Below are 144,179 nucleotides of genomic sequence, written 5' to 3'. Positions count from 1 at the left end.
GGGCCACTGAAGGATCGCATCTGTGACTGAATTGTGTTCTATTGCACTGCCTGCTTGGCTCACCATAGGGCTCACTGCTTGTGGATCTAATGAAGTTTGATCTCTACCCATACCTCATTGCTTCAGGCGAGTCTCTAGGGTCGAAGTACACAGACGCAGAGACACACAAACACACAGTCACACATGCGCCTCTCCTTTTATCACTGCCGTGTTTGACAAAACAGAAAATGAAAGCTGTTCATCTCTCACTTATGTCTTTTTTGTACATTAAGAACATACATAATTGTGAGACCATTTGTCTGACACAAAGGGAAACAACACTAACTGAGTCCCTGTCACTTTTCCTTTATATGAAATGTATGTTTTCCTGCATTTGGTCTTTAATCTTTTTCCCTCCTCTCTTGCGTTTTTTTTCTTTCCCCACTTTTGATTCTAACAGCTCTAATAACAGCCTTATCTTTTTCCCTTGATGCAATTTGTCACTGTCTTCCCCCTGTGTGGGCAAACATGCACTATAACACACAGCACACTGCTCGGCACCGTTCGCCGAGACATGTTAATGAAGGTCAGCGGGCCACTCCACACTCGTGGCTGCTTCCACTGGGCTCTCCCCCACCTGATACCCTCTTCACTCCTCCTCAACCCTCCTCGAAGGCTCTGTAACGACCCACCCCCCTCACATTATCCTAGCAGGTTAATTTGAGCTGCAGCCACAGAGGAAGTCCTCAACTTGAAGCTAATGAGCCGAGACACTATGAAATGAATGAGAACTTTTTATTTTAGCTTTCACTTTCCATTTCTTGGAGTGGAAATGTTGAGAGCACAGACATTTTACGTTGCAACCCAGAGTTGGACTATGAAATAAACATTCTTAAATGGATTTTTTGATGATTGATTAAAGTTTAAAAATAGGGGGACATTAAAAATTGGGAGATGTGCTCATCTGTACAGCACGCACTGATAATCAAAGTACAAAATAGTAAAAATCTAAGTTTATCTCTAGATTTATTGAAATGTAGGGAATAAAAATATTGGTATGAAAATGCATTTAGCTCCCTTTCCTTAGCCTGTTATTAAATTGTGCACCATATTTATGACAGTGGCTGTGAAATTAGGCTTCCATATAGCTTTACTAATGTTTAGTATTCATTTCATTGGAACCCTGACAGTATACGTTTCCACACGCTTCACTATAATCAAATCATCTTAATTCATTTGTAGTGGTTTGGATGTGGCAGAATGGCTTTGTTCCCTTAATTGGTATAATGCAGATGCAAATGGAGATACGGGTAGTAATGAGGATTAATGGTGTGTCACTACTACTAACTTATTATTTGAGGATTATCGTTATGTCTGCTGCATTTTTCCTGAAAGCGCTCAAAGAGAAAATCCTGAGAAACTCCACACAACCTCAGCCATATGTCACTCAAGGCTTCGAGACAGAGATTTGTAAGCTATTAACACAGGCTCAACCTTCTCCTTACATCGCATCACCTCGGGGAGAGCAGGGTTGAATGGGGTGGGTTTGATTTAGCTGCGGTGACAGCTCTGGATTCATGTACTCTTTAAGGATTTTCTAAAAGACAACAGAAAGTCTCCGGAAGCTCAGAGCTAAGGCACGATAGGTGAGATTGTAGCACCATCTCCTCCTCGTCAGCGCAGATTAGCTCACTGGAGACTAAGGGAATGTGACATGTAATTTCTTGAGAGCAAACCTGATTATACAACAACCGGGCGCAGTTGATTATTTCTTTTCTTGTTTTCTGCGCTGCCAAAAATCTACCGGAACTGCTCATCAGACTGCAGCCTGATTTTTAATTTTCACCAGTGTCATTGTGGGGAAGGTTTTCGTCACTACCATGTGGAGATAGGCTGACACGCAGCATCATCATAATAGAGAAAAAGATGAGAAGTGGGAAAAAATATATTGGCTAAACAAATCAATAGTGCATTTTAGTCTCCAGAAGGCATCCTAAAAAAGAGTTATACTCAGAGGCAGTAACCATAGAGTCCCAAGCCAACTCTAAACTGCTTGCATAAACATGCATGCATGCACGAACACACACACATATAGACATTCATCCCTTGATGGTCCCACAGTAGCTGACGGTGGAAGCAACTGGCACAGTAAATCGGATGAAGTAGAGTGTGTGCGGATGTGAAATGGGGGTTATTCCAGTGATGTGGGAGATTTTATTACAGGAGCATTAAGAGGAAGAGGAGATGACTCTTGACTTGTACAGTTTCTACTGAACTCTTTTCAACCGAGGAAAAACAGCAGAAGTGTGTGTGAAAGAAAGGAAGCCAAAGTTACTCTGAAGCCTCACTGATTGCTAATCAGAAACAACTGATGATTTATCATTACTGTCACTTCTCAGAAATACCGTGTCTTACTTACTTCCTCTGTGCTATCTTCTTCTTTTGACTGCTGTGAAGTTCTTATCAATCCAATAATTATCTCTTATAAAACCATAAATAAACCAGCTCTGATTGGATAAGCAGCACTGTGTAAAGCAAGGATTAATATGGACAAATTTATCAAGACTTTGCTCTTTTTTGTGACTTTGATTTGTGCATTTACAATTATTAACCATTTTTGCACTGTTAACTGCATGCTTGCTACAGAGTGAGACTCTATACTGTATGTTCACTTTAATAGCTGAGCTTGCTGCCTCAGGCCACCGAAATATCACAAGCAATGCAGTGTTCACACAAGATAACAAGTCAGTGATCCTCATACATGATAGCTGTGGACTCATAAAATCTTTGTCCTCACCAGTGTGGGGATAACCTAGACTGTATAACAAGAATGGACATAGCCACTGTGACATCACCCATCTGTTTGTAGACTCCAGTTTTGAAGACTTAAGTTTGGCATTTCAGCTGCTGACATCTGGGATTTTTGTAACCAGAAGTGACAAGAGGGAAAAGTGTGGATTTGACTCATGGACTGTGGAGAAGCCATGCAGGCAGCTTGTCATCCAAAGCGACCAGGCCCTTAATTATGCTTAACTTTAAGCCTTAATATAATTTTATTGGGTGAGTCATATCAAAATTTACCCCCTGTACAGTTGTCATAGATGTTGAAATTAGCTATAGAAACCAAAACCATTGTTGTGCCTACGCATTGGGATTGCAACTGGGTTCTATTGAGGACAGCTAGGGACAAAGACCATGGCCAAGCACATCAACTTTGTGCATCAAATTAAACCTAAATGCAGCACCTTCGACTGTCTTTGGGTTGAAAAAAACTCCCTCAACTCCTTCATCTGCTGCTGTTGCACAGCCGGCACAGTCTTCATCATCATCCACTCAGAGCAGCAGTAATAAGCACGCACAAACTTTGTGGCGGGTCGCGTCAGTAAAAAAAATAGTAATCGTATGTTGAAATCTGAGTTAAAATCGTCAGGATAAGAGCTAGTTAGCTAAATCAACAAGGTCGTATAAGGTTTCATTGTGATGCGTTCAAGGTCGGCTCAGTAGAATGACTTTTAGACAAAGGTAAATAAAACATCATCATGATGTGTTCAAATTTAACATCAAGAAAAAGAAAATGTAGTTTTTGGTGAGAAACTTGAATATTACAGCTTTTTGAGGGAGAAATTTGTTTTCCCAGCAATAGCATCCCTAGTTGTGCCAGGCTGTAAACATGTTTATCTGCTGTAAAGTTGGGCATTTTAACATCTACGATGACTGACTTGCTTGCGGAGCTAGCCTCAAGTGGCCAGTCTAAGTAACTGCAGTTTTTGGCATCTTCGCATTGGCTTCATTTTTCAGTCTTAGAAACTGCTGCTTGTATCTTAATCTTTATCTTACATTATTTATTACATTTTTATTGGTGTTCTAATGCCAGCATAAGGCTGATAGTCCCAACCCAGACTGTTGGTTTGTTTGTTTACAACCAATGTCAATCTGTGAATGGCAACTATGGCATTTAAAGTTAAACTTTAAAAATAAACTTTGGAAATGGTCAGGGTTATGTAACGGTTACAGTAAGAAAAATAAAACTTCTGGTTAAAGTTAGGGATAGCTAATAGTGAGGTTTTTGCTATGAGTGTTGGTTACAGGTCTGGGATGCAATGCCGCTGCGGTCTCTTGCATGTAGTGGTTGATGGTGACTTGGCTTTACAACACCCTTAAAAAGCACATTTTCTACTATGGCATTACACTAATTAACTCCAGGGGATTTTGAGCTGTAATGTTCAATTATTGCAGTGTCTCTAATTTCCTTTGCCACAAAGATGATACTTTGACCTCGTACTGCATGTTTGCTGATTTTGCTCTATGCAATAGTCCCTTAAACATGGCAGTCGCACTTCTGCTGAGGTAAAAAATGATTCCTACCGCTTGCTGTTCAGAAGTTGACTTTTAATCACCTTTGAATCTACTTCTACTTTTTCTGTATTTCAGTATATATAACACAATACACAGATTTTTCAGTGGCATACCCTCTGGCTTCCTATCAACTGCATAACTAAAAAAATGGCATCATTTTGAGGGGATATAATTCATGGATGCAAAGGACATATGCAGAGGTGGCAAAACAGACTGAGAACTCCGGAGTGCCTGTCGCCAAAGTAATGATGTGCTGCAGAGCCATTTATGCTTGTTTCTGCTTGTGGTTAAAGTGTGTTTGTATTGTTCTGGCACTTGGAACTAAGACTGAGGATCTAAATTCAGAGCCAATTTTTATGCACCAGTTTATGGTAGAAATGCCTCTATGTAAAGAAAAAAAAAATCAGGCAGCAGATGACAATTCAAAATATAGAAATGTATTATAATATAATGCAGAGAGGCTTCCAGGCATTCTATATTGCTTTCAAATTGCCTGTTTATTCTCATGTAGATCAACTTTTGTCATTTAATCTTGCCACGGCTGAGTCAACACACAGTGTAGGCTCTTTCCTGCTCTTTTGTGCCGTTTGTTTGGTAAAGTTACCTCTCTAGATGTCCATGTGGCACCTATTCCCATCAAGGACAAAGTTGTTTATTGTAATTACTTTAAAACCCCCTGGACTTTAGTATCTTATATGTTTCAGCAAGATTTCTTCTTATGCTTAAAACTTTCTGCATGTTCAAAGCATATCCTTTACATCTGTCTTATCTGAGAAGTCGGGGATTAAGATGTAATGTTTTGATAATATTAAGAGAAGAAACTCGTAATTCAATAAGAATAAAGTCATAATATTTCCTTTGTACACTAGTCTGATATGTATTGCATTATTGCTCTGCTGATATGGTGGTATTCCCTTCAGACTGTCTGACAGACACAGAACCTCATTTGGGACTCTCTCTGGATGAGACACAGTTTAGAGAAGCTGTTTTACCGTGCTCTTCATCAAAGGTGGAAAAAAGCTTTTTGATCAGGAATAAATCTCACTTTGTGTGGCTTATTGTCCACAGAAATGTTAACTTCATTGCTTCTAATAAAGTGCAGTCAAATTGCTTTCCCAAGCTTTTAGGTGGCGAACACACAGTGACCCTGAGCTACTGGTCAGATGTAGTTGACAGGGAAAGATGTAGCGACATCCTCCCCCACGTCAGCAAAAAATAAAAAAATTTAAAAATGACAAAGCCAATCCTATTAGCGATATTGGGTTAGGGAGGCGGTACTTGTAGTTGAGAATGAGATCTGTTATCCGTTTGTGTACCATTAGACACTGACAGTGCTTATATTTAAATTTTTTTCAAATGACTGAAAGGGACAATTCAGTAGTCACCAAATTTTATGTACTTTCTAAAATTGCTTCTGGTTCCGTGGAAAAGTTCCTACACTGAGCTGATAGTGCTGTTTTGGTAGATATTTCTGAAAGGGACCCACATAAAAATTCACATTTACATTGTTGCACTTCCATCGACAGTGAAGGTCCAGTGCATAGGATTGAGGGAAATATGGAATATGACAAAGTATAATAAAGCTATTTTTCTCGAGTGTCTGATCACCTAAAGTAAAGAATTATTGTGTTTTTGTTACCTTAGATGCACATGGAGTTTGCCATTCTGCACGGTCATGTTTGTACAGCAGACCAGAACCCACAAACCAAATACTGACTCTAGATAGGGACATTTGTCCTTTTGTGTCCGCTGCTGTAATAGGCAGCCTCTGAGCAATGAGCAGTGTCAGAAAAACACTTTTTTTTTTTTTTACATGATAGTGCTTTATTCTGTAGTTTGAATCACAGTGTCATTTTGTTTAGAAGAAGACACTTCTGTGGATAATTTGACACCTGGAAGAACGTCCCAAACAATAAACACTTGGCACGAGTTTCAGCTGGTGACACCCTGCTTTCCTCATTGTTAGATGCCACTAAGTCCTAGCCATTGCTCCTGTCACGAAACATGTTAACAATACCAATATTTGCCTTTTTTTATCTTCATATTAAGCCCACTGAAGTTTTTTCTGACCTAATGTTCTGCCATTAATCCTGCCTGCATTTGAAATGACTGAACGTTCTAAACACTCCAACATTTTCGACACCTTCACATATCCTTTAACCACCAATGGTGTTTCTTTGTGAGACACAGGCTAAATTTGCCTGGGCTGCTGCCACTCCTGATTTGTAAGAGCCATCTCAGCCTCAGCAGTCCTGTATGTCAACACTCTAATTCTCCCCTGCTCAGCCTCAGGTCAGCTCTCTCTTCCATTAAACTCACATAATCCATGGCCACCGAGATCCCCACTCCATAGAAAAGTGCTCTACACTTATGTAATTACCCAGGATTTTTTTTGTTCTTCTGTCTGTCCCAAGGGGTCTCCCTCTGTAGCAAAAGGAACAATTAATTTTGGGTCACTGCTGTGGGGCATTTGGAAATTAAAACCGTCTCTCTTGGATTATTCCTACTAAAATAAAACAGCTTGATTACTCCCTCAAGAATTTCCCATTCTACTCATTTCCCTAACCTCTAGTAGCCTCATAATGGATGACCATCCCCTTGATAATGTTTGCGGGACTGGGATATTCCTTTCATCAAAACTTAAAGTACATAGGACTTTTGTTTTCTATATTAGATTTTGCTATACCGAAGAGACTGTACCAAAATTATTGGGTTTGAACCTAATGTTTCCCATTTCTAAAAAATTTTCTTTCTCTTGACTTAGAAAAAAAAAAGAAAAGCAAAACCGTCCCTAACATTACATTTAACAATACTAATTGGTAAAACCCCTTTAAGAATAAATAAAGGAAGAAAAGAAAAAAAAAATATTAAAAACACTTAATAGAACAATAATTTTCATGATGTGCACAACTAATTTCCTAATATTCCAGCCACGTTTGAGACAAGCTCCATTAATCGCTACGCGATCCATAAGTTCTTGTGTTACGTTAAAGTGAATTTAGCTTTACATGCTAAGCAAAATATAAATATCAATAAGCCTTAATTATATCGGATGCAGATTGGTTAAAAGAATACAAGCACCGGCTGCCAATAGCAGCTAAATTAGCCTCAAGTTACTTGCAGTCTTAAGCCTTAACAGACATTGTCTTAGGTTACATCACTTAAGCAGTTTGTCAGATTTCACACAGATCCCTCAAGAGGTACAAAAGCCTTTATACAACCTTTATATATATATATATATATATATACCACTATATACTCAAGACATGGAAACAGATTCTGAATGTCTGAAATTGAAAACAAGGCCAAAAGCAGGATTAAAGTTGTGTTGCAACGTTTTATTGCACTGCATAAATCACTGCCACATGCAGATCCATGTTCTCTCACAGTGACTTTTAGATCATCAATTGTATCTAGACCTCAGTGCAGCTATCTAAGAGATCCGGGAACACTGACAAAAAATAGACACTTTTGTCCAAATCACTACTTAAAGCCATTAGTCGAGGTATTCTCATTTAACGATCAGCCCAGGGACAAGACAACCTTAAATCTCTTTTGAGAGCAGTTTCGGATCCTTTGTTCCATCAATTATCCCAACCGCCCTCTTCATCTTTTCCTCCAGTACTTTGGAAGATATGGCACTAGGCAAGTAGGAAAGTGCGGGTGTATATCACAAGCATCCCCTCTCCTGATTTAATTAGACTGATCCTGATGGCAAAGACATGCTCCGAATTCTATTAACCTCACCAAAGAGGTGGGGGTGTGTGTGTGTGTGGGGGGGTACTCTGCATGGCCCTGATGAAATATTTACTGGTGAGATTTACATGCTCCTGAAGGCAGTGGGCATCGGGAGAAGACGTGGAGAAAAGAGAATCTCGGGGTCTTCCAGGAGGAGGCCCACTGGTGCTAATCATCTCATGTACACCATTGAATAATGAAAATGGATAATGAATAAATGAAAAAAGACTCTACTGTATGTTGACTGCAGGCACAGGGGTGGGACAAGAAGGGATTATAGTCGAAAACTGAAAGTGGGAAAAACACATTTAAATTGGAAAGATGCTTCATTTAATCATTATTTCGATTTCCACTACGTAACAGTATGAATATAAAACAGTCCTGTTTTATGTCACTGAAATGGTGATCTTTATGCAAACATCAGTAACATTATCTCCCTTTCGCTCTGAATTAAGGCTCATATTAGGGGCTGATGTACAGTACGTGAGCCTTGGACCGCCTTCTGTAGACACAAAGGACAATTCTCGCCAAAGGCGGTGACATGTAGCTGGGCTTGTTAACAATGTAGAAAATGTCATACTCGTGCTTTTTTCTGGTTCAGCGATAAAAAACAAGGGCAGAAAGGTGCAGTTTATTTGACTCTTGCTACACTTTCGGGATTACAGCGAGATGCTCTGAGCATTTAATTCCCTCACCTTAGCAGCAGTCAGCCTCTCTAAAGAGAGTATTTAAGTGCTGTTGCATGAGGTGAAATCTTGATGCGTTGACAGTTCTCCAGACAAAGATAATGGAATTTGAGCCCAAATTGAAAAATGAAAAATACCAAGATTAAGTGTTCTAATTTAGCTATCAGACATAAATTGAAAATCTTCCGATTTTGATTGTGCGGACGGATTTGTGGTTTAAACGAGGGTAAGATGCTGGACAAGGTCAGTCTCAAAGTTGAAGACCCATCAGAAAAATCTCATTATAGAGACATTCTTATTTAGGGAGGTTGTCTCTTACCCAGAGGAGGCGAGCTAAATGTTTCGACAGGTGGTGATTAGATTCCCTGTGGGGGTGAAGACTTAGTGTGTATGTGTAGATGTACAAGTGCATGTGTGTTCCTGGGATGTTGTGGGATAAACATGTATAGTGAGACCTTACTGAAGGTTATTCAACTTTTCTAATGAGGTGACCAACATGATTTCCACAGAAATTTACCGCCTTTTTTTTTTTTTTTTTTAAAGCATATTGCTTTGTGCAGATTTTCACTCGTATTTTATTCCCTGGTAAATACAACAGCTGCTTCCTGCTGAAAGAAGTGTTGCTTGCTCACTCGGTGATGCTTAGAAAATGCTTCAGGTATTTCAAAGTGACAAGAAAATTGGGATTAAGACATAAATGAGCTGCTGACCAAAGTCCTTTAGAAAAACGAGAAAGAAACAAGGTTTGTACGACAAGTAGTACATTTAAAATCAGTCACTTGTTACATGAATATCCATGTAGACAAGTTTCACAGTGGGGAAAAAAGGGGAATCAGAAACTTCTCAAACTGCTTCTGCAGCATAATCCACTTTTCTGCTGTCCATCTGTGTGCTCAATATGTTCCAAAGAGTCACCAAAATACTTCAGAGCCTCTAGGAACGCCACAGAATGACACAGAAGCGGCGTATTTAGCCATATTTTGGCAAAGCTGTGATTGTAACATACTGAGCATATGGGTGGACAGTGAAAAGGGGATTATGCTGCGGCAGTGGTTTGTGGACGTTTTATTGCTTTACTGTGACAAATTGTCATGTTTGGAATCCATTATAACTGACTGAGTTCAAACTAACAACGTAGGCAGCGCTCTCGAAGAGGAAGCAACAATCTGCTGTGTTTCAAGCCCACGGGGGGTAAGTCTTCCTCGAAAGCTTTTGGGTGGAATATCACCTTGATAAACGGAGAAGAAAAATAAAGAGCAAGATTACCAATGTTTCTCAGTCGGAATAATTTCTAAATCAGTGCACAGGTTACACAGCAGCTGTATTATTTCAGAGTGAAACAAGCTTTCCCTTTTACCTGTTTACACCTCACCGGCGTGTCACTCCATATAATGTTGCACACTCACAGATGTGGTGGGGGCTCTACCGTATACAAGGGAAAGGGTATAAATAAACAGGTAAACTGTTGGATGCACCTGCCACTTTTTGCCATTAGCAGGAAACAGCTGAGAGCATTAACACACACTTTGTTCTTCCAGCTGTTGCTGTTTCCCTGGAAATGCACATCCTTAAATTAGTATATTCCATCATATATACTGTGTGCTCTTTGATTCATGCACATACAGTACAAGCTAATTTAAGCATGTAAAACTGAAAAAGAAAGTGCCGCCATACAAATTGTTAAATCATATAGAAATCAGGGAAACTGGCACAAACCCGACCCAAGTCACGCCAGGGAGAATGCTAAAAAACTCAGACCCACCTTGGCCTGAACCCAGATGATCAGGCCTGGCCCAAGCAGGTTTAGGCAGAGGATTCAGTCTCTACTACTTATGACACCACTCCTTTCATCACAGGGATTTTTATTGAAAAAATTAAGAAAATTTAACTCTTAACTCTCTCTTAACTTAAAACCAGCATCCTCCAAAGTTGGCATCAATACATCTGTATGCCAACTAAGCATGAATGGTAATTTTTATGCTAACCAGTAGGGCACTTGTTAGAGGCTGTGACATCAACTGAGGGACTTATTTTAGGTGTCTTGGGTTCTGGAAGACCCACTCATTTTCTGCATAGTCACTGTTAGGGCACTTGCACTTGGAGTCCTTCCATAGCTTGGATGGCAATGACACTCTCCTTGGAGAATTATAAGCATTGAAATGTGAAAGACTGAAGCCTGTGTGCATAAAATAAACCAGTAGACTAGTATACTGTGGCTACCAGATTTCAGTTTATTATTATTATCTAAATGACACTTTATTTTTTTAATAGAAAATTTAAAACACAATCTGCAGCTTAACATAATTTACTTTTCTGGATTTTGGGTGACTGACTGACTTCTTCTACATAGCAAGTGCGGTGGCCAAGGCTCATTGGTAATGTAGTATTTAGAGCCACATGGCATACCAGATGTACCAAACAGTATGTTCAAAGTTGAAATTATTTATTCTCCTGAGACTTTTGCCTTAGATATAGGCTATTTTATTTATTTTAGATATTGTGGTTTGAAATGGTATCACAGTAATAAATCTCATTGCCAGTTTGGGCAGAGTGTGGTTATTGAACTTAATGGTACAAAGTGCTATCACAGTACCTGTGCCAATGACCACAGCTCATAACATCAGTTGCTAACCTCAGATTTTGCTGCTGCACTGCGTGGCATTCATCGCTCACCCTAATGATTCTTCTCCTCCCAGCAGTCACACTCCCACCTGTTCAACTGCTACTGTCTAATTGACACTGACTTGATGTTGTCACCCAGCAAGGGACCACTAATGAACGAACGGCTGTTAGACTACTAACTATGCTAAGCTAGCTCAGAGCTTGGAGTGGTGGAGGGCAGGCACCGTGAGCTGTTTCCCTCCCACCCCTCAGCCCTCCTGGGGTGGAAGCCAGGCCTTTCATCCCCACCCAGGCCTCCTGCCAACAAAACAGTAAATAATTAACCACCTTCTGGATGGATCAGCTCTAACAAAGTCTCTGCTTATTCAATGCATTGATGTCAACATATCACACAACATGTCCATATTTTTCTTTCTTCACAAAAAAAGAGAATATGTCTCCTCGGAGGAGACTGGGTGTCAAGTGTCATCTATATTTTAAAAACAAATAAGGAAAATAACATTATTATTTGCAGATTTTCCATGTACAGCTTTTACCACAAAAAATAGTGTAGTTCCATTACCTTTAATTTACGTGATATGAAGAAAACAAACCAGGTATCATACAGATAATTCAGAATTAGCCTTGGTTGGGTTCAGCCATTCCTAAAGCTATGTTTTGACACCATCTTGCAACATGAATGCTCTTCATTGTATATTACATATGAGTCCAGCACATACAAAAAAAGCTTGGAGTCACAATGTAAGATGGGGGGTGGAAACATACACAATTACTATGTCAGCACATAGCCATATGCTCACTGGCAGCATAATGAAGACAAGCCAGGGAGAGAGGAGGAAGAGTAAGTAAACACTGTGTGAGCAGCAGTTGTGGCTGGAGGCAAATGGAAACAAACTTCTCTCGGCAAAAAACTCTGTGACCTTGGGTAATGCTTGCATGTTGCTGACAATGGCTATAGTTTGCATCATCAAAAACAGAGAAATGTGAGAAAGAAACTCAAGATTTCAAAATCACAATGCAGATGCAGCCACAGGTGAATTCCTTATGAGATTTGATCTCAATTCCCATGAGCAATTTCCATCTAGAACCACGTTCATGTGAAAACTGTCATTTGCCAATTGAAATTTTTCTTACAATTGTCGGTATTTCTCGGCACAGAAATGCATCCAGATAATTTATTAGGAACATAGATTCATGTTATGTCCACTAATTCTAGTTATTACAACTTTGCATCATAGAAACCATCAGTTCACATAGCAGATAGCTTAAAAATGCTGCAATACCTTTTTAATCTACACTGCATTTGTTATTGAAAAGAAGCCAGTACAGTAAGAGACTTAAAACTGAAATGAAATCAAACTGTGAAATCAAATTGCGTATAGTAGTTGTTGGTGTTGAGCCCAGAAGGTGCCAGATTTACCCCTCAGTCACTCAAAATCCCAATCCAAATAGAAATGATTTTAAACTTGGTTTCTGGATTAGTTTAATGCACCCTGGCAAATTTAGTTGACCTCTTCTTATACATTTTTATGGACACATGCTTGTACATACAGTTGGAGTGATTTCCTGTTTGTGTTGTTTGTGTGTGTGTATTTTTACTTGAAAATCCATGTGTTTTTAGTGAGTGACAAGACATGGTAACTAGTCTCTCAAGAAAACTAAAACTGCGCCAATATGGTAACATATTGGATTTAAAGCTGACAAAGAAGTGTCTTAACTGGTCTTGAACATTGCGGTGCATTTAGCTGAGCTTTTGTCGAATGCCCTGTTTCTGTTTATTCCTGTCACTCGCTGTGAAAGCGCCGCAAAGTTAAAAGATAAATCATCAACACGATACCTCCTTATTTCGTTACAAAAACATACATAAGGTGATAGCTGGAGATAAATTGCCAGGAAGCTGAAAGTTTCTGGTAAAGGGCCACGGCTACTTGCTTTTTGCTACATTGCATGTTATTTCCAGTAAATATGACGACATTAAACGTGTTTTCTGTTCAGAAAGTACAAATACAGGAAGATAGCAAGTAGGCTACTCACCCATCTTTTAGATGTGCCGTCTCCAGTTTGATCTCGTGCACACAGCTGATCGGTACGTGGTTTGTTTGCGCAACATAATGATCGTGTGTATTTATCGGATTTCATTTTTTACACCAGCCCAAACCTACTTGTACCTTTGATTTTTACTGGATAACCACATATTTTTGGATGTTGATCATCTTTTAAACTGATTATTCAACCAGGAGCTATTTGTGTCCGTTCACTCCAAATATCAGTCACCTACGATTGTTTTTGCAGAAAATCAAGTCGCTTTTACTTCCAGAGCCAGGGGTGCACTAAATTACTCCTCCTCTTCAGAACTTTTTAGCTATTATTACTGCTTTTATCATGATTGTTGAGTTATTGCATGGACTATTCTAGTATCAACCATTCCCTGACTGCTTTATTTAGGGAGCCGAAAAAGAAACAATTTGTTCCCATTACAGCATAGTACTTCCTCATAATGCAAGAGGGGGTTGATAATATCACATCTGCCCGTGAACAGTGGTAAAGACCTCATAAACCAGAGCCAGTCTCCCAGATAAATCAGCACCTGAATGTCAATATGGCCTTTGGAACACTGTATTTATAGCTCGGCTACGTCACTGAACCAACTCTTGCTCTGTCTGTTTCTGCAATTCATGTGGGCATCAACAAGCAAGACCACAATCAAACGTGTCTGTAGATTTCTGCTGCAGCAGTCTAAAGCTGCATGTTTTTGTCTCTCTTAAAGCAAACTTCTAATTCAAAGAAAGTTGCACCTGTGACCTCTCACTGTCAGATGTTTTTTTTTTTTCTTTCTCTTTTCAATTTGTGACATTTTATTTTCTGGCTGTGGACTTTTAAATTTAATCATGTGTACCTCTTTGAATCGCAGAGTACTTTAATTTGTTGAGTGGAACAAGCACAAATATACTGCTCGCTCTTCATTTTTATTTTAATGAAAAATGTTGGCCTTGAGCAGCAATGATCCTTGTATCATCTCTCCACTCTTCAGCTTCGATTAACAATTTCTTGCTTCATTTTCCGGGTCATAGTATTTGTGTATTCAGGGAAGCTCTGACCTTTGCTGCAATGTGTAGGCCTTTAGGCCTTTTCACAAGTTACTGACACTTTGGTTCTTGATATGAACTAATGCTCGAGGGCCACTTTCATGCAGAATACTTTGTGGTAAATGAGACTTTTCGCAGCTGTCAGAGCTGTATTATTAGTGATATGGAGCTCATTACGACAAGCTTTACATATGGTTGCTCCAGCTGAGTTTACTTGATATCTTGTGTTGTCTACATCCTTGGCTCATCTCAGGAGAGGAATGTGACTTTGTGGAAGTGTGGATGTGCTACTGGAAGTGAACAGCTGGCTTTTCGCAGATCAGCCTACAGCTTTGATTCCTTACTGCAAATAGATTTAAAGGTCGATAAAGGTTGTGGCCTTGAGGAGCCTTTCTGTACTGAAAACAAATTACTCTCAAACTCTCTGCCACTTTTCTAGACTTCCCTGCATTTTATATTAAAAGAAAGCAAAGTCTCGTTTACCAGCAAAACCAGACCAACCTCAGATGATCTTAAATCTGGGATTGTTGTTTCAATTTTGTATGGGCATGTGGAAGGAACATGCTGTGCGGACAGTTTGAGGACATGTATCTGTGTGCTGGAGGAGCCCTGGCCGATCCAGTCAGACCCCGGGGCCAACAGAAGTGTCCCCAGATGGGCTGCCTGGGGCTTGGCCAGGCTGACCGCAAAACTGAGTGAAGAGATTCATCATGCTTATGTGATCAACATGATAAGTGTGACAAAGTGACACCCCCCCCCCCAAAAAAAAAAAAAAAAACAACAAAAAAATGGGAATGAAAGTCACAGAGAGACTGTTCAAGAAAAATAAGCTGCTGTATTATTAGTCACTGGTGGCTTGTCTGGGAGTAAATCTTAGCTTGATAATGTTCATATACTTAATGGTGGGTATTGTGTTCACTAGCAATTGGGAATGGAATTTTTGTTATTTAATATGCAAAATAAATAAAGGTTTTATTTTATTTAAGTGAAATGGAAACAGAAGATTCAACCATATGGACATAAATCTATGAAATTAAAGCCATTTGTTTTACACAGCTTAATGTTCAAAAACAGATTGAGACGGAGGGAAGTGTTAGTCATAGAGGAAAATGGTTATAAAGCAGATGAAGAGGATATTAAAAAAGCAGAGTCACAATGCCAAAAATCCATCCAGATTCAGATATGGTTCACTGTAAGTTATGAACTTAATAAGAGATAATTAGCTTAATCCATTTTAAAAGGCGAGAGTGTAGTGGGGAAGATAGACGGAAATTGAAAGGGAGTAAATGTAAGCGATGATGGGGGAACAAGATGAAAAGGAGGGAGAGAATATTGACTGAGCAACAGGACATCACAATAAAAGCATAATCAGATGGCTGAAATTGCCTGTCAGAGGCAACAGTGTGATAACATTAAGACGGGGGCATCTTTCATTTCACTCCCTTAGCACCCCAAGTTATGGGATAAATCATTTTTAATGCATGCCATCCGTATTCCCTCAAGTTAAACAGGCCTTTTGTGAGCAGACTTATTCCATGATGGAATTGTATTAATATTCATACAAGTGCACTTTTCTGGATAGAGCCATATGTTTGTATGTGTGGGGAGAAGCACAGAGCATCTGCTGACACTCTGGCTCGCCAGATAAGATGCTACACGGGAAATGAGCTTTTGTTAAATTATCTGTGAAGTTTTAAATGGAGAAAAACTTTTGGAAGAAAACAACATACATATGGCATACACATGTATGACATTGGATTGTTTTCACAGATGGGCAAATTACTTGAAGAATTAGCTCATTAACTCAAAAATTACTCAAATCATATTATTCACACATATACTGTATTAGTAAAAATGTAAAATAATCATTATGGTTCAGCAAACATCAGCACAGGAGATAAAGATGAGAGGATTCATACCATAGAAGTGAAAGTAGAGTTGAATGGACATTAAACTGTTAACTGTGGTCATTTGACTAATGCAAAAGAAAATGACGATTGCTGCTGGTAGTTGTGATGGTGACAACACATCAATGGGGCTGTAAAGTGAGACACACTCACTAATTTCAGAGCTCTGTTTTGGCTTCGTTTTTCATCCTATTACACACAAAAATACGACAGAATACAAATCCAAGTTTCTCTCTTTCCCCAAACTAAGACTAATGTTAGCTTAGTTGCTTGTTAATTCATTGTAAAGCACACTGTTCAAACTCAACAGTAACAAAGTAAAACGCACCAAAACCATCTTAGTTAGTCCTGTCAATCATCTAGGTAGTAGAATCTACCATGTCTGTAATTTTTCAAGTAAAAAACATAACAAATTACCTACCATATTTCCTCATACACAGAGTTCATGTGATGCTATTAGTCCTGTGTTAATCGGCATCTCTGATTTGGAGTCATATTTTTTCTGCAAGGGTCTTTTTGTTTTCTCTGCACCTTTTTTTCTGCCTTCTTCCTGGTCGAGAACTATGGAGGCTGCATTGGCAACTATAATTGAAATATTTGAAAGCATTTTGGGTGCAAATTCAGGAGGCTCATCTCTCTACACAGCATGAAAACCCATTAGTAGAGAGAGCCAGAAGAAGAGGGGAAATCTAGAGAGATGATGAGATGGATGACATAAATGATGGCAGTATGCGGTAAGCAACATTTTTCCATCTTTCAAAAGGCTCAACAGATTCAGCAAATTCAAGTGAAATTCAGACTTTGCACAGAATAGGGCAGAGCAGAATAGAATAGGGAAATATATGTATGTGTAGCCAACCATCACTCTATATGACAAACAGTCACTGTGTGCTATATAATGAAATCCATCTAGTGTCGTGGGGATGCAATCAATGTGTGAAATCTGACAGTGAACTGTAAATCAAAGCCACAATGGGGCCATTACATCAAACATAAAACACCCTTTATATTACTTTTGGAAAAAGTAATCACATTACTGTACACATGACTAAATAATGTATTGGTGCCCAACATCAACTGCATTTCACGTTTTCTGATTTGTTCATCTATTTACATATCTGGAAAATTGTATATTTTTCTCTCTATCTCTCTGTCTTTGCCTTTCACTGCCCTTCCTTCCTGGTATTCTTTGTTCTGCCATTTCTATCTCACGGTGTTTGCTATTTTTCTCCTGTAATCAGACACACAGATTCATCTCTGTCGCCCTCAGACACCACCTAAATCAATTTCCCAGCATTCTCCCATCTTGGAGGGCCCCTGTCAGGGTTTGGCACCTTGCAGCTTGGGACACACCTATACACATTCGCGCACACTCTCTCTTTCATTCACCCACACAGTCACTAAAGCACACAGACAGGCACATATAAAATACACACAGGTGTACACACACACACACACACACACACACACATACCGGTGATTCACCACATCACTGTTCTCTAATGTCTTACTTGCTTCATCTTTGCAACATCCATTTGTCACCGCTGACAGGTCCTGGCAGCCGCATCTATCCATCCTACCTTTATCCTCACTCCGTCAGCCCACTCTGTTTCTCTCAACCCCGACCTGCTACCCCCCGGCTTGGTTTCTTTCTGAACTTCAGCGGAAGAAGTGAGGACGGTACACAAATGGTAGCTATATTGATGCAGGGCCATGTCTTCGGTTGGCGCGCGGCTTTGATACCAGCCAGCGTGTTCAATTCCGACATGGGGCTTTGGGTTGCCAACCAAGCAACCAGTCAGTCAGCCGTGATCGTTGGTGTCGAGGAGAGCATGTGATGCATTAGCAAGGAGGATCAGCTCAGGCTGGCATCTTGTGGAGAATGACTTAGACATGGTGTCATGGCTTGTGTGTGTGTGCGTGTGTGCGTGTGGTTGATATGTGGCTATTGAAGACAATATATCTCTTAAGAGCCCCATTATTTATGTTATAGCAAACACGTATCGCAATGAAATTGGATACGTATGCTCTAGATCAGGATTGTTCTGTCCACCACTTTGCTCTAGCTTCAAATACTTACTATTGTGTTGATTACTGTGACATTTTATACAGATATTTATGATCCCCAGAGAATGAATCCTAATGACTTTGGTGATCACCTGGCTCCTCCTGCAGTGCTACAATGAGATTGTCATTTGTCATTTTGAGATGAATAAGTTGACACCTTTTGGATGGTTCACAATTAGATCTCCAAAATTTTGATTTGTTCAACAGTACATACAAAATAATGCAAACCTGATGGTATTCTCGTCAGCCTCAGCTGTACTATCTGTCTTGCACTAATATTAGCATCCTAACACTAAACTAAGATATTTTACTTGGGCTTTGAAGCTAATTTTCAAACTTACAAAAAGTAAGTACAGAAACACAGCTTCCAGGTCTGTCACATGATGCCATTAGACCCCAAAATACTTTTTCCCATAGACTTATATTTTACACAAAAAACCCCAAACATCTATATATCAGCACATACATTTTTCTGAGTCATAACCTTTGCAACTTGGCATAGCATTTTGAAAGTCGAGAAAACCGACACGATTTAATGACTTTGTTCCTATTCAAGTTAGCGGAAGGCTTAACCGGAAGTAAGCCACTCGGCTGATGAAACTTAGCTATTCTGCTTGCGAAAGTCTGTTGTTCATTTACTCTATGGGCCCAATGAAGCGAAAGATTCGGATAATTGTAGATGCAAGAAGTCAAGAAGTCAAACTTTTTGGACTTCATGTACCACTTAGTTTTTATGCAGCAAGTTTCAAAGGATTAAAGGCGGGCCCTGTCTCTAACACTGTATCCACTGCTCTTTACACATCCACGTTGGAAACATCATCGTGTTAGTATTGCCAACGTGAGCATGTACCATCGTGCTTAATTACCGTCTCACTGAGGTGCAAGCATGGTAGTAGACTCTTACCACTTACTGATGTGTACTTTAGGTATGATGTTTTTGTGTGGTCTGTCTGTTTATTTGAATCCTTGTAGCCACATTTTGTGACTGCAGCTTCTCATGCACACAAGACCACACGATTTAATCTTGTAGCACTGTGTGTTGAATAAATATGCATCTTAATGAGTGAAAAATATTTTTCTTGAAATTACTGTCAATATTGAGTTCAAATTAATAGAACCTATGTGTTGTTTGAAGTCATAAAAGTGTTTGTTAATTTATGCATTATATGGCTTCATGAATGACCTTATTAGCACAATTGGTTAGTTGCAATATATCAGGCTGATTATATCCATACATTAGTTGGTTCAATGCCAGTTATTAAATATGTGTACAGGAGGTGGAGAAGATACTCAAAGCACACAAAGAATCTGTAAGAGGGTCACTCAGAAGGAGAGACATAGAGAAAGGGAGGATAATAAAAGATGTGGAGTTATCTACAATCCTGACCTTAAGAGTAGTCCTGCCCTGCCAGCTCATCCATCTCTTCCTAGTTCCTTCATTGTTTGTCCCACACTACCACACACCGTCTGTGTGTGTGTGTGTGTGTGTGTGTGTGTGTGTGTGCGTGCGTGCGTGCGTGTGTGTGTGTGTGTGTGTCCGTCCGTCCACCGATCCGTCTAGCCGTCTCCTAATCAAATATTGATCTGCAGATCAAAGACAGAAGGAGATGGAGTTGCAGCTGCCTCTCCATAAGTCAACATCCTGGGTAAATTATTGTTTACAGGTATTTTTATTCTTATTTTCTATGACCATTAGCAAGACAAAAAATATCCCACAATGCCTTCAAGTCTTAATTCCATGTCCAGGTTTTCTAGGTTCACTGTCTTTTACCGGCTTCTGGGTCTCTTCTTTACTGATGTATCTCTGACTGTTTACCCTTATCCAAAGCCCTTTGCAAGGCTGACGAAAGCTGTTTTGTGTAGTACCACGCCATGGTCCCTCGAAGATAATGAATACGTGGAGGCAGTGCTGTGGTATATTTGCATCAGCTTTGAAATGTTTCGGGTGTGTGGCATCAGAAGTCACTTCACAGAGGCTGTGAGTCATCAGTGTGTGCTGAATGAAATCTGTCTCGGCTTTTTCAATTCTGCTCACGGTCATAATACTTGTCAACACTTGGGCATTTAACAAAGGAGCCTGGCCTCTGTCTGACAGCAGGAGCAACAACAGGATAGTATCTACTCTGTCAGAACATACCGCTGGCTCACTACACAAATTAAATATATCACCTTTTTGGGGGGTGAATGCTACTGCTTTTGAATCACATTGCCCGAGTTCTTCTTTTTGATTTGCATTGAATTATCTACCATAAAAAGAAACCAAACGTGGACTTGACCTGAGGGGGGAAAAGCCTCATGCAATGCAAAGCAATGGCCAGTAATTGTGTTGACAGTGATAAATAGTGATGTGTTGAGGCAAAAAGGATCATAAATCACATGTGACAGCAGTCATGGAGCATGGCTAGAAGACACGCAAGCATGACGGCATCTTACAACCTGAGACTTTGTTGTTGGCCGACACTTTGTTGTTTACTCTGTTTTTTGCAGAATTGATCCTGTGACCAACTGAAGCTTTATGGCACCATTCTGCTGGAGATTTTCTTCTTTATTCAGGTAGAAAAGTGATCCAGCCTTTCTTCAGCTTTATTCATTGGTTAATAAATCAAGTTAAAGGATCAATTTGTACTTTTTTAAGTCAATATAAATGGATAACAAGATTCAGTCAGAGCTCGAAGGCTAAAGCAAACTGAGCTACGCCAAACTGAGTTACGCCAAACTGAGTGAACATCATTCAAAGTAAGGGCCTTTATAAGAGGAAATTGATTCTTTGCATTGGTAGTCGAATGTAGGTTTGTTGCCAGTCTCGCGTTGATGTGGTTCCCTTTCAAATTGTGTTTCCAAAACTGTGTTTCTGATTGGCACCATCAACTAGTTTTAACCCCATTTGCTGGCATAATGCAGTGATGGGCCACCACAAAAGATTGTCCATCTCTGTCCAGGAAGTGCTAATATATTGTTCCAAATAATCCAGCAATGAGTTTTAAAGGGAGACTGAATACATGAGAGATATTTAAAAAGTAACTACATTAACATTTCCAATAGACTTCATGCTGCTCTGCTGTTAATTACGCTGTTTTCTGGCCTGTCCATGACTTCGAACATGACACACCAGAAAAAAACACACACAGAAAGGCATACTCATCTACTGCAGAACCGTGTCCACAGCTGTGGTCTGTTGGCAATGGGAAAGGAGTCTATCAGCTATTTTTCGCAGGTTCGTCCGTGTTAAAAAGACCCAAATACACATGCTAATTCGGTAAAGGGTATAACTCTGAGTTACGACTGCAATAATGATGTTGTGGTACTTAACTTGATGGAAGTAGAAGAAAGCTACAAAAAGTAATGACATTATAACTTTTAAATATAATATGACAACCCTGATGATGCCTTTCACACACAAGAAGTCATTGAACTGTTGTTGAAGACTGGTTGGAGTTAGCACTAAGGTTAGGTTTAGGTACTGGAAACACAAATCAATTGGCAAACAACACTTGACACAACATACTAACAACATACTAAAAGACACATTTTAGTGGTGACCTTACTCATACAGAAAAAAAAAAAGGGTCAAATTTGAGACAGCATGTCAGAATCAAATGCATTTCTGTCTCCACGATACAAATGTATCTTCATGTCAGTCATGCTCTGTGATCCAAAGTGATCCTAGTATTTCCACACTTGGCTTGCCTCTCTGGCATTTTAAGTAAGCATATATTTGTCCTCCTTGTTTACGTGTACAAGCCTCAGATGGTTGGCAGATATATTTCTCTCTGTGTGCGTAGGGTCTCTTGTGTGGGAGAAGGATACACTTTTATCCTTGTTCTTAATGTAGCAGCACGATTGTCAAGGAGCATTGCAGCGTACTTACTGTAGCGCTCTATCCCCCTACATGCTTTAAGATAAAAAGCCACAACCAAACTTCATCCTGGCTCACAATCCTCTCATCCCCCTGTGAAGCTGTGCTCTGGAACAGTGATCAAGATAAGTCTGGCAATTTTACACAGCAACACTCCAGTAGAGCTACGAGAAATACATTTGTGTACGGTGTCCAGTCAGTACTCTCTGAGGATTGAGAGCTATGAAAGTAAAGAGATCAATGAATAAAGAGTTCTATGAAAAACTCCTCATTCCTGATCAGGAGTGCTGGGCTAAGCAGTTTGTTGGACTTTTGTACATTTACTATCAAAAAAAAAAGACAGAATGGAGGGGCGTTGTGTTACACTGGATTTACTGATAAACACGTAAAGCATACAATCAATTTTTGTGGTGTGACTAGCAAGTTTCGAAGCGGTTTATAAATTTCTGGAGGTGACCTTGGTGTAAAACTGATACGTCAGTATTGAGACCAGTCTCTTTTAAAGGGCTGCAAAACTTTTTACTGCCTTAACCTGCAACTCTTCTTAAAACGGGATAGTGTGGAAAAGCTCCGTCTTTATTCTCAGCTTCTCTGTTCAGGGAATAGGCCTAGTGAGCCTCATTGTGTTGCAGGGCAATAGACGTCCATGGGTAATTTCACACGCTCATAAAAATGTTAATCTGCAATGATAATACTGCAAATGGAGTTCAATAATTTGATCTGGCATGGTAAAACATCTTTGTCTGCTCAGCCTTCCCTTTCTCAGTCTGTCTCTGCTCTGTTGCTGCTCCTGTCTGGCTTTTTTTTTCTCTACCTTTTTTCCACATGTGGCACCCAGTATAAATTCAGCTGCAGAGACCACTGCCGTGCATGAAATTGCATTAGTCAAAGCTTTGCCTTCCTGGCTGCAGCCATGCTTCAGAGCAGTCTAATGGAGGCTTTTAGGTAGGGTAACTTTCAGATGGTCAGTTCAGGTCACAGGGTCCGTGGGGTTGACTGCTGGATAAAACCCCTCTCTCAGAGGAGAGCCAGCGCAAGCCACTGCTCAGGTGTCAACCAGCTTCCATCACCATTAAATTTACTCAGGCTGGGTTTTATACAGGTTTGCCAAGGTCTAAGCAGGTGGAAGACTGGAGCCAGGTCGATGATCATATAGTCACTACAGCTCACGTTATCTGAAATATGCATGGGCATGCTGGCAACAGAAGTGGCATTTTGCCCCAGACATCAAGATGAGTTAGGAAGCTTTAAACATTGAATTAAAACTATTGCCAGTATGAAAATGTCTGGCTGTTGTGTGTTCGCTTTTCAGAATCAATATTCCAACATCGGACTCAGGTTCAGCAGAATTCTGTAAGGATCACAACCATTTCAGAGCAACTGTGTTTCGGTTTAACCAATGATCCTTTTAACTTGTGCCCAATGCTTTGTGGTTGCTTGCAGTAATGGCAGCTGTTGAAAACACAAACAGAACATGTAGGTTTCCTTGTGAAAGCCTTCAGTTTTACTTCAGCCAATTGAAACACACTCATCTGTGTTTATTATCTATGGAAAGTGATTTTCCTAAGTTACCAAGAGCAACCGCAGGAACCTGTCATTTAATTGAAAGTCACAGGTCAACACGGCCTCTCGTTAAACCGAAACACCAGCGTTGTCTATGGCTGCAAGCTTTTGAAATTGTTGACTACCACCAGACTGGATGTGATGAAATATTCTCATGTTATAGTAAAACAGAAGCATAGTTCATGTTTGCATAACAGCTAAATCATTGAGCTCTGAACTATGCAAGCTAGCAAACCAGAAACATAAAATGCAAATCCCTGTTAGGATGTAGTTTTCTAGTTTGTTATTTATAACCCACGCCTCATACAGTGGGCTTGTGTTCTTGTTTTTAGCTAGCGAGTGTTTCTAATTTCAAGACACAAAACTCTGAAACTATGACATGCTGTTTGAGTGACTTGTCGTAATTTCTTGCTGGTCTTCATGCCAGGTTTCTCCACTAAATTTGTACATACTTCTTGCCACTAACATACAAATCTGTGACCAACTGTCATAGTCAGTTTGTTATCGTTGCATTTGCGACCTTTGGTGGTTAATGCTTGTGTATAGTTTAATAAGCTAATTGCAGTCTGCCATACTTCTGTTGCCTAATTGCGTGCACACCCCTACATGATTGTTTACAAAATGCAAATGGTCTATAAATGCTACGAAAAAAGGTGATTTTCTAATATTACCTTAAGTTCTCCTTGAGACTGTCATCAAATTTTGACTGAGATTGATGAAAAACTAATTTGGTTCGATGTCCACAATTGTGTGGTCAAATCAAATCAATGTCAAAGTTTATTCATAAAGCACCTTTCATACAGTCATGCAGTCTAAGTGCTTTGTTTGCGATTTGTACAGTTCTAAGCCAAATTACCTCCTTGTAATCACATGGATTAAAAAAGAAGGTAATTGTTTATTGGCTACTTGGACAGTGAGTGTTTCCTGGCCACGCTTCAAAAATGTCTGTAATCAGCTTATAATCATCTTAGTCACATTAAATTCTCAAATCTGCTTGCACACATTCAGTTTGTCATTCCACAACTCTTATCCAGACTATAATACTGTATACATGCAACTGTTGAATGAATCACCAAATTTGATTAAAGCATTGTTCATTTGTCCAATAGTTAATTATTTAGCAGGTTTTGCCATGCTAATATGCAAAACTAAGATGGTGAACTTGGTAAACATGATACCTGCTAAACATCAGCATGTTAGCATTGTCATTGTGAGCATTTCCAAACATCCCTGTGCCTAATTACAGACCTCCAAAAAAAAGGTCTGAGGGAAAAAAGGTGGATTGTGGCTGGTCAAACTGAACCATTATTTTCATAGCAAGAATCTTGACGTTTTGATTTTTTCCATAAAATTTGTGTTAGGCAGGTGAAATATTAATGATAGCAACTCCTAACTTTGTTTTTATTATATGTGTAATTATATGTCCAGTATGCTGGTGTTTCAAGCATTTGTGATTGAAAATCTGACTCTGATCTCATTTCACAATGCACACAGTAGAGCCAGACTTTGAAAGTTTCTGTAAAATTTTCTCAAATGTAAGTTTGAAATGTGTGCTATATTAAAATAACTACAAATTACAAAAACATGAGGTAGTTCACTATGTCAAGATAGGAAGTGGAAGGCAGAATTGTCAGGTCGTCATTCCAAGATGAGGGAACCACTCGTATTAGCTGTATTAACCTAATAGCCGTTTCGCAAAATTTTCTTGAACTTGACCTGTTAGTCACCCTAAATGGGCTCAAACTGAACATTCAACATGTAATCTATTCTGTCTTTTTCCCATCCCAGTACCAACATAATGGTTACTGACCAAACCATGACAATGACAGAAGTTCTGACAAGCTCACGTGATAAACCTGAATATTGATTTTGACTAAACTTACCATTCAGGTCTACCTCTGACTTAATTATTTGCACATAATAACTAGAAAATCAGCTGTTGAAAGTATTTCCTTATTATTATTTCCAGGTTGGACTGTGATTTAGTTCACATATGTTAAACTTTGAGTTCAAGCTGCTGTGACCCTTTTGAGTGCTAGTGGCTATAGGCTACTGCTACTTTCTGCAATTTAAAATGCTGCTTGTGTCTCTAATGATCCAATTACTGGTAAATATAGTACATTAGCATTATTGCATATAAGTCTTTGCAAAAGACCTCAGTTCTCATCTCTAATCAATCTCAGTCCAAAACGTTGGTTTGCTTTTTTTGTTGTGTGAGAATGTAAACATTGCTTGACAAAAATGAAGAATACTGGTTAATGTGATTCTGTTGCTATTAGTTAAAACTCACTGGTTTGGAATAAGTTAAGGACAGTGTAAGGCACTGGAAACATCAAGTTTTGGTCAGTAGATATAGTATAATTATGCACGATGTGTTTCTGTGGTGAGTTAATTAATTTGTCCAATCAGGCACAGGCATCAAGTGATAAAGTGAACTGGCTCTGTATTGATTTACCTCCACAGGACAGCTTGAGAAAACTGAGTTACTTAAGAGAATCAGTCCTCCAGCGCTAGGTATTAGGGAGCACAGTGGTTTATGTTTAGCACAGGAACAGCACAAGGCAGCAACACATTATGCCTCCTAATGGTCATTGAATTGGATCACCAGCCACAGTCATTATCAGCTGTGTGTGTGGTTGTGTGTGTGTATGTGTGTGTCGGGGTCAGTGAGACTATAAAGGGCAGGAAGGAGGGAGAGTAGAGGGAGATGTCCACGCAGAGCACCCAATTAATATCACATTGTTTCCAGCCACTAAGCAGAACTACAGAGTACAACAGTATTTCTTTAAGTGAAACAGAAAGCATTAGACACAGCCCTTGTCTAAATTCTCATTTATAGCATATATCTTATTTGAACTTCATTGGTGATAAGCAGACATTTATTTTGATGATATCTGCACCACAGTCAGCTGTTCATGTAAATCAGAGCGAGATTGCTTCATGGTCCATACATGATAAATGAGCGTAAAAACATACTGTACGTTCAGAGCTCCCCTCAAGATAAAGATGAAAGGATGCATCATAAGTAATTCTGACTGGTCCATTAGATCATTGATTCATACTCAGCTTGAGGAATGGTTGCAAGTCAATTGCATTATCTCAATGATATGTTACCAGCCCTATATATTCAATAATAAAAAGCCTAAAGTGGTAAGAGCAATGGTAATCAAATAGTAGGTTAAAGGATAATTTCATGGTTTGCCATAGTGGAACATTTGTAAGTGGGTCGACTAACCACAGGACTTCTGCTTAGATTCTTAATTTGTGCCAGAAACAATAATTGGAGACACTGAAATTGTAGGTTAACTTAAGCCCACTGTTACATTTTTATTGTATAAGACTAAAGGCTCCACTATTGGGCATTAGGGATTAGCCCTTTTTGCACAGAGATCATGGTACAGGGCTGCTACAAAGTCCCTTCTTTATGCCTTTTTTTGTGTTTTTACACAGAACCAAACATCAGTGCCATCATGCTGCTCCAGTGTGTGATCTCAGACAGCACAGTTTTTTTTTAACTTGTATAATAAAGTGATAACAGAACAAATGAAAACAAGTGCAAAGGGATATAAACTTAATCAAGAGAGACATGCAAATACAATGAAACTAAAGACAGCAAAACAAGCAAACAGAATACAGCAGAGGCTTAAACTGGTGCATAAACAGGCAATGTGGGAAAAAAAGACAGATATAGCAAAAATGTGTTTACAGGTGTGTGTGTGTGTGTGTGTGTGTGTGTGTGTGTATGTGAGAGAGAGAGAGAGAGACAGTGTCAATTCAGACAGCATGCCTGCATTGCAGAAGCAAAAGAGGCATGATTGGGGGGTGTTTAACACAACAGCGTCAGCCTCTAGTGTGACATATAACATTAGCGTTTGCAGTGCTTTATAAACAATAGCAATGGCATTACATGGCAAGAACAATCATTTATCATCCCTTTTATATGGTGGCTGATGTTGTCCTGTGCTGGGAGGGTAAGGAGCTCCCAAACCTGGTTTTATCCCCTATTTGCAGATATTTTTGGCCACTGTTCTTCCTCTTTGAGGTCGCTGCTCACTGCTAACAACTGCTGTTTAAATCTCCTGTGGTTGGTGGTACACATAACATGCCGTCAAAATGTCGCTCCCATCCCGCTCTTTATCCCATCCTGCCGGCTGCCACTTTAACATTTACACCATTTCAATGCTGTTGTTACCTCCATTGCTGGCTCACAGGTGAAACAACTCTGTCCCTCCATTCTGCGCTCGTACCTTGTATACAGAATGGCAAATCGGCATAACAGTTTGATATTCCTGCCTTGAATAGGCAGTGTGAAAAGGCTACTGTGAAAATATTTTACCACCATAGATTTGCTGTTCTTAGATTATAGGACTCACTGGCAATAAATGGACATGGATGAAAGTGCCAGTTTGGTTAGTTAAAAGGTCAGATGGCCACCAAAATATTCAGAAGCCATCCTGTTGGAACCATTACTCTCAGTACCAAATTTCATCGTCCAGTATCTGTTGAGATAGTGTTGGATAAAAGGACATATCATGGCTGTTTTAAGGCCGCACCACTAAAACTTTTGAGAAGCTTGGCCACAAAGAGTTGGCAGACTTGTCATCTGTAGCTTTTCAAAGTTCTGTGCCGTCCTGTGGGTGAGCCCTCATGTCTGAGAACGACTGAATTGAAATCCTTTCGACTGGCCAAATATTATATGACAGACATAGATTGGCTATGAGTCACCTCGCTGTCTTTCGTCCTGAGTGGTTTCATTGTGGTCAGTTAATGAAAGCCACTCCAGAACCCAAGTGGTTTGAGAGTCAGCTTGACTTTGAGTCATGGTTGTGTGACACCAGAGTGTGACAAATAACTTTTGGCTTCAAAAAGAAATAATTCAGCCTTATTGTCTTAAGGCAAACCAGGAAAAGAATAGAGAGGAAAGCACTGGAAATGTTCCGACTGATATGATTGATGAGGCAAGGGACGAAGGACAGACAATTTGAGTTTTACCTCCTTCAACTAAACGCCAGCAGCTTGCAGAAGAGAAGCAGAGCAGCAGGGTTAAAGAGGTGAGAAGTCTCCCATCGTGACAGGAGTGCGGCCATTATCACGCAACAGCCATGGGTATTAAATTGAGTTATTTCTGCCACGTCCAGCTGCCAGCTGGAGATAAGCGCTGTTTGGCTGAACCTGCGAACTTACCAGCATCTCTTGGAACCTGTCCTCGCCACGTTAATTGATGTATGCACCTTCAGCACTGTTGCCTCATACTAACGCAACAAAAATACTGTAGCTTGGATAAGTGGATTGGCAGAATTTGATTTCATATTCAACTGAATTATTGTACTGTAGGGACAATGCAAATATTGAGGCATTAAGCACTCACCTAAAAAATACTGACACAGGAAAAACATCAAGCTTCCAAGCCACATGTCCTCCTTTGTTCTTAAAAGTCAAGATGAGTGTTTTTTTTTTTTTTGGTTTTTTTTTTGAGCAAACACATTATGTACATTTACTTAGTAATAGATATGTGAAGTCCCAGGTGTGGGGGCTGTGTACAGATTATGTACCTGAAGAAGGTGAAAAACTAAGGATATGAAATAGGAATGTGTTTGAAGGTGTAAAGTATCAGTTTAGGGATTCTCATTTGAGCTTCTCTCAAGAAAGTGAAATATACTCTTGATAATGTGAATAATTTAACCAAAAGGCAAATAAAACCCTGAAGCTATCAATGAATTGTAGCATTGTTAGATTAACAGAATCCAGAAGACAGATGTTGGATGAGGTTTATTGGATTCTCTAAATTTGCATTAAGCTGATGAAGGGAAGCATTATTTTCTCAAGCAAACATTTATTTTTTCTTATCTTTTTTTACAAACCAAAAGTTTAATGATTTATCCTGATGGTATTAAATACTTCTAATCCAACACACTTTCATCCCAAATTGTCACATGTTGCCGCATTGCAGTGGAATTCCACTACAAGTCTGCAGCTGCTGTTTACATCCCAGGATGCTGCTACTGTGATGTCAACTAATCCACATGGTTGGATGTTGCTGCGTGTTGTTATGTTTAGTCAACAACTGCACATGCTGAAACGGATGGTTAGGATTAGAGGAAGGAGGCAAAAAAAAATTGCATTCAGACGGGAAGCAAACTCTGGACTTCTGCATGAAAGTCTGTTTGTGGGATCCATCTACCACACCTCTCACCTGCCCTATAGGTGCCCTTGCGCTCCTTGTATGTCATTGCTGGCAGCGCTCCAGCCTGACAACAGTGGTTCGAAAAACTTTTTCTGTTATGCTTCCCTCTGGAAGTGAATTTAAAAAAACAAATCTTCCACCCCCACATCTACCATTTTATCTGCTACAGAATTTTAAAAACTAAAAAACAAAAAAGGAAATACTCATAATAAAAGTCTGTCCACCTCTAAATCTTACTAACCTCAGTCTAGCTAGCATCAGAGCACTCACTGTGTGTCTGATCCCAAATGTTTCTGGCTCCCACAACTTTTTTACAGCACACATTTTGATCTGGTCGGTTTTTCACAAATCAGCATTGCCACCACTACAAATGTTTTTGATGCCAAATGTTCACAGGCAAGTGTTTCTCAATTTTGCTTTGTTTATTCTTCCTGCTCTTGGTGTGTAAAGACCTTAAGACTGTTTGACGTTTAGCCATTCTGACAACATTATAACAGATTTGAATCTAAGCTGAATGCATGAAAGGTGTATAAAAGTAGCCTCTTTAAAGAGGATACACCCTTTGATATTAGTAACAACATGGCCTTTGTTCTGACACCACTCCCAAACTTAATGGTGCATTTGTTCACCACTATTGGTAAAGATGTAATAGTTCATTTTATATCAATCCAACTATCTTTGTTTTCTGGTATGTAACGGGTCTTACAGCTCGGCAGGCTTCACCCTTCACATGGTTCTACTACATACACTATATGTTGTTTCACAGTGTTCCCTTCCTTTAATTTCTGTCATAGTGTTATGTAACTGTCAGGCATGCCCCCAATTCCCAAGCCGAGTGACCCATAGCAGGCAATTTGGACTGACTCAGCCCTGACACTTTACAGACATGGATCCTTTGTAAACTCACCACACTAAGGTCATATTAGTACTACGGGTTGCTGCCGATGCAGATGACACAGCCTCGGGCTACTACTGGCGAGATAGAGCTTTAAAGTGGAATCATTAGTTAATAATCAAGCATGTAACAATGGCAGTATTAATCGCAAAAACGATAGCAGTGATGATGATAATGAGGATTATTTTACTGATGTCTATAACGTCAATCATCTCTTGTTAACACAGTGAAAGAATTTTTTTTTAATCAGTCACTTCAGATTCTGACCTTAAAGCTGATTAAATACCTTGAGGCTTCTATTTCTGCAAAGGCTGTGCTGCTTTTTAAAATGTGATGAAGTATTTACCCTCTCTGTCCTGATTGGTGTTCTATTTCCTTGAGTTATGTTGCACTTGATTTTTAAAGAGCCGCTTGTTTAAAGTCTAAGCTCATTGGGTTTTAACCTTCACTCCCTGTTGCCTGGCTTAGAAGACAGACATCAAAGAAACAGTTTTGTTTTTAATTTCCATTGCATTAACCACCCTGATGATTGGCTCGGTAAAACCAGCAATTACAGCCATTGCTTCAAATACCATTAACTATTTCATGCTAAGCTCAAACAGACAGACTCGGAAGTAGTGAGTACAGTTGATATGCAAAATGATTTGGCTTTCATACATTGTGTTTTTTATGCTTTTCAACCGTTTTTTTTCCAATATGGAGTGAAGGAGAATGTTGCTTTTGATGTTTAGGTCCAGGACAAGGCTAAGCCTTAGTATACGCTCCGGTACAGAAGAAGCCAAGTCAAGGTTGAGGATTTGCTTGAGAGTTGGTAGAGCTGCAAGGTCAGCTAGCGAGGCAAGTCCGCTCTAGAACAGGGGGATTAGGAGCTAAAGATTAAACCCTAATGATCCTCAGGTCGGTGTGGTAAGAGCTTCAGCACAAGGGCCATTAAACCTACTCCAAGCCTGTCATCAAAAACAGTACTGAGCTTAATAAGCTTTTCCAATGAATTCTAGCCTACAGGCTTGTTTCCTCCCCTTTTGCATTTGGATAATATGCTGATAAAATGCTCCAAGTGTTGTGAAGCACTCTCTTGACCTTGATAAGGCAACCAGGCATGATGAGGGGCAAGGGGAATTTATATATCGGCTTATCTAAACAGCTGACTCCCGACGGCTGAGACGGAGAGAAAGAAGTAAGCAAAGAGTGAAAGGAAGACAAAGGAAAAAGAGATATAAAAAGAAAAGGGGAGAGAAAGATAAAGAGAGTCACAAAAAAGGGAAAAACAAAAAGGAGAAAGCATGCATGATATGGATGAGATGCTCAGTAACTAAACCTGTATCTCTGAAACGGACGCTCTGCTCCAAAGAAAATATGTATTCCTGTACACTGGATGATTGTACATAACAAATATCTGCCTCTAAGGAAGGAACACATTTTAATTTGCCCAAGCGGAACAAATTTAGAGGGCAGTATCAGTCTTGTGAAAACAATCACACCACAGACCTTGATCATCGCAAGAATAAACAGGGTGTGCAACTGACCTTTATCTGGAAGAAAAAAGACCATAGAAACAACAGAGAACCTACTGGTAAATCTCCTCTCTCCTAGCAACACCTCTGGAAGCCATCAAATTGTCGACATCACCTACTTACCTACTAAATGTGCCATCGCACCGCGACAACACTCTCTGATATTGGGGGGATTAACCAGGAGGACAACCAGTTGCAGCTGAATCTTTGCCTTGTGAACAGAGATTATGGCCGAAACCCTTGACACTCTGCCTTTTGATGCAGGCCCCAATGATACACCTCAATCAAGGTAGTGTACATGACTGCCAAGAGGTTATGCTCCCACTAGAACTGGATCACTCCATTAGCCCATGTGGCACCACAGGATGAGCTGCCAACATCAGATCACAGAGGTGCATGACGTCCGAGAAGATAATTAGTTGCACCCAAACCCTCAGTGCTAAGTCTGCATAACTTGGCTCATTCTTTTAACCTGGCCACAATAGAGTGGGCATCCTGGTGGAAAAAGACAGGCATTACCTAACTGATGATACAGCGTCTTATGCACTGTATTCACTTTGAGTTCCAGGCACCAGGAACCAGCCAAACAGTAAATTGCTTTACTCTCAGAAAGGTAAGATAGAGGAAACTTGCTCTTCCTAGGAACCACTGACACATTATAAAAGTGGATTTTTGTATCTTTGTCTCGTCAGCCAGTGGTGAAATCCTTGTGAAAATCAGTGGATCAAATCCAGTTATGCCTTCTGTCTCCTATCTTCTTGGATGCCACAAAATGAGCAGAGTAGTAACTGTCGCTCCTGTCCTCCTATTACAGTTTAGTAATCAGCAACTTATCTTCAAGAGCAACTACTTCCTCTTGAAAGGACACTCTGAAGAGTCTCCAGAAAGCAAACTTTAGGAATCCCTGAAAACTGAGTACCAGGTTGGAGACAAGCAGTCCACTAAGGGGCTGATGCTAGAAAGCCCTCATATATCCTCCTCCATCATCAGTCCCCAGCTAAGATAAACACAAGGGGGGCTGGAATTAAATGAAGCGCTCCTGTACAGCAAACAATGACCCTCTCAGGTTTAGAGTGGCTGAACAAAGGGAAGGCTGCAAGAACGAGGGGTGATCTTCTGCTTCTATGATGCTGCCTATGAAGGCATGAACAAAAGGCCATCTACAGGGAAACTTAGCTCTATGGTGGAGAGAGTAAGCCCCTTTGGCTTGTAATTCTTAAGCCACAACATGCCTTGGCACACCAAGCTGACGGTCAGCCTTCAGTCAGTTTTGTGCTATCGGTGGGCTGTTGCCCTAGTGTTTAAGCTTGGGCCTGTACTTTTGGCCCACGTCAGTGCCTGTTGGTCTGTCTGATTGGCAGTTTAGCTCAGTGCACAAGAAGAGAAACAGCAAAGTGAAGAAAGGGCTGAAATCAAGAGGAAATGAGGTTGAAACACAGTTGCTTTATTAAGTAGGCTTATCTTTCTTTAGACCTTGAGCTCTTTTGTAGAAATATTTCTTAGCGGTTTGTGTATGGCATGATAAATATGTGTTGATCTTTCACCATTGGATTGTGTCATTAATGTGCTAACTGGGTAACTAGCATCATGATGATATTCCACTTTCCCTTTTTAATAGCAATCACAGACTACCCCAGTGTACTGGTAGGGAGTCATTTCCGCTTATGCAGGTACAAAACATTCATGCTTGGCCATCAGATGTAGTCTTTGCAGTGTTTCAGGCAGCGTGAGGTGATGCGACAGTCTCTTTTTTGCTAGTTCTTTGATGTTGGTGTGGTGTGTCTGGGCCTTTATGTACACAAAGACTGACCACTTGACTGAATTGACTGAAGTGATATACTCACATAAAACTAGGCCATCTACGCAGTAGAAAGATGCAAATACTTTTGAAACTGGTGCCACACGACCAGAGAAAACTGAGAAAAAGGATGCTGTTACTCAAGTGGTAGAAAACCTACAAATACCAGCATTGTGCCTTACCAGACGCTCCTGCTGGTGGGTGATGTTTACTGGTCCATGTGAAACAATGGCAGCTGGTGATCTTGTATTACAGTTAATCAGTAAGCTAAAACATGTTTATGAAAACATTTTAGGAGACAAACGGACAACTCAGAAACAGAAACTGCTTAGTTTTACTTTTTGATCTCCGATTTTTTGGCCTCCATTTTCACTGTGCAGGAAACAGCATGGCACACACTTCCTTTTCACAATCTCTCGCTATTGCAGCTAAACAGGACATTTAAAGAGATAAATAAGCAGTGCAGTAACATAATCTTGATTTATATTCAATCAGCATTGCCTAGTTTTACCGTTTTATTGGATTTTGGTCAGAGTTTGAGAGAAAGAGAAAGGGGCTGTATTCTCTTTGTCCGCGCTGTTGGCAGCATATGTGGCAGATGATACGAAAATACAGAAGCGTCCTGTAGTTTGAGCAACACCCAGAGAGCCAGTGAAACGCTACCTTCCAAATGACGTGTTTCGCCACGTGGGTAGTAGGGTTTTGTAGACTTAGGTTAGATTGAGGGAAGTATACCACAATTCATCTACACATACTTCCCACATTGTTTTAATTCAAAGCTGGTTGAAAATCAGCAAAATATCCCTTTAAGCCAGTAGAGTTGCAAATGCCAGATGCAAATATAATCACTGTTTACCCAGAAACGACCAAGGATCCTCTGCACCTCTGCTGAGACCACTTACTACTTGAAGGTCATACGTAGGAAAACATCCTTCATACTGAGACACTGCATTACCTTTACCAATGAATTTGGTAATGCGTCTCCAATACTGTATATTACTGCAATTTGCACCCTGACGTTTTACTCCCCACCAGGCATATTAATTTAGAAAAAAATTGCTTAGGGCTTTTGGGGAGAATATTGTAATTAAACCGACATTACTCACTATGAATTTGCCACTTCTGAAGATGAACAAGAGTAAGAGTGAATGGCTTATACAAATATGGGAAATATTTAACATTCTCACAGCGAGGAAGGAAACAAAACACTAAGGCATTGTAAAGTAAAGACAAACATAACAGAGAATAAATGCTTCCTTCTATTTTCTCCCTCTGTTTTTTTATCAATCATGCAACAATTACCAGTAAACTTTCTTCCATCACTTTAGGGGGCGGCTGCATAATAACAAATGCTTGTGGTGGAGGAATGAAAGGAACACATAAAAGAATGATCTTGCAGGGAGGCAATAGCAGAATCTATAACATCTGCGCTTACAAACCCACCATAATAACACCTCCAGACTATTATCACGTAACACACAATGAAGCACACCGTTTTATTGCAGCAGCGTTGTTATTTTGTAGCTTCGAGATACAACCAATGAGAGATTCCTTGATACATACACAACTGAAAGTATGTTTTTGTGCTGTTTAGAAGCAGCTAAATAGAGAAGTCATTTCTTGTGATTGTTTGTTTGTGTGTGCACGTGTGTGCGTTTGTGTTTGTTCATATCATACACACACAATATGTCTCTGTACATGCTTGTCAATGCATATTCATTCTTTTTTCTATTTGCTATTGTCTCGTGTGACAACGAGGTATGCATTCAGTATTTCCATGTATGTGAAATATGACGCCTATATCCCACGCTCGTCTCTCATATCTTTTCCATGTGGGCCCAGTGAGCTTATCCCTCTGCAGTTTGCTCATCCAAACCATACACGTATAGCAGTGGCACCAACCCCCAAGAGAAAAGGTGATGAAACATCCCCCCCTAAGCAGCTTAAAAGAGAACTGCAGTTTCCATAGGAACAGATCTAAAAGCAATTAGATATGACGCGGGGAATGAGGCTCGATGAGCCATCATTCAGGGATGGCCCTCGAAATTCCATCTGAGATGCGCCAAAGCCTCTCTACAGCTCCCTCTTGCTCATTTCCTCCTCTTCATTGCTTGTGTTTCCACCGTCTCTCCTTTTCCTCCTCTTCACCAGATGCTAGTTTAAAGCAGGCTTTCTGCAATGAATCTCATCTTTACATCATGAGGGCCCTATTCATCTTCTGATCAGCCAGCATGTCTGAAGTGGAGATCGATGACACAGTCTCGCTTTCTGAAAAGGAGAATGGGATGATGAGGATGGGCCGGAGAAGCAAAAACAGGGACGAGTTTAGGGGAGATTAGGAAGTAAGGGAGGGCATTGAGGAGAAAATTAGAGGAGGGGATGTAAGGACACAGACAAATTGAACGATGAGGAGGACGGAGAAAGAGGGCGGGCAGACGGAGAGAGGAAGAGGAGGAAGACGGAGATGTAGTGATCGGTGACCCTGCCTTGGGGCTGCAGTCCACGCTCCATTAAGGCTCATTTGCATAATGTTCCTCCTAGCCTCATTAAAGATGAGCAGAGGTGCTAGCAACATTCTGCCAGGTAATACATGTGATAGCATCTCCTCCTCCTTTCCCTCATTTCCCCTCCTCCCTGTATTCAGTCGCCGCCCTCCATCTTCGCTCCTCAGTCCTCCCACCCTCCTCCTGTCCAACCTTCCCTCACTCTGCGTGTCAAAATCGCATAAGAGAGATAAAGGGAACATCTGACAGTCTGCAACCCACTCCACCTCTCATCCATCATACATAAATGCTTCCCTCCCCTCCTCTCCATCGCTGAGCTGCCGCCCCCCTACTCATTTGTTGGTATATGTTCTGCCTCTCTTCCTCTCCCCTCCGGCGTATCTCTGCTTGCTCTGGGCTAAAGCATGACTGCATGTCAGCAGCGGTTTAGCAAAGTACACATCTTTCTAGGAAGGACTGAATTGATTTGATCTCTATTTTTTTTGCCTTGCTGTCCTCCTGCTTCCTATTAGAATTAACAGAGAGCGACAACAGCTCTGGCTGCAGTTTGAAAGGCCACTGGTAAACGGGTAGCATGTGGAAAGAATTTGTTTTTTTCCTGTAAAACTGAGTTTTAGCCTCCAAATGTTAGCACCAACCAGTACAAATCAATGGTCCCCTGGAGGAGAAATTCAAAATCACATCAAATGCCATCCATCAAATCCCCCTCCATTATTTGCTTTAGTCTCTTGACTTGGAGAATAATGCCTGCTGTGGCAATCAATAGATTTCCTCACAACTAATGTCACTCCCTGTTCTGCTCTCTCCCACACACCTCCTCACTTGTTGAGAGGCTAGATAGCACAGCACAGATTTTTTCTCATTTTCCGCTCACACACTCCATTTGTTTTTACATCTTTGTACTTCTCTCCAGCTCTGGTCCCTTTTCGCTCTCTCCTCTTCTGTCCCCTTCTCTCTCTTTTTTTCTGCCTCCCTCTCTGTCTCTGACAGCTGTTGTTGCTTTGCTGTGTTTGCAGCCTACGCCTTATCTGGGCATGAATTCATTTAGCTGCCATTAGATGCCTCTCCACAGACCCTGCCCAGAGCTCGTCTAAAGGAGGCAACCCATTTAAACGGCATAATTCATAACACAGAGAGCAGCGGTACAGATGGAGGAGTAATGTTCTTTAATGCTGTCAACTGTGAGTAGACAAATAGCTGGCCATTAACATCCATATCAATGCATGGGGAAAAAAGTAGATGCCCCACTGTTATCATTTACATAGGCTATGTTACAGTAAGCGCTGCATTTTTGACATCAAAGTATTCCCCCAGCAAAACGACTCATTCCATGGGATTTATGCTGAAATGTAGGGTCTTATTTTGCTTCCACTGCCTACGTATGCAAATTCTGCTCAACTTTTAAACCTTTTATCCAACTTCCCTGGATTCTCTGGCTCTCATGCTTGCCATCAGCATATTTCAGCAGTCACCTATCCAGCTTTGTGTACCATATGTCCTGAAATCTGTTTTTAGACTCAATCCCTCCATCTATTCCATCTCTTCTCCCATCTTCCTCTTTTCTTCCCTGCTTACAAAATATTACTGGACAGACTGCAAAACTGGCTGGGATTTTCTAGCATAAGGCTCAAATGGTTTGAATCCTATTTAGACTACTTTGTGTCAAGAGATAATTACACATCTGGGCATACAAAAATGATGGTGGAGTTCCCCAAGGCTCCTTTCTTAGGCCTCTTGTGTTTAACATTTACCTGCTCCCACTAGATTTGGTCTTGTTATACTTATATGGACAACACACAGACTTACATACACATCATCAAGTGACTATGGTTCTGTACAAGCCCTCGGCAGGTGTATTGAACAAATCAGTCATTGGATGTAACATCCAATCCAAAGATAAAAAGTTTATTGTTTTTGGAACTAAGGCATGACTATTGAAAGTCAGTGCTGAAGTCATTAACGTAAATAGTGTTGGAAAGGATACTTTTGAAATGTAATAGGTTACAGATTACTTGTTACCCTGCTAATTACTTAATCAAAGTAGTATAACTTATTAGTAATAAGTCATATAACTTTTGTGAGGTAATTAAATAGTTATATGCTGTTTTCTTTGCATAATCAAATTTCCTGTGTGAACATTATGTGGCCCCACCAGAATTTTCATAGCAAAATTGCTGTTGCTTATTACATTTGCTTGCTTTTTGATTACTTTCCTAACAAATGTTTTCAACAGGACAATAAAGCTGAAAAGACTTAAAAACACAATTGCATACATTTTGTGCTAAACTTTGTCTCAACGGCTTTGCCGACCTGCTTTGTCCAAAAATATGCCCAACGAAGGCATTTCTGCACAGTAGAGCAATAGAATGACTGTTGTATTCACCATAAATTTTTTACTGAAAATATTTCTTTCACATGTAACTCATTTATAATCACCAAAATGTTTAGTAACCGTAATTTAATTGCATTTTTTTTTTTCTCAGGAGTGACAGAATTACACCGACATTTATTTTGTAATTTAATTACTGTAACTAGTTACATATAACTAGTTACTCCCCAACACTGAATATTAAAGACCACAAAGCGAGCCAGACATCTTCATCTTATCTTGGACCTAGATCTAAATTTCAGTCGCCAAATTAAGAAAAATACAAAATCTAACTAATATCACCTGAAGAATACACCAAGTGTTAAAGGGTGTAGGATTTAGAAATTTTGTCTATGTGTTTATCTTAAGTAGACTCGACTACTGTGAGGCTGTCTTTAAAATTTTCAGCTGCAATTGATTCAGAATGCTGCAGCTAAGAGTCCTAACTAAAATCAGAAGGACGGATCACACCACTCCAGGACTCACATCTTTACACTGTTTTCCTATTTGTCAAAGAATTTACTCTAAAATGCTAATAATGGTTCATACAGCACAGTTTATAAAGCACTAAATGCTATTGCCCCAGAGTCAAAACTACGCACGCATAAGCATTCTGTATTTATGCACCACAAATCCAAGACATGCTCCATCTCTCAGTTCTTTTATATCAAGGCTTAAGGCTCCTCTGTTTGCCCCTACATTTTATTAAATTAAATTTGAGAATCTTTATTCATGTCTTGCACTGCACTTTAATATCTTGTCCTAATGCCATTTTTTGTCTTATTTAAAGCACTTTGAATAATCTTGTTTGTGAAAGGTGCTACACAAATAAACTTGCCTTTGTCCTTGCTCTTCTGTATCGGTGGTGCGACCATTAATAGTATGGTCACTTCCTCTTTAAGCCAAGTCATCAGATGGCTTTGTCACCCCTGTTCAGCTCTGATAATGTGTCTTCATATCATCTCTCTCATACAGGTCCACTCATACATATTAATTGGAAATCAAATTGAAGAAGCGCCTCCACCCCCCTGTCACTTTTGCAGGGGTATTAATGGAAAGCCATTAACCTGTTAATGACCAGCATACTGTGATGTTCAATTAAATGACATTATGCATGCATTTATTCAATTTGAGCTGCAGAGTTCAAACATTACAGCAAAGCACAAAGTGAGAGGCCTCAAACGTGCAAAAAATTCAGATAATGTTAATAGCATGCATATAGTCCATTTTTTTTAATCTGAGGGTGTCTGTGTGTGAGGAGTGTGTGATGTACTTATCTAGTGCTTCCCCGAGCCAAACTACACTTTTCCTTCCTGCAGGGAGGAAGAAAATGAAGCCGTTCTCCGCTGAGATTTGTCCCTAGTTGCTGTTGTCATCGCTTCAAACTGCTGGGTCATTACTGCACCACAAGCAGCTTGGCTTAATGTCTTTTGACTTAACACTAATGACTGACTCTGCATCTGTCCCTGCGGGGACGAGAGCGGACGAGAGCACTATGAAAAGTCACTCTAACTCTTATTTGCAACAATTAAGGCGGCAATTGTCATTTCATCAGTTTTGTTAAAGTATTTCCATGAGGATGTTTTGGGTTTTCATAAGGCCGTTAACAAAGAAATGATGTCCTACAAGAGGAAAAGGAGACATCCCCATCTCCTTCCCTTCCTTTCCTTCCTTTCTCTCCATCTCCCCTCCATCTTTATGTCTCCCTTCCTCTTTCACCCCTTTTTTCCCACTCTATGCACTGTGTTGGATAACCCATGCATATTTAACATAGCTGCATCTTCAAAGCTATGAACTTATTCATTAGCATTTAGAGTGCTAATGAAAGCATGCGGAGTGCTAGCACCCTCGCTGTTTCCCTACAGCTCCCCTTGACTCCTCTCATCCAACCTCACGCCACCCTGCTGCACGTTGCACTACAGTACATTACATCTACAACACCTCTACCGCTAACCTGTCCGAGCTCCCTCCGACTTCTTGTTTGTTTTCCTTTTAGTGCCTTCAGTTTAAAATTCAATAGCAGAAGGACACACTTCAAACTTAAAAAAGAGAAATGTGTGGGAGAGGTAGCAGAACCCCACAGGGTTTTCTTTCTCTTCATCTGCCACCACCACCACTTCCAACCCAAGGTTTCTCTATTCATATTTCACAGTTCTCTATCTTTTTTTTTTTTATCATTCCTCTTTCTCCCTCTCCCCTTGTTCCAGCCTGACTGGGGGGAGGAGGAGATGTGAGTAGTTCCCAGGGGTCATGAAGGTGTGTTATTCATTCCTTCACATGCCCTCATTCTCTCGCTGTCTCTTTCTCACCGTAATCTCTCTCTTTTAGCCTCTCGCTACACACTTGCAGAATAGACAGGAAGCGGCTGGATGCTTGGCTAATTGGACAGGAAACAATGTCCTGCTCCTTCATTCACTTCTACTCGGTGAATGAAGCAAAAAAGTGGACTCCTTTTCTCACAGTCGTGCCCTCAGTTTTGCTCTGTCCCCCCACAGTCTCTCTCACGCTGCCCCTTTCTGAAGAGAGAAGCTTTTGATGTCGAGGCTAACGCACTCAAAACGGGGGTGGATCTGTGTGCTGCCTACACGGCTACAGATCCATCGCTCTCCCACACAAATACACAGGAGCCCATGCAGGTAGCCTGATTGACAGAGAGCAAGAGAGAGAGAGAAGCAGAGAGAAGCAATAAGGGAGAAGCTGGAGGGAGTGATGAGGGGGGAGGAGGAGGAGGGAGAAAGACAGACGCTGGAGATAGTGGGTGTTTTGGAGAAAAGAGGGGTCTGGAATGAGAGAGTTAATCTGCAGAGGAACAGATTGGCTTCCCATCCCTCCTTCCCTGTCCTTCAAAGCAAAGCACAAATTCAGCACTCTAAGACACACATGCTCTCTCTCTCTCTCTCTCTCTCTCTCTCTCTCTCACACACACACACATACACACTAATGGGCATTCATGCACAATAGACAAAAAACCCACATGGTAAACACTTGAGCAGCTCATACAGCAATTTGCACATGCAGAATTTACACTAATAGGAAAAGAAGGTATTCGCCACACATAAACAGGTACAGATGTATACAGTAGGACGTGCTGCCCCACCTCATTGAAAGACACGCTGCTGCTCTCCAATTTTGGCACTAAGACACTTGGGGTGACCATGGGATGGGGTTGGCGACTTGAAAGATATGGGTCAATAAAACACAAGGGACATTTTAGCTGAATAGGAAATGGATTTCTCAGCAGCCTGAATGTGCTTTGACCTTCACAAACCTTCACAGACCCTTTTCTAGTTACTTTATGAGGAATGAGCTACATTTTCTCCCTTGTTTGTTCCAAACAAATCCCACTGCTGCAGCTGTAGCCCTTCAACATTTCACAGTACATTAGTCAATATTCTGGACTCATCCCCTCATGGAGGAGCTCAATTGGTTTCACTGTAGTTAAAAACCATGGGAATCTGTGTGAGTAGCCACAGGCTCATATTTTTCCCCATTTCACAACATTAACTAAATCACAAAAACATATATCTGGATTATTTATAATTTGTGTGCTATTTTAAGGATCCCATTTTAGCCTTACTCACTTTATGTGGAGAATAAGATGAAAAGATTAATATCATTCTGGTATCTGTCTGTTAAAATTACAATCCATAAAAGTCTGTGCATGATTTAAGGGGATATATTGGCAAAAATTAAAAATGTGTCTTTTATGTATAATCACCCTAAGATAAGAGTAAATGTGTTTTAGTTTCCTTAGAACGAGATGTACATAGGGAGCGGGTCCTCGTTCAAGGAGATCACCATGTTACACCACCATATTATTACAGTGGCTTAAAATGGACAAACACTGGCTCCAAATACGACCAATCGCGTTTTCGTGTCATGGCAAAGTCAAGCCTGGTTTAGACCTCTGCAGATGATTCCTCTCATGGTGAAAACCATTTAAATTTCTGGATTTATCAGAGAAAGGTGATCATTCATTAGCATCTTGTGGCCAACCTGCTTGCAGCGACATGCCAAACAGGGTCGGTGACACACTGATTTGTAAAGTGAAACTGCTTTATTTAGTGTTTTTAGTGCTTTTAATCACCCGTCCTGTTTATTTTTTTTAGAGAAGGAGACCTCTGTGGATAATTTAACTCCTGATAAAAACCTCCTGATCAGGAACACTGAAGGCATTGTAGCCGGAGAGAAGTTTTGGCTGGTTGCAATCTGCAGTGTTCCACTAGACGCCACCAAATCCCACTAATTCTTGTGTACTTCACCTTTAAGGTTTTCGTGAAGTCAGCCCCCATATTTGATGTTATTAATGGTAAGCATTGTTTTTCGAATATTTTTCAATTGTGACCTCTCAATGTAGCTTTTTTATTGTCAGTGGCAGAGTCCGCCACTCGTGCTGGATTTAAATGTGCCTAACAGTAGTGGTAAACGTAAAATTGATTGTTTCTGCAGTGTTAACATTTCCTGCTGCTTCTTCACATTATAATCGTTAAACTGGGGAAACGTGGTGGATATTTTCCAAAAAAGCTGCAGCAAATTATTTGTCACAGAGGTTAGCACTGACGCCATTGGTCAAAAATGCATCCACCAAAGAAGATAGTAGTCATTTTCAGCATTTTTACATCAGCAGATCTTTTTAGTTTTTTTGCAAGGGAGTAATGAAACAGGAAGGAGCTACCACTGTTTTTGAGTGACCTCTTTATCAAAGCAACTTGCATTGGTTTTGCTGCACATGGAGTGTTTTCTAGCAAACTTCACTGGCAGTTACCAAAAGTCTTAAAGGGACAGTCCCCGCAAAATCAAAAATATATAATTTTTCCTCTTACCTGTTGTGGTATTTATCAGTCTAGACTGTTTTAGTATGAATTGTTGAGTGTTGGCGATATCGGCTGTAGAGATGTCTGTCTTCTCTCCAATATAATGTTCTTATAATCATTATTTTCTTGTGTTTTTGTCTGTTTTATTGTATTTTCTTGCATTGTGATGGCTCTCATGCAGATCGACTATGACCTTCATCCATAGTCCTTAATCAAAAAGATCAAGGCAATGTTGTAATACAGTTACAGTACGCTACATGTATACTGTAGTTGTGACAGTAGACATCCCAGCGAGTTTGTATACGCAGTGTGTGCATGCGTGGCTGACCCAGTAACAGTGGGCACGTCCACCAGTATTACTCACACTTGTGTACTCTCCACAGCTAGAGCAGACCGCTATATATCAGGCTCACTACTGAATCATAACTCCATCCAAACCGCAGGACACCTGGGGGGGAATGCTGTTTTGAGTGTTGCTGTAAACAGTTCTGCCATGTGATCAAAGCAGAAAGATGTGCGCCGCGGAAGAGAAGCTTCGAGGTTTAACAGGCAACCAGCAAGTGTGATTTTTCCGTATGGTTTGACTAGGAGTCATGTTTCGGGCAACGATGAAGTGTTTACTCAGAGTTTTTTTGTTGAATGGCCAAGAGTGTTGTGTGTGAGACAGTTCCTGCTTGCTTGAAAAGTCTCAAGTTTGTCTGTTTTTTATTGACTGTGCTCTTTCTCCTGTCTCTTCTACCATGACTTCTCGCTGACCTTTCCACCTCTGCTTCTCTCTCCCACTTTCCTAGACTTTCTCTGCAAGTATCGAGTCAGTCAGACTGCATCAGGCGGCAATTGAGATCATTAGAGCTGCTGTTTTAACGAGCTCATGGCACCCCGTGCAGCTGCGGCAGTAAAGGTTTGTGCAGCTGACAACACACACACACACACACACACGAAGGTCCAAATTGATTGGACCAGCGCTGATTTCCCTGGGCAAATATGTAATGCGTGGTTGCTTTCATGGGGAGGAGCTGTCAACTTCATTGCCTGCAATGTATACTGCAGCACATGAGCCATGATATTGAACCCTGTGTGTGTGTGAGTGTGAGAGGAAAAGGGGAATAAAGAGGCAAAGAGTGGTTATTCAAACCAGTCTCAAAGGTTTCTGAGGGATTTCATGATTATAAAATTAATAACTTTGCATCCAAAATTTTCTTATTCTTTTTTTTTTTTTTTAATGATTTCCTAGGCCTGGGCATATGCTTCTCTCTCAGGCCACTGATACGGGCTGTGTGTAATAATTACAGTCCACTGTCTGCAATACTAATGTTAACCATTTTAACACTGTATTTTTATTCTCTCTTTTTTTTCTCCCTCTGGCCACATGTCCAAGACAACAGTTATGTCATGCGGTTTCCACTTCTTCATTTGCAAGGATTCTCAGTTCACTTGTAAAAACTGGTCAGTAAGATTGACAGCCCGGGGTCCACTTAATCATTTATTTCCCCTTGACCGTCCCTGTAAGCATGTCCGATCTCATTTGGGCTGACCCTGTTAGCAGTGCAGAACGTTAATTTGTTTTGATTGATCCTAAATGCTTGCAAGCAGAGGCAGAACATTCATACAGATACGGCAGGCTTGATATTCAAAATGATTAGATAGTGGGACAGTTGGGTAACATGTCAATTAACGCCCCACAAAGTTATCGTTGCTATAGCACATTCACCTCACAGGTATATCCCTAACATCATTAAGTAATGTGCAACAAACAAAAAAAAAACAAATGAAGTGATTTTCCAGGAACTGTTTATTGCACGTCCCTTTCAATAGCAGATGGTGGAGGGACTTAAAGGTTTTATGTAAATAGCAAGACGTGTTTATCCTCTTCTGTAAAGCAATTAAGAAGACACAAGCGGTCTCATTTGTTTATTGTAATTAAACCAAGTTGTCATAATTAATTCGACCATCATATACAGGAACTGCTGCTGCGCACAGAACAACACACATAGCTGTCATACATACAATCTGATAAAGTGTCAGTTCACCCGTGCACACAACCTCTGACAGTGGCAGTGGAGAATCTGGTCTCTCCTAAATGATTTGTGACATGCAGGTCACAAGTTGTGCAAGTTAAACAAAAGGTATTTATTACATAGGACATTTTGACATGCCAATAGAAAAAGCACAGTTGTAAATAAAATAATTAGTAAACAACTTCTTTCAGGATCCTGGTATTGTGCACACTGGCTCACTGTCACACTCTCACGGCTCACAGGGACACATGAATAAGACGGAGACCTCAGTGTTATTAGTAACACCTGTGCTTTTGTTACTATGAGTCAAATGTCTGCTGTGAAGGAGGCGTGTTTCTGTAAAAGCACAGATAAAAACAGTCTTAAAAGGTTGTCAGAACTTTTAGAGTGTTGAACGCACACACACACACACACACACACACACACACACACACACACACACACACCAACACAAAATAAATCAAAACCCATTTACTCCAAAACTAATTCTTAGGTCCTTGAGTATTTTCATTTTAATAACATTTCTATTCTTCAGGGTTTTACAGGAATATGTTCTCACTTGAGAGCTGTGGTTTCTTCGCACATAACAATAATTTACTTTGCCCGTTTAAATGTTTAACTAAAAAAGCACAAGGAATTTGTTGTATAGTTTATACATACTATGAGAAGCCACAGTTTCTGCTGTAAAAAAAGCCATGTTTTCTTCAGATTGACATACAAACAGTCCTAAAAGGTTATCAGAAATTTTACTCATAACCCCCTTTCTACCAAATTATCTCTGCTTCTTTAACCAGTTCCTTTCCAGCCTGTGTTTCCATCAGTTTTGTGTAAAACCATAATAATCAAGGATGTATCATCAACGGAGGGCGTTGAACAATGCACGGCAGAAGTAAAAAGTAGTAGAAACAGTTGTGGATTACATCAATCACCTGGGAAATTTTGTTTGTTATTACAGATATTTATTTTTACCCAGAAAAACAAGCATCGATGATTTTTCAATGTCTTTATTGTTGCCCTCTCCTTCCTCTTCTTCCAGTCTGTAGAATATGATACACCTCTCTCTAGTATCTAGCTAGATTATTATTTAATAGATTATTCATTTCTTACAGCCACCATTACAGATTACCTTCCACCTCTCTGTGCTAAGAGTTTTTTTTAGCAAAGTATACCACTGCCTTTTTTTTTAATTATTTGACCTTACATAAGCTTAAATTAGCTTGTATTTACATAGTACATGGTCTTATCATACTTAGCTTATTTTTTTATATCATTTCTAATGGTTTTGAGTTATTTACCCAAAACATATGAATGAATACTATAACCTTCTAACAAAAAGCAACTTTTCAGTCACTTGATATTTTATTTAAGCTTCGAAAACAAATCAGTTATTACAGATGACCAAGTTCATGTATGGGTTTCTATAGCTTGATTTATTTTGCAAATGTTGTTGGAATGTGTTCTTATTGCACGGTCAATGATAAACCTCAGGTCAGTGAGCCATGATCAAAGTAAATAGGCTGACTGTAAACTGATAGGTTATAGATACTTGATACACCATCTTCACACTGAATTACCATTTCCTCAGAGCTCACACTGAGTTCCTATTAATCAGGAAGTGAGTAGTGAAAATCATTTCTTAGGATTTTGAGAGATGAATTCCCAATCATATCACACAAAAAAATCTCCATTTGAAATTTGCCTGATTTATCATTTGCCTCCCCTTTCACACATAGTTACTCAGCCCTAGCTATGAATTTCCTCTTCCTCATCCTTCCCCCTGTGTGTGTACAGCTAGACAATGGATACAAAAGCCCCCTGAGTGTGGTCCTATTGTATAGCTCTACGTCCTCCATGAGTTCATAGGTATTCACAATATTTCCATTTCCCTAGAGGGGATTAATCAGGCCATTATAATTTGCACCCTGAAATTTGTCATGTCTGTGTGCGCCAATGCTCGATGTTCTGGAACCGCACAAGTATCGACTCCATCAATCAGTATTACCACGGTAACGTTGTGAGAGCTCGACTTCCCCCTCGGCCAGTGGAGGGGAAAGGCAATTATGCAGGTAGGCATATGAGGGAGAGGGAGGTAGAGTCAGAGCCAGAGAGAGAGCCAACACCTGAAAAGGGTAGACAGGAACAGAGTGCGTTTATTCCCCACAACACTTATGCCTTTCTGTTTTCACTGTGTGCCTGTTTGATAATTGGCATTATCTGATCATCTGTGCTTTGTGATCATAAACGGCCTCCTTGAGTGTATGGCGCTGAATAATACAAATATTACAAATAAATGTGACCATCTGCAATGCATGTTGAATATTTGGCAACTGAAAGGACTGTGCCAATGTTTTTCCATGTTGTAGCTCACTGGCTACAGTACTAGTGCTGTGCCTCTTTGAATGTTTTCCTCCTCCTACAGACATCGATTGATTTCCATTCATGTCACTGCAGTATAAATATCAAACAAGAAGGGAATGTAGGCTTTCCATTTTTCCCTTTTTTAAGCAAAAGAAAATATCAATTTGGTACTTGAAAATTGCAGTGAACATCATGTTTACTTTGATTTTTTTAAAGTTACATTATTGTTGTGTAGAAATGCAGCTGAGTGCAGATAAATTAGAAACAAAAATCTATTGCCATGTAACAATAACAAAAAATAACATACCTAATGTACTATTTGATCAGTACTTATCTGAACCATAATTTAAGGTGATTTCTTATCATAAGGAAATGAATGGAAACTCGTGGTTACCTTAAGTGATACATTTTTCATTAGGCACTTTAGTTGCAGCACACCAAATCTGCAGCTGAAAACAGACCCCAGTGCACTATTACTCCTATTTGAGTGACTTTAGCTAAAAACAGTGCCCAACTGTTTTTGGAGCTTATAGTTTTTTTGGACTTTTCATGGAATCTGTCAGTTTTTTCTGTTCAAAAACCATGCATCTGTCAGAGAATATATCAAATGTGACATGGTAACTACATTTCATTTATGCAAATCTATGTGATTGTTTATGTAATACTGTAATACATTTTGATATATCATCTGTTCAAAACCACAAGAGATAACGACCAGTGGTTCCCAACTGGTTCAGCCATGGGGCCCAGATTGCTCCTTTGTCATTAGTTTAAGGTTCACACAGAGATAAATGACCACATATTCAATTTTATTTCACACAATGTAAACAACACATGGGCTTAGAATACAATGAAATAAAATATATTGCAAGAATAAAGTGCAATTACTTAAAACTTAGTAATTCAATAGCACTGAAACCAAAGAAAAGCTTACTATTGCTTCAATGCCAGTGACAGAAAAATGCTGCAAAAGCACAGCATGTTAATTGGCAAAAATAATACCGAGAACAGAGCAATAAAATCACTGCTATACTGGGGGGAAAAAAAACAGATTGGCATGATAAATAAGGCTCTTTACAGTCTGTGGGTCTGTTCTTCAAATTAAAGTTTGTTTTTTACAAACTTTACATGTTTGGGGGTCACTTGCGGTCCATTCAGGATGGACCCATGAACCACTTTTGAACCACGACCCACCAGTTTGGAACCACTGATCTACGTGATATTCAGAGTGTAGATCCATCATGGAGATGCTACAGTACTAACAGTGCAAACAGTGCTGACAGAGCTAACAGTGTTTACTGGGGAGGTGGGCGTAGGTGTACACTTTTGTAAAAAGGCCGTGCCATTATCAATGGTAGCCGCTGTATGAAAGCAGTGCCGAGTTGCAGCAAATAACTAACTAATGGGACACACACTGGACTCACGTGCACTAACATGCACGTACTGCTTGGACCGTCTACTACAACACAGAACTGAGAAGCTAAGTGAAAGCGAGACTTCATTCTCTCTTAGGACACCATTACTCCACTATTTACTTTTGCATAGCAAATAGTTGTTTAAGGCTATGTAAATATTTTGAATATCATAGAGAGCTACTTTAAATGACTAAAACTTTCCTTTTAAAGTGTCAGTATTTTTAGAAGTCCCAATCTTCTCCTACCTCTAAAAGGCTTGCCTCCTCTCTGGGCAGCCCCACTAAATCAATTATAGGGGCCACTAATTAAGCCACATGTCAATATAACTCATCCCAATTAAGGTACAGAGCAGAAATCAGGCATGCACTGAGTTCAGGCCAGCCTGCTTCCTATCGATTCTGTGATAATGCCAGGCATTTGTCCAAGGCCGGTGTACTTCCACAGTGTCTGCCAGTCAGTCAACAAGTGCTGTAATCAAGTGTGCAGATAAAGCGAGTAACAGGCCAAAACTATCAGAATCCATTACTGATTTCTGTGTGTGACATGAAGATTGATCACTTCTGCACAACTGAGAGATCACATGGAGAGAGACGAGATGGGAGGACAATTTTCACACTGTCTCAGGCTGTATAGATTGTGTTTTGCTATGCTTCTTTTCTTTTGTTAGTGAAGGATGGGAAACAATAGCACGCTCAGTTGTTCTGGCCTGCCTTCTTTGATACATTTTAGTTTTCTCAAAGGCAAATGGACTGGAAAATATCATAGAATTGATGAAATTTCTAATAATATGGGAGGCTCTCAGTCCTCTTTTATTGTGTTTACCAAAAACTATATGCTACATTTTTTACTGCTGAAACATTTACAGTAAATTGTAAACTACTGTTACGACTGAGGGCCTCTCACAGCAGAGATGTGCTTGGGCCCTGACACACCAAGCCAATGGTTAACCATTCGTCAATGTCGAGAGTCTGTTGCCATTGTTTTTTAAGGTTTGTCTAACACCATCTGCACTAGTTGGCCCTTACCAGCCCTTGTCTGCTTTTTTTCCCAGGCGATTCAGCATGTTGAAATGGAGGAGGTGGCGGAGCTTGTTGGTGAGTGAAATCCCTCTGATTGGCAGTTCAACTCAGTTCACAAGTAAAGTAAAGTGAAAGGAAGCAAACAAACTTAAGTCAAAAGGGCATGAAGACGAAACAAACTGGTGGTATCAGGTAAGTTGTCGTTTTTTAAGCCATTAAGCTCTTTGGATATTGTTGGTTTTTGTTTATGTTATTTTTTGTAAACACAGTAAATATCATTTGTTCTTTCAACATTTTGGCTTTTTTTATGTGCTAACTGGCTAACTTGCGTCTTAAATCTGTCCTTTCAGTCTTCGAGATTCCCTTTTTGAATGACAAATACAGACTACCGGTGCCTGCTGGTAATGAGAGTTATTTCCTCTCATGCAGGTGCAGGGTGTAAATGTTAGTTATCTTTGCAGTGTGTTCTAGTGTGGCTGTTTGGCCAAGACAGGTGTCGTTTGGCAGCGTAACAGTCAGCCTTTGTCACCATTAGTTTGATGTCGGTTTAAACCAGTGGTCTTGGTATGTCTGGGCCTTTAGTTGTTATCTGCTGTAAGTATCGTCAAGGCTGTTATTGCTATACAGGTCAAAGAGGTCATTTTTTAAAATGTTAATCCCAGTATTAAAAATTGGTGCTCTTGGCTTTTTGATTTTTAACTATTTTCAGGCCAAGAAAAAAAAAGGAAGTAGGCATATATAATATATTCATTGACTGCCAGATAGATATAATGAAGATTCACAAAAGTTGTGTTAGTTTGTGTATGTGTGCATTTTCTTCTCATAGACAGCCATTTAGAGCTTTTATTGATTTTTTTGCCAATAGGGGGCATCAAAGCAAGCTGACAAATACACAACCACCACCATAGTGCTTGTGTAAGATTTGGGGCTAAAACATGAGGAAGTAGTTGACTAAATTCACATCCAGCAGACACAGGGCGACATTAGCATTCATTTAGAGTCATGTTTATGGCCATCTGGTAAATCTGAGTCCAATATTTATTTACTGCCAATGCTTAAAAATTCCGTTTTTTTTTTTTTTTTTTAATCTTACATTACAAAACTATTGAGGTTTTTTTTTCTTTTGTTTGTTTTTTTTTTTACCACATAGCTAGTCTGCTTGCTGTTTGGTGTTGGGCAGTAGCTCATAGTTGGTTTAACTTGTTTGTTGTAAATAGCTGTATTATGGGGTTGATAGAAGTAGTGAGACCTCACATGAAGGAAATGTGGTGACAGTTACACTAAAACAGTTAGCTATAAAAGGCTACAGAGTTTGTAGAGCTATAGAGTTTGGTGATGACGCTCTGTTTGTAGCAAGCTTCCTCGAGTAGCTTTATTTAAACAAACTGATGAATTCAGGTTGGGTAACAGTGTATCCCACCAAATATGGCTAAATTGTTAACATGAATTTTTGATCGCATCCAACAACATCATTCCTACCAGTTTTTTTTCCTGTCCCTGGAGAGTCATGGCTGGTTGACATTATTCTGCTTTTCCACATGTACTCCTCGGCCTGTTTGACATATTTTGTTCTTTGTCACCTCTGCAACAACATACTTTTTATAGTTTGCCTCCAGCAGTATGACGTACACAAGCACTTGACAGCACAAGTGGTGCGGTGGCTCAATTATAGGAGTAACACGCTGGGGAGTTTTTCTTTTTTTCCCCCCTCCTCACTCAAACTGGAGTGGAACCAGCAGATTTTGACGGATTAGCCTCATTATACTCTTCACATAGACTTCTATTAAAAACCCTCAGACAGACACTTACATTATGATCCATGATGAAGACATCCTTAGGAATAAAAAGACAGCGTATTTCCTTCTTTAGTGTCTGTCTGATGGCGTTGATATTTTTAACCTCGAACAACAAGCACTGTGATTGTTATTCCTCCACTTAGCACCATAGAATATTTAGCCATCCTTACTAATGCTATTCTAAGATCTATTTGCATTAATCAGGAGTTTAAAAAAGATTGCATGGCATTCATTACACATGGGGCACTGCAGGCAAACACGTACACACAAAGCACACCCAAACACTGAAATATGCACTATGAAACAGGCTGGTGAAATATGCATAAATCAGACGTGGTCTTGCACACAGAGAATAAAATGCCAAAAAATGTGAGAAGTATTGCACTGAAAGCCTGCCCAGCCATTTCTGTTTGAGCTAAGCACTCATCATTTTGAACAAAAGCGAAGAAAATTGACCATTCTGCCTGTATTTATAGGACATCCATCATTCATAGATTAGATAACCTTTTACTTACTGCATTTCTATTGCTCAAGTGTGTAACACACTGCAGTCAGTGTCATAGTGATTATCAGAATTTTTCCTGCTCAATTGGAAACACTGGAACTCCAATTCACCATAACCTTCTAATCTTCTAAATTTCATTTTCTGGGAGAAATGTGTTAATGGATGCCTTCGTGTTGTGGAAACAATAAGTGATTTTAACTAAAGACAGAGCCCTGCCTTGATAAGTGAGCTCATCTCTAATCCTAATTGTGTCAAAGACAGGATTTACCACTCCACTTTCTAAAGAAGCACCAGGGCATTGCACCAGAGTGTGGTTTGCAATCAATCTCATGTGAATATCGGCAGTGTTTATTAATTTTGCAGTGTGTACAAAAGCACGGAGGCTTGTACCTTTTCTTCAGGAAATAATTGGCTGTAGCTGTCTGTAAATACATGGTGTGAATCATAACCCTCCTTATCAGCTGTTTGCCAGTCCTGCACTGTGAGAGGGAGGGGGGGAGCATGCAAAGCAAAAGCCCTCTTTCACATTCAGAATTCCCAAAAAATTATATTTAACCTAGCCAGTTTAAACAATAAATCCTGGTAATGTTAAGCCCATTATCCAGAGTTTACATCCCCATTCTAAAACTTCTAGAACTCCAGAAATTTTCTTGCATTTCAAATCCCATGTGCTTGAGCTCCCATGATATCAGTGTGCAGCTATCCCTGGTGAAGACATTTCCATCCATTTATTGTTTTTATTTTCTAATCCTGTATAATTGACCAAGCAAAGGCAAGAATGACTCATCTAAGCCTTCTTTTAACCAAGCTAGAAATGTAGGACTTGGAAGGAAGAGCAGATTTTATAAATGGGAAAAAATATATATTTAGTCTTCTTACAACTGACAGCATCATGTGGTTTCATCTAAACTACTGCAGAGACACATTGTAATACTGTAACCTGTCAGTCAACATAGTTTTAAGTTTGTTTTGATGTAAATAATACAGCAAGACTTTCATAATGCTAGAAATGCTGAACCAAAACCATTTGTGTCAAATGTTTTCCAATGCGACCACATGCTGATGATTAAACTTGGTTCTCTTTGCAAAGGGAGATAAAATTGAGATTACATGTTCACTCTTGATTTTGGAAACAGCAGCTGAGAAAACAGACTCACAAGAGGATGTGTTTAGTAGCTGTTCTCAAGCTTTCAGTCACATGATCTTCATCAGCAGATGGAGTTCAGTTGTTATGGATTTGGCATGTTCAAATTTCCCTTTTTTTGTGAATGCTTGAGGGATTTCTTGTCCATGTTGGTTTGACAATTGAGTTTCAAAGTTGAAAAATTGGAAAAAAAAATCCTTTGATTTAACACAGTGTTATATTTCTGGCCTACGTGTCACATACGGTGCATGTTGGCTTGCCGAGCATTTTCTAATTCACAATGAAGATAAATTGTTTGACTCGAGGAATTTTTTTGTATTTTGGATGTAAATAACGTGCCAGAGTGCATTTTAATCACAAACAAAAAAAGAGACATGGAAGGTCTCGCCAGTGGTGTAGTGGAGGTTATACACAGATATATGAAGTATAATCACATGATTTTCTAGATCTTTACAGTAAACCCACCCATCAGCCAAAAAGCCATTGGAATATATAGGAGAATATACTAACTTCCTTCTCCCTCACCTGCATCATACCTCATCAACTACTACACCACTGGATCCCGCTGACCCCCAGACAGAGACCTTGTTTAAGCCCCAACTGTCCTCAAATCCTTGAAACGCCCCTGCATGCACCTGATCTGTGGGGCTGCTGAGACTGGTTTTTCTTCTGGGAAAAGATGAGTGATGATAGCAAATGTCAAACCATTTTAGACAAGCAATTCATTTAGTACATATACTGATAAATATATCAACGATCGTTTATTTACTGGCCTCCTGTTATTGTGCAAAAGTGGCCCCTGGGCAAAGCAGGCTGAGTATCCCAAACATATAAAGTAATGTAAGGATTTAAATCTAAACTGGATTGCAAAAACTTGTAACATTTGCTTTATATATTTGCAGAAGCTAAAAGCCCTACATTTCCCTACATGTGCTTCATATATCCTTAAAATCGCTGCTGGGTAATTGTGTAACTATTCAAAGAAATTCAGTATGCAGTATAGCCAAAAAGGTCGCACATTTTATCTTGAATTGTTTTGATAAATGCAAAATAACTAACTTCAAAATAAAAGCACATTATAAATTCATTGTAGGTAGTAATTTGGATACTTTTGCAGTGCGGGAAAGTGAATGGATATCCATGAAATCCCGTGCGTCTCCCGAGGGACCTGTGGGTGCGCGCTGAGGGTGTACACTGCAAAAAATATTCAGCCTACGAGTCATTTGCGTAAAGCATTCACAGTGAAAGTGTCATTTTTTGTTTTTTCGGAGGTGAAGACATGCATGCAAGGTGATAAATGTCCCTTGTTTCCTTTGCGAAATTTGATGTTTGCAATGTGTCGACATGTCATGTCCTTTATGAGCAATCTGCTCTGATCTACCTTGTTGCACTGACACTTATTTCCAGACATTTATTTAAAGAGGCGAAATTACCCAGCAAACAATATACAAGTGGAATCATCTTGTCGCACTGAGGGAGAAATCCGCCGTTTAAGGAGAAAATAAAAAATATTAAATTTGACATTGAGGCTCAACAGCATTAAAAACAGAAACGGACGCATTTTTTGCAGTGCGCCTAATGCTGAAGTCATTCTCCGTCTCATACAACAGCAGCCAAGGACAAGAGAGCATCAGCAGAGAGAGGGAAAAGAGGAGAGAGAAAGGTGCCTCCTCTCGCCATTGCGATAACTGTCTCGGTGTTGAATCGATGTCGGTGTCCAAGCTGCTCTAACAGGAGGCGATAGGAGTGGCGGAGACGCGCGGGGATTTAACTTCACACACGGACAAACCTATGCGTGGATTTCGGCTCTTTTTCCCTTCGCCAATGCAAAAGGAAATATGCAGCGAAGCTTCACCATTCTCTACACCAGTTTACTGGGGATGTGCTTGGGATCAAGCTCAAGTTTTCCAAGTAACATCAATATAGGTGAGAATGGCGCACACGCAACAGACCTATTGTCTCAGCATTGAAACCTTTATTCCAAGTTTGCTTCATGCCTCCTTTTGATTTATGTGTTTTCCCTCTGATTCGGGTCCAACATTAACTCCTGTTTCTTTGCTGCTCAACAGGAGGATTGTTCCCCACCGAATCGCACGAATATGAGGTTTTTCGATTCGCCCTCTCGCACCACCAGGACATCCCCAAACTGGTGCCGCAGGTGGATATGGTCAAGATGGGGAATAGCTTCTCCATGACATATGCCTGTAAGTATCACCTCACTGGAAGCAGATTATGCTTACTGGCGTTTTGCATTTTCTGTGTGTGCAGCCCGTTTTCCATCCCCTCAATCTGTTGATCGACTTCGTAAAGAGCGCTTTGAACTCCACGGGTTTAAAACATGCGCAGGATAATCGCATAAAAAAATATAGGCCTACTGATAAAACTCCCGTTTGTTAGTGGGTTATCATGGTAACTGTTGCGTGGGACGGCAAAGGACTTCTTTTCTCTGCTGCTTTCCTCTTCGTGATTGCAGCCTGATTTTGCGCTCTGGAGAAGCCACGGGGATTTAAAACCAACCTCTGTAGCAGCAGTAGAGACCCAACGGTCATATAACATCAGGTTTTACAGCTATATGAATTTGAAAACGGCTGCCGCTGATCCCAGTGCGCCTTTCTTTCTTTCTTTTAACCGAACAGGAAAACAAAGAGCCAGAGCGCAGATCGGGGCTCCCAGGCGATGAGAACAAAGAGGGAAAACGACTCTTTAAGTGCATATCTAATTAGCTACGAATCACAATCCGATTATCTTTTTCTGGCAGAACGCACACTGTTAAACCATCCTTCCCTAAAACCTCAACAAAGACATGCGCGCAGGCTTGCGCAATACATATTTCAACTTTTAGCACTTCAGGACCTGATTTTTCTAATCTGATCTTTATTAGAGTATATGTTCAAGAGAAAGAGCTGTTGCATTTTCAACTGAGATAATAGCATGCTGGCAATGGGATGCAAGATTTATGGTCAACAAGGAAGTTAAAAAAAATAATTACTTGGTCAGAGCAGTGAGGACGCCATTCTCCTGTGGGTGATAATGTGTGCCATTATGCCACCCAAACATAACTCCATGTCTTAGCGAGACAAAAGAAATGCCAGTCGAAATTGTTTCTTCTTTGTTAACCCTGCACTTATCCCTCCTTTGTATTCTGACAAGAGTTTGTCACCCTTGAGGCTTTTCAGCCGTGCTTTTCTCCTTCCATCCTCGACTCCTCTGAATTTGCCTGTGGCTCACTCACACTCACTACAGTGAAGTCGCACACTTCCAGGAGATACCCTTTGACAACTGTGCCTTCCTGACTCTCTGCCAGGTGTGTGTCTCAGTGACAGACATTTGATTACTTCTTTCAGACATTGATTTTAGCATTTCCACTTTGATACGTGGCTGACATTTAAAAACTGGTCTTTATTCCGTTTTCACTGGCCTGGATGCAGTTGCAGATATCAATCGGAGCTCATAGAATGATCAATGGAGAGGAAAAAAACATGATGCATTTTTTTCAAAAGACAAAATTTGAGCATCACTGTGGCTCAGAATGAAGGAAAGACTAAGGAACAAACTCTATATGCTTTAAATTTTCTGGTTCTGTATGTTGAATAGAGACATACGTCTGTTCAGAGATGAGGCATTGAATTGTTTTCTAGGATTTTTATGTATACCTGTTACCACACCAGCCAACACAATTCACTTGTGCACTCGGTTAGTGTATGGTTCAAGTACAAAGCAGTGCTATAAACCAAGAATATTTAGCCTAGAGTAAATACAACCTAATATTAATCAAATCTTCAGATCTACACAAGTAAACATCACCAGGAGAAATCTGACAGCCTCAAATTTTCAATCTAGAATATAAGACAGCTTTCATTGCTTACCCTTTTTAGCAGCAATGGAAAACGTGTAATATTAAGCAGCAAACCGTTCTAACTGTGGTTTGGAATTTGGTGCCAATCCTAGATCTTTCTGTGAGGACTAAAACCTCAGTTCATCCATCAGGGCTCTCTGAGACCAGATGAGCCACTGAGCAGTACACACTCCTTGACGCAATGCAAAAGACAACATTGACGTGTCAATGTTTGGGCTCAAATAGCATTGTGGCAGTGATATCGTTTAGGGGTCTGGTAACCCTGCTTGCCAGTCTGCCATGCATGTAAGAAGTCTTCAGGGAGCCTTGGATCGTCCCACTATCTTTTCTTGTCCCAAAGACGTTGGATCAAGATCTTAGCTTCAGTGGTAAAGGAGACAATATACCCTCAGAGGTGATATTAGCTATAAAGTCTTACAGATTCTCTACATGGTGATCATAGTGTCAGCAGTGGGGCAGTGCTCATGAAATAAAATTTCTGATGAACAATTCCAATGTGAGGAGGGTCTGGATTCATAGGAGTCTGGTTTCAAAGGTCAGTGCAGGATAGAGCCAGCATCTGCAAGAAGGTAGCTATTGACAGACGAGTTATTGCTTTCCCACTGCTGTAGGTTGAATCTTGTAATGGCCAGGATATTGCAAAGCTTCACCACCAGAGCTTTGGCCTCTTCCTCCTTTTGGGAACCAAATCTCCAGAGACCTTTGTCCACATAAAAGGACTTTTTCACCATCTCATGAATATCTTATCCCAACTGGCAGTGATCACAAATGTGCTTCTGCTGTTTATATGTCTCATCCTTTCCCTCTGCAGTGTACGTAGCTGTAGCTTTGGGAATGGAACCTACTCCCATAGAAATTGTCTCTGTCGCTGGTCAGCTGTCAAAAGACGATGATCACTTTGTCTTTGAATTTCTTTGATCGGATCCCACTACTGTCCAGCGTGGAGGGCTAGTGTGCTTGCTGATGAGTGCACTGGAAAGTGAAGGGTCCTCATCAACTAAATCACTAGCTTTACAATGTAGAGTGTGTAACATGGTGCATGACAAACGTCTGCATTGTCCCTCACTAAAGTTGTAGTGTGCTAAACACTGAGTTTACGGATATTGTGAATTTCCCCTGTGTGGGACTCTTATCTTTCAGTCTTATCTCATCTGTTGGGTCTTTGGTTCCTCTGCTGGTTTGTCTTGATTCTGGATCTTATTTAAACTACTACACTAAACAGGGAGGAACAGCATACTAAACAGTGTTAGGCTTCTAAAAGCACATAATAATAATAATAATAGTAATAATACAAAGGTTTGGTACTAACAAGTAGCTGCAGATTATAGCAACAAGCAGCTTTTTAAAACTCCATTCAATTGCAGAAAACTGAGCAGAAATCCACCTCAGCTACTCATTGAACACCTGTTCATTAAATATCTCACAAAGCTAGCTCAGTTACCCAAGGCCTTGTCCACATGTACCTAGGTATATTTCTTTCTTTATCTGTTTTGGCATTTTATCCACAAGCAAACTGCATTTTAGGTCAATTAAATTGAATGTTTTGAAAAAAAACTGTCCAGATTTAACATTTTCAGAAACTCTGTTTTCAGTGTTGACGTGCAGGCAGGGGTAATGTTTTTTGCTGTGTATATTTGGCTTGTGAAGCATCATAAATGAGGCAACATTTTGTGCAATGGCAGATGTAACTAAAATAGTTCAGGCTCTAATCTTGCTAACTTTTTACAAGTTTCCACATAAATATGCAATCACTCCTCCATAGGGCTGGACAAATGGCTTAAAATGCTATCAAGATAAAAATCTAATAATAATATCAGTTGATATCAATAATTATCCCGTTCAAGTCAAATCATCTTTTCTCAGATTTTTTTTTTTAGAACAAAGGAGGGAAAAAAACCCTGTTTTAAAAAATATGCGTCCTTGTGGACCAAGCCTTAGAGTCCTGGAAATGCTCCAACCTGATTGGCAGAGAGACAGAGGCCAGTGAATGTTCATATCAGAGAATCTAGAAGCCTTTCCCACACAGAAGTTTAATGTAATGTGGTTGTAGCAGTTGTTATGAGAGTTAGTTATGAGCTTTGAATTGGATTGGAAATAAAGCATTATGTGCAACAGCACTCATGCAGATTTATAGACACTGAGTGCTAGCTGCTGGCAAATGTCGAACACTATCACAAAAAGGAAATTTGCTCTTGTGTGTTGGGGAATAGGAGATATCCCTACACATTACACGCATTTCACATTATTTAGTATGATTCTACTACCTGTTCATAAAAACAGACTTTATGAAGTTCCTCCCGTCCAGAGCTTTATAGTGTGTTCAATTTTGCAGGAATGCATTTAAAGAGCTGCAGAACACATTTGAAACCCCCACCCCCACCGAGAGCTGTGTAATGAAATGTAAACACACCCAAAATGCCCTCATTAATGAGAAGGTCCGCTGCTCAGAAGGGAATGTGATGTGAATATGAGGGTCAGGCTGCGGCTGAACGTTTCAAGGGATGTCGCTTGTGGAAAAAACATGGTGCCTAAAGCAGCAGAGAGGGAGGGAAGGAGGGAGGAGGGGGTACAATGATGTCTTAGTCACAGTGTGCACCCAGTGGAGAGACAGCAGCACCAGCATACATACAGTTAAAGAACAACATGGCGATTTGGACTCAAATGGCTAACATGCAGCATGGCGTACCTTCTGTTAACTGCCTTTTCTTTGTCTTTTTTAATGAGAACATTGCTAGATTTTCTTTAAAAATCCATGTAAAAATTGTTTGAGTGTAAACGCAGCTCTTTTGCAAAAGAAATACGAACAATGATCAATTACCATGTCAGGAAACTATTTGAAACTGATAATTTGATTAAGGATCACTGCCAATATTCAGGTTTTCCCAGAGCTTAACTAGATCCAGACACTGTCAGCACTTCAGGATATCTACAGACTTTCTCTCCATCCAGGCAACCCTCTCAGTCTTCTGCCATCAAATATGACATCTTTTCTTCAGTGTGTCACGCATATCACCGCAGTCCATGGGTATGATGGTGGGCTGTGGAACAGGCGTGTCAGAAAGATTCACAGCAGAGGGAGATGGCAAAAATGAAAGTGACACCTCTTCCTGCTGTGTGTCACTCGTTCTCAAAGAGTTTTTGGATGTGGAAGCTATAGAGACCTGTTTGTAAGGAAGGGCCCTAGGGCCCGCTTATAATGAGTCAGATGAGAAAAGCGGCCTATTCCTGGGTCTCTATTTAGTATGCCTGTGTGGAGGAGTGTGCATGTGTGTATACGTGTTTGCATCTGGGTGCCTGTTCTGGCATCTGTGTAGGATGTCTTGAGTGAGTGACAGTTCACCTCTGTAAAGCGTGTGAGTGTGGGAATGTGCCCGGGGCTCTTGGGGGTCGGCAAGTGTGAAAAGCAGCGGGTGAATGGGCCCTTGTGCATGGAGATGAATGGAGCTCCGGATGAGGGTGATACCCATCAGCTGGCTCTTATGACTAGCCACTTCCTCTAGAAGCAAGCCCTCCCACCACACACACAAAAACACACATGCTCACACACACTCGCTGGCACCTGCCTAAAGAGCAGGGGGCAGGAGGCTCAGGGGTTGGGTGGACTAGGGCAAAGGTGACAGAGAAAATCAAGACAAGAGAGAAGGAAAAACATAATAGATAGAGACATCGAATGTTAATGGCGAAGTGATTCATTTGTGTGTGTGTCTGTGGAGTCATCGGGGAAGTAATGATGATGGCGACATTGTCGGCATAATGTGAGACAGGATACTGGAGCTAATTTGCATTTCTCTGACTTCTCTCTTCCGTTCACATACACAAGTCATGAAGTGGCAGAGTGCCTGTATTTTTAGCATTTATTATCATGGATAATAGCTCTTTTTCCATATGCACCTTTGTTTTCACATGTTCAGTGAAAGCACTTGCTGGACTGGCTCATTTTACATGTTTCCAGTGGTTAAAAATAACTGCCAGGGATGCTGTATGTACATGGAGAATATTAGTCACTGTTCCCCTCAGTTAGATACCACATTACCATAATCTGCTATTGACTTGGTTTGTAATAAGGACGTCAGTGAATCGCTAGCTTCATGTCAAATCCCCTGCAGGCTCACGCCTATATTATCTACCCTTCTCTTTGATATCCGACATGTGTGTGGTGAGATTCAGGCTAAGCTTTGGCTATTTTTGGTAGGAAATCTGTCTGAAGAATATAGAACCTAACGACAGAATTTTTAGAATTAGATGTATATTTGGCTCCACCAGTCACTAACTTGCATTTGATTTTGTGTCCAGTTCAGGCATCGTGGTAACAAATCTTTCATTAAGACTAATTAGTGTTCATGGAGAAGACGATTTGGGTTGTCACTGGGATGTAGGCAGCAGTATTTCCCAGGGTCTCTGAGGGTCGGTTAAAGAAGACTCGAGGTGAATCTATGAGGCAGCCATAATCAATAAACAGAGCAGCGCACAGAGGGCTGCTCAGCCAATCAATATGGAACAGATGAGAGGAGGCTGGGGGGTGCTTCCCTTTGGGCGGGCCTAGAGGACAGATATGAATTACTGTTGGCTGATGGGATGTATGTAGGTCTGTGTCACAGAGAGTGTGTACAGGTAGAGGTCAAGTACTGGGCTGATCGAATGTTGGTGATAAATCAAGACTATAGTATCAGTGATGTCAGTGGTATTTACATTGAATAATGAGTATAAACATTATAGTTAAAACTAGAGATGCACTGATTTTGACATTCTGAGCTGATACTGATGTTTAAAATAACAAGTTGACTGATTGCCAATACCGATATCAGTGTTTTTATATTGTTATTTTGTATTAAATGAGATTTATTTCCCCTTTTGTACCATGGAAACAAAGAAATCTACACTATGAAAAATTAACTGAACAGCTTCCATCCCTTCATTAGACTACCACTGAATGAGCACAAATTCAATCATACAAATTTCTGAAAGAACATTTAATATAACATTTCACATAAAAAACATCTTTAAAATATAAAAAAATAGCATCTGCTTCAAAAGCCTTTTTACTGTGTATGTCGTAATTCTCTCTCTAATATCAGTTTATATTATATTTATATTTATTATATTATATTTACTTTATTATATCACTGTGAGGACATCAACAAATTCCTCCTTCAAACAACAGTAATTGCTTCTTACAAGCTTCTTACTTAAACTTCATTTTACAAGTTTACAGTGAATGCATCATGAGGACGTTATAATTTATCTTCACCCAATCCGTATTTTTATTGACTGGAGTAAATAGTTATTTTGTTCTTCTTGGACCTGCTCATTAATTAAAGTTTGTGGCTGTTAATCTCAAGTTCTGCTTTCAAGGCTGTGCGAAATTAATATAATGTAACTGAAAAGCATAGGCCACTGCCATCGGTGAAAGTCATCTTATTTGCTGATAGGCCAATAACAGTCAATAAGGGAAACATTGGCTGATACCGATGTTTAGCCGATAAATCGGCTGTCGTAGCTATATTTGTTGTGGCACTAAATTTTAATCCAGTTTTTGATCAAATTGTTCTGTGTCAGGCTGTAAGTTTTGTTTTCAGATGCGAAAAAAACAGGATGTGAAGTCATGGATCTGATGTAGATAGTCAGGAAATATTGAGTGAAGCAGTGCTGCATTTTTTAGTCTGATATTGTAACCTTATATAGACACTTGTTTAATAATTCAATCCTTAAAAAGAAACATCAGGACAGAAAGCTAGGCTTTTGGGAAGGAAATACCCGTGCAGATTTTTGGACTTATTTTTATGCACTAATGTCAAGTTGAAGGTCAGAGTTTATTAAATAAGTTATTGAATTTATTATTAGGAGTGGTTTGAATGGAAGTGACAGAGGCTACATCCACACTAAAACGCATATCTACTGCTGCAGTTGCACCCTGAATCCATACTACTCTGCCGTTTTGGAACCCCTGAAACAGAGACCTTTGAAAATAACCCAGTTTTTGTTTGTCTGTAAGTTTAGTTTGTAGTTTAAGTAAATCTCTGGGGTTGCGTTTCAGTCTAGACGGGCTAAAACAGAGACTTTTGAAAACGATGACACAGACACCCAATTTTGCTTCCCAGTTAGGTCTTATCAGTCACAATGTGTGAAGCTAAAACATTACAACTAGGCATACAGACTTTTTATTTGGTTAACATTGCTTCTTTCCCATTGCCATGGCTTCCTCTGCTGATGGATAACGTTCCTCGTACTGCTCTAATATGTCACCGTATAGGCTTCGCAACAAGTCATATTCTTTAACGACTGCTTTATAATCATGTGTTAATTTCAGTAGTAGATCCACCTTTTTTTAAGTTCAAGCAAAGAAATTATTGGTCTTGCTTTTTGCCATATTTTCTGTAACTAAGCAACCAACCACAGAGGAGACAGTCTGCCTCCTGTTTTCAGCAGCACGTGCATGTCCTCTGTATGTGATTGGTCATGTGATATGTGTTGTCTGGCGTGTTAATATGGATAGAGATTCTTTTTGAAATGGTGCTTGTTTACAGAGACACTTTTTGCTTTTAAAATGAAAAGATATTCATGTGTATGTGGTCTGAGAGGCAGAGAGATTATTCACAGACTGGTGCGGGTGTGACTCAACATAAAACAAAAGATATCATGGTATTACAGTTTATTTTGTCTGGTTTTGTCTATTGTTCTTATCAGTATAATGGATATAATTGCACTCCACAAGTTAACCTTGAGTTTAATTGGGGAACATTGTGTCATCTCAAAAAGGAAATCAGACAGAGCAAAAACAAAACAGTCAGTTAGGCGGGTTTTAAGATACATCGCTAAGTTAACCAATCCAAACTGAAAGAGGAAGTGAAGGAAAAATTATCACTCACACACTGACCTCTTGATACAGCTTTGACTTACTATACTTCAAGTGTGTTTACTTTCAGTTTTACCTGAAAAAATAGTATTTCACATCAATGATATCCAAACTTTTTGGCTTGTGGCCCCTAAAAACAAATCAGTGTTTACTTGTGATCCATCGTCACTGATGGGGTTTGTTGTTGGGTCGTGACCAGGTCAACCAAAGAAGGAGATAATTTCCTGCTTTATTCTAATAGTTTTTATGGCCCTGAAAGACCTAATTATCCAGTAATTCAAAGAAAAGATTTGACAATTAAGGTTGGGGTTCATCTACTGCAACATTTACCTTGCTTAAGTTTTCCTCATCAGAGCAGTTTCTTGCTCTGCCGACTGAACAGAAATGTGCACACGCATGTGAGACTGCTTTGCGAAGTTCTGTGGTCACACTCTTGCGCACGCACAATAGCTAACAAGAGACAGAGCTCGAGCAGATGCATTTAATGTATTATTCAATGCAGCACATCCACTGCTATCACTTCATGGAGTTATAAGCATAAATATGTAATAATAACTACATGGGGAAAAAAGACAATTGAACTAACTCTGTTAAGCGCTGTTAAAAATATGCAGCACTCTAAGATCTGCCTGGAGAAACTGAAATAAAAAAAGTCTCCTGGAAACTTTATTTCTGTAGTTATTATATTCACCCTCTTTGCTCCATTCTTTCCCCACAGGGGCAAACAACACCCTAGAAAGGAGAGTCTGAGCTGGGATGGAAGTGTTAAGAAGAAGAGGGTGGGGGGGTGCAGGTTAAGCTGCAATTTCAGCCCCGGTGGCTGGTGTCAGGGAGGCTCTGGGGTGTTGTATTTTTTTTGTGTAGCTACTGTGTCAGTCATTGAGGTACAGCTGTGGTGACTGACTTCCACAGTGCATGCATGTTCAGAGGGATTACCGAATGTTCAATGGGTTATTGAAAAAGGCGGACGAATAGCAGATCACCGCTCCCTCCTGACTGTTCAGGACATGACAGTTATTTGTCGAGGAGAAAACAAAGAGAATGGAGGGAGAAGGGGGAAAAAAGAAAAGAAACTGACGGTTGTTCTCCTGGGCTAGAGTCTGGCAGGTGCTGGTTTGATGAATGAGAAGGCTTGGATTTTTTTTTTTTTTTTTTTGTTCTGGAGCGCCAGGGATAGAGAATGGCCCATAGCAATCAATGTAGATCAGCCAAAACTGCTCCCCAAGCAGCCGAGTGATAGAGTGTGGAGCAGAAGGGGGATAGAGATTTCTGTGTGTGCCTGCGTTGCTTTGCAGAAGAAAGGAAGAGGAAATGTGCACATGGGGCAGGGGTTGAGGGAAGAGAGAAATGGTTAGGAAGGAGAAAATAAGCAACCTGTCATTTAATCTCCTCACCTGCTGTGTGACCATTTTCTAAGAACAACTTGCCACATAAAAGTAACCCCAATGGCCATCCAGCGCCTTGAGGAGGAATTCGGTTGTGTTGACAAGACACCAGTCTTTATCACACATACACTTCACCACATAAACACACACTCCACTGAACACTGTGTCCGCTCTGTTTCTATTTGTTCTCCTCATTGTCTTTCTAAGCCTGCTCCTAATCCTTCTCTGTATTCATACAAGCTCACCAAGTATTTAAAACAAATCTGTCGTCTCTGGAGGTAATGGCAGCTGGGACATGGAGGTCTGAGCCGAGACGTGTGGGGCTGGCAATTAGAAAACAATGTGTTCGGGGGATGAGGACCAGGATTTGTGCTGCGGGGTGGAGGGACGAGCGCCGGATGATGGCAGCTGTCATGTTTTTTCGCAGCAAAGACAGAAGCAAGTCTCTCTTTTGTCATACGGTACATCTCAGGAGCTTCTGTGTACTTTAATGAGGAACAAAGCCTACGAGCATATTAAACACTGTGACATAGTGTAGCTGCTCTAGCAGTGACAGCACAGCCGCACAATACTCGCAGTACTAAATGACTGCCTTGCCATGACACCAGACCTGCAACAATTGATGAAAGTTGGAGGCAAAACTTGGTTAGGCATTATAGGCAGTAAGACAAAATGTATTCATATATTTGAATATTTGCCTACCATCACTGATTTTAACACACCGGTTTTACTGTGTGGGTGTTTTCAGCTTTTTAGGCTCATGCTACAAATCAGTGAACAGGAATAATGCATGGATTTATACTGTATATATTTGTCTGTTTGCTAAGTCCAGCCCCCCCCACTGCTTACTGTTGCTACGCCTGTCAAGCTTTCTGTTCTGGCACAGGATATTCACTGTAAAAATCATATACTTTATTTAACTTAAAAAAGTGAGTGTCAGGGCTGCCTTCAATGTTTAAGTTGACTGAATTTGAAAAGGTGAGTTGCATTATTACATAATTACCTCAACTTGTCTTCTTAAATTCAGTCAACTTCAAATTTTAACTTTTTTTTTAAGATGAAACAAATAGTTCATTTTTACAGCAGTTTATCATAGTGTCGATGGCAGATTTATTTAAAACTATAAGGCATCTTTGAAACAAAGAGTTTTTGACTTTTGGCAAAGGTAGAAAGCTTCTCAATTCTAGCTGGTGATTGTCTTTTTCTGTCTATGACACTGTCGCAAACACTGAAGGCTTAATTTGCAAAAAGAGATCTCCATTTTTGTTTCTTTCTCTAATTCATGTTTTTTTGTCTGTGCAGTCCAGAAAATACAAATCAAACCAGTGTTGGCTTTTTTTTTTTAATTTTTAGAATGGCTTCTATCGGGTTTTTTTTTTTTTTTTTTTTTGCAAATTAAGTCTTAATGTTTTCTTATAGCTAGCTGATTGGTTAAAAACTCAGTCTTACTTTTCTGACTCAGCTAATGAAAAGCTACTTGGCTTTGGAAAAAATAATGCTACATTAGTGTTTGGCAACTAGACATTAAGCTAGTTAGCTGTGCCTGTGCAATTTATGTGTCCCTGAGGGTCCACGTTGCTATTTTCTTTGGCAGAAAATTGGTGGCAGGGCGCTGAAGAGTGCCTTATCCCAGCGCTTCATAAAAAAAAAGGCACTGATCATTTGATGATGATACTTGATGAGCTTGTACAAGATTTCAGTATGACGATAAAAGCCCAACATTCACCGGCAACCAGGGTTGGACGTTAGCACCAGCCACCTGCCAAATGCAGGTAAAATATGCAAGTGGCTGCTAGATTTGGTTCACCCACCAGGCAAAAACAATGGCAATGTATTAAGGGGTTGGTAGCTTTTGAATTCCACTAGTCACAGCGGCTGGTAGACAAATAGGTTCCTTTTCAACCCTGCCAGCAACATTAATGTCCAGCCAGTCTGCCCCAACAAATGTGCTTTTCTGTTTTTTGTCCCACATATGATACAGCTTGGATAGACACAGCCAGAAATAGCTTTGCCTCCATATTCTTAGTTACCGGGATGTCAAGTCCCAACCCATAAGATTGGTTGCATTTTAAAAAAAAAAAAAAAAGAAGAAGCATGAGTGTCGCAAAAGTGTCTTTCTGAAAAGTTTAGACATTTCCAACAGGAAGTGCTCAGAGTGGCTGCGCAAAAAAGATGAAGTACCCTGAAAAAAACACTTTGTGGAGGTGGCCCAGATGTTCTTTTCTCATTGGGAACAATAAAAAAAAAAGATGTTTGTGCTCAGAAAATCAAAGTGCCATGTGAACACAGGCCCCTACTCCTTTGCTCTTGTGTTTTTGGTTTTAGAATGGCCAAATGCTCCTATTAAAGCCTTGTGCATACCACATCAACGTGGAGAAACCAAAGACTGGCTCGCCTGCTGTGCCTGGTTACAGCTGAGATAAGCTATGATTATACATTGTGACAGAGGGGTTTGGTAAACTGTCAATTTTGTGTGTCAGTGTGATGAAGTACCTGTATTTGTTGTGTATTTACTTGATTGTATTAACCAAAGGACCATCTGGTCAATGATCAATGAATTGTTTCTGAAGTGATTGAAAATTAATTAATAATAATTGGTTATTCATTTCAGTCATTTATCAAGCAAAAATGACACGTTAGTTTGATTTAATGATGTCCCCTGGAGGATTTAATGCTTTCATTTTTCATTTCATGGATTTCCGGATTAAGTGATTAATCTCAAATGATCACAAAAGTAAAAAAACAGATTATCAGCAGTAACGGTAACTGTTGCTTGCAAGCTCTAGTTAGTTGTAAGAAAATGAATGCAGCGTTTCTGGTTGCACTCATAGATTCTGCTCAAGTCTATCATGAACATTTCATTTCCCAGGGGCTCAGCTGGAATTTGTTGAGGAAAATTGTTAATTTATACAGCAGTATAGTGTTGAATTAGCATGCATGTAGTGTGTTTTACTTGTCTTGCTTCACATATCCACCTCCATCACTTCTTCTGTCAAAGAAAGAGTGTGAGCAGGACCATCCCTCTGCACCTGTCGACACTGATACGCAGATGGGGAGATAATTGCGAAGGGATGATTGTTAAGGAGATAATTGGAGTTTCCATACCCCCTGACAGGAGTTGGTCTGGGCTGGGTTTCTGACCTGCTGCCCAGGTAAGCATTTATTCAGCAGGCGGAAGGGCTCCGCGGCAAACCAGATTGGAAACACGGTGAGAAACAGCGAGGAGGAGAGACAACGGCCTAGCGTGAGAGGGTTAGAGAGTGAGACACGGGAAGAGAGAGATGTGTTTGGAGCCGAGGGGAGTGCTCTCACACCCTCGATTACCCATTTAATGAGGCGATGCGGTGCCATTGTTTTATTACTTAGAGGAAATAGGAGAAATCTAGATTTCGCTGTGTGTTCCCTGCGTTTCCCACTGCTAGGCTGGCATCTGTTCCCTTTGTTCGCAGCGGTCTCCCTATCATCTCCTCTCGCAGACACTAATGCTTCTGTTTCTTCTCCTCTCCAGAAACCAGCTTTGCCTTCTGTCCGCCCTCACCTACATTTTCAAGACACGCTTGATTTTGGCTCATCCTTATTAACCTTCCATTACCCCCGTTTCGACTAATGTAATCTCTCATGAGTATCCAACGCTTCCCGACATTAATCTAAGATCTGTTTGGCTGGTCAGCTGCTCTGATCACTGCTATTCCCAGTGGTGGAAGCTTAAGAGTTTAGAGCATGCCATATTTCTCTTCATTTTTTTTCCTTCTTTCTATCTTCACTTCACTACCTCATCTGTCTTTTCCTCCTTTTTCTGTATTACTTTCTCTCTCCTCTTGCCACATACACACCGGTAACAGCTCTGACATAAACACAATTTTATTGCTCTTGCACTGGCAGTAAATCTCCCTTAAGCTTGAGGAGCTAAAGCTGTTTATACCAGGGAACAGCGAGCGCACCTCTCTGGAGCGAAACACTCCATGGGGCATATGGATACTCCAGGGACGAGGAAAGGCAGTGAGGCAAAGCCCACCCTCTCCCAAAAACCTCTAAAACCTGTTGCATTTCTCGCACGGATGAAATGATCTCTTTGCAGACACATTATCACAGAATGAATCATTTTCTCCGGGATAGAAGTCGTTTGCAGGAGATCCCAGTGAAAACTGTCCTTGCAGTAAAAACCCTCCTACACAGACACTCATGCAGATCCAAGGTGGTGCTGTGTTTCAGTCCCCTGGGTCCCTGTCCTCTGAATAGCGGGAGATTTATTGCACCGCATGAGTCATTCTGTGTTGGAGGGCTCACAGTGTAGGCCACCCCCACCCATCACCTGAGGGATTTTTCACAAGCACAAGCTGTGTGTGAGACGGAGTCTTGTCAAAACCAGCGAGGCATTTTTTGTTGTTGAAAGGGGTGCTGGGAGCTCGTGCAGTTCCTGAATGTATTTGCCCGTGTGTGTGAATCGGATATCGACTTCTTTTGCCCGGCCTCTCATTAATGTAGCTGATTAGCTCTCCGGAAGATGGATGGGACCAGAGGGACCACAACATGCTCTCTGTTTTTATTACACACATCATCTGACAGTTATTAGCCATGGGTGGCTGAGTGGAGTATGATTGTGTGCGTCTTGCAGTGTCTGGTGTCAGATGTGTTTATCTCCCCTCAAAGTGCTCTGTGGTTGATTGAGTGACCCTTCACCCCTGTGGAGGTGGTGTATATTACTGCCTGATGTGACAGGAACCTCCCTGCTCCTGTCATCCCTCTCATTTCTCAAAAGGATACCTTAAACTAAATATGAAGAAAGATACTATAGCTTACTTTGTGATTGTGAGTGGGGCAATTTATGGCTTTATTAGAGAGCCGACAGTGTGCAAATGGGGGGGGTGGGGGGGGGGGGGGGGGTTACAAGAAACAAAGGTGCTCGACCAGTTATGATTTAGAGACCCTCCAGTTCACAGTCAGCATCTGCAATAGTGAATAGAAGCATTTATAAGATTTCTCTGGCAGCACAGGGTTGGACATCATGCTGACACCCTTGGTGCTGCAAGATTTGTAAAAAAAAAAAAAAAAAAAAAAATTTACATAACGGTATACTTTATTCACCAACAAGATTATTTATTCATCTCTGAAAACACTGCTGAAACAGTCAATTGATATTTAAGACGTCAATGAATCGATCTGTTGTTTTTATAATAATAATTTTGATGAGCAACTGATTGTTTAAGTCAATTCCATAGACTATGAAAATAATGGATGTGGCAGCCTTGATGTCCCTTAATGGTTTGTAGACTCCCTTTTTGAAGCCTCGTTTGGCATTATGGCCATTGCCATTTTGATTTTTTGGAGTCAGAAGTGACCAGATTTGGGCAAGAGGTTGGAGAGAGGAGGCCCTGCTCTTAATTTTGTGTAACTTTGGGCCTTAATAAAATTTAAACAGGTGAGTTGTATCTGAACAGTTGTCATGAATGTTGAAATAATTAGCTATAGAGACCAAAACTGTTTTTTTTTTTTTTTTTTTTTAACATGGTGGTCTGTGGGGATTGACTCACTTCTGGAGCCAGCCTTAAGTGGCCATTAAAGGAGCTGCAGCTTTTGGCTTTTCGTGTTGGCTTCATTTTTTTTCAAGTCTACAGCCATGCTAGCAGCTCTTTGAGGCTGTACTTAGGCACAGCACTACTTTGCGCATAATGCTAATGTCAGCATGTTAACATACTCACTGGGAAAATGCTATCATGTTGATATTAAACAAGCTGTGTACAACATTCAGAGCATATCTATGTTTCGGAGTCTGAGCTGAGATTGTCTGCACACGGTTCTCAACGTGGAGTTGGCTTAGCTGACAGAAGCAAACAGCTTGGGTGGTATCTAATTTTCAATATGTTTGTACGTTCCAGAAGCTTCAACGGGTTATATGGTATATGGCAGTATGAGTGTGTGGTGCTAAAAATCCCCTACAGCTGGTTGAAATAATCCCTTAATTCAACAAGTTAGATGTGAAAATATGCAGTTTTCCCTGCTTTCTCTCTCTCTGCTGTTGCTGACTGTCACCTGGTGGTGCATGCTGTGCACTACATACATTAAGTTTAATTGAAAAAGGAGCGACATATTTTTGACAGTGTTGAAAATCATACCATCACAATTTTTAAATACACTGGTATAACTATTACCATGAGATCGCATCAGCCTAATCAGCAGTAATTGCCCATAACCGCTGCATGAGCGCAGCACAGTGCAGAGCAGCAGCACTAAACTAGCCAGTGGGAAGCACTCACAGGCACAGATATGCACATGCAGCCAGAAACAGAGAGGCCCAGATTGCTCTTAATCTTGGTATTTCACTATACATTTACATAGCAAATTGTTTGCTGCTATACCAATGTTCTGAATGTCAGATACAGCTCCTTTAAGGTATGATGTTTACCATGTTCACCATCTTAGTTAAGCATATTTGCATGCTAACATTTGCTAGACCAGTAGACCTGCTGGTGGTGCCACAGGGAATGTCAGATTGTCACAAAATGCTTCATTTTTTGGGCACCATGAATGTCTGTAGAAAACTTCATGGCAGTCTCATCTAGTAGTTGAGATATTTCAGAGTCTATCTGGAACTGCTTTAGGCAGTGGAAGATTGCAAACGTCATTTTTTCAATATATTCTGACATTGTATTGACAAAAGGATTGGTTTGAATAATTAAAAAAAATCTGATGAGCTGTTGATGGAAATAATAATTAGTTGCAGGCAGGGTTGGAAATTTGCACCAGCTGCCAGCCAAATGCTGGTAAATTATACAAGAGGGTGCTAGATTTGCCAAACTCACCAACAAAAAATACAATACAATCTGTTGAGTGGCTGCTAGATTTTGGAATCCATCAGCCACAGGGGCAGGTGAATAAAAGTTATTTTCCCACCCTGGCTGCAGCCCTATAATATAGTGTCTTTGGTTTCCTTTTTGTGTCCCTTTATGTATTTGCCCCCAGTTTTGACTGAAAATGAAAACAGATTTGACCTCCTGAGGCATCAGTCTGAGATCTGCAGTCTTGTGGTGTAAAGGTGACATTGGTTGGACAACATAAACCAGGGTGTAACAGTAGGATAGAGACTCACTGAATGAAGGTGGTGTGTGACTCTGGGAGTCAATCTGGCAGGGTTATGCTGAGGTGGAGGTAAGCTGGACTGGATTCAGCTGCTCACTCTTCCATTCCACCTTCTTTGTTTATCAATGCCCAGAGGGAAAACAAAAATTTCGTTTTCTGGTTTTTACTGTTTCACAGTAAAAACAAAAATACACAGAACAGAGAAAGTCTGTAGTTGATCAGTAGATAAGATGCGCTACTTAATTAGATGTTCTATTTTGTGGAGTCACCTGATATGTCACTCCTCAGTAGTAAAAGAAGGACCTTTACGGATGACTGAGCAAGAACCCTCCAATCAGCTCGTTCCCTCCAGCTGAACCCAGCTTTCTCCTGCTGTGAAATTCCTTCTGTACCGCTGACCTTAATGTTGCACAGGATAATGGCATGCAAGTCTCAGGGGAGGAAAATAGTAGAAGCCCCGTGTTCTCTGTGTGTGTTTGTGGAGGCGTATAATGTATATAACATCCTTATCAGAATTTGTGGTTTGCATGCCTCTGCAGTAAACCCCTGAGTGTAGAGTACATGTGTTTACTGAGCCAACGCGCCTGAAAGACATCTTTCATTGATTCTCGCAAACATGGTTGTGGCTTCCCCCAAAAATGCATTTGAAAAATTGTTTTGCGATGGCACCCGGTACATTTCAATTCAACTTTATTGATTTTTCTTGACATATCAAGAAATGCAGAGCTATTGTAAAAACAATCACGCCCACACAAAGGAGCTGCTCTGCAATACCAGAGTCGTGTACACGAGTTAGTGTGTAGCTCCAGTGGAGCAGCTGGGAGGCAGGTAGCATGCACAAGGGCACCTTGACACATTTAAAGGGAAACTATGCCCATTTTCAAAATTCATACATGTTATTCCTATAGTCTAAAACAGTCCAAATACATAAGTAAACATGGACAACTCTCTCCTAAATCCAAAAGCCAGAGAGGTAAATTTGTGATGTCATAGGGTATAAAGTTCAGAGCTGCACTATAGACAATTATATGGACCAACTGGAAAGATGTTCTAGATGACACTGAGAGCAGCCAGGGGAATGTTCTGAACATAAAGGTACATTTTCTGTTTCAGAACTGAGAACACTACAACAGAATAAAGCTCATTTGGGTATAAAAAAGGAAACAAACTTCATGTGGGTCCACAAAATGAGGCTCCTATTCATTGTCTTTGGAGCAGCTCCCCACTGACATCACAAGTTCGAGACTTTAGTTTCTCTGAGAAAGAGTAACACGTTCACAAATATCGATTGAACTGTCCTTGAATCTCTCATAAAAAAGAGATGTTGTTCCCCTTTAACTGATGCCATTTGGCATCAAAAATAAGCTGCATTTACATAGTGTCAAATAGTCTCACTTTGATATTTTCCTTACAACAACTTAAAAAATCTATCTTTATTTTATCAATGATGTGTCTTTTATTTCTGAGCATCTGTCAAAAAAGGTTCAGGCTGCACACCAAGCCCCTCATAGATTTAAAGAATCCACCATAATTTTAAGTACATATGTATTTTTTACTTTCTTAATGTAGTCATCGAGTCAAAGTAAGACTTTATTTTTAAGAGTGAACCAGTAGGGATGGGCATCACCAGAGACCTCGTGATTCGATATTATCACAATTCTTGATACAATTCTCACTTCTCACAAATGTTTTATGATATGCTAAGTATGGTGATAACATACATTGTGATATATATATTTGTTACCTTTTTCAAATGTAAATCATGTCCCCAAAGAAAAAAAAATGAACATTTTATCCAATAAGATCAAGTTTTAAAGATGAAGTTTCTCACTGAAGTTATTTTTACTGCTGCTAAATGTGTCTAGTAGACTCAAAAAGCAACTGAATTTATTATTTGAGTAGGCTATAAAAAAGTTTCATTGTATTAATAATTTATAGAATTAAAAAAAAGATACTTGGCATCCGTACATTGCCAAATTTCAAAATATACTATGCTTTACTGATTTTTTCCTTCACCAGTAGTGCTCCAGTATGTGATTTTTTCCTGAGCTACAAACATTCATTGGCAGTATGAAGGATGCAGTGTTGCCTACCACCCCCCTAGCATCACCCTCCCATCATCCACAACTTCAGATGCAGGAACAACTGTCACTAACACGCCCTCTTTGTGCAGCCGGCGCAGACACGTCTGTCATTTGATATTTGGCTCATGCTAAGCAGAGGAACAGCTGCAGGGCACAGGATACAGAGAACAGGGAAGACAGTAGCTGCGTGAGTTGTTTCTGACAGCTTCTCCTGTTGTGCGAGTATCAGTCCCTTTAGGATTTGATTTTTTCTCTCGTCTCCTGCGGCCCGAAACTCTTTGACCACGCAAATCAACTTATTGTTCATTCATAGGAAAAGTTTAGAAAGGGTGAAAATATAAAAACAGAATACAGTTCCAGTGAGCTTTCCTGCGTCATTTGTATGCTGAAGGGTTTTGTTGACTTTTAGAAATGATTATGGTTTGTTTTGAGTGTAAATAAAAAATGTGACGCCGTGGAAATGCGCCGCAAATCTTCCATTATTTCAGAAATTATCAGAGGATTCATTTTGCAAAGCCAAGTCAGTTTTGCAAATTTGCTAATTCCTTGAGGGGGAACCTAATTATGACAAAATGTCCAAACACTCACAATTCCCACTTCATCTTCCAAAAGTCCTTTAGCAGCTCTGAGCGACCATAATCCCTGCCAGAGAAACAGACCGTTGCCCGGGCAACCTCAGTTCTGCCGCCATGGCAGCTGTAACTGTGGCGAGGAGACACGGAGTGCCAGGGTGGACAGGTGTTGCTGGGGTCTCCGAGATCTTTTTAGGTCTCTCAGCCTTGCCTCCAGTGTCGTTACACATGTGGAGCCCCGCTAACAAGCCCCTCACACACAAACACACTCAATACGCTCCTCTTCTATACCGCCATCAGAACAAACCCCCGACACTGCTGAGTTACACTAATGTTCTGTGTCATGCTCTTGTAGAATTAGATGGCCACATGGTTCTCTTGCCAGCTCGGAGCAGGAGGTCCGTGCCACATGGCTGCATGTTTTATTTTTTTAAATGTCAGACAGACATACTGTAGGTATGAGATATGACTCATATTCAGTAAAACATGGTAACCTGCTGCAGGGCAGAGTAATGGGACACTGCACAAAAAGTCAAACAAGCTCTCATTACCTTTCATCCAGGCAGAACATGGAGGCCACTGCTGAAATTGGTCCTAGAAAATTGTAAGGGGAAATGTAATGTGTGCTAGTGGAAAGCAATAGCAGAGAGAGTGTCGATTTAATAGCAAGAGCGTGTGCAGACCATGAAGAAAAGATAGTTCTGTTACTGAGTCAGTGTGGCGAGGCTCAAAATGTCTATTTCAGGGCTTGCTTTAAGTAGGGTGAGTCACCAGGCTTTTGGAGCACCAGAGACTGCATATGTGTGTGTGTGCTCATGCGTGTGTTGCACACGTATTTTTATGTGATACCGCTGAATTTCTCACTCTCCCTCTATCTCCGTCACACACACGCAAACACACACACACACGTGCCTGCCCGGCGGGAGCAGGTCTGTGACGGGTTAGGCGTTTTGGGCACGGGCCATCCTCGCTCTGTCTTGCCTTCAGTTCCTAGCAGCGAGCTGGCCCTCGCGCGGGGACAGACAGCGACTTCAATCTGTTTGGTAAATACTGAGATAAGTAAGGCCCACCCATCGCCGTGGCAGAAAATAGCCCGGGCCAGACCTGCGAGTGCAAAGATAGCCCGCTATGCCGAAATCATGGCGAGGACATACCTTTCCGAAGAGAAGACTGTGAACATAAATTAGCTATTTTAAGGTATTTGAGGGTGTGAAGGAAGTCAGAGTGACAAACAGACAATGAGAGGGGTATGGAGTGGCTGAGGGAGAAAAGGAAATGAGAAATGCAAACCGCCTCCTGCTGCCAGTAAAATGTCAATGGAACCCTGGGGATGCATTGATTAACCTCTCTACTTCCAATCTGCCTTCACCCGCTGCACCTCTCACTGAAGGCAAACACACAGACAGGGGGTATACAGATGGACAAACTGGACAGATCTGCATAAACATGCCTGAGAGTAGCTGAATGGATGCAAGGGCAAGGCTATTAGAGCTATTTTCAACCTAAAATTTCAAAAGCACTGTGTGGTGACTCATATTTTATTAGAAAGTTGGGATGAGCATTGACAGAGGCCACATGATGCAATATTATCACAATACTTACGTCGTAAGCTTATCGCTCTCTTTATCTAATAAAATAAACTTTATTTCAATCATTTTTTATTGTCGCAAAATGTATGCATTGGAATGAAAAGGGAAATTGACTCATTATTCCAGAAGGCTACCAAAAGTTAAAGTTCTATTTGCAATATAAATAATTCGTATTATGAAAAAGATGGTGAAAAGCTGCAAATCTCAACAGTGGAAAAGCTGGAATCGACCAATTTGTCAAATAATTTTAGCGTCAATTCAGCATGTCTTACTCCTTCTTACAAAAGATAGGCCTACATAGAACGTAGGTGTAATGCAACAATAAAACACAAGACAGCACAGATAATGAGATGAACATTTTATTGCATTTTGCGGAATGTGCATATAGATCTATTGTAAATTTTTCCAGACTTAAGTTTATTGTACAGAAATTTAATGTGCACCAAAATAGCAAGTGTCTACTTGATGGAAACATGCTGCATTCATTCAATGTTGTTGTTTCACTAAAATGTTCCATACTTCACAATGAAGCCAGGAACTATTTTTTTTCATCTCCACTCTCCCTTTTTTTTTTGCTTATCCTCTCTGGCAGTTTGCTCCCAGTTCTCGAAAGGTGTGTACGCCATCATCGGGCTGTATGACAGAAAGACAGTCAACATGCTCATGTCCTTCTGCGGAGCACTGCACGTCTGCTTCGTCACGCCGTCCTTCCCCATTGAGACGGCCAACCAGTTTGTCATCCAGCTGAGACCTGAGCTGCAGGACGCTCTGGTGGGAGTGATCGACCACTACGGATGGACCAAGTTTGTCTACATGTACAGCTCTGACTCAGGTAGGAAACTCAAGTATTTAATTTCACATCATACTATATATTTGGCAACGTCGTTTTTAGTGGACACTTTGGGATCTAAACCATTTGGAATATACATGTAGGTTATTTTCTTCAATATTTCTTATGAGAATTTTGAATTGATTGTCACATATAAACAGATGTATTTATCTAAAATGTGTCATCATCCTCATTCATGCTTCAATTAGCATTTTTAACTGCGGAATGTCTTTTAAAAAGCAGTTCCAGCTCATGCACATGAAGACAGTCAGAGGCAAAACCAGTCGTTAAACCGACCACCATTAGTCGTCTTCATATTACCATGGAGACAGCAATGGGGTCAATCGTAACCATTGTGCGGCAATAAGCAGCCATCAGAACATTTATTTCAGTCCACCGTCTCTGTGCAGATGAAGAACACATAAAAGATACATTGACCTGCAATGAGTAGCAGATAAATCACACAATGGAGGAAAAGATTAAGGCCTTCATTGAGCCGTTCTCAGCAGTTACTCGTGTTGCAACTGTCCCTTTGTCAGTAGCACGCCAAAAAACAAACAAAAAAAATGCACGAAAAGTGCTGCTGCATGAAAATTTAAACATCTTAAAAACGTTCTTGCAGAAATAAAGCAGCACACCCATCAGCCCCCTCCTCCTCTTCCCCTCTCTAGCCAATCAGGTGTGTCCTTCCCATAATGCCATGCCATCTGTCCCAGGTGTTGTGGGTTTTGGAGCGTGACCACGAAGGGGTTTTTTTTTGTGTGTGTGTGTGTGTGTGTGTGTGTGTGTGTGTGCGCGTGCCTAAAAGCATGCATGCTTTGTGTACACATTTTATACATGCAAACAAATGCAACTTTTATCTCTTCATGTTTTTGACTTGTGTGAGAGACATAAGCAGGCTAAAGTCAGCTTTCAAAGACAGATGCCATCATGTCACTTTGCAAAGCGCACGATCGAGCAGTGACAGGGGAGATTTCACAGTGGTCTCTAGCCCTATTGATTGATGATGGCTGCAGCGCCACACATGTCCCACTGATTTTTTTTATCTGCTGTGATCCTTTCATTACACACTGACAAACTGTTGACTTGTGTGTGTGTGTGTGTGTGTGTGTGTGTGTGTGTGTGTAAGTGCATGCGTGCGTGTGCAGGGTCCCTGTGTGATTGAGTGGTGGGATGGAGCCAGTGGAATCTATATCAGTGGTCCTCTGTTGCCTGGATACTACGCTGTAGTCACCCTTCCTACAGGGTTATTTAGAGCCTTTAAGAAAAATCATATTTAGTTTTGAAGAATTTGTCTGATGTGTGTGTGTGTGTGTGTGTGTGTGTGTGTGTGTGTGTGTGTGCGCGCGCATGCAATAGGCGGTGCTATTAACTGTGAGCATTTGACTCAAAATTACAATCAATTTTCCTATTATTATTCTTCACACAGATTAACTTTCATTTATCCGGAGGTCAATTTGCCTTTACCACTCAGAGATGTTTGTTTTGTTATTGTTATTTGTTTAAGAGGATCAGTCACATCTCATATGAATGAAAAGGTTGAATAAAAAGGTTGTTTGCATGTGTCTGTAAGCTGTGGCTGGTACAGAGATCTCACACCCATACTTATTATAACCTTTTTTAACACTTGAGTTGGAAATGAAAATAATCGTAGCTTTTTTCACCAAAACGACTAAGGTATTACAAGTATCTAGCAGACAGTACATGAAGTATAAAATAAAGCGAGCATGAAATGAACAGCTCTGCGAGCCCTGGGTTCAGTATGTCCGCCAAAGCTTTTCTTGGTCAGCCTAGACAAGACACATTTACAGCACATATTAGAAGCATCCCAGGGGCGGCTCTCCTCTCTGTTCAGCTAAAAATACTAGTTTATTTTTGACAGAGCGGCGGAATTATTGCATAGAGTAGACCCCCATGTTGCCTTCTTTACTAGCTGAGGAGATGTTCACAAATGATCTTTTGGCTGAGCATATTTCTGAGTTGTCCGTCTGTCTGTCCCATTTTTGTGAACATGATATCTATAAGAACTCTTTGAGGAACTTTTTTAGAGGACGCACTCCTTAAATTTGGCACAAATGTTTACTTAGATTTAAGAATGAACTGATTCGATTTTGGCGGTCAAAGGTAACTGTGACCTTGTATCCGCCTCATTCTCGTGAATGCAATATCTCAAGAACACCTTGAGGAAATTTCTAAAAATTGGGCACAAACATAAACTTGGACTCAAGAATTTTTGTAGTCAAAGGTCAAAAGTCACTGTGACCTGACAAAACCTGTTTGTGACCATAACTCAAGATCTGACATGCAAATTATATTACATTTCACACAAATGTCTAATTGAATAAAATTATGAAGTGATGACATTTTATATCTGAAAGGTCAAATGTAAACTTCACTGTGACATAATGTTCTGCAAAAACACTTTTTATGGCCATTACGTACTGATAAAACTCAGCAACAGAAGTGGAGACATTTGATCAGATAATGAATTGGTTAACAATCTTGGGTACCGACCTTGAAACTGTCCTGATAGTAAAAATCTTCTGTAAGTGTAAGTGCAAATTAACTAGTTCACGGAGGCATACAACTGCAAAGCAGTAATTCTATGTATTTAATACATTTTTTCAGTCATCGTTTTATCCTCTCAATAGCGCCACCAACAGTGTGTGCTTTTTCTGAAAATGTTTATTGTAATATTACCTATAAAAAAGTTTAAAACTCTTTAATGTCCAGTCTAAAATGTGTATATATAAATCTTTATCTATATTTAAGACTTTTTTAGTGTCTTAATCCCTTATGTGAAGTGACAAAAAAATATACCATATGCAGTGTCACTTTCCTAACACTTCAGCAACTTTAATATTTTTTTTCTCTTTTTCTCCCATTAACATCTGTCTTGCTGTCTTACTGCTAATAAAAGTGCCTCTCGTTGTATTTTCAAAAGCCAAGAATGGGAAAACAAATTTGATAGCCCATTAAACCTATCATAAACAATATTCAGGAAATGGTTTCCCCAAAGTGTTGATTTCTTTACCTTAGATTGCCTGGTGCCCAGGTCTCCGTGTATTGCCTCTGGCCAGAAGGATGCTTATGACAGCCAGATTCCATTATGATATTATTCTCTTCCAGGATGCCTTTGGAGAACCTTTTTTACCTTGGCCAGTCTCACGAGCCTCACTGTCAGGCTGGCTCTGATAAATAGGGGTGCATCAGCCACATAGCTACATTTGAAAAGGCGAAAGGATATTCAGGCGCAAACACTGAAACAAAAAAGGGAGGGAAGTGAGAATAGATGGAAGATAAGAAATGTAATAGGCCAGCCGCGCTGATAGCATTGAGGGAAGGTTGACTACAGGTCTCTCTTTATTACATTACAGTACAGAACATTCTCAACACTAAGCGTTAATGTGATTCAGACACTAATTTTAGCTGGTATTTGCTCAAGTGCTGGAACATAACGTACATAGTGCAAAACCTGATTAACAAATAAATACACTCTCACTTTAGAAACAAAAAAGATAATTAAAAAGTAGAAATGAAATGATAGAAACACGCAAACGCCTTTTCAAAGGGCTGTGTTAGATTACATTGCATGGAGCTATCCCTGGTGCTGAAACCTTTATCCACTCCTTTCAGACACAGTTGTCCACTCCTCGGGGCCTTATTCACGGCCATGATTAACTGCCCCCGTGTTCCCATGCCTATCATCCGTTTCACAGCTTCTACTGAATCTGTCAACACCAAGGACTACAATTATTCACTCAGGAGTCACAGTGAATGGATAGAAACACTGTGAAAAGTGCATACATCTCCCTGTACATTTTTATACGTCATTTTCTCAGAGGCGTCTAATTTATTTATGTGTGCTGTATTGTGGTCATATGTGGAGGTGAAACAGCATCCATCTTTTCATTTCTTAATGACCTGTTGTCAAATAGGCAGCATGAATTGCCTGGAGAGCAGCTGGTATGCATTTTAATAAGGCCCGGCAATCATCTTTCAGAGGCTGTGACTGCCATTCTTCTTTTGACAGGGTCTGTGTTGCTGTTGTCATGGATAAGCTGTATTTATATTTGCTCAATATGCATAAAATGCCTGTTTGAACATGAACAAACAAGCATGGAGGATATACAATTATGTACAGGCCTATGATGTCTTTAACAGTGTTTGCCAGTGTAGTGGTGGCAAAACAAATACAGATACATCATGTATTAGTTTACATTTTCTAAATTTTGGTAATTGCTGTAATTCATTTGGGTAATGTCTGCCAGTCTGCTTCGGGTGAAATTACTTTATTTACTCGGTGGAACAACTGTGGCTGCCAGCTCGAGAGGGATGGATTGGTCTACCGCCAGCAGCAAAGGAGTACAACAGTGAGTCAGATTGTAAATCAGAGCTCAAGATCAATGTGTTCTCTAATCGCCTTTTATTTCCTGTCTTAGCATGAGCCTTTAGCTCATTGGCTGCTCTGACTGTGCCTCTATGATGCTCAAGTGTCTCCGCAGCGGCAGTGTAATCGAGTAATGCCACCTGTAATTGGTGCTCAGAGGACGTAAAGCTGGCTGTAAGTGCGTCGCATGGGATGATGCACAGGCTGGTTATTTGTTAGTGTAGAGGAGGTGATTATTTAGCCCAGCGCTGTACGAACTGAAAAAGCACACCTGTACATGTCAGAGTGCTTAATGGACTATCCAACTCGTTATACTTTATCACTGAGGCTACAGGGAAGGTGCTGATGGATAAGCTTATCAAGAGTGGTGTGGTTTTCGGCACAGCTTCTGTTTTGTTCCCAAATTGTTTTAATTTATCTTTCAGCTCATAATATAAATACACACTGTATAAGATTAACCAGCGCATAATTTATTTATGTCTTTTGCTGCCTGATAAAATACAGACCCTTACGGATCACCCTCGCTAGAACACCAGCTAGTCATTCATCACTACATCTTGGACGTCTTTGCAGAACTTCTTGTTTTTCATTTCCAGCACTGAGAGTTTTAACCTTCCCCTCTCATCTGTCTAGGCCTGTCAGTGCTGCAGAAGGTTCTGGACACAGCAGCGGAGAGGAACTGGCTGGTGACTTCAGTGAACGTGGAGACCATGACGGAGGCCTCCTTCTTGAAAGTGTTCCAGGATTTGGACAAGAGGAAGGAGGGCCAGATTATCATTGATTGTGAGACAGAGAGGCTTACCGGCATCCTGAAAAAGGTGAAGAGCTTTTTTCGTGATGAGAGGGGATTATGTAATTATGTTGCAATATATAATGCAATTTCAGCTGAAAGGCTGCAACCTCATAATATAATAAAACCATGCATAATATGAATAGCTCCAAACAACACAGGTAGGAGTTTTACATGATTGGTTTATTTTTCCTTTTTTCCACACAAATCAAGGTTATTACAAAACAAGTAAAAAGCCTGCATGTGAATTTTAACCCTTGAAACCTGGGCAGAGTGGCTGAATTTCTTTCAAAAACACAGGAGGAATGCAACAACTTAAGAAGGAATGACCCAGAAATGAGAAAGAAGTTAGTAAAAAAAAAAAACATACAAGAAAGCTGAAAATTAGCACAAAAAGAAAAGAAAGAAAAAAGAAAGAAACTAAAAAACAAACAGTAAACAAACAAAAAATGCAAGGAAATGACCTGGAAGAAAAGTTTTCAAAATTATAATATTCTGCAAAATAAATGTAAATATATACTAAAAATAATTAGAAATATTGTTCTCTTGGAAATTTTCCTCAGCTTTTTCAAACATAATTTCCTAAATCTATGTCGATCCAGGTTTCAAAGGGTTAAAAGACTAATGAAAGTAGAAACCTAATTGACCAAATTAAAAAAAATGAAACACTTCAAAACAAAGCTGTGCACGTTTTAATTGGATGAACAAATGAGAAAGGAGGCGATAAAAATGGAGCGTGGGGTTTGGTTAGTGATCTGCTGTGGTGTTTAGTCTCCTGGAGCGTCAAGGACAGGAGAGATAAATAACACAACATTGGCATTTTGGCGTCGGCAGTTTTTCTGTGATAGGCTCATCACTTACTCACCTCTGCTCCGTTGAAAGGAAAAAGATCTTGGCATCACAACTGAGTGTTGGCTAAACCTCTTCATCCAAACAGAGATTGCCCAATCACAGCTTAGCAACCGTAATTAGGCATGACAAGCCTGTCAAGCTTTGGCTTTCATTGCACATTGAAGCAGTGTAAATGGGGCTGCATCAACCTTTAAAGTCAGCATTTAAAGTGGAAATAGATTTTTTATTTATTTTTTTGCTTTAACTTATTATTATGAAGCAAATGTGCAGTGTAATTGCTATAGAATAATGACACCATCAGCATTTAGATTGGTTTTCTATAAGCCTTGCTTTTACGATGCAATTTCATTTACCACTGCCACAATCTCTCAGGAAAATGAAGGCTTTTTTTATAGGACAAAGGAAGTGCGTCAACGATTGTGCATCCGAAACAAGAAGCTGATAGCACTTTTGTTTAGCTATCCTGAGTTAACAAAGACTAAAAGTGAAATTTCTTTGCAGTTACTATCCCCAGTATCAGATATGGCAAATGATTTAACAACCAAAGTAACTGTGGAAAACAGAAGGCAGTAGTATGGTGTTGTTGGTAGTTATTAGGGTCTAAGGAAAATCTAAAGTTATCCGGTAGTCTTTGCTTACTAGGCTACTACTAGGAAACACTAGGGGTAGCGGAAGTTGAGAAGTTTTCACTTGAAATAGTTTTTTTTTTTTTTTTCGTAACCTTTCCAAAACCAAAATCATAAGTGCAAAAAGGTAAGAAAAAATAAACATGTCAGGCTAACTAGCTTGCTTCCTACAGTAGAAAATGACTTTAGATTGTGGGGTTACAGGTTGTATTTTTAAAAAGTCCAGTTTCTGATGAGTACATCCTGTGTGGAAGCCAGTCCTTGATGCTATTAGAGCAACATTAGCAACTCTGTCCTGTTAGCAGTTCAGCTCAGACTCCTTACCCAAGATACAGTAGTACAGTAGTTAGCATATGGTGTTCAACTGCGGTTCAGTTCTCAATCTAAAGGTATCTTTCTTTTACAACAGGAACATACATTTTACATAAATGTGCAATGAGCCAATTAGGGATTAGAGAGTAATCACCAAAACAAACAGGCAAATGTCCTAAGCAAAATGCAAATTCTCCTTAAAAATTGCATCATCACACAAGCTATGTGAGCACAGCATGGGTGGATGACAGTCCCAAATAAGCCGTAGACAACAGTCGCTGTATCGGTAATTTGGATGGTGGAAGTTATTCGATTTTGTAAACTTACCCTTTGATGTTTGAAATTTAAAAATTAAAAGTTAAATGAATGAGCAAGCTTACAATTCTGCATTCTGCACTCCTGCATGCCATGCATGCAAATGTTTGATACAGGACTCAGTAAGTGTAAATGGTATATTTTTGTCAAAATATTAATAGAGATGTAGAATGCTGTGCTTTTGTCCCATGTGATTTGTTTAAGACCTGCAGAAATAAGAAAATCCAACTTTAATTTCTGCTTTTACAGTTACTGGCTATGAAAACAGTTGCTGGATTTGTTTTTTTTTTTTTTTTTAAAGAAAACATGCCTTTTAAACCCACCAGCAGCATTTGGGGATCAGATAAATACAGAAGCAACTATTAAAAGTTGTTTGTCCCTCCCTTATTACAAACACAAAAAAACACACAAATTCCCTCCTCTGTGTTTAGAAAATTATTTGCCTCTCCGTTTTGCACCACCTCCCCCTTCCTTACACACAACAAACAGTCCCTTTCTGAACACTTGAACAGAGCCATTGTTCCACCTTTGCTTCTCCTGCTGTAATTTAAAATATCTGGCATGAAAAAGATCTTGTAAACTGCATATGTACCGTGCCAGCAAAGGAAGCTTGTCAGACAGCAACATTTTATGCAGGTAATTGTATCCTCAGAAATATCCACACATTTGTCATATTTGTATTGTTTTTCTTTTGATGTCACTCAAATGATTTATGACTTTTCAGCCAGATTTTATTTATTTATTTCTTTTCTTCTGTTTCAGTAAATTGTTGTTTATAAGAAAGAAAAAGAAAAAACGCGCACACATGTTAGAAACACACACACACATACACACACACAGACAGAGACAGTCCCCATCTATATGTGTAGGCTACGGCTGCTCCGTGTGACTGTTATTGATGGCCCGGTGTCTACAGCTAAGGTTATTGCATCAGTTCTCACCAGTTTACAGGAGCTGAGCCCAAGAACTTCTCCATACAGACGGCCACCATCAATCACCCACATCTGCTCCCTGCCTCCACATCGCCCCGCTTGTGCATCCAAACAATGGCGTACACACACACACACACACCCCACACCTCTGCCTCTTTTGCCCTTTACACCCCCCCCCCTGCGTTCATCTCGTTCATCTCATACAGTACACAGATTCTCCTACGATAATGTCACTGACAGTTTCCTGAGGGCGACTTCTCACATGAACTGAATGTTGATGTAGTCTCCTTAGAGAACATTCGTAGTGACACAAGAGCTACCTCAAAAACGTTTCAGAGTGCAACAGTGAGACAAAAGAGTAACCTTTTCTCTTGGGGATGAACTCTGAATGACTCTTCAAATCTGCATGTATAATTAAAAAGCTGCTCACATCCAAAATATTTCCATTTGAGGGTCCACCGTGGCAGTAATAAGTGTTTCCCCCCGATGTCTGGTGTATTGGTGTCTCTCCTTCCCTTCAGTTTTTCCTCGCCTGGGGCTCGGCCGTGGGGCCCGCCTTGTGCTGGGGTCACCATTAATAACAAATGCCACCTTCTGTCATGACCTACAGCATCATTAGACACACACACATAACACAGTAACAAATGAGTATACTCCCGCGAAGTATACGCAGGGGAAAATGCTCACGGAGAAGGAGAGGAGTGAAAAATGTGTGAGGTCATGCATAGTGCCTGAACAGAGACCATGGAATGAGCCTCTTATCCGCTGTCCTAAGGCTATTAATTGGATGGTGCATGGCTTTGAATAAGTGCTGCACGCTCAGCCTTATTCTATGTGACTCCCCAGTACGCTGTGATGAAACACGCATTTGTTGTACAGTACAGCATGGAGCTTTATTCAGGCGAACTAGACAGCTGCCACCAGCAAAGATTACACCGCATTTACAGTCAAATGTCAGTCACACTGGTGACCAATGTGTGCATTTTATGTATAAATAAACCTGTTTTGGCACACACCTCTCTGTGATGTTCAAACGGCGCTGACCCTCGGTGCTCAGCTGACCTGTGATGCCTGCAGTCAGAGAATGACAGCAGTGCAGGCAGAGGAGAGATGCAGGCGTGGGAGAGGGGCTTGTGCACAGTTCAGCGCTGAGAGACTTCATTATTTGATGTTTGTTCGCTGGCGGTGGAGTTCCCGGAATATTGTAAAGTATTTAGATATTAGATCAAAGATCAAATCAGAGCTCTCAGGGGAGCACGGATGAGGAGGAAGAGGAGGGAAGCAAATGTACTACAATATACACAGCACATACAAACTGTTGACACGTAAAAGCTGTTATGTGTAGTTTATTTTTATTAAAGAGATGAATATTCATTTATTTGTTAATTCATGTTCTTCTCATTCTGTCAAGGCATTTTATAGTATTTTCATTTAATTGTTTGTTTTGTAATAACTATAATTTTTTGCCTTTTAAATGGTCAGCTCGGGTTGTGTCAGCCTGATTTGCCTTTATTTGTGGTTTATAATTATAATATTTAAGTGATTTTTTTTATTTAGTTGCTTCACTTCTACATTTGAACAGTAGCCGTGGTGGTTCGTGTTTGTTAGATAACATGTTTTCAAGGGAGTGAGTGTCTGGCCGAAGGCAAAAAAAAAAACTGTAAAAAAATAGCCCAGTGGAGAGGAGGGAAGGAAACAAGAGAAGAGAGGAAAGGAGTTGGGAGAGGAGAGGAGAGGAGAGGAGAGGAGAGGAGAGGAGAGGAAATGGCAGAGGAAATGGGACGATTTGAGAGAGAAGATGAGAAAACAAGATGGGAGAGGACAGTCAGAAATGGCAGAGGTGAAGGGAGGAAAGAAAGAAATGAGAGAGGAGATGGGAGAGGAGAGGAGGAAATAGGAAAGAATAGGAAAAAAGATGGGAGACTATAGAGAGGAGGGGGAAATGAGAAAAGAGAGGAAGGCAGAGGAGATGAAGGAAACAAGAGAGGAGAGAAAAGAAAATGGAAGAGAGGAAAGCAGAGGAGGACATAAGAGATGAGAGGAAAGGAGAAAAGAAACAAGGAAGAGAAAACACGAAAGGAAAAGAAAAGAGAAGAGAGGAGAAAACAGGAGAGGAGAGAAAAGGTGTTGGGAGAGCAGAGGAGACAAGAGAAGGAAATGAGCAAGGAGAGGAGATGAAAGAAATGAGAGAGGAGAAAACAAGCGAGGAGAGGAAAGGAAATGGAAGAGGGGAGGAGAGCAGGAAATTATATAGGCGAGGAGGAAATAAGAGGAAAGAGGAAAGGATAGCAGTAGCAGAGATGGAAAAGAGCAAGGCGAGGAGAGGGATTTTTTTTTATTCATTGTTGCTTCTAACGGACTTCAGAACCATCATTTTCTTGAGCTACCTTACTAAAGATACCTTTATTTAAGCAGAGTTGATAATCTGTTGATATCTGTTTACTGGTGAATTAAAACTGATCTTTGTTAAGTTACTCCTCCTGTATTATATTTAATGTGAAGTCTTTCGTCCCTTCTCTCTGATGTTTTGCGAACCTACTTTCTGTCTGTGCTGCACAAGGTCAAGTACTGTGCACTGTACCAGGTCTACTGCTGAGACACTGTCAAAACCTCTCTGTTACACACACACACACACACACATACACACACACAAAGCAACCGTCTTTTTTGTATCACAGGCGTTTTATTCTCTATATCTTCTCTGACCTTGTCTTCCAGATTGTTGAACAAGGCAAAAACGCAAAGAGCTACCACTACATCCTGGCTAACCTGGTAAGGAACTGCATTATATCGCTGCATTTTCATCTGCTTAGATTTCTTTCAAAGATGTCTTCGTACTTGTCTACATACTTTCATGCCTCAAATGAATGAATTTGCGCTGCCATTAAATGTGGCTTTTACCAGGATTCCAGTCTTTATTGCCAGTTTAATGGACTCGCGTGTGCCGAATAATTTAGCCTAAAACTATCTGGTTTTATGTGTTTTATGTTCTCTCATTCCATTTTCCTCTTCAGCTGCTTCATATATTCTTCTGCTACAGCGTCAATGACATGCAGACGTAACAGCAGCACAGTAGACTTGCAGTAAAGTACAGACGGGGGAATGTGTGACAGTCAGAAATCCGTGCAGACTCGCAGTGACAGAAAAAGGTCAGGCAGCCAATGTATGCAAGCTTACATCCATTAGCTCGCTTTGTCTGCTGCCATTTTCTCAGTGCAAATGGTACGTAGACCCCCTCAGTACCGTTCAGACTCACTAAATGCAACCAAATGAAGAGAAAATTGACATCAACCGAAGCTGTAGTAATAACGACATTAATATGCAGCTGCTGGCTTGAACAATTTCTCACTGCTGGAGTTTTAGATTGGCTCAATCTCTCTTGTCTGGCCTGTTTGCCAGATTTAATTTTAAATGATAAGGCTCGGACGGTAATAACAGCTGATACGCAAAGTGGCTGCAGTCATTTATAATGGGCCCATTAAAAGGTTTGTGCACAAAATTACTTTTTCTGTGTCCTTGCACCTTTTTAGAATTTTGCTAATTTACTTATGTGCATGTACGTCAGCAGCTCTGTGTGTGTGTGTTTGAAAAACAAAGTGTGATAGAGCGATAGAGAAAATAATTTCAGTGGTTAAAATGTGGATGAAATATCTGTCAGAAATAACCCCCTCCATGTCCGGTGTTGGTAAAGGCTAGTTTCTATAGTAACCTCTTCAGCTCACTGCGCTGCATTAGCTCATACATGGAGCAGAAAAAAGACACTAGTCTGTCTGCTCAGCTGAGAAATATGGACACCTGGCAACGCACACAGGTACATTGGGGAGAGGGCAATGAGAGGAGGGAGGGAGACTGAACACTACCTCTCTTTTTTTTGCTTGCATTTTTCTCTCGGAGCTTGAACTAGCCTTCATTTTTTGTGTCTGCCAGTCCTTTGACCCTGCCCTAAGCCAGGAGGACATGGAAAAAATCTGAACTCTATGCTAGTGAACTGCAGTGTGTGATAGCAATACCAATAGAGTACCTCATTTGATACCTTTATTTTCTGCTTCATTTGATACCCATTATATGCCACAGATGTGTAGTGAAGCCATATTTTTAAATGTTTTGATGGAATTAGCATGCTGAAGATCCAGCTTCATCAAATACATCACACTTGACTTCACTGCAGTACAGAGTTTATGGGTTGTAGCTGCTGTAGTAGAGGGCCAATTGCAAGTCACTTGAAATCAAAGAATGCTTATGATATTTGGCTGTGAGCAACCATACAAATAGTATTTTTTCTTCATCTGGGTAAAAAAAAGGATTGAACGGAAAAAATTTGATCCTACATGGGACTAGGTTATTTTGGTCGATACCTTAAAGTTGTCAAGTACCGATCCCCAGTCTCACTAAATAGGTCCTTTGTTTTTCCTGTTGGAAAGTTTGTTAATGAGGTAACTGACAGGAAGTAAACAAGGACATAAGCTGTTGCCCTAGCAACAGAATAGCTGTGAAACAGTCTATTAGTTTCATCCCAATACATTATATGGATTTTATGGACAACGGTACGATATTTGCTAAAATTACAATGTCTACCCCAATGCAGTTTTGATTTGACTGAATTCAGGGGCCTGTGATGAATATGAGAGGATTTCAGTAAATATCCTTATTGTCTTTTTCTTGTCTGTTTACCAGTATTTGCCTGGGCTAAGGCTGCTAGCGCTGTTTTAATGTTTAGGAATGAGGTGCGCTTGGATGGATGAGTATATGACATGAATATATGCATCAGTGTTCCTTTGTATCAATAATATTGGATTGTTGATAATTGAATTTATTCAATATATAAATTCATACTGTGTATCGTTACATACCAACTCTCTTTCTTCTTCTCTTTACTATCTTAGCTACTTTCCACCGCTGGTTAACAATCAGCAACTTCTTTTTTCTTCATTTGTCTTTACTGTATGGCTGTGAGGATCAGAAAGAGCAAACAAGTGAGAGTTTGAGATAGACACACGGCCGAAAGAGAGCCAAAGCTTCAACTGACATGAAACAAATAACATCGAGGCAGAGAAGAAAGACAAAGGATAAAATATTCTGTGATGTCAGACAGATGCCTGGCGAGCAGGAGAAACACCAGAGACACCTTTTTCTTTTCATCAGTCGAAACTTTGCTCTTAAATCTTACACAAATCACAGACAAATCTTCTCTCCCCCTCTCTCGCTTGGTCTTTCCTCCTCCCCATTCCCACTCGTCTGCGTCGTCTTCTCCCAGCGCTGACAGGCAGCCTGCTGAGAGACCGAATCTGCCTCTCTGCCTTTCTCTCACTCTGCTCTCTCCACATAATAGTCAGGGGAAAAAATACATGATACCATTACAGTAAATCGCTTCTTTCTCCATTCTGCTCTGCCCGAGGCATCCTTTGCATTGTTCACAGTAGCCTATAAGGTTTTGATCCTTCCATTGTTAACAGTAGCCTATGAGGACTCAGTCTATCAGAGATTAGCTCCGGACTGAACACAGACATGAAATGAGGTTTCTATTTTCTTTCTCACTTGTCTTGCCCCTTAGGAAAGACGGGGATGAAGTATGCTCAATGGGATAACCTCTCTAAGTGAAAAAGGAGGATTTGCCATTTTCATTATGATATTAACCCTTGCACTTTTGATGGTGGAGTTAAAAGCAATAGCTACAGTGTAATGCTTTTTGCAACATTACCCTCCCTCTAATGCCAGGTGCCCACTAGACCACTGGGTCCTTTAAGGTTTGTGACCCCCTGAAAGAAAGCAATGCTTTTCTCCTTGTTTTTTTTGAAGTTTTAGAGTTAAAATTATCAGTTTACAAGAAATAAAAGGTCAAAGAACCAAAACAAAAATTATATGGTTCAGCATAGGGTTGGAGTGCTATATTGGTTTTTAGGTATACGATGATATGAAAGTTGACAATTATCATACCGTGTACATTTTCTTATCTACAATATTCAAAAAAATGCAACTTGACAGAAAATATCACCTTCATTGTAGTTATTTTCAAAAGGGAAACTTTATGCACACAGTTCCATTAAAAAGTTGGTGTCAAGTCTGAATCATAGCGATGAAACATTTGTTCAACACAGCCCTTCTGTTTTCATTCCCTTAAGGGTTCATTCTGACAGTTAATGATAATAATAATAATGCTGTAATATACCATCAAACCGCAATATTTTCTGAGACAGTTATCATAACATGAAAATCTCATACCGTTGCAAGCTTAGTGCAGCATAATCTCTACAAACAGATATCTAAATATGCATACAGTATCGATAGGCAACAGGACAACAGTTTGGTATCAGAAGCGTTTTTGTTTCCATTTGTAGTCTGTTTGTAGTCCACGTAGTATTGACCTGTCATGTTTGAGTGGACAAGTAAACAGTCCATTTGGAGAGTAAAAGAAGCAGACCGCATTCGCTGAAATGCAATCTCAGAACCCGTTGGCTATTTAGCTTTTCAATCAGATTTTTTTCTCTAATTCACCTGCAATCCTTACAGAAACATGTTTATAGAGATTGGAAATGTCTGCACCCATCTAAAGTTGTTATTGATCTGTAAACAATCACTGGCACACACAAGCGTAAGTCTTGGACTGGATATCAGCTAGCTATACCAGAACCCCAAAAAAGTTTTTGGTCAGAAGATAGGTGTTGGCTTCTGAGATTGGGTGCAGTGTAAATATGCTTTTTTTCTGATTTTCTCCCTTGTGATTACCATCCTCCAGCCGGTCACAACCCGGATGTCAGGATAAATCCGAGGGGCTCACAGGATGATTACATAGATAAGAGGGAAACAAATTTCTGTCTCACTAAATTTGTTTTTCGGACTGTTTTACTTTTTTTTGTAAACTGCTGGATACTTTGACCTCTTCAGATCTTTGAAAATCCCTCAAAAGGAATAATCTTAAAGAAATAATCACTCTGTTGACTTTTGAAGTGCTCACAGCTGAAGTTCAGCTTGAGGCATAACCTGTGACAAAGGGCTGCAAGTTGCTATTGATTTGTTCGAAGAGGTCACAGGCCAAAAAGTTTCGATGTGATCTAGTGATCCCTCAGATTTGGGATTGTCACTGCAGCCAGCAACCAAAAAAGAAATCATGGTCACGTATTGCAAGATGTTGTCGGTGTCGAGTAGCCCTCAATCTGCTTTAAATGGAATCTCTCTCTGTCCTTTTTCTTCTTGTGGCAAGTGTATTTCAATGTCCACTGCCATGAATTTTAGTAAATTCTGCCTTGTGTGCAATCAGTGTAATCATGCATTGTGCACTTGAATGAAGTCCTAATTTTATTAATAATTACATATCATTTCCTACACTGTATGTCTCAGTTCAGCTCTTTGCCTGTCCACCTCTTGTCTCAGGGTTTCCTTGACATCGACCTGACAGACTTGAGGAAAGGTGGGGCGAACATCACTGGCTTTCAGCTCGTCAACAACTCTGAGCCCAGCGTCAGCCGTGTCGTCCAGCAGTGGATGGAGTTTGACAACAAAGACTCCAAAGTGCCCAAGAGTGGACTCAAAGTACTACTGCTTTACTCTCTGAACTGTCCTTTTATTTTCTATCTTTGAAGCGTTATTAAAAGAAGTAATAAAGCAGCACAGGATATGCTAAGATGTCACATTTAAAGTAATGTAAAAATAAATCTGGATTTTTCTAAAAGTTGGATTTTCTGTGTGAGGTCATGGTTACATAAGAAAGTTGTCATTTCCCTGTCAGTCAGTTAGTTTGTTTTGACTGTCAGCGGCATATTGCAAAAAGCCATGAAATGGTTTCTAATAAATCTTGTGCACTGATAACCCCTGATCCTTTCTGAGTTAGGTGATTCAGATGTGGGATTTCTGCTATAAAATGATTATTGATTTTTAGCCATAACAGCTGTCCAGCCAGCTGAGATAAAGGATTTTTTTACAGGGTCAAGAAACAAACGGAAAACTTAAGCAATAGAAATGATGTCTTAGTGTAAACACAAAGCTGGAGAACTTCAGAATTCAATGAACTTTTTTCCATTGTTTTCCTCAACCAAGACCTTCATTAGTTTTTATCTCTGTGTGTGCTTCTGTTTGAACTACCTGCTCTCTCTTTACAGTACACAGGCGCTCTAACATATGACGGAGTGAAAGTCATGTCCACGGCCTTCCAGAATTTAAGGAGACAGAGGATAGACATCTCTCGCAGGGGCAATGCTGGAGAGTGCCTTGCCAACCCACCAGCTCCCTGGGGACAGGGCATAGACATCCAGAGAGCCCTGCAGCAGGTCTGTGCGCACACATAAATGCACGACAGTGTGTGCACACACATACACACACACACACACACACACTCATGCAAATTCTTGAGTGACACATTGGCTAACAGCTCCTGAGTTGGGGCTGGCTGAACAAATTAGGTCTCATTCTGTCGTGTAAAGTTCACATTAAGTCGTAGGAGAGCTTCCCAGTATCAAATGTGACATCATGGCTCGTAAACAAAACCTGCAGGCAATAACACTCAGCCGTGATCATCATGGAATATGACATCAGCAATTGAGTTTAGAAATGTAATATTTGGAGATGGAAATAGAAATGCTGTACTGGCCTTTAGACTTCACACACTGTCTTGTGGGGACACTCACGCATGTAAAACCAAATATATCAAGGAACAACGACAATTATTTTATTATATCTGATTTTTTTTTTAAGTGACTTTGCAGGAATACAGTTAACATTTAAAAACACAATTTAAAATCAAATATGTAATTTATGTACCCGGGAACACCATTTACACAAAATATGGAGGTTTAATTAATGCACTATGTTTGTGAGGGTTATGTGTAATTGCATGTGAGTGTTTGTGTGTGTGTGTGTGTGTGTGTGTGTGTTCGTGTGTGTTTGTCCGTGTGTGCAGCTCGAGGGTCTGTCTGCTGAGTGGCTGTGCAGAGGCCTGCTCAGTGTCAATCTAGCCATCTGCCTGCGGACGGACTGGAGATTCGAGCCGTGTTCGCTCAATTAACTCCATCACACAGCCAAGACAAACACACTGCACTGTACACATGCAAGCACACCGTCTGTCATTCATTTTCCGTAGGGACGCAGCTCTGTGGACTTTCACAAATGAATACTTATACAAACACGCGCATGCTATGCTTAACATGCATCGCGTGTAAGCGCAACATACAAATGCTGGCTGCTAGCGCATACATTATGAAAATAGACTATATGAATATCATGCTTCACGGCATCCATTATTTACCCATCTGTCTGTGCCTGTGAATTACTTATTCAATATCTGTGACTCCATTATAGGTCCGCATAGATGGATTGACTGGTCACATTCAGTTCAATGAGAAAGGCCGCAGAACCAACTACACTGTTAGCGTCATGGAATTAGCCCCTTCTGGACCAAAGAAGGTAAGTCTGTTGCCTGTGGCACCAAATTAAAATATTTATATTTGCTCAAGGACTCTTTTTAATCACTTTCCCTGCTCACTTTACACAATATTCAATAAATCCAACAAACTCATATTTATCAGACTAATAAGAATTATGCTTAAGAATGCTCTGAAGAGACATCTTAAGAATAAAAACACTCACACACACACAGTGACTGAAAATGCATGCATTTTTCAGGAGATTTACTCCTTTTTTTCATTGAAGTGGAAGAGTAACATATTAGACCAATTTCATGTTTAATCCCATATATGCTTTGAGCATGAAATGTCAACCAGAAACGTGGATTTATTATACTTCCATTTAGAAAACTTTACATTTTGATGCTTTTTCTGCAAAAGTATGTGCATTTTGGATTTCCTAAAAAGTTTTTTGTGTGAAATCCTAAATATCTCCAGTTGCAAAAGTGTGAAATTAGCTATATGTTATATTCTTATAAGATACTGTGAAAATACACTGAACAAATTTGACTGGACTCACAACCAATCCAGAGTAGCACATGCTGTGTTGTTTACTTTGGAGATGAGAGTAGACATGGCAGACCCTTTTAACCCTTCTCCTAAAAAGACGAAAACTGCCCCAATATGGCAACATTTTGGATTTGAAATTTTGACCATCCCAAGGAACACCTGTATAATAATGTTGCTTTTTATCAGCATTTTGATATGTCACACCTGTCGGGTAGATAAAGTATCTTGGAAAAGTAGAAGTGCTGCCCAACACAGATTTTGAGAAAAATTTGAGAGAGATATACATATATATGTGTGTGTGTGTGTGTGTGTGTGTGTGTGTGTGTGTGTGTGAAATATGGGAGCAAAAATGAAAGCTTTACATTAAATGTATGCTCAGTATATATAAATGCGGTTGAAATAACGGGAAACTGTGAGAAATAGAAACAGAAAAAAAACAAAGTGAAAAAAATAAGGCTGCTGGTGGACAACATACATCAGAGAAATCTTATAATAACAACAATTTGCAAGTGTTCAAAGTGAGGACACATGGAAAGTGACAGTTTCAGCTTTATTTGTGTTGTTAGCACCCCTGTCAAATATCAACATCCTAACAAATGTTACAGTCAAATGCCCAATTCTGAATTATTTTTTTCTACAGTTGCTCCAAAACATATCTCAGAGGGTGTGTGCTCACCTCTGAATTAAATGTCAGCACAAATGAGAAAAGTAGTGTTTTTTCTAAATGTGACTGCAAGTAAAAGGATTTTTTCCCCCCCAAACTGTCACTTTTAGCATTTTTGACATGTACTCTTGTTTTAGGTTGGTTACTGGAATGAAGATGAAAAGTATGTGACTACTGCCAGCTTCATGAGGGGCAGCAACGATACTTACGGTCTGCAGAACAGGACTTACATAGTCACCACTATCTTGGTAAGTAAAAAAGAAAGGTTGATTTTGGAAAAGGAGGAGCCAGTGAAATAGATGAGACTGAGACAGAGAAAGGGAGGTGTAACATTTTCTCATTTTCTTTTATGATAGAGTTTTCAAAAGTTCAGGCCCCAGATAGAATTCAGCCGACATCTGTGATTGTATCTCCCTCCCTTCCTTCACTTACCAACTGTATCCTGCTAACTGTCTGACTCGTGCATGCTCAGAATCACAACTGCTATCATTTAATTTGGCAAGTACATTACAGTATTTTATCTTGGGGAACCTGACTTACCATCTCGGAGAGTTCCACTGTACATATTTACGATTCATTCAAAAGACAGCACAAGGACACAACCTCAATTTAATGTTGTAAGGTGTAATGTTAGGCGACACAAACAAAATAAAAGCTGGCCCATAGTGCATTTATGTTTAAGGCTGTAGTTAGAAGACTGATTTGAAGTGTCAGTGTTTTCATCATTTCTATCTCTTACTGTGCTCTTTATTTGGCTCCGCTTACCTCATCAGGCTATTCAACACAGCATGATCATGTTGTTTAATGTCCTGGCCTACATTCCTGAGACGGAGCTGCCAGGGTCTGTGAATGAGGTTGGATTTGAGAACACGGCAGCAAAGATTCAATCTGACCAGTTCTCTTGGCAGCTAGGTTATCATGACATTTTCTCCAAAGAAATGGAAAGCAACATGGCTGGCAATACCTGGCTCATATATAGGCTATAATAAATATTGTAGTATATATTTGCAGGCACAGGATGTTCTCGGTGTCTGCATCTCTTTGAAAATTTAATATCAAAGAATTTTCAGTGTCTGTGGATGCCTGAAGCCCAGCGCTGGTTATTCTGTTACTCCTGGTATTGTTTTTGAAGTGGAAATGTCTTTTATCTACGAATCACTGCCACCATGTTATTTTGTCGGACTTGAAGCAGATACAGTTATCCAATGCATGGATAAAACACTCGATGATTTTCAGAATGCTGCTGCAGACTTAAGGTCTAGCAGGGCAAAATGTGTGCAGCTGATCTCCGCCGTAAGGGTTAATGGGGTATTTCAAGTACAGTACGTGCTTCCCTTAAGAGAAACTCGCCGCTCACCAGATAAAGGCTTGATGGAGGTGATAGAGCTGGGAGACAATGTAGAGTAATGGAAAATAACACTCCAATCTGTGCTATCTTTTTGTAGAGGCGAGCTTTCAGTCAGGGTGTATCAGCAGAAAATGCTGAATACAACACATGGCGACACTACCAATGACAATCATCTGGTAGTGCTGCATTCATGTCATATACAGATCATAAATAAAAGCACCCGAGTGGGAGAAACTGTTCACATCAGCCTCTCAGTTCTTAATTAAGATATGGAGAATTTCTGATGGCAACTATATTTCCCACTTGGGGGGAAAGAATTGCTTAAGTGTCCACAAGTTGGAGCTTAAATGACTGCAATAGTGAATCGCTTAATTTAAATAAACCCCAGCAATAACACTATTCATTCAAATAATTATGAAGGAGCTACGTAGTACACACAATTTGTTTATAGCTGATTTAACTGGATAAAAATAATGGAAATGGTTGAAATAGGTAGCTTAAAGTAATGACTAAATGGCCAAAATAGATAGCTAAAAGTTAAAGACTAATGGCCAATAAAGAGCTAAAAGTAATGGCTAAAATGGTTGATACAGATAGTGAAAATGTTAGAAAAAAAACACTTTTACATAGTTAATAAACAACATCCATTTGGAAAATACTAATGCTAAAAGTAATATCTAAATAGTTAAAATATTAAGATGAAAATAATTGATTAATGGATGAAATAGATTGCAAAAAATAATGGATAAGATAAGTGATTTAAATAGTTAGCTAAAAGTCAAAATAGATAGCTAAAAGTAATGTATAAATAGTTTGAGGAGCTAGGAGCCTATATGAATAATGAATAAATGGTTAAAAATATTTGCTTCTGCTGTCATTAACATTAACAATGATAGTTCAATTTTATATATATATATATAAAAGTATATATATATATATATGATAAGTAACGATAAATAAATGACTGGTCAGTTTAAAATAAATTCAAATGAGCACATTTGTAAATGACAATGTTGATTATGGGGTACTTAAGTTTATCTGACAGGACTCTGTCAATAAACTGGAAAACAAAGGCTTGGAGCTCATGTAGCGCATTGGACATACATGTAAAACCTAACATATAGTCAACTGCCATCTCATAAAGAAACATGAAGATCCTCATTTAAACCCGAAGGTTGCAGTCTCCCAAGAGAACAGACCTAAAATAAGTCTCTCTGACATAATCTCCTATCAGTGTCCCCTTTTCTTGGAAGATAAATTGGTTCTCTGTCTTGGAACCTAAGAGAAGAGATAAGGTGTGAACAGTTATTGGGCTGCAGGGTAGCAGTAGAGTTTTACAACATATAACTTTTGTGCTCGCTGATTCGTTTGCTTGAGGGAGTGTGTTGTTTTGCCAATGTGAGGGTTTCACTTTGTTCTTTCCCATAATCCCTACCGTCCCAGCCGGTGAACACGCACCAGGCCGGGGTTAACAGGAGATCTGGAGGAGTGAAGCAGAGCATGTTAAATGGGGAACTGGAGATTGGTGTCTTCCCAATCGTGGCTTTATGCTAAAACCAGGCCACGAGTGGAATTTTAAGATTAAGTGTTGGCATGTTAGGTGTTAGTTATTAATGGCATACTCATTGTGAGCGGCTACTGGTATTAACCCTTTGAAACCTTCACCAATTCAGCGGGACATGGTAGCATGAAAGAGCAAATTATGTAATTTTCTAAATTCCCTCAAGGTCTGTTTAAATTGTACTCAAAGGAATAAAATAGGTTTATTTATGTATTTTTACCTATGGCAAAACATACTCATTCCAATGCATTTTGCGCTATCTCGTATTCTTTTGTGTGTTTGTGCGTAATGTTTGTTTGACATGTGTGCATGTGTCTCTGTCTCATTTTTAACATGGCTGAGTGACAGCGGATCTCAGTGGAAATGTCTGAGGTCAATGAGACTGAGTCCTCCAGGACCTTCTGTATGCCATGTCATGCCTCCACATGTACACATGCCTGTTTTCAAGTTTGAGCCTATCTGTGTGTGTACTCGTGTGTGTATCTGTCTGACTCCAAGTGCATACCCTGTCAGAGCGCTGCACGCCAGACCTTTCTCACCACTGTATCCCTGGGGTGCCGTTTCTCTACCAGTGGGCCTTGGGTTTCCATGTGTAACAATGATTACCTTCACCTCAACCATAAAGAGCAGGAGAACCCAGATAACTGTAACACACAGAGGAACCCCCCACCCCCACGCCCCCAATCTCTAGACCCTGATGAAATATGATGGCAGGATTTGCTCCACTCAGCACAGCCTTAGCTAAAAGAAGGCATACATAACAGCTTGTGGGAATTGAGGGCCATAAAGTGCTGGTGGACAGTTCGGAGTTGTCTGGAAGTCTATATGAAATATATTTTTCTCAATGTAAAGATGGGCGCCAGGTGTCATGTCAGCTGTAATTTCTTAGGACATCCAATCAGTGTGAGATGTACAAATGTGGGTAGGATATAACAAGAATAACATCCTGGCCCTGGAGCAGAGGTCAGCGGTGTCTGCTTCACCATACACATGGCTCAAATATACACACACACACACACACACACACACACAAACACAGACACACACGGGTACTTCATCTCAGATCCGATGTCTCCTCAGCTTTAATAACCCTGTCCAATTCCTTTGCTTCCTCACAAGCAGCTCTATGTTATCAGCACACCTTTCAGTGTGGCAAACGCTGTCGTAATGATGATACTTATGCACCTTTTGTGTTTGAATTACACACCATACCTTCAAGGAACAAAGCCAAAATAATACCTTGTAATTTCATATAATTATCTTTCGTTCAAGCCTTTCAGAGTAACAATTATATTTTTGGCCCATTAAGATTTTTTTGTTGCTTCCAAAGCTTCAGCTATGAACAAGAGGTAAAAAGATTAATGATGAATTGTGCCAAAGCATAAAATGCATCCATATTCCCTTCGCAATATTTTTAATAGTCATATAAAACTTAACTACATGTTTAAGCTTTATTATCATCCATAATGCTGTCTCTGATTAAATTAGCTTAACAAATTGTTCTGCTGTAAAAGTAATGTTACTTACAGTTACAACAGCTTGTGACAAGAAATGATGCGTATCTGTGCACATTTTGTTTTCACATCAGCAAAATTTTAATTATTTCAGAAACTGTTGAGTAATTTCCTGCAAGTTGTTTTTGACACTGTGGTGTAACTGAATTAAAATTGCCCTGCGTCCGACAGGAGTCTCCATATGTGATGCTGAAGAAGAACCACGAGCAGCTGTCGGGAAATGACAAGTACGAGGGTTACATCGTGGAGCTGGCTGCAGAAATAGCTAAACATGTGGGCTACCAGTACAAACTGAAGATTGTTTCAGATGGCAAATATGGAGCCAGAGATCCGGAAACCAAGATGTGGAACGGCATGGTGGGAGAACTGGTGTATGGGGTGAGTGGAGTTTTACGTTGGATCATTCTCCATCTAAAGCTGAAAAAGTAACATAAACTACTGAAAAACTAATGTTGTTTAGTCTTAAAGAGCATTTTGCTATCTTTGAAAGATGGTCTTTCCTTAAAACCATGAAGTAATGAAGTAAAAAGACTTAAATACTTTTAAAACTGACGCTACATTACCAGAAAAGGAAGCCAAGGAAAAGGACTGTGGCATTTGTTTTTTGCTTAAGAGGTAGAAAACTACAAGAATGCACTGTACCGCAGCAGACCAATAAATGCTCCCACTGGTGAGTAACCTTAAGCACCTATCTGTTTGACATAATGGCAGCTGGCTGGTAACAAATGATGTCATATTACAGTTAAACGGTAAGAACAATTGTAGGCAATAAAGTGGCAATGCAGTAACAGAATCTTGATTTATAATTGATTCAGCGCTCCCTAGTTTTACTGTTTTAATCAGTTTGGTCTGAATTTGAGAGAGAAAGACAGAGAGACAGCGGGATGGGTTTGTCTCTAAATACACTTTTATACTCTTTATATCCATGGTGACTGTATGGATGGTGCTGCAATACGAAAATCCAGAAGTAAAGCCCGTAGATTGAGAAACAGCCTGAGAGCCAGCGAAACTGTGCTGAATGGTGCATGGGTGGTGTCACTGTTATAACTGTTATGATACAAAGCTGGTTAATAATCAGCAAGTATCCCTTTAACATGCTGATGTGCACATTGCCAAAACCAATTAATTAAAGCAACCTTTCTAACTGTTTTTTAATAGTCTGCTTGCTTTGTTGTAGTAATGAAAGACAGAAAATTTAAGAGATTCTAGAGCACTGTCAATCTGTCCAACTCCACTGGATCAGCACTTTCAATCTGCACACTGCAAAGTTTATCTTGAAAAAAAAACATGTTAAATGAATAATTTATGAATATGCAATGTTTTTGTATCTGGTAGAAAAAAAAATGTGTTTATTTATTGATGCTAAACAGCTATTCAATACAAAATGATTTTTGCAGTGCCACTTCAATGAAATACCACCTGTCACAGGGCACAAGACACTGCACAAGAGCCTGGAAATTGGGCCTTTTTTTTAAAAAAAAAAAAAGCCTATTACCAATGCTTTATTTATTTCAGATAGAATTTTCTGATTTCCCATGGGCCCCCCCTGGCTGGTTCTTGGTCCCCCCCTGTGCCACCTCATTTGCAAAATCCTGGCATTGCCACTGATAGTTAGATTTATTGCTTTTGTTTTGACAAAGAAAATCCCGTGTTTTATTTCGTTAATAAACATATATCGTAGAACCTAAAATAAATGCAGTGTGCTTTTGTTTACATGGCTGCCTGCCTCTGTGTCCCTCTCACAGAAAGCAGACGTGGCCGTGGCACCTCTCACCATCACCCTGGTTCGTGAAGAAGTGATTGACTTCTCCAAGCCCTTCATGTCCCTGGGTATCTCTATTATGATCAAGAAACCCACCAAATCCAAACCTGGCGTGTTTTCATTCCTGGACCCACTGGCTTATGAAATCTGGATGTGCATTGTGTTTGCCTACATTGGCGTCAGTGTCGTCCTGTTCCTTGTCAGTCGATTCAGCCCATATGAATGGCACGCTGAGGACTACGAGGAGGGCGCAGAGCCGCAGACTCCCGACCAAGCATCCGCCTCCAATGGGGTGCAGCAGGGTCAGACACCGACGCAACAGAACACCAACCAGCAGAGTCCCGAGCAGACCAATGAGTTTGGCATCTTCAACTCCCTCTGGTTCTCACTGGGGGCCTTTATGCAGCAGGGCTGCGATATCTCACCACGGTAAGAGAGTCAGGCTACAAAATTTTGATGTATTGCATCCACAGTGCTTTGAGTTTCTGCTTTTGTTTGTTGGTACACAAAGAGACACTAAGCGCCACCTACGTACAATATATTTCTGTCTGCCACACCAACGCTTCAGCATTGTGTGTTGCTTTCTTGTGCAACTCAGTTGGGCTTTGTTTATTGAGATTTTGTTCTTTGCCAGTCACTTGTCATACAGAGCAGCGATAAAAGTTTGATGAGGAGCAGCATAGGGAGTTTATGATGTGGTCATGTTGCAGAGTGTTGTGTTTTCATTCTCCTGTTTCCAGATACTTCCTTTGGTGATATAAACATGCCATGAACTTCTAGTACTATAAAAACTTGTTGTTGTTAGCTCCCTCCAATGTTTTTTTAAATCCATCTCTATCAGGCTGCTGGTCTGTGTATCGATTAGTCAATCTGTGGGTGAAGGTAAATATTAGAGCCTTTAAAGATTGTTATGAAGGATCCTGGCATGAGTATTGAGTGGTATGTGTCGGCTTCCTCTTGAGTGCTCTCATGAGCTGTGGTATGAAACCATTCTCAAAAGGTCACCAATTAAAAATCTCATTAAGTGTCTGAAATTAGAGACACTGAGGTCGACTTTCTGAGCTTTCCAGAGGGAGTAGCAGGAGGAGATGAGAAGATAATGTCAGTATTATCACTGTTAGCTCTGAACCAGCAGAGACAGGTTAGGTCATAGAGACACACAGAGCTTCTTGTCTCTTTAAACATTAAGCTGTATACATTATGTATATGTGTGGTTTGATGGTGAATGTATGCATAATACATCTGTTCTGAAGTAACTATACTGTGAGGATGGAAAGGCTGATGCTGTTGCTTTGAAGAATAATTGTAAGTGTGCTTGGATGATCTGCTATTCTTGCCCAGGCTTTCAGATTTCTGTGTCTAAGATTTCTGCCTCCACCCAACACAATGAAGGTGAATGAAGTTTAGTTTATGGTGCTTACAGAGTTGATATTTTAAGGGGGCAGACTGTGTGATGCTCGTTTTCAGGGTAATAGTTGTTATTTGGGTTTCTACTAGAACATTTTACATACTTTAATGTTAAAAAAAAACACTTATTTTCCACAAACTGTCTGTCCTGGAAAGTCTTTTTTAAGCCACCCTACTGAAAAAGCTCAGTCTACACTGATTGGTCAGTGTTTGTGGGTCTTCTGTGTCACGGTGTCTCTGTCCTTCATTGCAACAGGAGAATGACAGTAACTGAGTATAGCGGCTCTTCCTACTGTAAAAAATCTCCAATCAAAGCTTCTAAACACAACCGGATATGAACCGGCCATAGCCTGTATAAATGGATGTAGCTACTGTGACATCACGCTTTGATTTGTGGACTGCTGTTTTAAAGCTGGGAGTTCGGCATTTCAGCATTGCCATCATGTTTTTTTGGGGGGGGTTTTCGAGCCAGAAGTGACCATATTTAGATGGGAGATTGGAGCTATGGATGAGTGAGGAGTGGATATGATTCATAGACTCTAGCGATGTCTTGCAGACAGCCTCTCACTCAAGCGGCCCCACCCTTGTATATACGTAACTTTGGGCCTCAATAGAATGTAAACCAATGAACTATAAAGAAAATTCACCCTAACACAGTTGTCATGAATGTTGAAATTAGCTCTTGAGACCAAAACCATTTTTGTACCAGGCTGCAGACATGTGTATTTCTGCTATAAAGTAGAGTATATCAGCATGTGGGGGGGCTGACTCTGTTTTGGAGTCAGCCTCAAGTGGCCATTCAAGGAACTGCAGTTTTTGACAACTCTGCATTGGCTTCATTTTTTTAACCTTGGCAGAGGCCACTTTGTTCCATAGGATCTGAAATGGAGAAAAACAGTACATCAGCAACCGAGATTGCATGTTTCCCTCACATCAGCATATAATCCAACGTATTCAGATATACGTAATGGTTTTTATGAAATGTTATTAAAATGTGCAAATGGCGGTTTGCGTGATATCTTAACAAATTAATTACATGAAATGTTACATACTTAATGTAAAGTTACATAGTTTACATATAGAGAAAAAAAATATGCCGACCTTAAAATGACTCAGAGTTCACCGGGTTGGGTTCACATGGTTCCAAACACCTGTTTCTTAGGTTAAGTCTTGTGTTTGTGACCCATCCACCACCTCAATCTGCCTCTTTATGTGGACTGCTTCCTTCCTGCTTAACCCCCGTCAGTGCACTGGTCATGTGATTCCGACCTTGCCAAATACATGCCTGTGTAGCTACATGTAGCAGTGTAGGTAACATTGACATTTGTATATGTTTATATAGTCTATATCACAGGAAATAAGGAAGAAACATAATAATTTACCTTTAATGAGGGAAATGTTGAATTCTCTTTTTATGATTTCTTAATAATGTGAGCACAAAACACAGTATTTTATTCACCACCATTGTATTGAGAAGAATTGATAGCATGAGAAAATAAAACCAAATCTGTCTTGCATGGCTGGACACCACTAGAGGCAGGTTAAAAAACATATTTTCTTGAATTGTCTGTGAACTGACTTTGCATTATCCCAGTTGATCAGTGACCGACAACCGGAGACATACTGTGTTGCAAGGCTCCTCGGTCTGCATGTGAGCAGCAGTGCTCAGTCAACCTTCCCTGATTGAGCAGCTGAAGGTTAAAGAAATTACAGAAATGTGTAGCAGTCCATATATCTCGGCTATCTTCTTGTGACATTTACAAAATGTATTTTCACTTTACGCTTACCTTACGCAAATATCAAAACGGAGAAAATCTCTGCACCTTCAGGCATGCATGCTGCAGGTGCTCAGCAGTTACATGATGTAGGTACCGCATCCCCTCTCCCACGGGCCCTCACCTGACATTTACCATTTTCTGCCTGGAGACTCTGCTGTGCCTCTTGCAGGATAAGGCCTATTGTCCAAGCGTTCTTCTCTTACAGCCAGAAAATGCATCTTCAATAACTATTGATTTCCTTGTAAGCCTTACAGAGAGAGAGAATGTCACCATGCTCCTGCAAATTGTCCGTTCCCTGTGGTCTCTTTGTATGCACACACACAGTTTTTTTTGTGTGTGTACATTTATGTGTATGTCTCTGTATGTGTGTTTGACCAGACATGGGTTCACACATATTTGCACAGTATTTGCATTTATTTTGCTCGGGGGGGAAAGCAATCTGTGCTGATGCAAGACGTTTGACCGACTGTTTAAGAGGACAAAAGAGATTGTTTCTTCACTTGCGGCTATTGTGCTCTTGCCACCTTTGACTGCAAATTATCCAGATATAAGACATGTTGCATTTCATCTCCAGTTGTAAAAACTGAAACAAGACTGTTTGCCAAAAGTCCCATTTTTCTACTAAATGAAATGGAATTGTAGCTTTCAGTTTTATTTGAGAGTGGCAGCTTTAAGTGCTTGTATCCTCCAAGGACTCGAGTCAAATGTCTTCCGTTTCTCACAATGTCCTTCCAAGGTGACTCTCACTGTCCCTTTTTGTGTTTCTGATGACACAGAAACTGTCTGGGAGTCAGTATGACCTCATAAAAAACACCACAAGTCGGTTATAGTGTGCAGCAGTCCGCGGTGTTACAATCAGCATGGTAGCGTCTGCTCTGTGTCTTAAAAACCAACACAGTGAATGTTTCACCCCACTGAATGCTGCCCTGAAGGAAACATCTTCCCCTTGAATATTTGGGTGACCTAGTTGCTCTAGTTAGCACAGCCTGTATTCACACACAGAGGTACATGTTGATGTGTCTCCTAAAGCGTTAAGAGCTCCTGCTCGATTTTAAAAGGACACGTGTTTTGTCAGATGAAAGCAGTAGTATTCGTAACCTCACATATCCTGTTGTCAGAGTTTCACATGAACACTCTGTACTATTGCCTTTGGGCTATTGGGATTTGAGAGAATGAGTTTTTTATCCAGAGAGACTTTTGTGAGAACACTTCTGTTCTTGTATGTGAGGGTGTGCCAATTTCTTTAGATTTTCTTTTTTTTTTTTTTTTGTTCTAAGCTCATTTACAACCTGCGTTTATGCACTTTATTTTAATATATTTCCAGGTATGTGATGCAACTTATATTATTGTATAATATTGTATTGTATGTTTGATTTTTTTTAAATCTAGTTCTATGTAAAAGTTTTGGTGATTTCCTTTAACCTTGTCCTCAAATGACTTTATTGTTATTTTACTGTGAAGTTTAAGAAAGAAACACTCAACGGCAACAAATATGACCGTTACAGCAGACTCTGTGAGAAATAGCAAAACAGCATGTACTTAAAAATTGTGGAAGAATATTTAGATTGTTAAGTAAGCTAAAAGTAGCAATGCCACTCTATAATATATGCCATTACAAGAACTAGTCCTTCATCTAAAGTTTTACTTCGATACAAGTACAGAAAAAACGTAAGTATCAAAAGCATAAAAGTTAATGCAGAATCAGCTTTGTTTAAAAAAAGTGTGATATTTCCTTTTAAATGTAATAAAGTTTAAGTATAAACTAGATACTGACAATACAAGTACCTCAAATTGAAGTTCAGTATTTGGGTCAATGGTACATTGTAACTTTTCTACGGAAACTTTAAAGTGTATCTGTTTTTACTTTGATGATAATAACCCAAGCTCACAATTCAGGTTAGCTAGATGGCTAATTAGGTAGCATCTGCAATTTTTGTTAAACTCAACAATATGTGAAGTTAGTGCCTTCATTGGTGTACTGCATTCATTTACATCTGCAACGAGTTAGCTGGTACAATTAATTTGACATTGTTCTAGCCAATAGGAGCAAGCTGGCTAAATTTGGTAGCAACTGTTGGTAGGAGACATGAAATAAAAACGAACAATAAAAAAAGACATGAAATAAAAGGGTCATATTTTAATCACACTGTAGGCCCACATGTAAAAACCCCAACTAGGGACAAGAGTTGCCATGAGGCAATAACAATATAATCTCTGTGCAACACATCAGTCGCATACTCTGTGTAGAAACTCTGTTAAATTGCATCGTTTCTATTATAAAATAAAGACAAAAATCATAAAAAAAATAAATGAAAACAAACATTTATAAAATTTAAATTTAAATATGAGTTAAGTTGTAAAAGTTTCAGAAATTGATTTCACAAATTATTTATGACTTTATACATGTCAGTCGTGTTTATTCATGTTAAATCTACTTATTTTGTATTTAACACTGACTGGCTCACTACCTTCAACCACTGATAACTTTGTCTTATTGTTATAAAACGGTAAAGAGCTGTCTCTGAATTAGCTGACATTTCTGAGCAGGTGCTTATAAACCTCTCGTCAGTGTGTCTTTGTCACTAATGGGTGAGAACAAAATGTTCTAGAGGTGCATTCAGCTCTGAGGTAGGCAGCTCAAAGCACTGCACTCTTTATGCTTCTCCATTTAATCAGAGACAAAAGGCCAAGGAACATCACTGACGATCCACTCTGTCCTGGATTAATTTCCCTGTCTGCCTGTGTGTATGTATGTATGTGTGTGTGTGTGCCTACTGTATAGGCTTATTCTATTAAAAGAAAACACTTAGTCATTTTCATTGTCCACTGCCTAACAGTACTGGTTATATTGGACCGGTTTGAAGTTATGGCATGTGCTTAGTTAGTGTGTGTATACATGCTTGTAGATATGTATTCATACATTGATGTCCACGCATTAATGTGTACAGTACTTAAGTATGTGTGTATAAGCCCCCCTGCTCCCCCTGCTATTTATTCTCTGTGAGACCTTGTTTACCATGCTCTTTCTAAATGTCAGCACTGTCAGTCAGGCTCTCCCATAAGCCCCAGTCCGTGCTGTTGGGCCCTCCCTGTGTTTATCTCTGCCGTCAGGTGGACTTGAGAGTGATACCCCACCACACCACTCTGTCCATCCATCCATCCATCCATCCATCCATCCATCCATGCATCCATCCATCCATCCATCCATTGGTCCACCCATTTACTTCCTCTCTAGTCACCTCTTTTTAGTCTTCCTCTCCTCTCATCCTCTCTGCTTTTCATCATTCATAGATCCCTCTATCTCTTCCAGTGGTGCTGTTTGGCTTCCTGCTTCACCTGGCTCTGCTCATGCACTGAGAGATTTAAGAGTGTGATTTTTATCTTTGTTATAGAGATAACAGGATGTGCTTTTGTTTGGCTTTGATAAGTTATAGAGTGGTTGTTTCGTGCAACCTCTGGGATCAGAATCACAAATGTTAATCACATGGGGAAATATTTTAAGGTATACTGTACTACACTAGACATGGTATAAATTTAATGTTTGCTCCTTATTTTGCTGCTCTTGTCAGATCTAGCATGATTGTATCGCTAAGACGGAGACAGGTCTCTAACAAAGTCAAACTGTCTGACCTGAAAAAATGCCATACTAGTGTAGGAATGTTCGAATGATATGTGGCTTGTAAAAATGTGTCCAGTGTTTCAGTGCTGGGCATCTTGTCCTTACCTTTTTTATGAAGTCCCAACACCTGCATGCTGTTGTTGGCTGTGGGCTACATGCCCATAAATGTCCCTACCACAACAAAATAAGATGGAAAAAAAATTACAGGCAAAGGGCAGAGTCTCTGCAGATAAAGACACCACCACACACTTCTAGTGGGGCATAAGTGATGATTGAGAGGGATAGCTTTTGTATAAGTACATATATTGTTTTTTGTTGTTTTTTTTTAGAAAAAACCCTACATCATTTTATCTTTTATGCATGTTTAGATGGCTAAGATTATTGGAGCTTTGGCTCAGATATCATGAGCATGTGCAATATCCAAATAAGGTGTTTTTGTTCAGATTAATACACATGGATTTGTATTTTTTTGTTTATATTTCAAAATCTGAGGGAACCATTTCTGGTGAAAGCACCATGCTAGTGGAATGCTTTTACTGTGAAGCAGCAGCGGGACTGAAGGTGCTGCACATCTAGGTGATTTTACTTCCATCTAGCACCAATGAATCATGGTAAAAATCAGAACCACTGCTCCTGTCTGTAAGCTAAGGGTAAGACGGTATAAATATATTGGAATAGAAGCAGCATATACATTCAGCACGATCTGTATCGTACTCGACCTTGTGGGTTTAAACTTGGCTCCCAGTTTCGGCATAAAGCTTGCCTGGTGGGAGCTATTGGCAGGAGGAGAACTTGTGTAAAAGGGCGTGGGTTCATGATGTTCCTCCAGTGAATGTGTTTTGAGATGTTTATGTCTGTGTCTGATGTCTATGTGCCTAGGTGTGTGTGTGTGTGTGTCTGATGGCCCCATGGAGTTGTCTCCTCTCCTTTGCGCCTGTGTTTCTCTTGTTACATGATTGTAGACTGAAATAAATCAGCTCTGTCACTCACACCCCGCGCGCCACAACAGCAATTTCTCAGTTGGGCGGTCAGAATCATTCAATAATACGTGGAGTACTTGGTGTATTATGGTAAACCGGCCGAGTTTTTGTCATATAGTGATGCTCATAGAAAAATAATAATCAAGAAATGAGTAAAAAGTACAAAAAAATAGCTGAAAATGAGTAAAAATAAACAAATAAATAATAAATAAAAAAGGGAAATGACCAGTAAAAGGTGCTTAAAACTCACAATTCGTATTTTTAAATATTTAATCACGATACTTAGCTGTAGTTTTTCCCTAGCTTCCTAGCATTTGTGGAACATTTCCTACCAAGTTGCTCATTGCCTTTTAACCCATGAAATTTGCTCAGAGTTCAAAGTTTTAAGTACTTGTGAAAGGCATCTGAAAGCAGCACAACTTCAGATTTCAAAGGGTTAATACAGCAGCAAACAACTGTTTGCTCTGTAAAGATATAATGAAGTAATGGTGTCCTGAGCAGAGAATGTGATCACAATCCCTCATGTTCCAGTCCGAGCTTCTCAGTTCCTTGTTTTGGTAGAAGGTCCGGCCACATGTGCATATTAGTGCATGTGAATGTGTCTCACTGGATAGTTAATTGCCGCTCTGCATTGGGCTCATGGGGGTTGCCAGTAGTAACGATGTCCTGACCCACATTGTTATCACAGAAGCATAATATCCAACCTCTGCTTCCCCCCTCCAGGTTGACACCAATACCTGTGTCAGCACTGTTGCCGTTGTTAGCGCTGTTCGCGCTTTTAGCACCATCAGCCACTAGCCGCCGGCTAAGCCACCTCCATGTTGAGAGCCCTGTGCAAACAATCCTAGCTCAGACTCTATATCATACACATGCTCTGAATGTCACATATGGCTTCTTTCAAAAGTTTGATACTTAAGATGTCATAGTGTCTATGAAAACACTATCACAGAGAGCTTTGAAAATGGTCTCTGCTTGTAACTGCATTAGTGCTTGACGATAATGGAACTAAGACAACAAAATGTTCACTTTGGGAGAATATCTATCACAACCAAGTTTTCAGTTCTCTTTAACTTGATATTCCCCATGCACACAAAGGCACTGGAACCCGCTGACTGTCTGAGTAGTGTCAAATCTATTTTTAAAAATTGATTTATTACAGATGAACATATGATATGAAGATGATAAAAACAAAGACTATTCAGTTACATATTTACTCAGGCTGGATCTTTATTTTATTTATTTATATTTATTTTGGTAATGACAAATATTCAACAAATGCAAATGAATATAGTGAAAAATAGCAATGTTTATTATTTCACTTTTGGAATAAAAAAAATATGCTTTTAGTCATATATTACATATCAGGCATTTCATAAAGTGCAAAAACTTCCTACAAAAGAGCTTTCAATATTCAGAACCATAACAAGTGGCAATAACAGTAAACAATAACACACTATATGTCTTTGTAGTGATATTTCTCTTTCTCTCCCTCTCCCACACACATATACCTCACCTCATTAAGTTTTTTTTTCATCAGTGTCATGCAAAAGTGTTAAGGAAAATACATAGAATGTATTTTTTCACTACTCGACTACAGCCCAGATGTTTTGAAAAGCTAAGTGTGGTTGGAACTGCTTCACATTCGGAAAAATCTTGCAAAAGACATGATTTGCGGTGTCACTATACCGATCTGTAAATGCTGCCCGATCAGTACTGCACGTGTAACTCAATAGAGATGACAGTTATGCAAGATGGCTTACCCATTGGGTTCTTTAGGACACTTTATGTAGTTTTCATATTTTTGCCATACTGGTAAATCAGATTTATGTATGCTGGGCCTCTCTGAGGTTTCTTCTGGGCCAGATGTGACCTGCAAGCTGCCAGTTAAATAGGCCTGGGTTAGAATAACTCAAATCGTGCATGTTGTCTCAAAGCTTGGCACTGCCATTGCTGGCACTATTTTAATCCATTTTATTTTTGCAGTTTTCTCTCGTTGATGCTGTTTGTGTCTTTGAATTATTTTAAGATGCTCACCTTGGTGCACAGCAGATGTTTCCCTTCCTCTTACCAAAATTTTACATAGCGCAATGTACTTAACTTATCTCCAGAAAATGCTCTCATCCATGCATCTAAATCAGCCAGCCTCTGCATTACAAAGTTAATGAAGTTATCAAGTCAAGAATTTTAGTCCATGTATGTTGTACAATCTCATGTAAGTGGCTGTTCAGTTGCTGATCAAGCCCGAAGGGAGGAGATAAGAGATTTTTTTTTCTGTGTGATCAAGGGAATTATTGATTTTATCATATTATGTACCATATTGCGTTATTGTTCTTGTTATTGTTATTAACAATGAGAAATTAGATCATGTTACAAGCAACTGAGTTACATAATTGGGGTGTTAGTGAGTTGCTGTCAAAGCAGTTGGGGAAGACTTGGTAGGAGGGAATTATTTATTCATAAAGAGACGGTTCAGTTTAGTACACGGCATCACTTATGTTTTATTTATTTGGAGATTGCATGAAGGCAACTTTTGATCATACATGCATGCACGCTCGCAAGCAGAAACTAGTGAGAGACACACACACGCGTACATCCCCAGAGGATCACACTGGGGTATCACGCTTTGTACACACACAAAGACACCAAGTCAAATCTGCATTTAAAACACAGCTACACAGAGGCGCACATATGTTTCCGGCAGCAGAGAGGAGTTTGCTGTAATCAAGCAGTGACAATGTATGAATGTCTTTCCAGCAACCATGAATTATACACCAGGCCAGAGGCCACATGGGAAATCTACCTGGACCAAAGTAAACATTGCCAATAGTTTGACTGGAAAGATGTGCGCCACAACGCTTAGAGGCTTATCAGTCAGGCCTGTAGTTGCTACCTTGTGAGTTGCACAGAGCAATGAGAGCTTTCACTCTGTGATAGCAATTCTATCCCACTATAGGGCTGCTTGCCCTTATAGAGAGAATGCCAGAGAGAGGGAGGGAGGGGGAGTGAGATGACTAAAGTCTCTCTCAGCTCAGCTGTACTGTTTGGAGTGCAGAGTGTGCTGCCATGGCAACCATAGAGAGACACAGATTTTTCTGTCTGACGGGTGCAGCTTCACATCAAGTGTCTCTGTAAAACTGCAGTTGAGTGCACATGCATGTCATCTCTTTGTGTTATTACCGATCCAAATTGAACGCACCATAAGTCAGTTTGTATGCGAGTTGATGGTATTGATTTTCAGTTGTGATGTATCCCTGTTTGGACTCCTGTCTTCTGGCTGGAGTGACTAAGAGGCTGGTGCGTATGTGTGTGGGCGCGTAGCGAGCGCTCTCACAGCTCGCCAGCACTGACTTATCTCAGGTTACATGGGGCTAAGAAAGCATCCATGATATCACTCAGTGACCTCTTTGCACAGCCACAGATACAATGATTACAGCCATATCTCAATTACATTGATCCCTCTGCACCGACACTTAAAATGACTGGTAGCTCAACTGTTGCACTGTTGCAACTGTTGTTTTCATGCACCACCACTCAAATGAGCCATATGTTGCTAAGCAGCACTTAACTCTGCTGCTTCTTAATGAAACAAACATGCATTAAACTATTACATTTTGAATCATAATGCTTTTTGTCAAATTCGCCGTTGTGTGCTCAAACGAGTTTAATTACAAGCTTCTGGTGAGGTTGCTGCAGGCTGGTAACAACATTATCATAATATTCTCTTTTCAACTCAATGGCATGGTAATACTGACCTTTAGCAGGAGAGAGAGGAGGAGAGAGAGGGACATTTTAATAAATCATTATTTTTTTTGCTAGCTGCTTAAAGCTTGCATGTTAGTTTGGCCTTGAAGATGAAAGTGCTCTGAAAATATACAATCTAGCGAGCGTGCGGCTATCAAAACAAAAGCAACCGAGCAAACAGAAATCAGAAGCAAACCCACCACTTTGCAACAATATTGGCCATAACACGTTCTCATCCCCCAGAGCCTCATTTAGCAATATTGAGACAGAGAGAGACAGAATGAAGTGGTGGAAAGCTTCAAACACACTGTAAGCGTCAGATAAGTGCATTTTCAAAGAGTGTCTGTTGTTTTCTGTGGCCCAGTGTGCACTAAAAGCACCATGTGTTGCACATCAAACCAATTTGGCGTGTCTACTCGGAGCTTAGTTCAATTTTGAAGCCACAGCAGAGGAACAAAATTGCCCTTTTGCGTGTGGTTTCAGGAACCACAGTGACCTATATGGCGGCAGAGTTACATAAAAAGGTAATCACGATTATAAATACTTCATTCTGGTTAATTATCCAGACATGCCCACATTATTATGCATGTTTTAAACAGGCTGTTTTTCACTGAGGAGGCTATAGGGAATCGAGAGCTTAATAAAACTTTTATCAACTCATATTATTTACAAGCAGCGAAGGCATAGTTGAAGAAATGCTAATTAACAAAAGCCCTGTGATATAAGTCAGCAAATTGAAAGAGCTGTTAAACAAGTACAGCTAAGACGTATGGGCCCAATAGGAGTACAATAATTGATGTTTTGTTCATACACACTAGCTCAAAATCATGTGCAGAGTGCAGAATAAATTATGAGACATGTGAACTGTAATTTCATCCAAACATGATGAAGTAGAACCCCAACATTCTCCGTCAGCTCTATGCAACAAATTACACAATTGTAATGATTTGCCTCAATTATCACAGCCTTTACATCATGGGTCTACAACAGGAGTTACTGCAGGGGGGGCACTGAAGTGCCTCTTGATAATTTATTTTAAAAAATATTTAAAGCTTGATTTTTTTTATTACTCAGAAAAGTAAAGTTTAGGGTTGCAACAGGATTAAAATTTAATTTTCATTACCATTGCAATCTCAGAAACTATTGCTGTATGACAGAATTATTATTATCATTTACACTGCCCCTTAAATGAATGTAAACAGAAGGCTTTTATTTGGTTGAACAACCAGTTCATAACTATAACTGAAACTTTAAAACTTTTTTTTTATGTGTAAAAATAGCTCCCTCTTGAAAATAACTTAAATAAAGATGTAATCTATTTTTTTTAACATAATGTACACAGTAGCTTATGATAATCATCAATGTTTATTCCGAAACTGGTATACCAATGCAACCCTATTAGCAAAGATAAGTTGGCCTATTCATAAAAGCTATTTAGTTTACACTAGACTACACCACATCAATGATGAGCTGACTGTTACCCATGAATCCTGTGCAATCATGTGAGCTGGCTTTCCCTAAATCACCATGTGGCATTGTTCAGCTGTATCATTACAGGCATTTCAAGTGTACAAACATTCTTGTGAGCTAAAATGATCGTTTTGTACGTTTGTTTAATCAAGAGACTCTGACACACTGACTACCTCAGAAACCATTGGTGCAGAGGATGAGGCTAACACACCCAGCTATCCTACTACTGCTGCTGACTTAGCTGCTACAGATAAGCACAAACGAAAGAAGACCCAAAATATTTAGTGAATTAACTTTAATCCAGATCATTTATATATATGTATATGTAATAGGGGCTCTCTGTTCTGTCTCTTTTTCAGTAAAGGCTCTCGGCCTGAAAAACATTAAAGACATGCTGTAGATAGCCTATTAGATAGAATACAGACACAGTGTACACACAACTCAGACAGGCAGGTACAGAGCTGTGCATGGTGTATTCTTCCAGACATAACTAATGGAGTCTCCTTTGACTTGGTTGTCCTTATATTTTTTGAAAAAAGACTTTTATTTTGGAGAAAAAGCTGATAAGCCCAGCAAAACAAGATCCAAATATTTACTTAGACTTGCAGTATTTGGCTGAACCACCAGAGAAGGTCTTTGTGTAAGGGCACGTAACAGTTTCAGTTTGTCTGCTGTAATGTCATCGTGTTGATTAGTGGATGCTTTCCGATGCAGTCTTGATATAAATTCTGCTCTCGTGTTATGTCGCTGCTTTTTTCACATCTAGTGAGTTGCGGTTGCTAAGGATATTTCCTCCAATTCACCACAGCAGTGGCCAATTAGTCAGCACATACTCACTAACACTTAAGACTCTGGTATTACACTGAGTGTATTTACACCTCTCAGTCTGCTGCATCTGTGGGTTTTTCTGCTTCTATGCATGCCTTTTTTTTTGCTTGTACGTTCCATTTTGTCAGCCTGTCATTCTCCCTCTATCTTTCTTGTTGACTTGCACTAAACAAGTCATGTCTATCAAAGTATCCAAGACAAGTTATGGGAGTGGCTGTGCCCAGTCATGAAGAACATACAGCTGTCTTGCTAATTTTGAAGAAGCAAAAAAAAAAAAAAAAAAGCAGTGTAGCAGAAAACTCCTTTTCCATCCCTGATTTGTCTTAGAATCACACCATAATTAGAGACCATTTTCTTTCTCATTTAAACCTCTGTAATTCCTAATCCATTGTAATGTGGCCATTACTGGCTCATTTTTTACACTTGCTAAAGTCATTAGTCATTGCTAATTACCATATCGAATAGAGGAGGCCAGCCGGGGGAATTCTAATGAGAGTTTAGTGCTACAGCAGATTCTCAGGGAGCTGTGGGTGGAGATCGTATATAGCAGAGGATGAAGATCTGCATCTGACATGCTGTAAAGAGGTGGCCCAATTTGTTTTGCTGTCCATCATAACAGACACACTCACTAAGCAGTGTTGGTCTCTCTTATTTGTGAGCACATAGCATGCACTATTTATTATGATATTATTCTAAGCTGTGCATATACAGCATGCTTGCACACTCTTTGTAAGGGTTTGACTTGCATTCCAAGTTGGGAAAAAATATTCATATTCATATTCATTAAAACTGCTGTGATAAATCATCTTACATTAAGAGTGGATCAACTGTGTGTATATGTGCTCAGACATGACAAATCCACAGGTAATGATCACCTGACTCTGCAGTTTTCCCTAATCTCTTCAGTGTTTAAGCATCTTACAGATAACTTTTTTGGTTTTATAGTCCACAATTTTACTATTTTGGTTCAGTGTCAGTGCTCTCATTAAGTGGCTGTTTTCTTTCACAGCTCTTGTTTTGATATCCTGTTATTATTTATGCCCTCTCATAGTGAGACACCTCACTGATGTTACTCAGGGAAAGAGGCCTACGAAAGTTAAATAAAGTTATCAGCGAAAAAATCTGAAACCCAGTTTGCTTGCCCAGCACCAAACAGCTTGCACATAAAGTTAGTGAGTGGCTGGTAATGGAGCATTTATCAGCTAAAGAGTCAGTTATTTCTCTCAGGTGTTGGGAAAGACTAAAAACAGACAGAGGAGGAGTAAAGTTGTCCTGCAGAAATATCACAGATATGGGTGCTGCCATCTTGTGCTTTTGGAGCCAGAGTGTGTTCAGTAGCAATTAGGAAGTAGAGCTGCAGTATCGAATTCCTGCGTGTACACCTGACCAACCCAATTACAAGCAGCGCCACTGATGGTGAGCATATTGATTGACACACACCACTGTCGACTTTAAAGTCACACCCCCTTTTAATTGCGTCAAATAATGAAAGATGAAAAATGATGACTTGAACAAAAATCAGGTTGATACCTAACGCCAACAATCTTTGGGAAAAAAAAGTTTTTGACGTGTATTTAGATTTCTTATTTTAATCTGCCAACAGTGAAGGGGCAGGGTTTATGACCTATACTGCAGCCAGCCACCAGGGGGCAATCGAGATGTTTCTGCTTCACCTTTTGGGAGCTGTCATGTTTTTCATCTTCATTGTAACAGTCACTGCAGTGGCTCCATTTCTTCCTGTTTGCTAGATTTGTAAATGAGCAGTTGGTGCCATCAATTCATGACGATGATATGTTGCTTGTTGGATGAATTATGGCGAATTATTGCAGGTTTAAGGTATTTGTTTCTCTGTTTTCTATTAAAACTAGAGTTGGTAACTCTATTTACTGAAACTGTCACTGTATTCTAAAAGAACAACACAAGACAGAGGAAACAAAAATATGTCACCCCTCTTTTGATTGCTTCTAATGGCATTTGCTAAAATTTATTATTGCTCACTTAAAACAGCAAATTAGAGCTGAGGAGTCTCTAACAAAGCTGTCTATCATGTCAATCACTAACTGTAAACCGCAGTCAAACTGTCAAACCAGGCAGTGCTCATCCAGCATGACTCAAATATAAAAATGAGACCTACCGATGGTGGGTGGTGTTTTGTTTTGGCTCGACTGTTTTAAGCATGGCGGCTTGGTTGCAGAGCTGCTCATTTTACAGCTACACTACTTAAAAATCTGTTCCTGAAAACATTTGAGATGAAAAATAGGCAATACAGTATCAGAATCTTTATTCATATGTGATCAACGCTGCCTAGTTTGACAGTTTCACATATCTCATTTGGTGCAGCGTGTGACAGTTTCAGCAAATTAAAAAAAATAAAAATCCCCCCAAAATGTAATTCTCTGTTTCTCATGTCTTAAAAGTGTAATTGTTTCGAAGTTGTGTTCCCTGAAATTGCTAACTGGTAAAACTAAATGGATTGAATCAGAAATCTGGTACTAGATTCAAATTTGAGAAAATTCTATCAAGCCCAAACCCTGCTGAGTTTATTCATTTATTTTTTTACAATCCACCAAACACTGGATTGCTTCTGTTCAATCCCTCTTGTACGTATTCTATAAAATGCCCTGTGACATGCCGTTAGTGCCCTTAGTGATGTTTTAAAAATGTAAATGTACTGTAAAAAAAACAGCAGGTATTTTATTTTTTTGTAGCCTTAGCTGGTGCTTTTTTTTGTGTGGTGACTTGTTAAACAATCAATTATCAAAAATCATTTAATCTCTAATCATATACTTACACAGCTGTATTACATTCCTGTATCCAAGCTGCTGTGAAGCTATAGTGCTTTTGCTGCTCCCATTATCATTCCTTTTCATCGTAATGCAATAAAAGTGGCAGAGTGAATAATTGATTAATCATTGCCTTAACAAGACTATGAAATTACAGTGCTACTTGGACAGATTTCTCTTACTGTAATAAGACAGCTTAGTTAATGTTTTACAGAGGCACCAAGGTTGGCTGCTGTGCAATAATGTATGAGGAGCTGAAAGGAGGCTCAAAGGAAGCGAGTTCAAAAGGAAACAAACAGAGACAAACAGGTCTGTGTTTGCCAGTCGCTGTGCTCAACTGGGGAGTAGGACTGCTGCAGGAGAACCAACACACACCCACACACACACACACACACACACACACACACACACAAACATCTCTTTTTCTCCTACTCACACAGTAAATGGTGACCCGGTTGTTCTCTTGCGCAGACAAACTACACACTCACGCATTGTCTCCTGGAAGAAAGAGTATGTATGTGTGTGTGTGTGTGTGTGTGTGTGTGTGTGTGTGTGTGTGTGTGCGCATACTTGAATGCATCAGTGTCAGTGCCAAGGTGTAGGCCATTGTTGTCTTGGCCCAAAACAAGCTGCTGTCAGCCCCCCCAACACATGAAGAGACAGGCAGTGAGCACAGTGGAGATGCAGGGTGGATGGAGGGGAAAGGAAAAAGAAAGGAGAGGAATAGAAGAGAAAAGAGAGTGAGGGAAAGAAAAAGAGGACAGCTGAAGGAGAAGGATTAGACAGCTGTTTACTGCCATCTCTGGGGGCCAGCAGCAGTCAAAGCTAAGGAGTTTGTCAGCCTTTGGTCACACTATCCAGTTTGCTTTTCATCTCTGCCATTTCCCCCCTCTCCCTCTCTGTCACTTGTGTTGTGGTTTCAAACCAGCATAACACACTTTCTTTCTTTTCCCAGATTTTGGGGTAGTTCTTAGTTACCTCTGCCAAGAAGGTAATTTTTGGGTTTGTTTGTTTGTCAGCAAATTACGGAAAAATACCAGCCTCATTTTTATAAAACTTTGCGGGGTGAAGCATGAGCAAAGGAATAGCCTGTTAGATTTTGGAGTAGATCCAATTCACGGAGCAGACACAAGAATTATTTTTCCCTCTAGTAACATGGCAAGATAGGGCATTTGGCCTTGGCGGAATAAGTGGCGTACATCTTAAAATCCTGTTGGTGGTGGAGAAGTTTGTTAGACACTTGAAAAAATATAATTACTCCATATCACAGTCCACATTTCCAGGCACCAGTAATCCTTTGGGTACATAGTAGCTCAAACTTCATACAGAAAGCAGTATATGGAGTACTCAGGGACAGTGGTTTCATGGGAACCGGTGCAATTGTAATAATGCTTTTTTTTTTTTTTTTTAACTAAGATGTGGCTATGGAAACGTGAATCCACAAATATCATGCAATAAATTATACTCTTAGTCATATCCACATTTGAATTGTCTGCATAAACTTAAACAGAGCTATTAAAGAAAAATGTTAAGACTATACACTTAATGAGAACAAGAAATATTATTGACTGCATTAGACTGCATCTAAAAGTATACAATAAATGCACAGCTAAGCTAACGAGGCATTCATTCAGTCATCTTTTTTCTTAGCAAAAATGACCAAAATCCACAAATTATAGCAGATCAGTTGTGTAAATTTGTTGCTGTACTGAAGATCTGGGCGTTCTGGACTGTTGGTCGGGCTAAACAAGCACTTGGAAGATGTCAATGTGGACTCTGGGAAATTATCATTTTAAGCTCTTCCTGACATTTTATTGACAAATTGATTGAGAAAAATCAGCAGATTCTTCAGTTATTGATAATGGTTAGAAACAGTTTCTACCTGTAATTTTTATGTTCTTGTTTTTACAATTCAATTTTCTCCTCTCTTTTTAGCCTAAATTGTTTTATACTGTTATTAAACATTTGATCTTTTGAGTAATCCGTATACTATGTTCTTCAAATGTTACAGTATTGATACATTTGATCTGTTATTTGATATTTATATTCCCTACTGAATGATGTATACCTATTTAGTTGAACTTAAGGCCCTGTGTTTTTGATATTAGCATCTATTAGATTAGTCTGTTGGGTGAAAATATATTATCTTTTGATATTTTTAGATGGACAATTCTTGTTTGAAGATAAAAAAAATCAAAACTTAATTTATCCTGAGGGAAACCAATGTGCAGAAGTTGCAGTGAAAGTTGTTAAAAGTGCAAATGTAAAGTAATGGTGAAGAGCCCAGTTTGGGGTTTTGTTAACGTTTAATGGAGCTGACTGACCTTTTTTGTTGGACTGCTTGGAGGTGCTGCTGGTGCCCTTTGACTTGTGGGTTTACATACAATGATTTTTTCCTGAAGAAGGTCAGACGTCGTGAGGTGATTGTGTGTTGTGTGGATTTTTTTTTTACTTCTGTAGCTGCACAGAGCTAAAATGGATATATTGATGCAGGAGAACTGTTTGCTGTGATATTAAATATGCACTGAGGTAACTAGCAAAGCATGTTGCTTTTCTCACTGCGCAGAAAAAGCTTAACCTTACCCACACCCTTTTGAACAGTGATCAGTGAACAAGTCAAAACACACACACACTGACACACAAAAACACACTCATACACACACACCCTGCAGACAGCTCTGCATTCTCCCAACTGATTTTCAAAGGCTCGGCATCCATTCTGTGTTTGCTCTCCGCTCGCTCCCTGACTGCTCTTTCATCATCCACCCGTCATCTGAAAAGCATCTTAAATGATTATGTTTTAGCTTCTCCCTTTTTTCTTTTTTTTTCATACTTAATCTCGCCTTCATGTTCACACTCCATTTGGCTTGACAGCGCAAAGGTGAATCATGAAAGCCTTTTTTTGTTTCAGATTTATGTCATTTTCATTGCGTAAGCTCCGCCGCTCCGTGCCTGTGCGCTTGTCGGGGACCCGATATGTAACGCAACATGATTTCTGCTGTTGCTATTCGAGCTGGCTCCTCTTGAGGTGAAGAGACATGCACAGAGAGAGAGAGAGGGAGAGAGAGAGAGGAAAGATGGGGATTTGACTCTGGGGATTTTGCTCACAAATCATCCAGTTGTTTTTTAGGTTTTTTTTTTTTTTTTTTTGAAATTTGCAATTAGAGCATTGGCTAAGTGTTCTACTCTGCCTATTAATCCCCAACAATTAATGTGTGTGGCTCCATGAAACATATTGGCAACTTTCTTAAAGTGAGATTAATTTGGCAGACAGGAAGCTGAGTGGGCCTTTGTGGAACTGGTTATCTTTCCTTAGCACATTGGTCTAAGCTCTCCAAGCCTGGTGGAACGAAGAGTGTGTGAGTGCAGAGGGAGTGTGATGCAATGTAGGTCATTTGGATGGTGTGAACATCACAAGCTTTTTAGATTGCTTTTCTTGATTGTTTGCAAAATTGGCCAGGGAGAAAAAGAGTGAAGCTATTTGTTTTCCAAGACGCTGCATTAACATAATTGATTCTTGGTTGTATTCAGTATACCTGCATGTGACTAACCAAAGATCCTGCACTTCTGCTTTTAGCTCTCTGTCCGGTCGAATCGTTGGAGGCGTTTGGTGGTTCTTTACCCTCATCATCATCTCATCCTATACTGCCAACTTGGCTGCCTTCCTAACAGTGGAGAGGATGGTGTCTCCTATAGAGAGTGCAGAGGATTTGGCCAAGCAGACGGAGATCGCCTATGGAACGCTGGATGCCGGCTCTACCAAAGAATTCTTCAGGGTGAGACACCAAGACTCAATCACTCATTTGATTGATCAATTGACGCTAACCTCTGGAAAAATACATTGCATTTTTTGCAACTGGCTTACAGCAAAATCCATCCTTTAATGTGAAGCAGCAGCAGTAGAAAATGTTGGTTTTGCATTATCAGTAACCTAATACAGCTCTGCTACAAATTGAACATGAACCACTGAGGCTGACGTCAATAATATAAAATTACAAATAGTGACCCCGGATTACATGAATGCTTCATTTCCTGTTGAATCGAGTGTGGGAATGACGGACTCCACCACTAAACATGAAAACCACTATGTAGAGAGTTAAAAATAGAATGGGAATATTCTAAATGGCTATTGATTAAAAAATGGCAACCACAGTAACTTAAATAAATCTTTTAGGAATTAAAACAGAATAATACAGCATTTAAAGAGGACATATCCTCATTTTCTGTTATATATTTCATGCTAAAATGTCAGATGTTTATATTGAAGTGGCCAAAGTAGGTAAACATCTTTAAAAGTAATCCCTGTAAGCAAAAACCTCAGGCTTCAGACCATTCTGAATACTCTTTTTCCAGTAGTTTTTTCTACTCTGGTGGCTACAGTATGACATTATAGTATGCAGGATTTCTTTATGTTGTCATATGCTCCAGGCACACTGTTTACAGTTTGTAGACTATACTGCTGCTTGTAGCACTATACTAACGCAAGGAAAAAATGTAATCTTGGTTGCATATGTTGTTAATTTATCCCCAGTTTCAGATCAAATATCTATTGGAACATATCTGGTTATGAAAATGTAGGTTTAGAAGCTTTTATTGACATCTTTTCGGGTTAAAAAGAGCTGCTATACTCCATTACAATCACTCCTTGGCTGCAAGTAAAGTGCTACATGTAGCTACATGCTAACATCAGGAAAACATGTAAACTTGGTTGCTGATGTTGTTATTTTCACTCCTATTTTGGATTACATTCTGCTGGAGCATTTCAATAAGGCAGAACATTTCAGACAGAGGGTGAATACAGGTTTATTCAGACAGACATTTTGAGAAAAGTAAAGTGTTTCTTGAACATTAAAATGTTCTTTTGGAAACCCAAAATAACATATGAACCTGAAAATGTGCATAATGGGTACCCTTTTAGTATTCAACCTGACAGTGTCTTTTCTTTCTCTGTCTTCCCATGTCTCTCGTTAACAATTCTGGCTGTCAGAGGTCGAAGATTGCTGTGTTTGAGAAAATGTGGTCCTACATGAAGGCAGCTGACCCGTCTGTGTTTGTCAAGACGACAGACGAGGGCGTGATGAGAGTCAGGAAGTCCAAGGGCAAGTATGCCTACCTGTTGGAGTCTACAATGAACGAGTACATAGAGCAGAGAAAACCGTGTGATACAATGAAGGTGGGAGGAAACCTGGACTCTAAAGGTTATGGCATCGCTACACCCAAGGGCTCCCCTCTCAGGTAAACCTCTGCCACGGCAGCGTGGCTGGATAAAAGCCTTCAAGTGCTTTTATTGGAGATCGTGCATGAGCATCATCTGTCACCTGTTGATTTGTCCATCACTCTCAGTTCTTGCAGCCTAAAATATACAAGAACGTAAATATATCAGTTTCTCCTTTTTTAGAAATTCCATGCATTTTGATTCATTCATGCATCTTGTTAATTATAATAACACAACATGTCAGTATAAGTTCCAGTTTGAATCTATTATAACCAGACATAAATGGCATGCCATTTATTTCTACAGTATTTCCTTATACCTTTTTCTTCTTTTGTTCATAGTTTGCATTCTGTCACAAAGACATGTACAATCTCATTTTGCCCATTTTCACCACTGACAGCCATCTTTGTTCGTGCCTGCATACATATGTATGCAGCAAGCCTATCCATAGCTGACTCATGAGCACTAGCAGGAGTGTAAAGTAGGACTATGAGATTTCCGGTCCTCTTTAAGCGACACTTGTTTTCCTGTTGCCCTCTAATTAAATTCTAAACCTTCTTCATGAGTGCTTGTGGTAGCTGTTTTCATGTCTGCTGTGAATCTGAAGCCTCCCCTCCAACACACAGAAATGCTCAAACAAAATGTAAATGCACCTCTCACAAACCAACAGGGCCCTTGAAAGCAGGATTGCAGCTTAAATGACCATATCCCATACGGCTACTTTTCCACTTACGCTAAGGCTCGCACCTTGAATGTGAAGTCAGCGGAGTTGAATTTAGATTTGACACATTCAATGTGATAATTGACGTAATGAACGATAATTCAAGCTGGATATACTTTCCTGCCATCGATGTCCAAGAGCAGCAGCTGTCTTTTCATATTACATTAACACCCTTAACCAAGTTCCCATTCATATTTCTCTTGCAACTACAGAGAGAGCGCGGGAGCTGGTGGCATCTGAAGCTTTTAATCTATCTCTAATAGGCCTCATTCATTTTAATGAAAGGAGCCATATGGGGAGATTTTATTCAAACTCTCTGAGGATTCATTCGGGGTTCCACCTTGGTTGACAGCCAAAGGTCAGAACACGCTGACTAGAAGTGTTGCCTATGTCTTATTCAATAGCTCCATTGAAACCAGATAGAAATTACTTTTCATACAGCAAGTAAGTGCTATTATAGTGACAAGATAACAGGTGAAATTAATCTGCTTTCAAGTCATATGGTCAGATTGATGCAAACCTACAATGTAGACATAAGATGCTGCTGAGGATGGCCCCATTAGCTCTCTCTCCCTCTCTCTCTCTCTCTCCCTCTCTCTCTCTCTCTCTCTCTCGCTCTCTCTCTCTCTCTCTCTCTCTCTCTCTCTCTCTCTCTCTCTCTCTCTGTTAATTATCAGAAGAGTGGTGGATGTTATTCTCTGGCCATTCACAGATGTCACATGCAGAGTTTCATCAACCAATAACAAACATTCATGACTGAAAATTATGTATTACAGACGGGAAATTTTGACAAGACTTTTTATGGTTAGGGTTAGGGTAGAAATTTACATGTTTAAGCTGCTAACCTGGGATCTGACATCTGTGAATATCCAGTGAATTCAAAGTGCTTAGTTCAGTTATACCTGCAATACATTATTATATTAACTTGCACAAAGTACTGAATATTAGGGATGCAATGATTCATTTTTATACCTAAACTCAGGGTGTCTGGTGATAGCAAGTATAGATCTTATACCAGTGCTACTTCTTTTAATTGCAGTTTTATTACCATGTTCTGAGCTGAGGACAGACAACTATCAAGTTTATATATTTGACTACTTTTAATGTGTACAGTTCTCACAATGTTCGCAGTTCTCACTATGAGATATGTGTAATTACCGACCTTACAAAAATCATAAATGCTACTGTGTTCATGCAATATTTTGAAACAACTTCCAGACAAAAAATGCAGACAATCTAGAAAACGTATTCACATCACCTTTGTCAATATTAACTAACTAGGAATGAAGATGGGTTTGTTTTGATCCACCTCTATTATTCATTAACATTTTCAATTTGCACTTAGAAAACCTGAGTGAAAACACCAAGAAAAATTGAAAAAATCTTGAAAGATTGCAAAAAGGTTTTTATGCTTGGCAGAGGTGAAAAGGGTGGTGTTTGGATAAAAGGCAAATGCGTCTAAGTGCAAGAGGAACAGATGCAGCAAATAAATGATGACGGACAGTCATGATGTACTATCATTGCATAGGCCACTGCAAGCTACATAATTTCTGGAGGCTTCCAGCACACTTTCAAACCCAGTACTGTTACCAGAACTTCTTCAAGAGAACATTGCTGTTATAAGAGATGTTCAAAACTCTCTATCTCCAACGTCCAGTGTGCACTCCCTTTTACATATACAGTTTTCCTTCATTTGAGGTTTGACTGGCACTCATCTCGTTGCACATTCCTCTGCAGTGGCACCTTACTGGAGAATAAGCATCACCTACTGCTCAACTCAGTAAACAAACTCCCAATATTTGCATAACGATGTAAAGCCACATACATTTGCATTTCTCTTTTGCAGATTGTCTGAACATTGGTTAAAAATTGAGCTACATTTGGGTAGAACAGGACAGAAAAGAAATTATTTGAGTACATAATGTGATACCTGATATGCTCATGAAAGATCAATGCATCCCTGCTGATTTTACGTAAATATATTATATCCATAATGCAGTGCAGGCCTATTTGAATGCAGCACTTTGAAAATAAAGACACTAAAATTAACTAACTCTTCATTTTACAGGATGTACTGACGGCCTGTCTTCAGACTACACTCTGTGATCAGTCTGTAAAATGTTCTGTATATATTCTCCCTACTTCATTTCTGACATGTATGATGTCCAGCCACCCCCATGCCTGCCTGACTGTTTACCCCATCCCACCAGACATACTGACCAAACTAACCAATGACCTGCAGGTCTCCATGTCCACACACTTTGACTTCTTTCTTTCTGTCTGCGCCCACCGGGCTGAGAAAGAATTCAGAGGTTTTACCAGCTCTGAGGATACCTGTGTTCCCTACAGCTGTGTTGTGCACTCAAGGGTTGGGGGATAAAAACTCTTCTGTGTCTGCTCGCAAGAAAGGCAGAATATCACCAAACTAAATTGCTGTTGCACAGAAGAATTGACTCTGATTTGAGGGAAAAAGACAATCTGGCAAATTTCTTTTATGCAAATTCTGATTGCAGATTGTGCCTTTCTGTGATTTGCGGATGGAGAGAGTCTTTGTCCCCCAGCCAGTCAGCTATAGGAAATACACACACACACTCACCAGAGAGAGAGAGAGAGAGCAGGCCTTGGGGAGATGCTTTGGATGAGGTGGTTCATATAGATTTAGGACTGCGTCTATAGTTGGTCACATAGTTTCCTCTCAGCCAGTTTCAGAAACAGACCTGTTGTGGAATTGAACCTGACAGTTAAAGCATTGAAAGCCTCTGTCTGCATTTGTCTCGGCTGATAGTTATAAATTAATCAACGCAGGCTTCTATTCACCACGTTGCAGTTATGGGTTGAATATTGATAGGTTAGTTACCATAGCAATCTGTATGCTGGTGCCACTGAAAGGAAATTACCATCTGTAGACCGACTTCCGCATCCAAGGCATCTTCATTTATAGTGTCTGCTCTGCCTCCTTCTGAGGCCCCTGCTTGGTAAAACCTGACTCTACTGCTGTATGGGCGCTCAGCATCTCAGCCCACTGCAGATAACATGTGCATCTAAAGCCAGCCCTCCTGCTTCATATCAGTAGTAATATGCAGGAGTTTCTAAGTCAATGTTGTCATAATCACCACCACCACCATGCGACAAATCTCTCTATATCTGTCCCATAGAGTGTCTCCTAATGGCTCTCATTTTATATTATTTTCAAGAAACCCAGTAAACCTGGCAGTGTTAAAACTGAACGAGCAGGGCCTCTTGGACAAATTGAAAAACAAGTGGTGGTACGACAAGGGAGAGTGCGGCAGCGGGGGCGGGGACTCCAAGGTCAGAGCCAGTTTGATAAACCCTGCGGGTAACCCACCACCACTGGGAGTGGGGGGTTATGGGGAGGGGGGTAACCGGCAGGCTCACGCTGCAATACCACTCTGGCATCACTTAATCTCTCTGTGGTGTGGCGAAGGGCAAAGGAAAAGTGTGTAGCATGACCACTGTTTAATAACTACACAGGCACTTTTTAACAAGAGTTCCAAATGTACAGTGCCAACATTCATTCTGGCAACTGGGTCATAAATCCACATAATAGGTGTAGAAAAAGGGTGTATTTGGCCTGCGGTAGCTGGATTTGAAAACCACAGAGGGGGATAGTTTGTATCATCTCCCCTTCTTAAACAAAATGAACATCAATGACTTAAAATTGATCAGTGTGCAGTAATTAAAGCAGCTGGGTCCCTGGTGTTCAATGATGTTTTAAAAGCTTGTTTGTCCATTTAGTTAGGCTTCAGAATTTGTTCCGATTTAGTTAACCTTTTCTTTTGACAAAAAATCTGTGTTGCATAAGTGAGGGTAAGCAGTGTGCCGGTTACCCAAAGTGATATTGTAATACACATCTACTGCCCTAGGGAGCAAGCCAACCAAGATAGATGGAGTATTAATGCATATCACTTTGACTCTGCTGTTTCTAATCATGTTAATGCTATATATATATGTGTGTGTGTGTCTGTGTGTGTGTGTGTGTTGTGTGTGTGGAAAGTTTTTTAAGCATTGAAGTGTGTATGTATTTGCTGCTCTGTGTCTCTGAATCAATAACATAAAATAACATGGTATAATATGTTATTTATGTTATTTCCTTATGGTTGGAAGAATCCCAGTAAACCTAGCGGTGTTGAAACTCAATGAGCAAGCCGTCTTAGACAAACTGAAAAACAAATGGTGGTACGATAAAGGGGAGTGTGGCAGCAAGGACTCCGGAAGAAAGGTTAGTCTCCAACCCAAACCTGTCACCTCACAGCACAACCCTGCCCTGAACCTAGACCAGCTCCCAAATCCAGCCCTCAGCCTCTATTACACCGAGCAATACTCCCCATGTGTTTCTGGAAGTATTATCGTATTGGCCCGAACATAAGATGATCTTCAGTTTTGCAACATGTTTAACAATAAAGACTTTAAAGATGAGAAACACTGAATGTAAAAATGTAGGCAGATACACTAACTTTTTTTAGTCAGATTATTTTAATAAATAAAGATGCTGTAAATAATAAGTTAAAAAAACACACAAAAAACAACACATACATTTTTTTTCCAGTAAAGTTATTTATAGTGCGAAATATGCTTTTTGTTGTATTTATTAATTCATTGAAGATGCTTAAAGATAAATGCAAAAAAATTCTGAAACAAATAGTTTGATTAAATCACTAAAGCTTTAATCAATAAGAAAAATTATTTGTTATCAAATTAAATCAAAACAAATCACTCAAGATGATACGCACTCTTTCTCTTCTACCTCTTTTACTGCCAGTACTGCTGCTGTTTTCAGTAAAGCATTACTGCTACTATTACTACCATAATATCTGCTGTTGTTGCTATTTTTACAACTAAAGCAACACCTACTGATGAAACAGCCCGTTCTCATTGCTAGGGCATCAAAACCAGCAGCCCGGTCAGTGGCCAACACCTTCTGAGTCCGATGTCACAAGGCACCCTGTTGCGTCTGTGTATGATGTATCTGGGTTTTCAAATAACTCCAATGTAAAACCCATCCACATCGATGATGTAGTATAAAGAGAGAGAAAGTTGTGACATGAAAGCTGTCAAATGTGACATACATGTCACATTTGACAGCTTTCATGTGACATATACGTACATCACAACCATCAATTCTTAACTTACTTTGGTTATGTAACAAAACTGTTTTTTTTAACCCAAACCACAATGCTTTTTCTAACCTATGAAAGCAGCAGATGGGGTTTTTTTTTGTTTGTTTTGTATTTTTTACGAAATGCATTTAATGAGTGGAAATTGACACATTGTCCCTGAACATCCGAAACTGACACTAAAGAGGTACCTAGAGCGTCACAATTTTAGGCATAGGGCCACTGACCAAGCTGTTGTGTAGTTGAGTTGGTAATGAGAACAGAGAATGGGTTGGCTGAAAGCTTTAATGCCATCATCTGTAAGCACTTTTTTTTAAAATGTAGGAAGCAGTTAAATTTGTTTCTTTTTTTTAGTTTGCTTTTTTGTAACATTAACATGAGGCAGTAGAAGACCTTTATAGGTTAAAGAGAGCCAATGTAACTTTTGCTGAGCAGCAGCCAGTGTCAATTAAAATACCATGGTAAATGCTAAAGCACAGTGTGTAACAGAAGTAGAAATAGAACAGGGTCATAAAGTCAGCATCCTGATTCAGTAATGTCAGCTACACAGCAGTTACTGTCTATCAAATCTATCTATCAAAAGCTGAAACCATTGTCTTATATTCGGGCCAGTACTCTGGTGATACTCTTGTGTCTATTCTTTCCCACTGAGTCTGTGTTGTCAGAGGTTTAATGTTCATTACCAGCGTGTAAAAAAACATTGTGTGGTGGATTAGTCAGGATTGTTACAATGGTTTGTTATATTTAAATATAGCAACTACAGTTACCATCTAAGTTGAAAAATCCTCTTAGAATACATTTCCAACCCCCAAACACACACATATATGCACACACACACACAGAGCTCAAGTGTGATGATAACCTTGAGTTTGTACTGTCAATTGAATATGAATCACTCTGAAAACAATTTGTAAGTCCTTCTCAAGGAGAAAGAATAAAGCAAAGAAACACAGTGAGGGAGACAAATTATGATATTGGCCACTGACCTTTGCTGAACCCTTTAAAAGTGTTGAGCCATAACCTTTGCATTCTGGTCTTATAGTGATCCTAACCCTAACTTTCTCACTTAAAGTGCATATGTGGATGCATACCCTGTCATTCTGCCCGGTCGACCAAAATGTGCACCCAGTCTGCCACTATACACATGCATTTACAACACTGTTTCAAAAACCAGTCCCCCCTGACAGAAAAGCTTTGTAGCGTAGGTACCTCTGTAAGTGTTTGTCAGCTGGCTGAAAAGTGCCAAAAGAGTTTTTCTTCTTTTTCTGTGCTTACATTTTGATACTTAAAGTGCAGGAGTGTCAAACTATGTGCTGTGATGGGCTCAGTGTCCAGGGATCACGCTAAAAAGAAACAGAGAATATTTTATTAGCTCTTTTAATTTAGCTGAAGACTCACAGCAAGGAATTCCGTCTAAGGAGAGATATTTTTGCTGTACAGTTGCATAAGTCTATATTTAAGTAGGGTTTACTGAGAAATGTTAAATACCAGCCCAGAAGGAAATGTTTGAATTGTATGTTTCTGCAAACTAGGGTTACATGTGTATGGTCTATTAGTATCATATCAACATTTCTTAAGGGATGTGGCTCAGATTTCATGTATATATGATAAGAAAGCCATCTTTTATGGAAGACAGCATTACGGATGGTGACATGGCTGCCAAGCATGACCACTGTTTAATAACTACACAGGCACTTTTTAACAAGAGTTCCAAATGTACAGTGCCAACATTCATTCTGGCTACTGGGTCATAAATCCACATAATAGGTGGTTGCGAATAGAAATTTGCTTCTAAGGAATAACTTGGCACTTTGGTAAATAAGCTCATTCACTCTCCTAATGAAAGTTAGATGAGAAGACTTATACCACTCTCATATATGTACGCGAAATCTGCTAGCAGCTACTTAGCTTAGCTAAGCATACAGTATAAAAACAGGAAAAATGCAAGCAAGTCTCTGTCCCGAGGTAACAAATTCTGCCTTCCAGTCATATAAAGCTCCTTTATTAGCACATTATGTATCATTTATAAATCCAAAAAACAAAGTGTAAAAGAAAAACTAAGTGCCAAGACAAACCATGTCATTTTAGCACTTCAGTTTTTGTACGTCTTACACAAAGTTAAACACACCAACTGTTAGCTATTTACAATCTTTATGCTTACCTAAAATAACTTGCTGTTGGCTTTAGCTTAGCATTTAACATATATGGATGACAGCATGCTGTCATCTAACTCTTGGCGAGAAGTGGAGACACTTTTAATATCTGAGAGATACTCACATCCTGAATATGTGATACTTTTATTTGCAGTCATATCCTCAACTGCTTAAAAAAAAAGCACTAACACACTCTTAGTCACTCAGTAGCTTTTTTTGGGGGGGGGGGGGTGTAATTGTATTTTGAAGTTTAGACACATACATATTTATTCTAAAACATTTCTAAGGATTTTGCCTCTAGGTCCAACTCAGGGAAGTTTGTCAAGTCATCTTAAAATTCACCCCATGTTGTCTGTGTTTAGACACCCTGTAAACTCTCAGTCTTCCATCGCACATAGTTTGACACACATGCCTTAGAATAAAACCTAGTTTCCATGTGACATTATTCTCCACAAGTACAGTAATTTCAGATATTAAAGAAATAACATCCATGTTAGACCCCACTGTTCCATGAGTTAAGTTTTAACGAATCCTGTTCATTACAGACCATAAATAGGCAAAAATGTAAGTAGGTGCCACATCAATAGAGAATAATGAGCTATAATATGGAGCAATGTCCGACTAAAGACTTTTTTTGTGCTGTTGCTGCATGAACGCATGTGTTGTGGGGTGTTAATACTCTTTACCTCTACCTCTCCCCTCACAAAATGTTGTTTGGAGAAAATAGTTGTGTATCAGTATTTAGTCTCAAAACCTCAGTGTGTAGGATTTAGGAGCATCTATTGGCAGAAGTGGAATGTAATAATCAGAATTATGTTTTCATTAATAATAACCTGAAAATAAGAATTGTTGCATTTCAGTTAGTTTAGAATGAGTCATTTATATCTACATAAGGGAGCAGGTCAGCTTCCATAAAGTCCACCATTTTCTACAGTAGCCTAGAATGGACAAACCATACACTGGCTCTAGAGAGGGCCCTTCCTGTTTTTACGTTACTTGAAGGCTACCGTATATACTTGGAAAGGAAGAGGTGAGGGAATGGGTTTTTATTTGATTGTAATCTGCAGCTTTACCACTAGATGCAACTAAATCATACACGCTGCTCCTTTAAGGGATTAATATAGGCATTGTTTAAACTGCTATAGATCAGAATTTATTTTCATTATCTGAGGCCTGTCTCACAAAGCGAGTGCAATACTGTCTGGCTTTTAAACAGTTCTCAGTAATATGGCTGACCTTTTAATATGCAGAGTAGCATGGAACAGGAAAACAAGGTTAGTCTTTTTCTCTTAAAAAGAAAAAAAACAGGATGAATGAATATAAGAAAAACATTGAAATGTTTCATTAATGTTGCTTGTGTTTAAGTAGAGAGGAGTCACAGCAGGAGTATGATTGGTTAAATTAAAAATGACTTGATAAAGGCCTGTGACCAAACTGTAGCTTGAATAAATCACTGGGAGCTAATTTTCAGTGTGCAGACATCCTCTGGTTTTTAAATTAAAAAAGCTGATCACTGCTTGTCATTAGGCTGCAGTCAGAATACTTTGTAGAGTCTTTTTTATATGACAGTGTCTTCATGAAGTCGCCTCTGATTCTCTGGTTCAGCAGTGAGGGAACATGAGCTCAACAGACATTTAACAAGTCACTGAAGGTGAAGGAATCTCAATACAAAGCAGTGATTTTATTAATGTCTTTTACAGCTACCCAATGTGCTTACCGTAAAAAACCTCTTTTATAGCCAGAGAGGAACACTGACTACACTACAGATCTTATATATAGAATATTTCTGACAGGATAAATTATTTTAGGAGCAATAAAGCAAAATGATTACACCAGTTTGTGTAGAGTTACTCTCGAGTTGCTATTTAGTATCTGCCATTTTAAGTAAAGGTAGTTTTTTGTCCTTATTTTGTGGGTGCTTTCTTTGTGAAACTGAAAAGGCAGATTTATTCAGCTAACATGATAAAACCTACTTTGTGAGACAGGCCTCCAAAATATGTTTATATTGTGCATGTTTTGTTTTTTGTTTGTTTTTGTTTTTGTATGTTTTTTTTTGTATGTGTGTGTCTTGTCCACTTGTCTTGTACTATAGATGTTGTATACATGACTAGACTTTGTCTCATTGTGTGCCAAATCAGTCAGGGTCATCTCCGTACTGTATATGTGTGTGAGTGTGGATGTGTATGATTGTTATGTTTTGTTAATTGTGGGGTCCCAACAAAGTGGCAACCTTTGGGGGTGAAAAATGAAGACAATGCAGAAGTGCCAAAAACTGCAATTCCTCAAGCGGCCACTTGAGGCTGGCTCATAGACTGTAGAAATTAATAGATGTAGCCACTGTGACATCACCCAACAGGTTGGTATTTTGGTCGTTGCCATCCTATTTTTTTGGGTGCCAGAAGTGACCATATTTGGATGCAAGAGATGGATCTGACTGAGAAGACATGGACACTACTGGCACCCATTTTAAACTCATGAAGGCTTAAAGTTATACAGAATTAAGGGGGTAGGTGCTTTGAGTGACACTGTGTGTGCATGGCTTCACCTCATCTAATTGGTCAGATTGCCCCTTGCTCCTTCACAGCTCCACCCTCTCATGCAAATATAGTCACCTCAGGTTACTTCTAGGTATGACCAAAATTCCAACCTTGAGGCTTCAAAACAAGAGGCAAATTTGCAAATTCTAGAATAGCCAAGGAATGGCTTGCCCTTCTCTCCCTATGATTAACTAATACTTGTACTCATTAGTGGGAGTGGTTAGGTTTAAGCAGGAGGAGTGGGTTGGTGTGTCAGGTTAAGCCAACCAGAGGCAAATAAGGCCGACCATTCCTTTGATATCCTAGGAAACATAAATTTGCAAATGCAAGTTCTCAAACCAATGGGTGATGTTGCGGTGGCTATATCCATTATGTTTATACAGTCCATAGGTGTGTTTCCATTGTGGAAACTCAGGGTAAAACCTAGGAGGCGAGAATATTTACAGGAAATAGTTGATCATCTCAGCCTTTCTGTTTCCAATGCAGTGTAGGTCCCAGGTAGGACCCATGACGTAATCCTTCTTCTTCTTCTTACGAAGAAGCTGGGTTGCATTTTAAACAATTTAAACTCCATACGTGAGTTAAGTTTCTCACCATTGACCAAACATTGACTCTTGCTCGCCATGTTTATGCATTTATGAGGTCAGGTCGGCAACTCGTGTTATAAAATTTTCTCCAAGTAGCTGAGTTGTTTTTCTGATGAGAGGCTTTTTCACATGAATTTTCCCAGTAAGAAAAGTCGTTATTCCAATTATTTAGACATCATTCAGACAACACAGCATTGAAAGTAGGGCTTGTTGTGTTGACATCCCAACCAGCAGTTTTTTGGGGCTGCACTGAAGTATCTACCCCGAGGCAGGGACTTGTTTCACCCCAGTAAAAGTTCTCAACAATCATCCTGCAGTGGCAGTTCCTGCAGTGGAGAAACACACCAACATGCAAGACCCTGTAAAACTACCCCTGAGTTCCTGCAGGGGAATTGGGCCTTATGGTTCCAAGACTGGGCGCCTCCTCAGTGTGAGGTCCAAGAACTTTGTGAGGCCCCTATCAATACAATGAAAACACTGTATGTGTGTATGGTGTGAGTGGGTTTGAGTGTGTATATATTTGTTTGTCTTTGCTGTATACTTTGAGTCCTTGCACTTGTGATTTGTGTTTGTGAAACTGATGTTTGTCCCTGAGTACATGTGTGAATCTGTGTGTCTGTCCTCGGTTTCTGGTCTAATGTGTGCCATAGAGTATGTTTGGTTGCCACTATCGCTCCTCACTACTTGGCTCTGCCCCCCTCCACCTTATCTTGCGTCCCTCCAGGACAAGACGAGCGCTCTGAGCCTCAGCAATGTGGCGGGAGTCTTCTACATCCTGATCGGCGGCCTGGGCCTGGCCATGTTGGTGGCGCTGGTGGAGTTCTGCTACAAGTCCAGGACCGAGTCGCGCCGAATGAAGGTGTCCACCGCGCGAGCCGCTGCCGCCTCAGCCGCTCAGGCCTTTCACTGCTCAGCCTTAGACAGTGGTGCTAGCGCCCCCTACACAGAGCTGCAGAGCTACGGCCTGTACGCCAACAACACTGTTAAGATATAAGGGCAGAGCACAGCCACGGGGTAGGAAACGCTGTGATTTCAAACCATGATGATGATGATGATGATGATGATGATGATGATGCTGATGACATCCGCCTCCTCACCCTCCCGCCCATCTAACCGTGATCACAGTAGGGCCTCTCACGGCTTCCACCGCAGTGCAAACGCTGTCCTGTACCTCTCTCTACCTCTGCCGCTACCTCGCTCAGTCTTTACGTCACTGACTTCCTGCAGTGTTGTTGAATCACTTGATTTTAAAATTGCCATTATGCCTGTTTGTTTATGTTCAAAAGTTGACATTTTTAGCACTGTAAAACATATAGCAACGAGATAATCATTTTTCCTGTATTAGTTTTACAGGGTTGTTAGCATATAGCACCTGTCAAGTAGTTGTCTTCAAATATTTCTTTGGATCTCAACCCTTCACACTGTATTATATTAACAAGGGATGCACCGATTGTAAAACTCTAGGCTAAAACCGCTGGGCCAAAACCGATGTTTATAGTGATATTTTCCCCCCCCCCCCTTGTGAAAGGGGAACAAAGAAGTCATTATAACAAACAAATAACTAAAAGTCATTTAGCTCATCATTACACTATCTTTCAGTGAGAACAAATACAGTCATACAGATTTATAAAACAACCTTTAATATAAACCTCTTTCACATGGAAAACATCTTTTTTTTAAATGCTATTTTGCCATATAAAATATTCCCCCCCTAATATCTGTCTTAAGTTGCTGTCAAAACATCAACAGACTTTCTATTCAAGTTTCTTGCCAAAAACGACTTCTAACAAGATTTAAACACATCATGATAATGTAGGATTGGGCAATATGGAGAAAAACAAAAAACATGATTTTTTTGACAGAACACTTGAATGTCCATATTGCAAGGATATTGTTTGCTTTAACAAAACATTTGATTTCATATCAATTTCAACACAGATTTGTGGTTCACAATGTAGCATCATCAAGAAAAAAATGGAGTGTAAATAGTTAGTTTACTGCATCTTCTTGTCCTGAAGTCGTCCTGGGAAAAATTTCTGTTTGTCGCAATCACGTTTTCTGTTGTTCCTTTTTGGAGCCCTGCTTTTTGGACTGCGCAAAATTGACGTGAAACAACATTAAAACACAGCCGCTGCCTTTAGGGAATTTCATCTTATTTGCAGATAGCCTGAAGGCAAATATCAGCTAATCCCAATGTTAGGCAGATAAATCAGTGCATCCCAAATGTTTTGATGCAAATATGTCATTTTTACACAGTTAATTTTAATGGCGGATGATATATAATCCAAACTCAGTAGTTAAATACACATTACACTTTTTTCCTTTCGGCTTACACAAATGTTCCCTCAAGTTAAATCCCATTACTGCACTCATTACAATAATCTCGTAGCACACATTCACAAATGAAGACATTTCACTTTGCAGCACAGGTATAAAGGCAATTTGAATCACAGTGGTACATCTATCTACCTCTGTCGCTCTGAGCAAATCTCTCCCCTGCTCCTTCTTCTCTTTTTGCTGACTGTCTTTGCAAATGCAGGGCCCATTGTGGTGAACATCCTTTATATGTATATCATAAGGCAGGCCTGGTGCAGCTCACATTTGTTCCATCATTGCTTTTAACCTAGAACAGTCTAACTCAAACTGTTGTATGTTCAGAAACCTGAAAGGAAGGACTTGTTGCTTGTAAGACTTTATCAGGAGATGTGAGGTTTCTCTTTCGAGTCATCTGCTTCGTGGATCAATTTGCAACAAACAATCTTTGATTCATTCTTCCAACATCAAAGCCCCTCGCTGATATACTCCTCGTGTAAACAGCAACAAAAAAAACAAGGCAGGGCCAAGACAAGGAGTGATCTTCTACATGAATCTCTTATGTTTTAATCAGTACACGGAGAGGCACCTGATCAGTATGCTGATGAGACTGGCGAGCAGCCTATTAGTGCGGCGGTGCCTTTATGCTGTTTGGCTTGAAAGAAACAACAACGCCGTTCCAATTAGAGGCCAGCGTAATTCTCCAATCCCCATGTAGCACTCACCGGTTGCTCCAGATCTCGCTGGCTTTGCCCAGTTTAATCAGCTATAGAATAGAGGATGCAGGCAGGCGTTGATGGCGAACACACACACACACACACACGGATCACACATCATTAGGTCAGCTTTGGAGCCGGGTGGCTTTTATTGCGCTAGACTGGAGAATAGAGCTATTAAACCAATGAGTGAAGCCTCAGCTCCCTTCTAACTGCCCACACTTCGCTCTGCTCCTCCTGTTACAAATTAGGACATTGATGCACATCAGCCAGCACCACGGTTTACCACCCGCGAATATCACTCAGGCCCCGATAAAGAGGGTGAAAACCAGCACCCTATGACTCCTAACAGCTCACTCTGCTCTTAAATTTCCTGGCATGCCAGCACCACATTCAGACAGTGACATAAACAGCTGCTGATATGCATAAATTCCTGTAATAAAGAAAAATAAATTGCATAACTTACCTTTATGCTTCTACAGCTGAAATGCCTTTTAAAGGGGTAGATGAGATTTTTTGAAGTTGGGTTGTATTGGGTACCTATCCAAAGATAAATATTCAGGGTTCCCACAGCGATGGAAAACTTGCAAAAGTCACAATCACATTTTCCAGGCCTGGAAAAGTCACTGAATTAGTAAATATAATTGAAAGTGTTGTAAAAGTCAATGTTTTGTTGTGTCAGTGAAACTATTACAATAATCTTACATGCATAACCTTTCATGTAATGTAACATAACAGCAAGATAATTTTCGGTAGCTGTCGACATATCGTAGCTCTAATATGCGTTAATAGGGTTCGTCTCTCCCTTACTATATGCCAGCTCAAATTATGTTTTTGTGTGCTGGAACCCTGTATGTTACATACAGTAGATGTCAGTCAGCATGCATGAAGAGGAAGCAAAGTAATCTACTTCTGTAGAGAGGTCAGCAATAAAACGATTTTTAACCACCTAAAAAAAGCCCCACCTACAAAAATCAACTGGGTTTTTTTTTAGGTTGTACTGTTAGGTAGCTAAAATATGCTGACACCCATCCACAGCAGTACATTGCTTAGCTTCTGTGTCAGATTCAAGCCTGCATCTTCAAGCTGGGGGCGTACTGACGCCATATATCGTGTGTAATACTCTGACTGTGGATAAGTACCCCATACAACCCTACATCAAAAAATCAGAACTATCTGTTTAAAGTACATCAGTCTGTGCGCTGCTAACTCTAAGTGTTGCATAAGGTTTCCCTTTTATAATTAGGATATAATGCATACGTGTGTAAGGCTGAAATCTGATGCATAGACTAACTGTAAACCCTTTGTTGGTTTCTGACAGCAATCCATCAACGACGCCATGCGTTGCTCCACCCTGACCAGGATGAGTGGCAATGGGAGCGGAGGAGAGAACGGACGAATCCTCACCCACGACTTCCCCAAGACCGTTCAGACGCTGCCCTGTATGAGCCACACCGCCAGCATGGGACTGGGTGCCTCTGGCATGTGATCTTCACATGACTGTGCTGGCGGCGAGGAATAGGCAGGGTGGGGCAGAAGAAGAGCGACAAGACTCTTAATGACCTCAAAAATCATGGCTGTCTGGTTTGACCCATCTGTTCTCCTGGCTGTCAATGTGCCCAACTTGAACAAGACTAAACCTACTGCCAAAATGCACTCTCAAACCGCTCCTTACAAACTCGAAACAGAGATTCGCAACATTTTTTTAACAAGTGGATGTTTGAAAAAGAGATACTGGAAAAAAAAGAAAGAAAAAGTGCTGCAATAAAGAAGCCGGGCGTGTTTTTGAATTTTTTACAGTGTTCATTTGTGTGGGGAAAAAAAAGAACTTTATTCTTCAGTGTGACGCCTGCGCTGTGCCATCTCAATGGAGCTGTTGACGTTAGTCTGCGTGTGCAATATCTTCACCTCCACTGCTGACCCTGTACTACCTAGATGCTTTATGACGGCTGATGGGATGTGTCTTTGCACAGATGTGGCAGAGGAGAACAAACACTTGTGACTGCTACGACGATTTGATATTGTTTTGGGACATTCCTGCTCGCTTTCACTCTCACATTTACACGCCATTTTGGAAGGACAAAGTGCTCTGTGTAGCATAGCCAGTTTTTATGATATAGTATATGGTTTACACTGTTGTAATAGCGCAAAGAGCCTTGTCAAAAGTAGTTTAATTTCTCTGTCGGTTTATGCTGTTTAAAGCAGCGGTTGACCAGGCTACAACGAACATGCATTGCTGCTACACCTCATTTAACACATCATGCCTTGTCTTTGTGCCATATGACCATTCTCACAAATGCACACAGATACACTATACACTTGTTGCTACTGGGTCATACGTGTGACCAACGGATAGATGAAAGTTTTACTATTTAATGATCACAAAAACAGTCAGGGGGCAGATGCAGAAATGCTCACTCTGACCTGAGGAAGGTTATAGAATTTAGAAAATGAATTACTCTGTGGCTATGTACAGTACTGAGTGACCTTACACTGTATTCTACTGTTGTGACATTCATAGCATATCCATCCTTATTCTAGGAAGTCTGTTTGCAGCACATGTGAAAGAGCAAAGATCGTAAAGTTCAGATAGAATGGAGAGAATATTCCTCAAACTATTGTTGGAGCTGCAGATTTCACTCACTCCTGTGATGTTTTTTATTCAGTTTTAATAAATGGGCAGCATAGCTACTCACTCTCAATTTATGGAGATCCCCTGAAGATTGTGAGTGGCCTATTCAGAAGGAAAGTTTGCCTCCTCTCGCTGATGCTAGCTAGCTCAGGAACGAGGTGTGACTGAAACACTTGGTGTGACTGACAGATTCACACACACTATTATCTGAGTTTATTGGAAGTCAAGGTTACGGATGGTTGTCGCGCTGCTCGGCTGGAGACTTCTCCCTTTCAGATCATGTCAAGTAAACAGAAATCAGAGTGGCAGGCCCTGGACAGTAGCAGGATAGGAGATGACAAAGGGCAGACACACTGGGGTTGGCATGTAGAGCTTAAAGAAAAATCCCACCTGATAACATGTGTAATGATGCACTTTGCATTTCTTGGCCTGTTAGTTGTGCATTTTATATTTCCAAGAGTGACTGACCAACATTGACAACAGCAGGATTCAAATTTTAAATCATGTTGGGATTTAAAAAGAAAGGACAGAATGTGTATCTAATATCAAATTATCCCATGATAGGACATGGCACAGTTGGCTGTATTTCTGTGAAGCAATGAGGATTTAGCAATATTTTCAAAAAAATGTGATGGCAGTTGTGTGGGCTTGTTTTTCTGTGTTGCATTTATTTTTTAATGTATTTAATATTTATTTGTCATAACAAATAGACAGGCACAATGCACAGCTTATTAGCAGTACCAGGCACAGGCTTTTTTTGCATCTGCTGTCCCTTAGCAGGACACAGAGGATAACATCTCTGTAAATTAAGATAGTCCATCACACATAGAAGCATGGGCTGGTTCGCTTGATAGCGTCGGGGTTCCAAGAGTCCTGAACAGTCAGTTCAAGAAGCAGAGCTAATTTGGTGGAAAATGGGTATAAGTAATTTAAGTAATTATTACCATGAACACACACACTGTAGTTTATTTTGAGTCAGTCCACTTTAATGGCAGTACATAGTTGGATTATGGAGAAGTTACTCTGTATAAGTCACTTAAAAACACCTTTAAAAAAAAGCTAAAACTCTAGTTTCTAGTTTCTGCTACCTAAGTAAAGAGTGGCAAAGTCGTAAATGACTGATGAGGTCTATCTGACTGCAGTGTTGTATTTATGATCACAGGAGCCAGTTAACAGTATGGATCATTTTCTGATAAAATGCAGTCTTTTGTTTTTATTTCCAGTGATCATCACACAGGTGTCTCATCTTATTTGAGCTGATGTGAAGATCAAAATCGAGTGACGTGACTTTGAAACAGTAAGAAACTAGAAATGTTTTTATGTACAAATAGAAAACCCTGTTTAACTCTCAGTGAATAACGTTTTAACTTTTTTCTGGACTTAAGCTTTGACTGTTGTGTATTTCATACAGAATATTTAATATTTTCTGATTTCCCTGCCCTGTCTGTGACACCCTGTGCTAAGCCCCTTAATTCCTACAGAAGACGAACATATTTAAAACAGCTCACACTTTCTTTTTTCTTTTCTTCTTTTTTTTTTTTTTTATACATGCAGTATTTGTATTAAATAGCTGAGAACTGTAGTTTTAAGAAAATGTTACTCAAACAGGAGTACATTTTTAGCAGTGGATTAATATGCATTTGGTGTGTTAATTACTATAAATAGCAGATTCAGAATAAACTAACAGTGCCCGTGTTCATAAGATAATAGTGGGAAAATGTCAGCCAGTGCTGTGCTGTGTTTTGTGCGATCAATTCATTGTTGGTTTTGGTCTTTTCATGGGAAATGTTGACAATGAGAAAAACATTGAATGTCGCCAGCCTTATCCTTTAAACTCAACAGTCTTACAGGTGAAAAACTGTCAAAGCAGGAGCGAAACCAATAACAGCTTTTCACAATGCATCACAGCCAGAGGCGATGTAAAGGGTACACTCTGTGCTTCCTGCCAGCACGAGCATCTTTTCCTCATCCAGGTAGCTGAAATGGTTGTACTCTGCAGTGGAATCTTTGTGTAGGTGGTACAACACAAATATTCCACTGCAGAGTACAACCATTTCAAGTACCTGGATGATCAGAAATAATGCAGAATATAGAAAATTATCAGGTTACATGTGAAGCACATTGAGGGGAAAATTGCAAATTGCAGTCATTAATCACAA

The 144,179-nt window shown here is 39.9% G+C and overlaps 1 protein-coding gene across 1 annotated transcript; it reads left to right on the top strand.

The window, feature by feature from the left end:
- Positions 1 to 55,791: 55,791 nt before the first annotated feature.
- On the top strand, positions 55,792 to 143,349 carry gria1a (glutamate receptor, ionotropic, AMPA 1a). The gene is given in 20 exon segments (XM_042492814.1): positions 55,792 to 56,118; positions 56,262 to 56,396; positions 78,201 to 78,440; positions 83,461 to 83,645; positions 89,373 to 89,426; positions 94,023 to 94,181; positions 94,748 to 94,915; positions 95,943 to 96,047; positions 97,358 to 97,468; positions 101,815 to 102,021; positions 103,389 to 103,834; positions 123,589 to 123,787; positions 124,999 to 125,246; positions 129,142 to 129,256; positions 137,084 to 137,218; positions 140,710 to 140,763; positions 140,765 to 140,801; positions 140,804 to 140,871; positions 140,873 to 140,935; positions 140,938 to 143,349. Coding segments are annotated over 20 exon segments (3,036 nt in total). The 5' UTR covers positions 55,792 to 56,030; the 3' UTR covers positions 141,157 to 143,349.
- The last annotated feature ends 830 nt before the right edge of the window (positions 143,350 to 144,179 follow it).

This window comes from Plectropomus leopardus, chromosome 9, assembly GCF_008729295.1.
Source record: "Plectropomus leopardus isolate mb chromosome 9, YSFRI_Pleo_2.0, whole genome shotgun sequence".
NCBI lineage: Eukaryota > Metazoa > Chordata > Actinopteri > Perciformes > Serranidae > Plectropomus > Plectropomus leopardus.
This window is presented reverse-complemented; position numbering and strand designations above follow the sequence as displayed.